This window comes from Hippoglossus hippoglossus, chromosome 14 (genome assembly GCF_009819705.1).
Source record: "Hippoglossus hippoglossus isolate fHipHip1 chromosome 14, fHipHip1.pri, whole genome shotgun sequence".
NCBI lineage: Eukaryota > Metazoa > Chordata > Actinopteri > Pleuronectiformes > Pleuronectidae > Hippoglossus > Hippoglossus hippoglossus.
In genome coordinates this window covers 16,825,967-16,970,145 of record NC_047164.1, presented here as the reverse complement: position 1 = coordinate 16,970,145, position 144,179 = coordinate 16,825,967, and the positions used below count along the sequence as shown (strand labels likewise).

At 41.7% G+C, this 144,179-nt stretch overlaps 1 protein-coding gene across 3 annotated transcripts; it reads left to right on the top strand.

The window, feature by feature from the left end:
* Window positions 1–52,301: 52,301 nt before the first annotated feature.
* Window positions 52,302–143,964, top strand: LOC117774477 (roundabout homolog 2-like). 3 transcript variants are annotated; one of them, XM_034606942.1, is made up of 28 exons: window positions 52,302–52,906; window positions 57,312–57,638; window positions 102,445–102,602; window positions 103,310–103,430; window positions 103,540–103,678; window positions 105,998–106,134; window positions 107,794–107,805; window positions 108,318–108,442; window positions 110,069–110,240; window positions 114,660–114,865; window positions 116,675–116,756; window positions 116,862–117,027; window positions 117,337–117,503; window positions 117,600–117,721; window positions 120,343–120,574; window positions 127,188–127,312; window positions 127,409–127,580; window positions 129,020–129,196; window positions 130,428–130,454; window positions 130,616–130,655; window positions 133,106–133,233; window positions 133,891–134,163; window positions 135,001–135,163; window positions 135,905–136,162; window positions 137,760–137,971; window positions 140,609–140,770; window positions 140,894–141,148; window positions 142,517–143,964. In XM_034606942.1, coding segments are annotated over exons 1-28 (4,215 nt in total). In that variant the 5' UTR covers window positions 52,302–52,851; the 3' UTR covers window positions 142,519–143,964. The 3 variants fall into 3 exon arrangements, with proteins under 3 accessions (XP_034462833.1, XP_034462832.1, XP_034462831.1); XM_034606941.1 differs by having other exon boundaries at window positions 140,891–141,148; XM_034606940.1 differs by lacking the exons at window positions 107,794–107,805; window positions 142,517–143,964 and having other exon boundaries at window positions 140,894–141,168.
* Window positions 143,965–144,179: the final 215 nt, after the last annotated feature.

Below are 144,179 nucleotides of genomic sequence, written 5' to 3'. Positions count from 1 at the left end.
CGCTTGTAGAAGGGAGACATTTCTTTCAGGCGTGAATATTGCGGCGGGAGGTTAAAAGAACAAGCTCTTGCTAAGAAATGGTGCCTTTCAGCTGTGGCAGATCTGGTCAGGAGAAATATACTCGATGGAGGATTCTGGTCGTCGTGGGCACATGATGTCCTGTAAAATTTGTGGTTGTTAAAACACAATAGATAATTGTTTTCTGTTTTTACCTCCGTATCAATAATATAATATGTAATATTAACCCAAACTGATGTCTGGATCATAGATGATATAAATGATGGATCAAACCTATAGACTGTACTTAAAGACGCATCTTCATTTCCTCCCACTACCCTGAAATGAAGCCAAAATATCCTGAACGCGAACGCCGCCATCTTGCGCAATTGGTGCCAGAATCTGCGCAGTAGCAATCAGGGGATGGAGCCGCAGTAGTGAGGTCTGATCGTGGATTTTTTCAGCCGATCATATAAAGGACAAGCTCAGAGATCGTGCCTTTCAGATGTGGCAGATCTGGTCAGGAGGCTGAGTGAGGAGTGACTTCAACTCTGTCATCCACCGCAGCTGAAATGCCCCCGGACCGGGGCATCGACACGAGACGACGGAGGAGCCCCTGTGGAAGATCTGCCCCCAGGCCAACGAAACGAGAGGGTTGTAGCGTTTGCACTCAGTAGCTTCATGCTGTGAGTGTGGCCACACGTCGACTAGAACTCCACCCCCCCGCAGCCATTACTGTAAATAGCTGCACATGCCTTGTTAAATAAGTGAAATTAATTCCGTTGTATTGAAAACCTCCTCTGCCCTGACATTAGAATCGGAATAGTCCAATTGTATTTTTAAGGTGAATGCCTCTCTCCACTCCGGGCAGTGTATGGTTCTGTGTATGTGCAGCACGAGCACATCTTTAGTCAGCAGTCTTGTAAATTTGGTATAATAGTGTGTCGCCATCCCAACATCTTGTGCTCAGCAGGAAGTAACTCGGCTCCCTGGTGCTGGCCTTGTTTAGTCTCTGTGTTGGTGTGCGGTGTAATGAATGATATGCTTGTAGCTTTTCCTTACAAGCCAGTGTAAATGGCGAGCATGTGTTCTGTGCAGGGGAAATACTTCTGCAGAAGACAGTGTGGGAGGAAGCAACACAGAGCCAGAGGAAGGGGAGAAGGGGGTAATTGTTTGAGAGCTTGTTATATCATCACTGAGTAATAATTGCTGTAATTAGCGAGAATGTACATCCATCTCCTTCAGATCGGCTCACGGAAAAAAAAGGGGATAAATTTGACAATAGGGCAAACAGATTGTTTTGTTGCAAAGCTTACTTAGAGTTTAAAATCATATCAGATGTGGGGCAAACCTCCTCTGTATTCAAGCAGTCGGCGATAAGAGTCTCTGGCGATCCATAATGTTTGTCTGCAGTAATTAACTGGAGGTGAAGATTATGGGAGATTTCTCCTCCAGTGTGTACACATCATGCAGAATTCATATTCTGACCTAAGCCCAAAACAATGAGCCCCATTTATAGCTTCTGCTCCAGCTGATGAAGAGCGGCTTTGACAGCAATCAAAACCGCACAGTAATCTACCCAGCTGGCATTTGTCATTGATATGTATTTATGGCAACCACACCATGCATTTTAATGCATGGTTGCATTATGTGCAAGAGAACAAAAGGAGACGTTTGCCATGGTTCTGGAGAAAAACAGGTTGATGGAGGACGTTCATAATATTGACTGGCTCTATTCAGGAAATCGTTCGATGTCATGTTGTCGTGGCTTTTCGTTTCAACCTGAAATGTCTTTGTCTTTTTTCTGGTGACTGTGCGTATATAGAAACGCAAGAGTATAGGTGAAAAACAAACCCATTTGCACGCACTAGTGTGGTGGCCTGTTAAGAATGGTCTGTTTGTTTGGCCTGTGGTGATGCTGATTGCAGCTTTCTTTATGAAACTGTGACCTGCAGTAATTGAGCCGCTGCAAATTAAGACCTGCTGAGAAGAGCTGTTCACCTGTTTATTCAAAGCTTGGTGAAGCTGAACTGGAGAATCAGTTGCTGCGGTTGTACTGAACGTGCTGTTGTCTCGATTGACAACGTCACATAAGTTGATGAGTCCCAGCCGCCGCCGCTGCTACAGGATGCTGGTCGCCTGTACATTTTTTAAGTTTATTAATATTGATAATATGTATCATGTGTCCAAATTGCACCAAGTTCGACACTGCACTTCCTTGGGCCCTAAACAATATGCATGACAACTGATATGAGGAGACGGTTCTCAAGATGTGCCAGCAACAGACAGAAAGAGATTTTTTTGACATTGGTAGATGGATGGATGGTATATAGTAAATAGTAGTATAGTATAAAGTATCACTGTAACATGTGGGGTTGACTCAAGCTGAACTTTGGAACATTCCAATGTTCTTGTGTGTTTATTGTTGCTAAATTGAAATAAAGAGTTATTGTCTGCACTGGTTTTATAGAGCTGCGTATATGGATGGGGGGGTGGGGGCTGCTTTGGGCTGGATGGGTAACTGTGGGTGAAGCATCCCATAAATTCTGCACTATACAACTTCTGATGTTATTGGTAGCAGGACGTGAGACAAGCACTCACAGTGCAGGGATGCCTATAGTGCTGCTGGCCTTGCCTGAGCAGCACTTGGATTTAAATATGAAAAGCCAAGACCCTTTTATGATTACACATTAGCAGCTTCAAGAACAATTGTAAACGGAATGTGCCACTTTCCAGTTAATCCATTAAACATCCATCACCCATCTCACAGAAGCCACCTCTTGTGCTCTCCGAGCACGGCCCGAGCCACGGAGAGGGTTTGACTGTAGAAGCTCTCGCTATTAACAGAATTAACTCCAGCCAGGAGCACTGCTCAGGGAGAACACACCAATTCCATTATCTCAGCTGGACGGAAGCCATTCTCCCTCCGTCGCTCTGCAGCCAAAGTGTTCCGAGCGTGGAGCCCACCAACCCTCATTGTACAGAGTCACAACATGCACCAACTCTCAAATGCACTCTATCAAAGCCTTTCTGCTTGAAATATTCATCTAGCTGGAAAATCACATTTAAATCTTTTTCGAAAAAAAAAAAAAAAAAAGGTACAAATATTTAATTTGGTTTTTCCTTTTAGTTTGAGTTAAGTGAACTGCAGTGAACTAAGAAATATTTGGTACATTTCGGGTTTGCATAAATATCATCTCCCATGACATTCTAAACACATTTTCTACCTTTGAATAAATATGAGGGGCAGCACAGACAGACAGGAGAAAAATAGTATGAGTATAAAATACGAACTACACTTCCAAATATTTTAAAGCATTTTGCATGACTTGGTTATCATGCAATGGTGGGGTTTTAATGACAATAATAGCAATTATAACAATATCGAAAGTGGATAGAGTAACAGTTGGTTAAAATAGAGTAATGAAGTAATGATATTGTCACATGCAGGGGGTTAATAGTGTAAAATAAATACAATCTAGAGACATTGAACAGAAAGTTAAAGAAACATATAATAAAATATGTATACTTATAACATACTCTTTAACTGTATACATAGAAAGTTCCAAAATCTGTTGAGTTTTTGAGTTAAATTGAGTTTTGTTATCCAAAGAAAAACAGAACAGAGCGGCTTGACCTTCCCTTCATGTCAGAAGGGCGCGGGATTTGTTTGTGCTTCACGGCCAATTTGACACGAACAACGTCATACCACAGGGGGAAGACAAGAGACACAGCAAAGTGTAATTATTTAGACAAATTGTGCACTCTGTGGCATAAGGTTATTTATAATAAAGATGTTATAATTGACTGTGCTTCATCTTGCCGCCCTCCAGGTAGGATTCAAACTGTCTTCACGCGTTTTAATTCACAGGAAAGAGAAGCTGAAATCTCCAAAAATGTCATTTCTTTCTGACAGGAGTGAAAAGAAAAAAAGCTGCGAAGCTGCAGCTGCCAGCACATCCATTCTGGTGGAAGAGTGAAAGAATGTGAGATTGCTGTTTATGAAGGCAGTGGAAAGTGGTTTCTTTGATTAAACAAACAATACAAAAAAAACACATTGCACTGTGTTTAAAGGGCCGTGACACTCACACAAAAAAAAATACAACTGTGAAAGGGAATAAAATGGAGCATATGGTACAAGAACAGCATTACCATTCACAGTAGAATGAGTGAACACAACCTTGGTTCATCTATTCAATATTTATTCTCAGGACACAAAGAACCAAATAGCAAAAATGTCTTTGCTGTAACTATGAAGTACTAATATAGAAACTAAGACATATATATATATATATATATATATATATATATATATATATATATATGTCTATATTAGATATTAGTACTAGTATATTATATAATAACAGGAGCAAGGGGTACGAGGGTTCAAACAGGATATTCTGTTCATATTTTCTTAGACATTATATGGCTTATAGTTTGATGCAAGTGCACACTCTAAGACAAGAACAGTTTAACAGGAAAGTGCATTATGACAATTTTTATTCACAATTCATCATGATTCCCTGAACACTGTACACACACCTTTGTCATCTGACCATAAAGCATTCATGTTGACAGGAAACTATCTGTTGTCTTTGGCTACATTTTAGGAGTAGGGGGTTTATTCATGAACTTCCTCATCATCATTTAAGATGTCACACTTCAAGGTAAAGTAGACTCATTATGTTTAGAGCACATAATAAAACATGTTATGGACTTGCACCCATGTAATTTAATGTTTGATTTCAAACAGATAAAGGCTTTCTTTTGTATTCATTTCAGGATCAGATAGAGTTGGAAAGAAGGATGGATCCTGCAGGGAAGGAAAGGAGAACAGAGAGAAGACCAGGTGATGATTAATTTGGGTTATAATAATACAAAATAAAAAAAGTTATCACACAGAGTATGTTATTAGTGTCTGACAACTGTTGTACACAAATTCACCCTCTGGCAGTAGAAGCTTCGCAAATCCTGTTTTTTGTGGTTGTCTCCTCCAACGTGGCCTCAAAAAAAAAAACTCACAGTACATTGGTAAAGCTGGAGAAGCATCGCCCCGATGTTCCTGTTGTACAGCGACTTGTTTACAATATGCAGATGTGTTACCGTTTGTTTGACATGCGGCAACTGTTGTTCCTTCTAACATAGAGGGGGAAATAAGCATTCCGTGAAAAAGAAATAAATAAAAGTCATTCTTTCTAAGCGAAAAAACAGAACAGATTTATGCCTTCGTGTTTTTTCAGTGCAGGCATCAAAGGCAGGAACAGACAACGAGAGCCAAGCAACACGAGGGAAGAACAGCCAAGACCGTACGCTGTGAACCGCATTGTTATTTCATACAGCACACTCCTGTGACATTTTTTCCTCCTTTGCAACATACATGGGTAATTCATAGCAAGTGCGAGGATCGAAAACAATAAAATAAATTGTCGGAGAATCATATCGAGGTTGTCAATACGGGTTGGGAGGGGGGGAATTCCCGGGGGGGGGGAGGCAAGGGGAAGATCTGAGGAGAGGAAAGAAGTAGAGCGCTACAGAGGAAGTAAGTGACCAGGTAGCTCGTGTTATCAAATAGAGCATGTCATCGGTGTTTACACATTATTTTCTGCAAATTTTCCCTCCCCCAGGAAATCCACGGTGAGTGACAGAGAGCCTTGTTAGTGATGCACACTGAAGACAAAATGTACCACCTGCGAAATAACTCTCGTTCGGGAGCAGATGTGCGAGCGCACAGCAGATTCAAAAGCATCGGATTTGTATCCCGTGTTTTGCTCAAAGTTGAATCTAAAAGTACATTTAATGAGGCAAAGCCGGCAGTGATCCTCCGACAGCGTGTGCGCATTGTGATTCTCTCTTAAACGTTCCCGAAAATCAATACAATTGGTTGGTGGACTCTGACACTTTGGTTATAATGGAAACGTGCAGCTGTAAGACCGGTTACTGCTGAAAACCCGCCTGTAACATGTAGAGCACAATACAACGGATTTAAGTGAAATACACAGATTTACAGCAAACACTCATGTCTTACTGGAATAGCTGCGGAACTGAGGTGTTCAGTTTACCTTCTATTCAATTTTACAATAGACGTCTGACGAAATCGCGATGACTGCACCCTTTTTGACTTTGCGTATTGATCGATGATGATGGTGATGAAAGCTTCGTCTTCCTTTGAAACTCCAGTAAGTGGGAGAAGAGTGGAAAGATGATTCTTTTAATTCTTGCAAGCTGTTCAACTGCAGTGAATACACTCAGGACTGGTTCATTTGATTCATGATTAAATCCTGCGCATGTGGCTGATCAACCATATTTTTTTTTTCTTCTATTTTTTTGTTGGCGAGCAGCCAGCCAGAAGTGAAGTTATTCCCAAAGGTAGGAAGAAAATAATTGTGTTTGTCCTGAACACTCGTTTTGTGTTAGCAAACGCTTAGATCTGTAGAGACTGGGCTACAGTAGAATCACTGGACATTGATCTATTTGCAGTTTAAACTCAGTTGAGCTGAGCCATCCATTTTAATATATTATTCAGTGGTTCAGTGATATTACTGCAGAGAGTCGCAGTAAAAAGTCATAAGTGCCAGAGTTACCCTGTGCTGTTATTAAAGCAATCGGGCGGAATACGGCCTGGGAGACAACGTGAGGCAATTTGGAAAAACAATTATCAAAATGTTTGAAAATAAAGTGCATATAAATGTATAAAAGATGAAGTCGAAGTAAAACAGTGTATTGTTAAAAAATCTTTAAAAAAAAAAATAACCATGGGCTACATTTGTTCAAAAATGAATCACTGACTCCACCGCTGTGATTTTGATTAAAGGAGACAAGATGAAGATTTTCAGCACTGTGTCTACCTTCACCTCAAGAGCCTCACGGGGACAAAATATTACAAGGTCAAAGTTTCAAACTTTACAAGAAACATCACAAAAACTCCACTGTTTAGATTCAGATGAAACCAAGTAGCTCCTGTAAGTACTTGTACTGAGTATGTGCCTGGTTGAGTGTGATTATTGCTTGTTTTATAATGCCTGTCCTCATGTTGTTGCTTGTTTATTGGTGAGCTGGAGACAATTTTTCAACTTAGGTGGTCAAAAGAGTTATATTCTATTCTACATCTCTTCTGTTCTATTCAGTTCTATTGTATTCAGGTCTATTCGGTTCTATTCTAGTCTGTTCAATTCCTTTCTGTCCTGTTCTGATCTATTCTGTCATGCTTGTACTGTATACTCCCTTGTATACTCTGTTAATCAAATTACATATTGTTTGAATGTAAATTTCACTTAAAGCAGTATGTTGTATCGCAGTATGCAACTCTGCCCTGCTCTGATTCTGAGGACTCCTCTGAATTTTCCATTGGTCATTATTACATTTCATTTAGCCGACGCTTTTATCCAAAGCGTCTTACAATGAGTCATGAAGGACACATTTCAGACTGTACTCCGTCTTTATCGTTGATTAGGTTTTCATTTGTCACTAAAGCCCAGACCCTTTAGTTTAGAGGAACAATGCATAACATAGTTCAATATTGATTATACTTTTTTCATCAGCACTTTGCTAAAAGGTTTTGCATCTTTGTTGTCACTCTGACAAAAATCAGAACGTCTTAAAACTTGCATCATAAGACAGGAAAAGATACAAAAAAACAAATGAAAAGCCTTTGATGCACAACCAAAATCAGGCATTAATTATTAATGCTGCTTATTTAATTGTATATATTTCAGCATGAGAGCTTCAGGCTTCAAATGTGACAAAGACTGAAGAATAATGAAGGCAGACACATTCACGGGAATCAACAGGAAAGAAAAATCCACATCTATGAAGTCTCAGTTAAAATGGCCCTTTTCCAACAGTGCTGCAGCAGTTGGCCACAGTATAATAACAGTATAATATACTATCTACAAAATGACTCACTTATGCCACAGCTTACATTTTCAATAAAGTAGCTCAGCCATAATAGCTACAATTTCCACCCTCTTCTTAGGACATTAACTGCTAGGAGCCTTCACATGTTATTACGTCTCCCTATTTGCTCGCCATTCAGGGTTTGAATGAGTCTAAAAATCACTCCTTGAGTTCAAAAATTTGATCTGGGGCATCCCGGTGGAAGAGTGGCTGGGGCACATATCCTGTGGCAGCAGCGTCTCCAGTCGTCTATACCCACATTTTCTTGCCAGCCGCGACACTGTTAAATTGTCCAATAAACACAGACAGCAAGCCTGACTACGCCAGGATATAGTGTAGAATAAATGTTAAGGATAACTGCAGCCTTTATATATCACTGTGCATATTATTACATATATTTTCTATATAGTGCTAAAGACGTGAGACATTCAAAATGCTGCATCAAGGTTGATGTGTTCTCTGCTCATCTGCTGCACATGGAGCCACATTCAAACCCAGTAATTAAATGTGTCTCGTATGCCATCCAAGCAAGTCATATGTGGTGGATCACAATACACTCCAGCAAGTGCAGGTTTAAATGATTCAAATAAGTGTTCGCCTGATTTCCATATTTTTTTAAACACTACACTATCAAGGAGGATTGCTCTTCCATTGTGTTTAGCATTTAAGTGTAACTCCCTCTCCGAGGACACGTATAGGTGTGTTCCCGCTCTCCTGATCTCAGCCTCAAACTGGAAGCTGCCGTGCACCGTTTTTTTTAGGGTGTATCTTCAGTGTATACAAGCTTTATAAATGAGCCCTCAGAGATCCATGGCTATGATCTGTGATGTCACACTGATGTACAGCCTGGAGCTGTTCTTCTACTTCAACGGATGGGAAACTGACTGGGTTGGATTTTGTAACCATTATTTATCCAGTGAAACCCTGGAATAAGCACACGTGCCACTGCTCGCAGTAGCTGTGCTTGATTCCCACAAGCTATCTAGTAAACACATGCACGATACGAGTTTTGAGATGGCAACCTCTGAACTGAACCACTCCAGTGTTTTGAAGAAACAATTTGCTGTTTATATGTTAGCAAAAAGGATCGATCCCCAAATGTCAGTCCCAGAGCCTGAGACTGACTTTTTTGTGTAATTGATACACAAAAAAACACTTTTATTGATTGTATTGATTCTTTTATTGATTTTACTGTCACTTCATGTGTGATTATTGTGAAGGGAAGCAGGCCAAAGGGACCTAGGGGGTCCAACACACAATAACAGTTTCAGTGGAAGAACATAACCAGCCGTTCGCGGGGGTTGTATCTCAGCCCAGGCATAGGCAGCATTGCCTGCAACACCCCTGATTGTTGTAATGTGTGTGCATTTGTATGGGTATATTGTCATTGTTTTTTATCTGGGCTCTATTGCAAGCTTAGGTTTCCCTAGTGGGACAATAAAGAACTAGACTGCACTGAACTGAATTGACCTGCCGTCAGACTGACTGACAGGTCTTTCAAACCCTATGCTGGAAAACAAACTAAGCCCTTAGTGTCTGGTGAGAGTATTAAAGGGTTGTTTGCATCTATGATATTGGAAACACTGCAGGAAAGTGTCTGAGTATAAGTGAATCAGTATTTGAAAATAGCACTAAAATAGAATGGCTAGAATCTCAGTAGAGCACATAACTCAGTGAAGGCCCGACAGTTCTCTTAAATTAAATCAAGGTGCACCAAATTTCATAAAACATCCAAAAGAAGTGCAGAGTCTTTGTGCTCATCCTGTCAGAGCATTTAAGTGTTGTTCACTTCGATTCTTGTATTTCACACACTGATCGATATCAGTTCCCTTACAACGTATTTACTTTAACCATTACTGTTAGGAAATAATGAAAATGGGAGAAGAATCATCAGGTCACATGATTAAAAAACTGTTGACGACTTCTCGCGTTCATCACGTCTCCTGATTGGCTCTTTTCGCCACTTATCGATTTTTTTCCATGAAGATCAATAAATTATTCCCCAGGGAAAACACGAAATGTTAAAGAAAATCTAAAAGAATCCCAGGATCCACCCTCTGATCCGGATCCACACCAAAATTGAATGGGTTTTTCCCTGACTCATACCACATCCTTCTACCAAGTTAAGTGAAAATCCATCCAGTTGTTTTTGTGTAATGTTGTTCACAAGCAAACACGTATACACGAAAGGACAGGGGTGAAAACATAACCTCCTAGGTGGCAGTAATTATGCGGTCCAAAATAACTAATTGGGTCTTTTCTGTGTCTCGTTATATTGTCTTGTAAGTTCTGTCCCGATCCGCCAAGTGCCATCGATGAAGGCAATATAACTGGGATAAAAATCATCCAATTCTTCTAACATTTTCAGCTACTTTTTGGATCCAAACGAACAACTGTACAGTCACTTGTTCACTTTTTCAGCTGCGGCCCATTAGGGCACAATTTTTAAAGTATACTTGCTTCTTTTCAGTATCATTTGAAGGATCTGTTCAAATAGTGAACCTGCCCTTAAAACATCAAACACTGTTCTGGTTCTGTCAGTTTCCTTTTCTGTCCTTTTTCCAAATCAGTTATGCTTCAGTTTGCTATCTTAGATTCAGGATTAAAACAAACTCCCTTTTTTTAATATATTCCTTGGCTCCAGAGAGGAGACAGTTTTGTGAGTCTTCACTAATGCTGAGCAAACTGTCCAAGGGCAAAGGGACTGCATCTCAGAAATTCACAGGTGTTCCCCTGGAATAGCCAAATGTATTCAAATCCACTGGCATGGAGCTGGACTGAGGATGTTTAATAAGGCGCTGGAATCCAATAAGGCTCTGCTGAATCACCTATAAAAACTGAAAAATTATCTTTCCGCAAAGAAAAAAGGGGAATATGCAAGTTAAATGTCACAGAACGATTTCTGCTCTTATGTGGACCAAAAGGTTAAAGGCTTTTCATCCATGAGGAAAAATGCTTTCCCCATGCATTTATTTATACTCGGGCTGTTATGGCTTTTTCAAGTGTCCCTACAGGGCTGTCTGCACTTCCAGCACCTCTCCACTCTGACGCACTTCCCCATGGTGGGGCCCGACTGCACTGGTGAGCATGTAAACGTCGTCTCAGAGCACTCTTCCCTCTGCCTGGGGAACGACACCCCCATAAAACACCTACATGAAAATGCAATTAAAAGCTTCTTTCTGTGAATAGTACAGCCTGTTTTAGAGGACAGTGGCAGGAAATGTAGTGTGCCGAGCGACGCGGCGCGGGGTGGACAGAGGATAAGGGACCGAGGTGGGGAGGAGTGCGCCATCTGCATTCTCCATCTAAGCCACTCGTCTTACATCCATCATTCCGGCACTCACTCTTAATTTAACAGTTTTTATCTGATGACACACACAGACACACTTTGCCTATTTATAGCAGGTCTCCACACAGTCGATACTTTTTTGATTACGAGGTGCTGAAAACATTTCTAGCCGAAGGTTGACCAGCCCATTGGGGGCTTAACAAAAATCTTTTCTAAGATATTTTACAACTTATAGTTCGTAATCCTCAGACATAAATCGGCATTGGGAGTTATCTAAAAAAGGCGTATTATTTTTCATGACTAAGTCCTACCTTTGAGAACCTGCAGTGAGCGAGGAGTGGCAGGGGACATGCAGAGTGTGTGAGCCAAATATTTAATTGCACAAATGTTTCTGTCAAGGATTAGTCCATCTCTCAAGAATTCAGCGTTTCAACCCATTCCGTAGCCATGGATTTCCAGCGCTGGCTAACATTTCCCCATGAGCTCTCCTGGATATAATATAGCATAAAAGCACAGTGCATCATCATTAAATTTGATAAACCTGGCCGACCAAAAGACCTCACAGCTCCATCACCTCGTAGCCTCTTTAATCGTTATTACGTCTACTTGAGATTGGATGAGGTTGTTGAGACCCCTACAAGAGGAGCGTAATGTTGCTTAATTCAGTCACCAAGTCACCAAGCAGTACATTCTTGACCTCGCTAGTATGTGTCCTTGTGTGGAGATGTGCAGTACCTGGTATATGGAACACCCACAGATAGCGCGTGGTAGCAAAACGCTTCAGGTGGAGTCGTCTCTTCAGGAGCCTCCTGAATGGATCGGGTCCTTTATGCAGCCGATCCAGGAGGAATTCTTTAATTGCCGTATAATAGGGCACATAAATACAGCACACCCTCCCCAGCACAGGTGTCTCTGGGCATGTGATTCCTCAGATATATAGATCAGAGTTAATGTCCTATATTCTCTGTGTGCGCAGCAGATGTTGGACAAAGAATGAAACGTCTTTCTCTCCGTCCCTCAATGGATTGATTTAAACACAGCGTTATAGCGGTGGAATTTGCAGGCATGACTTTAGGCTCAGGACTGCACCTAAGGTGCTGTAGCAGCATTTTAACGAGGGTCCTGGAGCTGGTTAACAAAACACAGTGTTGTTGTAGTAACTGCCGAGTCATTTATCAAGCGTTATCTGCTCGGCGAATAGGGAAGAGCTGTGATTCACATGTACCTATCTGTGTTTGCGGAAATCTGTGTTTCTGTCATGTTTTGGCTTGTTGTTTTATGGACCACTTGTGCATGGCTGGAAGGCTATCAAAAAAGTAATTATGTTGAAGCGACATGAAATGTAGTTGTTTCTTTAGAATGCAGTGCGTGTGTGTGTGTGGGAACCATGAAGAAAAATATATTGATCTAGAGATTATCATGACTGAGATCTATCCCTCTCATGGATGTATAGTGTTTCTATGAAAACACCATAAGTTGTGAGGGTGCTTGATAAATCTCCCATCACACACATGCATACTTGCATCTACCAATCGCTGTACAATGCAAACATTCATTGCAGATATGAGTAACTAAAATATACAAGTAAATATGTCCTCTTTGTTTTCCCTTCAATGCATTTCAAACGTGGCTGCTGAAACTTCCAGCATTATTCCACAAAGAATACCTTTACATTTATACATAACCTTCACATATGAACAGCAAAAGAGCAAATACATTATATGAAAAACAGGGACGATAAAATCTTCATTGCAGATAAACCAGGTAGGATGAACACAACGTTTTCTAACTTCACTCTGCACCATTGATTGTTTATAAAAAGCTCTGCACACAACGTCCAGCACACAAACAACGAAAAGTGACAGTAAATTATCAAACTGTTTGAGGAGGACTCACTAATGATAAGAAACTCTTCTGTAGTAGTGTTAACATAGACCCAGAGAACAGGCAGGTTCAGAACAGGTGAAATGGAGCGACACCTGCAACTTTGCTCAGTTGGTCATCTCCAGCTGCACCACCATGCACATGTCTGACTCAGTCATATGGTCACCTTAATATCCCTGTAAGCGGCATAACTTCCCCCATCTCTCCATCAATGCCACCGCTGCCCTGCATCATCTCTGCCTGTTCTCTCAGCCCCATGCACCAGCATATTTGCTTATCACCCCCTATTATCCACAAGTCAGCAGGGGGTGATGAAATCAGAACCTAAAGGCCAAAATGTTCTGCGGCTGTAAAAAGCATTTCCAGTGGGTCTTCACTGACTGAAATGTGAAGCATTATTAGCGTCTGAGGGTTGCAGTGAAATGTGTAAGAGGGGGGTTGGCTCTGAGGCTTTTTGTTTTATCTTTTCGGGTGCATGATTTTAAGAGGACATTATATGAAGCATTCATTATTCAGTGTAGTCCTATTTGCAGGGTGTGATGTGAGTGAAGTGTAGTTTCCACCTGACTGTGCTTGTAAAATAATGCCAAAGGAGATGGCAAAGTGTTATCACACTCGGAAATAAAAATCAAGATAGTGGATACAGGGCTTCTGTTTCATCCCTGGGTTAATTGCGGAATCATATTTGGATTGAAGAGGAAACACAGGGTGCAGGATTATAAAGTACTTTTTTATTCTTATTATTATTTTGCATTGGTCCTCCTCCTCAGCACAAAGGAATTTGCTTTGTTTTCGGTTGCATGTTTGTTTTCCCTTGACAAGCCTTCCACGGCGCAGCATGCTTTAACCCGAGGTTCAAACAGCCTGGGCTGAAAATGACCACAGGCTCCTTCTCTTCTCTAATTGCTTTAGATGCTAATTGGACTGTGGAAATGTCCTCCCGCGTTTCATTGGGGATTTCCACAATCTGAAATTCAAAAACAAGAAGCAAAAAGGTTTTCCAATTGCCACAAGACATCTGGATGGCCTTGCCCTGAAAGCATATTCATAATTAATACAGAAAGTCTGGCGGAAGGTGGCTTTTATATTTTTTTCATTGATTGAAAGGTCTCTCTGCATTACCCAGCTAAATATATATAAAAAAAAGACTTGGCATGCAAGAATATGACATCTGAATTAAACACGCAGCTCTCATTAAATTTAGATTATAGAGGCCAAATGTAATTTCTCTGTATGTAAAGGACAGAAAGCCCTTCACATTATCATAAAACCTCATTACCAACATCGGGTTTTCTTAGTCTCACGCATCTGCGACCATGCATCTCACACCACAAATCACTCTCAACCTAAACGCCACATAACTGCTTGTGTAAAAACGTTAAAATCTTTTCTAACACCTCAATATTAACAGCACTGGATTAAGAAAATGCTCTTAATTCCCCGGGTTCATAAACAAATCAATACAAAGCACTTATTCTTCCATTCTGAAGTCACTGTCCTTGAAACCGTAAAAGGCTGCGGAAGGAGCGGAGCGGATGTGAAACGTCGCATTTTGTATTGTGGCGAGTTGTGTATCGCTTCAGAAGTAAAGGTCACGTGGCGTTGTGCTGCCATTGTGTTGCGTTGTGAAAAAAATGCGGCGGTTGGAAAGCGGTGGGTGCCTTGAATGACTGTGTTACAGAATAGGCAGGGTAGCTAATGGAGACAAGCTCTTTCCATTACGACACCATCTGTTCCACTGAACAGTACTGCTGGCAGCTGCACACATGTTGGAGCAGGACCTAGCAACCAGACAGAGAGGACCAGCTTTGCCTCGTGCTCTGTGAAGACCTGACAGAGCTGCTTATTTCGAGACAAATATCTAATTAGGTGAACAGATCAATGAGAGTCGTTTGTATCCTCTGCTTGATATGTATTTAGATCCTCTAATATAACAATGAATCGACTGTGGTTAAGGTATCAATGACAACAGACAATGTACAAAGGAGGGTTCACATTTGTTCTAACACAAGGGTGTGATGAACAAAACACACATTTCTTTATTTATTTACATATACTAGTTCAGTGCCCATTCTAAACCTGCCTGTTTGGAATGGGCCTTTCGCTTGTCCTGTTTTAATTATCCCAGGCTACTTCTGAATTATTCATCGTCCATAGTGAGTCCTGCTCAAACAGATACAATATCCTGTCACTTTTTCTTGTTTGTGTGCTGGACGTTGTGTGCAGAACATTTTATAAACAGTCTACGGTGCAGAGTGAAGATAGAACACTTTGTGTTCATCCTACCTGGTTTATCTGCAGTGAAGATTTTATAGTTTATTTTTATCATTAAATTAAACTGACTTTGCTTTATTACTGTTCGTTTGTGGTTTTTACATAAGTTTGAATGATTTGCTTAACCTGTGTAATTGTTTCATACATTGCATGTCATTTATTTCAGAGATCCATTTAGCAATCAATCAATCTTTAGACCTGAGTTCAACCTTTCAAAATAAAAGCTCTGTAATTGAGTTTGATACAAAGCATTACAGCAACAAGTAAATGGTATGCTTTTAGTTTGAAGACAACTTGCCAGAGGAAGTGATTCTATGAATGTTGCTGGGAAGATCGCCACCTGGGGCACCCCGTGAATGTCTGCGTAAGTCTGATACATTGAAAAAAAAAAAAATCGGATTATCGGAATTATCTGGAAGCGATTTTAAACTACGGTTTGACCCAGTTTTTGAGTCGTCCACTCGAGGACGTAGAAGAAGACATGTTCAATTCGGTCCACAGACTGCAGGCACACTGCCTATGCTGCTACAGGGCATTGGTTTTCTGTTCATGCAATTTTTATTAACATTGAACATAATGTGTTTCTAAATAGCACCAGATTTACACTGCACCTCGCTGGGCCCTGAGCACACGCAAAGTGTGAAGCCAATAAAATGAACAGTTAGCGAGATACGCATTCCACCTACAGACAGACAGACAGTTGTTTTGCGTGCACGGGTGCGTCACATGTATGTTGCCGTCGCTGCCGTGCTATAAAATGAATGAAAGCAATAAAATGTGGCCGTTGATTTGGTCAGAGGGATTCACCGTCAAGGCATCCTTCTGCATAAAACATTTATTTCTCCTAATTCTCCTTGCAGAACCTTTGAGTGGTAATAACATGTTTCTTTCCGCTTGGCCGTGCCAGACGGGAGACAGAAAGACTGTAGGCCATAATTATCCTGTTTGTTCAGAGGCCCAGTGCTTTTTATTATTTAAATCTCCTAGGGCTGTGAAAGTGCTGAGAGGCAATTCTTTCTCCCATTTTTCGCCCCGCTGTGTTAGTCAGTGTTAATGCCGCTCTGTAATTTTTTGATGTTCTGTTTGCTCAGTGTTCATCAAGAATTTGAAAGATGCCTCGACCAAGAGGAGGAAGTGGCATGACAGTGTAAACAAACAACTTGAACAAATTGCCTTATTCGGACGTAAGTACTGATGATATGAAAAAAGAAAAAACATCAAATACTGGTGGTGTTATGAGGAATCAAGTGCTGCACTGGATACACAATAAATTGATTCCTTTCACAAAAGCCCAAAGCCTCACAAAGAGGGCAGTACTCTTTCACTGTGACATTTTAAGCATTAAGCCAGACCACAGTCTTTCCCTGCTACCAAGTGCTGTGAGAGGCTAAACATTAAAAGTTAAACATCACAGTAGTCACAAGGCGGCTGTGGCTCAGGAGATAGAGCGGGTTGTCCACTAACCAGAGTGTCGGCTGTCTAATCCCAGTCACCCCCATCTGGGGCAAGACACGGAAAAGTCACATTTTCTATGTGACATGTTACTCACATTCAGCAGCCACGCATATCAATATTATCCGTCCATCTGTTATCTATATCGCCTTTGCTTTTGAGCTGGGGCCAATCCCAGCTGACATTGGGCTGGAGGCGGGGTACAACCCGGACAGGGCACCAGCATACAAATACAAACACCCATTCACCCTTATGGTCAGTGTCCCATTAACCTAATGTCTGTTTTGCATGTGTTTGGACTGGGGGAGGAAGGCGGGGTTACCTGAAGAAAACACACACAGAGACGGGTAGAACACGCTGAATGAATGTTGTGAATGTGTCTTCACAAAATTTCATGTGCTGGCAAAAACTCATATGATAAATATCCAATGTTGTATTATTATCAAATTATATACATTTTTGAAGTTATATTAACCATCATGAATGACTTTATTTCACTGTGTATGATGGTGAAGCTGTCATTCGTTTGTTTGTCACATTGTCAACACACTTGGATCCATTTGCACTTGTTTCAAAAAGAGATCTAACAGATGTAGCGTGTCACTATATTGAAAATCAGATTCTCTTCAACAGTTTTCCCTTTTTTTTTTAAATTTTGTCGACTTCAAGACATGTCTTTCTCCAACCGACTGCAGCGATAACAAGTATCTACTGGCTCGAAATGAATGGCCCAACAACTCCTCCAAATTGAATAACACAATACATTTGTCTCTGCCCTCTAGAATGACACCACCATCGACATCGGCTGTCGATAGCCCAGCGCTATTTCAAAACCGTTATAAATCACAGCTGAAAACGTATATTGATTTTCTGATGTCGCAATGTTATGGTGGAGGTTTGGTTGAAGGTTTGTGTTTAGGGAAGAACGTGGCCAACATCCTACATATGTAGACTTTGTTGTTCTGTAAGGGCATCATTTGACTGAACCATATATATATATATATATATATATATATATATTCAAATACTGTACTAGCTATTAATAGTTATTAAGATTAAAACATGTATTAATACATTTATACATAACGTGCTTGTAAAATATCATTGATGGTTACAGATCAAAGTAGGAGTGGCATGCCCTCCTTATTGAAATAAGGATACATAAGATACATTTACTCTTGTTTCTGTAAAAAAGTAATTTTTGTGTGTATAAGGCTGAGTTTTTAAAAGTGAGTGCTTTCCCTGTCAGTCTATTTAACTATATTTTGCTTTGCTTCATTTGAAGTGGTTACAGATGAAATAATTATTTAGACAAATAGTCAATAAGCAACAGCAGCATCAGCAGGTGATAGGAAGCTGCAGGATGCATCACCAACAGGTGCATGCTGGGTCTGGCTAAATGCTCTATATGCTAAGGCGCTGATGGTGGATCCTGCAGCAGGGGCCTGCGCACCACCTCTCTGCTGCCTCTGATGATGACGGAGCAGAGGAGTTGGATGTGGAGCAGGCCGACTGTGGAGGAGATGATGTGCAGCTGCCTCGCACAGTGACTGTCAGACAGGTGTGATACATTTTGTGGTAGCGTGGCGTTTCGTCTGTGGCGCTTTTTTCTCTGTTGTTGCTTGAATCTGATGCTAATTCTCTAAGCAGTGGTTATCAGCTGTGTGCACAGGCTGCAAAATGCCTGACTGGAATTTATTGCCTGCCTTTGGTGCAGCTCTCACCTGTGCACAGTGCATGTGTGTGCATTGAAATACCAATGCATCTACGTCTGGAAGCCTAGACACAGTATGTTTTGTCATTCAACAGATTCATTATTGTCAGAATATAGCATTTTATCACCCCTCTGCTTTCCCCTTTTAAAATGCAGAGCAGTGATGTTTACTCAGTGAATGTATCTACATAAATGTATACAAGTGATTTGACTTGTACTTTAGTAGTATTTATTTTATTAAAAAAAAGTATATTTGCTTGTACAATATGACTTCCAGCCCAGATGATTAGCGGTTCCTCATAAAAGTCCCTTTTAATCTTTTCAGAATTATAATACTTTTAAATAATAATAACACATTTTAATGTCTAGCCTTTGCTATCCTTCTTGTACGACAGAGTATTAGAGCCATTTAATAAAGAACATCATATCTGTGACTAATAATGTCATTATATTATGAGAATAAAGTTGTAATATTACAACAATCTAGTTGTAATTTAACAAGAAGATAGTCATAACATTATGAGACAAAGTTGAAATTAATGAGAAACAATACATTATTAGAATATTATTAAAATATATATTTTTTAAAGCTTCACCATTCCATTCTCTCAGTATCCTGTGACCCATTTACATTGTTTTGGTACTTTTATCTTAGGGCTTGGCAATAAATCAACGTTAATAATTATCATTATCATTTCTGTAGCAATAGTAATAAAACAAAAGTCTTACATATATTGTTATATTTTGTATGCATCGTGCAAACACAATGAGGAGATAAAATATATCTACCTTTGTAACATATTACCTGTTTATACATGTGTGTTTGTCATTCTTTGCTCATAAAGAATGGTTTAAAACCACAACCTTCACTCAGGAAAAAACATCAGTATTTAAACTTAAAACAAATAATAAAGTGACATATTGTGTAAAAGATCCATGTACTTCCATCAGTTACACCACTGTTTTACTGCATCTCTCGAAAAATACAATCCTGCACTCACATTTGGTGGGAAATCACGTGTTTAATTTTTAGATTTATCCACCCTCTGTGTCCATAATCACCTACTGTTATGACACTGCTGAAAAACAGTGATTCATTTTATCTTTTCTTGTTCAAATTCCCCATCATTTTATGACAATGTGTTCTATGCATCATTAAAATAGTTCCGTTCTAAGGGTCAGACCCCCTGCAGGCTTTATATGAAAATTAATTTAGAGCTGATAGTGAGCAGTGTGGTTCTCAGCGCACGACAACTGTAACACAAGACAATCAGAGAAGGAAGCTGGAGCCTGGGAGCCTTCCTCTGTGTGGCTTATGCTGCGTGCAATGAGACCCCAGCAGGGCAGTATTGTATCCTCTGTTAACTCAACTGTGTACCAGTTAGGGAGTAGGCTGTAAAAAGGTGCACCGGTTAAACACCCCCTGTCATTCGTAGTCATGTGTGTCGTCCTATCACTCCCCGTGCAGTTTTAGTCGTCTCCAGGCGGCGCTTTGCTTAAGTTTTTAACAAACCGATTCCAGCGCTTGTTTGACCGTGAAAGGAATTCATGCTTGGTTGCCTCTCATTAAAGGCTACTCTACTTCTGCCGCCACTGTACGTTGATATCAGGGTCTGACCAGTGCTGCGCTTTTATTAGACATCAGTTAGTTAGTGTTGTTTCTTCAGGCAAAAACGCCAACAAAGCTCTGATTAAATTGTCGTTTTTCAAATGAAAGAGTCCCTAATTACATCGTCTCTTTGTACCGTGAAGCTGGTGAAAGGAGTTTTGGGGGGAAAAAAGTGTTTTTCTACAGCGAATGTGGAAACAGCTGGTTGTAATTTGGGATTTTGGGACACCTTTAGCAAGCAAACATTTTTTGATTTTGTATTTTGTTTTGGCTTTTTGTAGTTATTTTATTTAAATATATACTTTTAGTTTTAGATTGGTTTCAATTTAGGGAAACTACTAATTTGAATGCAGAAGCCCCTGCTTGTACTGCCCTCTCATGGTCGCACAATAACACAGTGGGTGTGGTAACATAGTGGTGGGGTTGGGTGTGGTATCTGCCTATTTGTCTTCGGAATGATTAAATATTAATATGTGTATGTCGAGGCTTTAAAGCAGAAAACACGGGCATGCTAGAGCAAACTGACGCCAAGAACACGTGTGTTCATTTGGAAACTCTCTTCTGAACAAAGCCCACCTTTCGTCCTGACCCTTTTCCTAACCCGCTCTGTGACACCGTCTCCAAAATGATACCAGCCTGATATTTACAACCGCTAAAAGCCATCTGACAGCCCCGCCGTAAATTAATGAGACATGTTTATCAGCGGCACCAGAGCACGGCAGGCATCTTAAAGAAACAATCTTTAATAGATACAGTAATCTCCCTTGTGCTAACATATCAGAGACCGCGCTGTGGGTATTATCATCTTGTAATTCAGGTTTTTAAACTGGACGTTGACAATGAGAATAACCTTATATGCATGATTATCTATGTAAATGTAATGAAATGCAATCCAGAAATTTGTTAAATCCTAGAATTCCAACGCTATCCCGACACACAAGAAGACAAAGGCTCAGTTCTTCTTCAACGGGAGGATTCCTCTGTATTCCTCAGACACTAACTTACAGTATGACATTAAAGTATAAGACCTGAGGGTAGCACTGTCCTTTGGTAAATGCTGAGAAGGCACAATAGCATCTCTTCCCCTCCGATGCCGGTTGTTTACAGTAGGCTGAGTAACAGAGTTTGGGATTTATAGGCAGTTGTGATATGAGCGAGCGCAGAGACATAAAAATGTCACAGTTTGTCAAATGGCTTGTGACCTGGAAAAAACAGAGCACTGTTAGAAAGCAGTGTGAGCCAGTGCAGTGTACAGTCTAACATGCATGACCACGACTAATGATCCCTGCTGTATTTGAATGTGCCTAAACACAATATCTTGAAGTCAGTACTGGTCTGTCTCGTCCATATTGCTTATATCTTTTTGAAGTTTTTCTTTACAACCTCGATAAATGTGTATATATTGCAAGAAATATAATTCAGCAGGAAAGGAGAAATCCCATAGATTTAATTACATATATATATACAGGCAGACACATGTACCACTTCACTTGTAAACCATTTCCTATATTGATTGAGTGTGTGAATATGGTTGAAATCCTACCGTCCATTTTACGGTTTATAGTATCGACATTAAAAATAAAAAATTGTATTTAAAGAAAAAGTAAAACAAAATATTCAATAGCTTTTTGAGTATGGTTATAGGTTTATTTTTACCATGTCTTCTTTGGACAAAGATGTCATAGACTGCATTCAAAGATGGACGACATGACTGCTCCCCAGGAGTGAAGCCAAAGTGTCTTGATCGCCACCTGGTGGCTGGCTGCAGTGTGGGTCATGAATCCTACTTCCTCCAGGTTGGTGAATGAGAAATGCACAAACATTAAAGTCAAAATACACGTCAAAGAAGTTTTCTCAAAGATGGTTTCTTTAATTGTAGGTAGTTATTATAACAGTGATGAATGTTCAAGTGCTCATTTTCCCTTTAAGTGTGGCTGTAATTTAGTTATTCGACGTTATAAAAATGTCATGACTGCCAGCTGAGACTAACTCATCATTGATTAAGCATGTGTATTGTTTTTTATGGGTATTTTTGTGTATTGCTGCACAGACTCCGACTCCAAATGTGCAAGATGGGAGCGTTTGTAATAGGGATATTTTTTTTATCTCTGGATAGTGGGAGGAAGAGGAGACACGATGTCAATTCTTTAAAAAAAATGTATACGAAGATATATCCTAACAGATTGAATAGCAGGGGAGGTAAAGGATTTACTGAATGTTAAAGGGCATTGTCTACGGCTTCCTGTGCGTTTTGATGTGGTTTGGAACAGATAGTTGTACCTTCCTTAAAGGAGGGCTGTGAACTTATCCAACCTACCCAGCACAAACACCATGCACAGAGCTTTAAAAGTACATGTAGTCAATACATGTACTTTTAAAAGCTCTATTTTTACTGCACCTTGACAAAGACCTTGTGCTTTACTTTGACCAGTCTCTTTTTTTTATCAATATGTTGGATAGGTGCAGCTTTGTGTCCCCAACACTTCACATAGACAGACATAAATAACAACGTAATAGCACATTGAATGCTATTCACTGGCACGGACCTCAAGCAATACGTTTCAACCTCAAACACCGCTTGTGCTGTATGTACATGCAGAGGTGCATTTGAAAAGTTATTAAGAAGCTGAATTCAGCGTTTTGTGAGACTGTTCTTGAAGCAGAAGGTTTTTGCTGCACAGGAACATCAGCAGTAATGTCTGCTTTAGAATTCAGAGGCTGTGACCCATCAGGAGAGAATATAACAACAATAATGAATCGTGGTCATTAACTATTTTAATTTCAACACAAAATGTTGTGAGGAACCATTGTCCCGGAAACTTCCATTCGGCTGATAGGCTGACATCGGTGTCATCAATGCTCCGGCACATTCCTTAATTTGCTGCTTGTGATTTAATATGGTTAATGAATCTGTGGGACTCAATGGGAGTCAGCTGTGCGAAATCTCCATGTTTTAATAGCGGATTGTTCAGATGATGCTTTGCTTACTTTGAAGAATGCCATTATCGTGATCTTTCCGTGGTGTAAATATTCAATTTAACAATTTCTTTAATTGATCTCAATTGAATTAAAAAATAATTAGGATGAATAAGTGTTTTCGTGTTAGATCCTGGAATGCGATACAGGGTTTGGGCATCATGAGAACACCTCAAGGACAAAGACTTCAGTGGTAAAATAACAATCACTAAACACTGCAGCAAAGGAAGCTCTTCTTAGGTTGAATGCCTAATAAAATCCAATATTTGTCAACTATAAAACATGAGTGCCAAAGCAACACGAGCCAACAAACAGAGCTCCAAAAAGTAATAAATAATCTGTGACATGCTGTAGGACTGATGGTACTTGCAGTGCTTTCATGCAGCATTTACTTTATTTTGCCGAACTCTATGTATGATTCATTTTAACATTTTTAACAAGGCAAAGTTTTTGGTTTTCAGTTGCAATTCATGTCTCCCCCCCATTCCCTCTCATATCCTTACATCCAAACGAATTATCTTCTGTGTCCCACATGAGTTTAAAGGCGATTAAATGCCAAGCAAGTACAAAACAAACAATAACAATAATAATAATATCTTTATATCTTAATATTACTAACAGTTACAGAATGCGGAACATGACAGAAACACAAATATACTGCAATGAGAGAATAAAATTACTAAACTAACCACATTAAAAATTTAAAATGGCAAAACCCATAAGCAGAATAAGGAAAGGAGTATGATGAAATTAGAAATGCAATACAAGAATGTTTTAGACTTAAGAGAAGCCACAAAATTAGGATACCATGTTTCCCTGTGCAGGGAGTTCCAGAGCCTCGGGGCTGTTGTGTCTATAGCTTTGTCACCTGATAGAATGGAACAGACATGAGGCCCCTGGTTGTGGTTATAATAGAATGAGCAGGGTCACACGTGATAAAAGGTCTGACATATAGGCTCGTAAGCAGTCCCACCATGAAATGCCTGTTGGTTTAATGACCCTGAAATCAATGTTAAATGTACTGGGAACAAATGTAAATGTGCGAAACCTGGGTGATGTGTTCAAACCTCATTACTTTGGTTAAAAGCCTGGTTCTCTTCCATGTGTGTGACAGTCTACAGTTCGACTGCGTAAAAAAAAGCTGTTAAAATAATGTAGGCTTGAGGAGATAAATCATGTAAAATAGTTTCTGTAGCTTTAGAGATTTCTTTTAATAACATCATGTTTGGAAAAACAACAAACATGTTTTGTCACTTGCGTCAAACAAGACACCAATAATGCTTCTGTTGCTAGAGCCAATAACCAGAATTTCTGTTTTGGTTGAGTTCAGTTGCAGGGCATTGGACCTAACAACTGTGTGTCGTCAGCATAACAGTGAAAGGAAAATACCATATCTATGAATAATATTACCTAATGTGAGCATGTAATAAGACAATCCCAATATTGATCCCTGAGGGACTCCATACTTGATTGTAACACATTTTTAATTATATAATTTAAAACAACTTGGAGGTGTACCAGATGTGCCCACTCGTTTCTTCAGTTTGTCTAAATAAAATGCCATCATCGATCGCATCAGTAGCAGCGCTCAAGTCAATCAGCACACGGATAGAACACGTACCAGCATCATAGGTCACTAAAAGATCATTTGTTACTTTAAGAAGGGCAGTTTCTGTGCTGTGATGCTGGCGATAACCAGAGTGGAGGGTTTTCTAAAATGCCGTTCTCTTCCATTGCAGCAAATTGCTCAGCCACATTTTTTCTTCTCAAAGGTAACTTTGAAATAAGTTAATATTTTTTTCAAGAACCCTATTGCCACCTATTCAGAGTTAGTCTCAGATGCAGCCCAGGGCTTAGGAACTGGGAAAAAATGTACATCAACCACGGCCAATTGTCTCAGTTACATCAGATATAAAAATGTTGCTGACATTATAACCAAAAGAAAAAAGGGACACCTCCATTGGGGATACTATATTAAACATTTGGTTAGAGAAACCAGAATGAAGTCAGCCGTTCAGGATGTTTAATTCTGGGGAATCAAGATCAATTAAAGTTGTTCGACCCTGATAGATTCCGCTTTCTGTCTAAAGTAAGTCCAACATTTTTCACAGTAACAATCACATACAGCAGAAACATTTGCAAGGCTCAGGATTTACAATCAACCTCCTACAATGGACATGAACACTGACCTTAAATAAACTCCCACTGCATTTTCTCCTCTGTTTGTGAACAGCCTTCACCACACAAGTCTGTTACAGAAAAAAACTCAACACAAACACAATATAAAAAAAATAAACTAGAAGGTAATGGACACGGCTGTATGACTAAGTCTAATGTGAATACAAATATTATGCTGTTTAAACACAAAATTTGAATGAAACATATAATTTATTATTTATCGTTATTTCGGGCTTGAGGTAACATATATAATGTAATGTCTTGATATTTATCTGCAGTGTTTAGTGTTACATTTCTGCTCAAGACAACCAGTTATATGTATATATATATATATACTGTACATGTTTCCATGTATTCCATACCTTCCCTATGTGATAACTGTACATAGTCACATATATCCTTGTGCCAACTTTGCCATGTCAAACGCAGTCAAATAAATTGTATAGAATCTGTTCTGCTTGCTTACAGTTATGATTTCATAGCCTCGCTGTGGTTTTCATACAGCAACACTTGTGTTTGGAAAGTGAGAAGAATGACAGAATAAAGGTCACTAACACTGCACATCTGCTCGCTATGGGAAAGGCTGCTCTGCTGTGCTGTCTCTCTCTCCGTATACATATGTGTATGTTATGCACACAAATGATACAATATGTGTCAATAAATGTATCAAAACATAGGAACAAATGTATATCACACATTTCAAGCTCTCAATATAGTGAAACGTGGCTGTGATGCATCCTTTTCCTCTCTCTACGAGCACTCTGCAGCTCTGTGCTCTGGAAAATCAGATGTTCTCCTCTTGTTTGTCTTTTTGATCGAATGCAATTTCACTGGACAGTTTGCAAGGTCAGTCACAAGAGTTAAACTTCAAATGGTTTCACTTCTGCAAGGTTTGCTCTCGCGTCTCGTTTCAAAATTAAACAATGGCTCAAGCTGCTTTGCAGCAATTCTGCCACTGATCCTGTGTGCCTTAGAGCCTTATTGTGGCCCTGGAAATATTAAACTTTAAGCCGTGGTGTGGTTCCTGGTGAGGATGAGATGAGAAAAGCTTACACTGGATTTGGATACTAAGTAACCTTTATCTCACTGGAACCCTACAAATTAAGTCGGACACTAACTGGTGTTTCTATAGTTGCTCACTGAAGTCACTCAAGCATAGGACCAAGGTCTTAATTAAAGGTGACATGGAGAAAAAAATCATGAATTAATTATAATATATGACTATTGATCTGGGTGTTATTTATTTATTTGTTTTTCAGAAACAGAAAGAGTGGTAAAAAATATGGCAAGTATGACGTTAATACTGCAATGACTCTTTAGTACCAGGAGATGGAAGCAAAACTCAGTTTCGGTGACAAGGATTTTAACCCCACTCTCTGACTGGTGTGGCGGCAGATTGGTTGTTCCCATTGTTTATCCACTGTTTATCCTTTCGTTTTTATTCAATGACTCTGAGTTGGAGATCATACACACAACATGTTGGGTTGAGACCGTCTTCTTATTGACACAGAACATTCTACTCATTCTATTAATCGGGATGCATCAGCTTTAACTCCTTAAAATGTCCCACTTATCCTCCTAAACTGTATTTCAGTTTATCTCAGCTCCTTCAGAAATGACCTGTTTCTACCACGCACACCATGTGGTTATCAAAAACATGTCACAACACATTGTGTGCGCTGGTGGAATATTTCTCTATTTTTTCCCAAAACCTTCCAAGCAAGTTGAACTTAAGACCTGAATCTTTTCTGTCAGCTGCTTCTACTGGAAAAATACCAATCTGGGAGAAACAAGACATGTATTGATTCGAGACTGAAAGAACAATGGTTTTGTCATGAGGACTGATGCTCATCAATAACACCGGATTTCTGTTGTTGGCCACTTGATGGCAGTGTAACTGTAGACATCTGTATTTGTCTAAATGATAAAAGCAAACTGACTCTGCTGTGAAAAATGACCCATTGGCCATTTTATATCAAGTCAATCCGTGAAAGGTATTTTATTTGAAAGATAAATGAGGAGGAACACATTTACAGCATATACAGCAGAGTGTATATGAGATAATGCCACAAACATTCCCTAAAATACATGGGTGTTGTGACACAAATGATATTTGTCCAAGAGCACAGAATGAATCTGTATCTGGTTTTCACTGAATCAAACACAAAGAATTGTGGGTGGGGGGGGGGGGGATAGAAATTCAGCGAGACTGCTTCACCACACAATCCATCCTTTAAATGCAGAATAAAAAATCTGTATCTGTACGCCTGCCGCTGTGTCTCTGCCCGTGTATTTCCGAGCAGTCGTGGCTTATTTCACGGGGAATAAAAGTGTCAAACGGAAAACGAATTGCTTTAAAAATGTCAAGAGTGCTAAAAGATGTAGATTTTTCTATTTCTGAGTACCCGGTGCACTTCAGTGTGTCTGCAGTGTGGATGTCTTTCTCATCCAGTGGAGCACGAAGAAGTCCTGCAGACAGCCCTGTTTGAAATGGTAAACAGCGTGTTGAGAAACAGTCGCCATCAGTGTTGTGAAGACTAGAGGCAGCCCGCTGGCCGACTTTTTTTTAATGTTAAACAGAGCGCTGTGTACTGTGCTAAGATGAATATTTCATTGTGAATGTCGTGGCATGCAGCGAGATGACCCTGGCGCTGTATAAAATGACCAGCATCCCACTGCTCCCCGCGCAGTGCTTTGGCAGCGATAATTAGATGAATCTTTGCCCTGAAGATGTCAGGCTGCTCTCGGGTCAAATGGGCGTCCAGTGTGGTGCAACATGAGGGTAATATAATGTAATAATGTACCAAGTGGACTTCTCTGTGAGTGTTTGTAGCTTTTGACATCTCTAACTGGAAGATCCGTAGGCATTTTGAAGGCCACTTTTGTTTCTTGCTTGTTTTGCTGAGCCATGATCTCATGTTGTATTTTAGAAGCACCAGCGCGGTGCTTGTTGTAAACATGCCTGTCTGTGGCGCCTCCTCTGCTGCTGCTAACAGGTGAGGCCACAGATTGCATGGTACAAAGACAGCCTCACCTTTGATTGTTACTCTGCCATCTACTCAGATGTTCGCAGATGCTCCGGTGTCGTGATTGTTCCACTGCAGGACGGCTTTGCCTGCTAGCATAACTGAAAGGTCAAGCCGAGAGTGAGCACCCTCTTCTGGATCAGGAGACAAACTACTCCAGATGGTCCGATGCGCTTCGACTGAATTTGAACAGGTCATTACAGGTGGAATACGAAACTTTACATCCAGAAATGTTTCAATAAAAAGTAACAGCCCCACCGTAGAGTCACACAATGATCAACAACCTTACTTATGTTGATGAGTCCCTGCTACAGAGCCCTGGTCGCCTGCCTATTCAAAGTTAATTGATTGATTGATTGAAAAGATTAACACCAGGCTTCCTTGGGCCCTTAACAATAGAAATAGTGAGTGTGAAACCGATAAGATGAGATACGTGTTCCGAAGATGGACAGATGGATGGACCAGCAGACAGATTTGATGTTATTCACAGTCATTTTTTGCTCCATCATTAAGCTTTAGTTGAAAAAAAAAAGGTAATAAAAGTTAAGCATTGCAAGCGATATTTAAGTTAGAACGTGTCGGGATTCGTACTCCGCTGATTCTCCAACATCTCCGATTTGAGCGCTGTCAAAAAATTATCTGCAAATGAACTTTTTCTCGAAGCGCTCCGTGTCGGCTTAGGTTAGGCTCGGCGGCTGTCATTCAGCGGGAGGGAAACGTGGCGAAGTCGAACAAGGTGTGTCAGCGAGATACAGCGGAGTCAAAAGCCCGGGGCACAGTGTGTATTAAGGTTAATTTGAACTGATTAGATTAAGCAGTGGGGCTGTTGCTGTGGGGAGACGGAGCGTTGCGCCGTGTCCTGCCATGAAGGGTGTGTTGAGTGCTTTATCTCGGGGTCCTAAGTGAGCCTGGGAGGGTGCGACTTCATGCTTAGGCATAGCAGGGTCGCACGGGCTCGGCTCTTTGATAGCATGTCTCCAGCAGCTTGTCACGCTTGATGGATGAGTCAAATTGGCAGTGTCTGGTACAAGGGAAACACTGTGGGAGGTTTGTAAATGCTGTTATTTTTATTAATACTGCAATCCTTCTTAGTATTTTCTTCCCTCTAAAGTGCTCGGTGTTTTTTTTGACTTGTGCTTATTTTTCTCTACGTAGAGGTCCGACTTAGGTGAGCTCAAGCAATTCCGCCGGTTATTCTTTTCCTATTTCCCAGTCCCTGTACCCCAGCCTGTGTTAAACCCTTTGCCCACATCTGCATGTACTGTACATCACTGAAAACGCCTTTCTTGTCTTTTCCTCTGTGTGATTCCTTCTCATCTGAAGCTTCACAAAAAATTCTTTATCTTTCAAGCAAGGTCCTCTCAGTGTTCTTTGTCCCTGGGCTTTTTGGAAGCCCCTTGTTCGCGCTGCACAGTATTTCCACTGTTAAAAAGAACACAGTGTGCTCAAAACCCCAAAAATCAAAGGTTTGAAAGATGCTGTTGACCTCAACACATCACAAAGGGGACAACAAAGGTCTTGATGCTTCTGAGACACGATTGTGGCTCGAGGATGTCCAAAGTAAAATGTGTCCCTGGAGTCTGTGAGACTTTGTTAGGGCTCAGCAGAACTTTGAGCTAATACAATATGGCAACATTAATGTGTTAATAAATACATGTACCATTTACCATCTTCGTGTGTTAGCATGTTAACATTTGCTGCTGAACAAAAATAAAGCTTGAGTATGTTCATATATATATATGAGCGTGTGTGGCGCCCCATGCTATACAAATGTCTTTTTTTTTTTATTGGATAAGGGCCGATGATATAATGTACTTTATATGTACTGTGTGTTAATAGTTTTATTTTGAAAATTTGAAGCATTCACCCATTTAACTCGCACACCCAGTAACATGCTACCTATTAGCCAATATGACTTATTATCACGATACATGTAACAGTATCATTTCGTAGGTTCAAAGACAGATTTTGGCTCCTGAATTTGTTCTTGATAAATAGTGGAACATTTTACATCTGAGGTAGATCAATTATTTGTTATGCCTTCTCACTGCGCTTAGGCATTGCATAAGCATTACACTGTTATGTATTGTAACGTTTGTTGTATTGTTATTGATGAAATGTATATTGCAATAAATATTTATATTGTTTTATCGCCCAACCCTTAATATATACACATATTGCATTCACATGCATGACGTGGTTAAAAATACAAAAAACATCTCGACCAAATGAGAATGATAATCATGGCAATTTGTCTAATAGCTGCCAAGATATTTCACTGTGTGGTGTGTGGACCGAAGGAGTGGACCAAGTGACCGACTGACTGTGGCGTCCCCGGAGCAATGCAAGTAGAGCAAAACACCTTCTACCTGCACCTCCCCAGACAGCTTCCAACTGACAAAGAACACATTTTTCATATTCCATCCCCGACCCAGTGACCTGGCAAGTTTTGCATCCAGAGTATTACCCTGAAACTGTTTATTTTCATGCTGGCAAGAAGTAATGAAGCAATATGTCATGATTGCTCTTCATAAAAGCACGCATGGCTATGTGACTAGACTTATTACCAGATAAAAACTGGATTCTTTGTGTGTCTTTTGTAACAATATCCACAAGGACAACTGTAATCACGATAAAATAAATGCAAAGAAGTGGCGAATATATGAAAAATCGGTGCTGTGAAATGTGTCGGGAATGAAAACGCTGATGCGACTGTGTGGGAGCAGCGCAGAGGAAAATAGAGGGGGAAGGAGAGAGGTGGAATAATCTACCTGGTTTAGTTGGACGCTCTTGGAGAAAATGACAAGCAGCTCGGTTAAGCTGACAGGTTGGAATCTGCCTCTGCTGTTGTTTAGATATGCAGATTCACTGGTGATGAGGACGTGACAAAACGCTGCAAACTCTGCTGATTAGAAGGACGTTAACAGCTGGTTTTGGATAAAGAAGGGACAAATAAGACACGTCCATATGTCTGAATTTGGGCCCAGTGAATTTGAATAACACAACCACACAGACTACAACTTCTTTTTGCTCAGGTTTGGGGTGAAAAGATTAAGAAACTGTTTTTTTCTGCTGTAAAACAATTTATTTCAATGCATTAATCCCATTAACAAGTTCAGTTAAATGTGTAACAGCCACTTTTAATGTAACAGAGCATGCTATTAATTATTGATTGATTCACATTTGTAAAGATAAAGAGCCCAAAAAACAACACATCAGAAAGTTAGGTGAGGTTTCTTCACATCCTTGGGCACTGATATATTCACCCAGAGCGTCAATCTTGTTGGACTCTGTAGGAGAATAGTTAATCAGTTATTGACAATCAGAAGTTCATAAAATACTAATATTCAAATATTAATGTGAAAAATGTACTTTAATTAATATTTAGGTCACCTCGGGGCACCACCCTTCAAAGGAAGGGAACAGATTAATTTATTCAGCCTCATAAAAAGGATTAATTATGAATTGGAACTCTGATTAGTAGTAAGTTGATTACTTTAAACAAAATCATTATATCAGTAATAAGCAAAGTAGAGGTAGAGGTTGGCATTTCACTCTTGTACAACATTAAACACACGCTCAGACTTCTTTAAATAAATGTCTCCATAGATACAGGCTGGTCTATTTAATGTGATAATAATGAGTGAGAATATTAACATTTTACTAATTTCTAAATGTTGATAACTGACTAAATGTTACCTACTAGGCTCAACACCTCCTTTCCACTACGATGAGATGCTGCTGCTCATCTGCGTGACTTCAGCGCCAACTTTAATCTGAATTCAAACATATATCACCGGGAGAAAATTAAATCTGACGGAGACACGGCTGGATGTGGATGGTTCACCTGCATTAATGTTAACATTGTGTAAAATTTCATCAGCCGGCAATGGAAGTGTCGACATCTCCTTTCCAATTAAGCTCCCTTTACTACATATTAAGTGCTCAACCTAAGCTGCAGGCGCGCGGAGGATGCATTTCAACCGAGCTGGATTTCCTTTCATTCTGTCTGGGGTACAGTATATGTGAAGAAATGGCTAAGCCTCACAAGATTTTAGGGGGGGGGGGGGGGTTTGGGTGGGGGGGGGGGTAAGAAATACTGCAGCCAAATTGAGCCTCTCCATCTGTAAGCTGCTTTAAGCCTCACTAAAGGCTTAGCTACTCCTTATTAGTAGTGGCTGCATGTGTAGATTCAGCAGACAACCCCCTTTCCCTGGCTTTGCCACCCAACTATTTACCTTTTCATGCAACCGCACTGATCTCTTCCTGCAGACCCCTTCAAGATCCCCACCCCCCATCACTGAGTTGAGCATTCAGACCAGGGCACGGTGGAAATATGCAAGGAAATGGTATTGTTTGTCCAGCGTGTGTGTTCCGTAAACACAGCTTTCAAAACCTGCCTGTCAGTGGACGGATGTGTGGACTGACTGTGTTTTTATTTAAATATCAAGCTCATGAAAAACTGCAGATTCTTTCCTATAGAATAATTCACCACCGGAGGTGAGCTTACAGCGGGGGAGTATTTCCCGTTGCCGCAGATAACACCATATTTTATGTATGTGAAGAGCACATCTTCTTCTGAATGATCTGAGAAGAGGCATATTTTCCGCCTTGATGTACAGTGAAGATCACCTCTCTGGGGGATGAATGCAGATGTGTAGGATATATTCCTTTGCATCTTTGCAGGCTTGAGAGTGCCATCTATTGTGCACTGTGTCGGCTCTTCTCCTGTCTGTTTGACACGCGAAACAACAGCACTGAGTGAACAAGTGTTCAGACGCTGCTGGAGACACTGACAGCTTCCGTCTTTTTTAGTTTTTTTACTTTCGTGCATTGTTTGGAGTAGAATAGATGATTTCTACTAAAATGGGAAGATGTCTTGAATATTTAAACATGGCAAACTAAGTCTTCAAAGTATTTAGTACAACTTGCACTCACTGTAAATCATTTATAAAGGTTTAGTCACTCAAAAACTAATTATTGTCAACAAAATTCCTTGATTATAATGAGTTTTTTGTGCTAACTTACAAGTGATTAAAGATCAACAAATGATATGCTGATCATTTACTAATGATTTGTACATGATCATGTGATTAGTTCATCATTAACTAAAGGCTTCTAAATGACTTATGATTGAACATTATTATAAATTGTTAACAAATTTGGTAATTTACAGGTTCATATTTTTAAATTTGGCAGTTCAATAGAATAAATGTAAAAGCTCTAATGTTCAAAATACATATTATTTCTCTCTTCGCACGTTCTGTCTGAAATGCTCCATTTTGGCTCTTGTCCCGCCTCCCTAAAATCACTCTGATTAGTCCGCTCGCCGGTTGTTTTGTGATTGGTCAACTGCTTAGTCAAGTGTAGGGGATAATCTATGTTACTTAATTAGTTTGTGATTAATTGAGCAGGTGTTCTTGCAGATGTACGAACACAATCGACGTGTTCTCTCCTCTTGCAGCCACTTTGCTTCCCGTTTCTCACTTTTAAGTGAAGGTCCTGGCCATCTCCATGACGATGCCCTGAGTACAGTTATCCTAACCCTGATTGATCAGTGTGACAGGAGGGAATCAGTTCAAATGATATAGTTTCATTTCACTCAACTGTCAGAATTCAACGATAGTCAATAATTTCTCATTTTACTAATATCGTTGTCTGTAGAGCGCAAGAGGAACTCAGCAATTGGATATGAATGGACGAATGGCAAATCCATAGTGGTAGTTATACTCCAAATGTAGATTAATATGTTTCCATGTTCTCCTACCGCGAGTATTAGTTGAACGGTTGATGGAAAGAAACAGCTGGTGAAGCTAATTTAAACAATTAAACTACTGCAGAAGACACAACATTACCAGGTCATTAAAACAGCTCCATACAGAGCTCAATAAAGCAAAGGAAACCATGACGGAAATGTCTCAGTTCTATTTCCTGTTTCTATTTCATATTTTCATATGAGGCAATGTCTCGTCATTGCCTCGCTGGAAGTGGTTACTGATGTTAAAGTCACATAATTCATGTATGTCAGCATTTATTCACTGAAACTGTTTAACGTTTGTTTTAAACAACACTCTTACTTGTCCGCCTCATGTAACACCGAAATTAAAAAAAATTCAAACAATAATTTGTTTATTTCCTGTTTCCACTCAAATCCAAAGGTGCAAGTTGATAATGCGTATGATAAAGGGTAAATGGAAACACGCTCACTGTATATACAGATCTGTATTCCAAACAAAGGCCATTCCTCAGACAAGCATCCAAATGTTTGTGCTGAGATTTTCTTCTCTCTGCAATCTGCCCACAACAGCTCTGTGTACACAGCAAAGAGTTTGAGTTTGAATATTGAAACTGTAGATGAGCATTGAAGAACTCTAACTGTTGCTGACGAGTGAAATCTTGGACGGATGAGTGCAAACCACTTAACCAATGGATAATAAATGATGCACGGCTTATTGGTGGAACTTTCTCGAACGGTTTAACTTCAAGCTTGAACAGCTGTTCAACTCTGAATCACAATCCTTTGTTTTAGTTACTTTTCATTTCATTAATAAACACAATGTTTGTGGAGTATTTATTAATTTTGAGTCCAATTTCAATAAAAAAAATAGAACTGGACTGGTACTCAGTAGAGTGCATAAACCTCTGACAAGGCCCAACAGACCCCTTATGAAACCACATGTAAATCTGCTAAATCAAGATTTTATTTGGATCTGCATCAAATTACACGCACTTGACACATAAATATCCTTGAATTATTCCCTGGGAAATCATAAGACAGTGATAAAATAAATCCCTGCATCAGCCTCTTTCTCTGGATCCATGCTAAAACTCATCACGTTCTTTCTTGACTCATGTCCCTTCTCTCCACCAGGTTTTGTGGGAATCCATTCAGTAGTTTTTTGCTGACAAACAAACAAACCAAAGTGAAAACATGACCTCCTTGTTGAAAGGAATAAGGAAACTGGTTCTATCTGGGTTTTTTTAGACCAAATTAAAGTTAAAAAAAACTAAAAACTCAATTTAAATACACAGAGAAGAGTAGTCCTACCACACCACACCATGAAGACTGAGACAAAATTTGGAGAAATAACTTTGAATACATAATTCAATTGAAAAAAAATAATCTAAATGAGCTGACAACTGTGTTGAGTTGCTTTACTGCCTTGAATATTCCTCATGCATGTGACAGTGGATGGTTAAAATATTTGATATTATAACTGGCGTTATTCTCGCTTCTTCTTACTGTCAACAAACTCCACAAAGACTAAACCAACAATGTGTTCATCTGTCTCTCAATACTCCAAGATTCTCCATCTGTGGCGCTCAGCTCTGAGCCCATTTGCTCTTTATTCTGACAAGAGAAAAACTAAGTACATGCACACAACTGAGAACCAAAATTTAATGAGAAGACGAGCAGATGCTCATTTGAAAATGTTCACTAATTCACCAATTGAACTATGGTAAATACATTTTGTCCAAGCATAAATATCAGATTAATTAACTATTTAGTGTTAATTTAACATTAATGTTTGAGCTGCTGATTCTTGCATCATCTCTCTCTCTCTGAATCAGGAGCTTTCTTTTAAAAAATAAATAAATACAAGAACCAGTAATGTGTAAAAGATTGTGTCCTCTCATGTAACATTAAGCAGGGATCAGAATTAGAATTCATTTAATTGAATTAATTCCATCTATGTAGGCAACGGGGATGCACACGCACAAAGGTCACTCTCATGTGCCACAGATTCCAGTGACAGGCACACAGCCTCAAGAGTGAAACAGACGTTCATGCATGAGAGAGAGAACTGCAGGTAAAACCCCGAGGTCTGTAAAAAATATGGACAATGAGCACGTGGTGGAGGGACAGCATGAGCAAGCATTCTGCAAATAGGGCTTCACACATCACATTAGAGATCTGTACAAACAAATTCTTGGTTCATCATGAAAGCGTGGCGGGACAAATTAGGAAGTGGCGAGCCGCCACAGTCTGGATAATTAATGGGAAACACTGCTGTGTGTTCATCGTTGTGAGTACGACCAATAAGAGCAGCCATTTTCATCACATAACTGATTACTTTCACATTAGCAGTTGTTGATGGTGGGAAAAGGATATTTCTACATTTATTGTACATTCCCTGAAATGAGATTTATTGTAAATTTATAGTAACTCAGGGTCCCACTCCTCACTGCCAACAATATCATCAGGGAGTCTGTGCCTTGGTGTAAGCAGTGCTGCAAAATTCTAGCTATTAATAAATCTATAATTTTTTTTCAGCTGAATCACTGAGTAATTAATAACAATAATAAAAAATGCAATGATTCATCACTTTCTTTGTCTACCTCAAAAATGCCAGATCCATGAAAAAGTACAAGTAAGCTCGCGTCATCTCGACCGTGCACTGAGTTTTCTTTATTTCAGGTTATGTGTGAGTTGACTTTAACACAGCAATACAACATTAGTCCTAATGACAACAACAGGGATGATCCATCTGCCTGCTCATATTATCATCACCTCTCGCAAACATCCCCTCCATCACTCATCATACAAATCAACAGTCTTATGTAAAGAAAAAAAAAAATGCTCTCACTTATTACAAGAGTTCACTCAGCCAGTATTTAATCAGTATTAGGGATGGCATGTAACATTAATGATATTTGACAGTGTTCTCTATCACCGAGGCCACCCCATAGAAGCTGCCTCTGCCATCCACCGCTGAGGCATCACTGTACATGCAGCTACGTCTACTATTATAGTTGACAAATGAAGTTATAACATTAACTGAGTTAGGAGCACGGATTTCTGTCGTAGATTCAGTTTCCCATACCAACAGAGGCAGCCGAGCCTCTCATGGCCTGATAACTGTCTCGTGTTCACGTGTATGTTTTTCAGCCCGACAGCCTCACAAGTGCCCTTTTCCCCCCCCCTAAACGAAATCACTCATCAATCTAAGTTTATTACCTGAGTTAGCTTCAAATAATGAGTTTCTCCTCGGACATTGATCTATTTAATGAAGATCTACCAAGACCTGTCTATTCCCCGCTGACTGTCCACCAGCCCCGAGCTGTATCACAGTCCTCCTGATTGAGTTCTGCTCCACATTTTCTCACGCAGGAATTAATCCTCGGCAGCTATAGTGAAGGAGACAATGTCTTATTAGAAAAGTGTTATTGTGAAGTACAGTCAGATTGTTAAAGATGCACTTTAAAGTTTAGAACCACTGCCCTGCGGTTGTATGCCTTCAGCCAACCACTGAAGTTTCAGTCGACATACATTTCTTTTCCAGACTCATGCAAGGTCATCGTGACATTTGACTGTTGATATCTAATCCATTCATCTTTGAGTCCTTGTGACAACTGGACCAAAATTTGAGGAAATTCCCAAAAACCAGACTTGAGATATCATGTTCAAGAGGGACACCATGATCTTGACCTTTGACCACGTCCAACGGGACGGACGGACATATATGTACAAACGTAGAGACAACCTGAAAACATAACGCCTCCGACCACTGGTGGAGCTGGTGTAGAGGCCGAAAAACAGGCTAAACTGGCCAAAATGTAGACGGATATAAACCATTCATTCAATGGTCATCAATAGTCAAATATCTGCAGTTTATTTCCCAACTACTGTCACATTGTTTCATGAACATCTTGCCTGGCACAAAGAAACAATAATTCACCGATTGTAAATTATAATCGATGTTTGCATGGTCTTGATAATATGTGCATCAGTGTCGGCATTCTTTTATCCACAAATCAATGGGGATAAATGAGTCGGATGTTGAAACTGACTGAGAAACACGAGAAGATAACAGGAAGTATAAATAAATGAGTGTTTCAAGCTTTTCTTTATCGTTTTATATTTTATGCAATGTGGTGGTTTGTCAAGGTCTGGTTTGACGAGTACACTTACACTGCTGTAAAAGTTAATACTTCATATTTGAGAGCTTTGTGACTGTATCATTATTTAAAGCAATAGTAATTAAATTCACATTCAGCTTTATGCATGTTTTGAATTTCAATAAAAATGTAAAATGATCAGAGATTCCATTTAAACTAGAGAGCAAATCCGACAATCCATTCTAAAAGCATTGTTGAATTTGCTGTTCATCCCCTTTAAAACAGCCCATTAGCAATAAAAAAAACCACCTTATGTAATATAAAGAGCAACTACAGCTTGTGCGATGGTGCTCAAGGTTACATGAGAAATTGAAAGCTTTACAGAATTTATGTGAAGGTGACATCCTCCTCCCTGTCATATGCACTTATTCTTACTTTATCCTCTTCTTTCAACCTTGCACATTTAAGATCAGTGTCACGGCTTGAACTGTGTAGGCTAAGTAACGCAGTAAAGTGCGCTCGCAGTGAACACTTCAGGTTTCAATACTCTCCACATCGCACGCAAGCACATTAACAGAAAACATGAAGCCACGCAAAAGCCGCACAACGGAAACACAACTGCAACGAAAGTGAGCAACGAATGATGTTGACAATGAAAGGAGCAGAGTTACGTACCTTGGACTTCTGTGAAAACCTTTTGCTGCTGTGTTGTGGCTTTTGCAGTTGTGTTCTTGTGAGATGTCTCGGTCACTGTACCTACGGGCTTCTACAACCAATACAAAATTTGATAATCAGCAGCAGATTTTGCATTGATCGGCCTATAAATGGGATACATAAAACGATATATGAAACTTTAGCACAGGTATGTTATCATAATATGTCATTGAACTTCTTCAGTCCTGCTTTTGTGTAGGCATCCATTTGTGTCACGGGAAACAATGCTGTACAAGCCACATGTTTTTAGCTGTCTAGTTCACTTTATTTCCACCAAGGTTTAGAGCCTGGAGTATTGAATTTTTCAAACCGAGTGTGTTTGTGTGTGTGTGTGTGTGTGTGTGTGTGTGTGTGTGTGTCACCTGCAAGCTAAGCTCCATCTCATCCCTGTGTTCCTGTCCTCACTAGGGACACAATAGACTATAATATAATGCTTCAACTACAGTATTGTCAGGGCTTATTGCAGCTGAAAGATTCTATCTTAAAAAAACACTAGTATGAAGTCAAGATCGTGTAAAACAAAACATATGATATGTCAGAGCTGAAGAGACCAAAGCCATCGTCCGCATTTAATGTAAACCATAAACCATTGTCATGTGTGGGTGTGATAAAAGAAACTTCCTTTAGCAGGTGTCCTCATTTTGATACTGTTGTGTAAATCAGGTGGCCCAGGTTTGGTTCGACCCTCCACTTGCCCATGGGCATTGTTTAAATGACAAAGCCTATAGTTAATCAGCAGTCAAATGTCCACTGCTCCCTACCAATAGTTTCTTGCCCAATTACATTAAACTAGCACCCAAACAAACTTTGATTATTGAACTCTAAGGATGAAATTCAGCGTCATTAAAGCTGAAATTCCAACAAACGTTTTAATAGTGTCAGAATTATAAAGTGTTTCCAGTCTAATGTTCCTGCACCTGGCCGAGATATAGTTGAGCACATAACCCAGTGGGTCAAAGTATCAGATTTCAAAGATATTGTTCTCTGAATGTTGCAGAGTAACATAATAGTGAACAGAAAAAAACGCAAAATCAATCTAATGCTTTTACAGTTAGATTTGACTTTATCTCAGTGTAACTTGTAACATCACTCAGCGAAATGGGATGAAGCAGCTTTGTAACGTCTTACTCGTTATTCCTTTAAACTGGTGTGTGACTTACATTATGCCTGATCTGAACTATGTTTCACAGATGGTTGACCGGAGAGTTCCGAAGGCCCCAGCAGAAAGGCTTTAGATGCATTATGTTCTGCGTTAGGAGTTGCCGTCCGGTCTCTGGTGTTGTGATAAGGCGAACCTCGGGTGATTGTATCTCATGAGGATAATGGACGTACTGTCAGACATGCGCTGATGTCGACTGCTATCTGCTCCCTCCCATTTGGTATAATATTGAACTGCCTCTTTCACCTCAAGCTTTTTGGTTTGTCTGTCAGCAAGTGCGTCAGACCAAGAAGTGCCGCTGTATAAACTCAAATATTCAGGTAAGGACGACTGAGGCTCATTGAGTTCATTCTTTTATTGGCCACTGTGAACAACAAATAGAAATTCAGCCATCTTCATAAGACATCTGTGCAAAAGATTATATTTAAACAGTAACACATTTCAAGAGTAGAACTCAATAAAAACAAACAAAGCATTAAAGATCTGAAGTGGCCTGAGGCTGCAGATGAATTGAAATGCGAGTGCTGCTGCCTTCGTGTGGCTGCAGAGATTAAATGACCTGAAGGAGAAGCTCGTCATACAGTAGAAACCAGATGTGGACAACAGACATTGTCAGAATCAATCATATTAGCCTACTTGAAAAATAAATGCATACTGATATAAACGTTTACCCACAATAAACTTTGATGATTTAAAGACACTGGGAGAGGTTGATTAAATATACGTATCTATATATTCAAGCATCATTCTGTCGGGGCATTTGCAGAAAGGTTTGAGTTTGCTCTTGTTAATAAAATCAGTGAGAGGGACATTGCTTCAGAAACAGACGTGGTCCTGTAGCCATTTACAGAATTTATTGTTAAAGTTCATTGTCAAGTTATAAATAACTGACAGAAATACTGTGCAAAAGGCTGTGATTACCGTCTCTCTCTCTCTCTCTCTCTCTCTCTCTCGGGTCTTATTATGTCCCTGTTGTCAATAATCTCTCTACCAAACTATGAAGTAATCGACATCTATCACACATCTATCACCGCTGCACCCAGACTATAGTTTATGGTGCATTAGGGCAGATTAAGTGAGAGAGTGTATCCTACACATGAAGGAATCATTGGAGTCATTTGTTTTTGCGTGTGTGTGTGTGAGAGAGAGAGAGAGAGAGAGGTTGACACAGTTTGCGAGTCGGGCAGTGCGCATAGACAATGGGTTAGGTGTGTGTATGAGATATATTATCCCCATATTAAGATTCATACATTTTGATTCAGGGTTTTGTCGGAAAATGTTTTCATGTGCTAATGTTCAGGTTTTAGCTCCAATCTCTTTCGGGCCCTCCTCCCGATAACACCCAATCTGCTCTGATTGGCTGGCCTACTTTTAACACATAACGGAAATGTCCGCCTGTGCTTTTGCTTTGTTTGCCTTTGAGTTGGGCGTGCCAGACTAGCTACTGGGTATACATTATGCAAATGTCGGGAGGGTGATTTCACATGACATCACAATTCCCCAGAAGTATCAGCTGGACTACTGACAAGGTAGAGGAGCAGAGGAGCTGCCTTTATAACACTTTGCAGATATTTTAAATCCTCAAAAAACAAGAAGAAAATAATTATAACACACTACAGGAAAGAACCAGTGAAAAGGTATAATTTGTCTGACCCATTACCACAGCCAATTTCCTATAATAAGCAAGTCAGCAAGCCAGAAAGTGTCAGCATTTAATATTTCCATGATCATTTTAGGGGAAGAGTATCCTCTCTCAATTTCCATTAGAGAGCTAATTGTTTTTATGCTCATTTTGGATCGAGGGGTGGGGCCATGGGGATTCTGGCCCCTGATGATATCTTGTTTTCCCCTGAAGTGCCCTGTCCTGTCAGTTTTATTTAAAAAAGAAAGTCAAACAATTATAATGACAATTCAATAAAAATGCGTAATTTTTTTGATAAAGGACAATTATCAAATATATTCAACTATGTGTGGCTTTGCTAACAGAAAACAGGGAATGACTTAAATGTGCACCTTAGTGATTCAGAAATAGTGCATGGATGTTGGATGTATGTATATAGTGTGCTGCCTGATTTAGAAAAATCCTAGGTCTGCCACTGTTTGCATTTCCGTTCCCAAATGGATTCGGTGAAGCCCCTGGGGAGGCAACCTGAACTGCCATCGCCTTTTTCTGCCAAAGTGAAGGAGCAGCACTGATACTAAGGTCCTTGTGGATCACTAAACTCCTCACACTGTCACACACGCACAGGCCAGAAACCCTCTGTCACTTGTATCTGCAATCTCATTCTTTCGGTCACTAACCCAGAAATCCTTGGGACCATATAGGTCAGAGCCGGACGGGAGACTGACCGGAAACGCAAGAGCTTCAACTGATGCACGAAATCTGCGGTCAAGTTCACTGTCCCTCTTATTCCCACTTCCTGACACACCTGAACTCTCCTGCTCGGATCGTATGACCTCATTAATGGAGCAGCCTGCACATTCATCCACGAGAGACTGCCGACTCCGAAATGGAAGTGCCTCCTGCGACTGACAGTCATGTAGAATGTATGTATTTTCATCACATCAAATGGAAAACGTATGCGACAAAGAGCCCTCCTCCAAAATCCAATCAGTCCATCTACTGTAGAGGACTGTTCAACATGTTTCTACGGGGGAACCAGAGGGTGTTCGGTTTCTGGCATGTATTGTTCTTGAGTAATTGTGTGCTCAAAACTGTGCCCACACAGACAGATGCCACAGTGATGAATCAAGTCCCTCACCTATTGCAGGGGAATGAGAAACAATGTGTAGCAGCCATTTCTTACCTTATTACTACACAGCGGTGGCGTGCAGCGACTTTTACAGATAGTCAAGCGGAACCAAACAACCCCCCCCCCCCTACCCCACCACCAGCTGTTTACTACACCAGCAAGACAAATATGAACCAGGCTAGAACTCACCCTTTTATGACAGTATTGCAGCAGTAGTATAAATCTCTCTTGAATCCGTGGCCTATCGTGTCTCATGGTAATGTGCTGCCTGTCTTTCCTTAGCTGAAAATCTCTCTCCCCCTGCAGTGAGAGGGGTTTAGTGATCCACCGCAATCTCGGTGCACTCTGCCTTGACATCTTCACCCGTGAGCTCCTACGTGACAGGAGCATTTCAAGAGAATTAGGAGGGGGGGGTGCAGGCAAAAGGGACCTGGTGGGGCCCCATATCAAACCAGGAGTGAACCCCATGTGCTGGTGACAATCTGTTCAGTTTGGCCAAAGGATGAACTGATTCGGTTTTATTAGTCATAGGTCAAGGTTGCTGTGACCTCACAAAACACTTTATTTGCCTCATGAACGTGTTTTGTTACGAATGTATTGATGATTGAGTTCTTTCAACATTGGCAGAAATTTCCACTTAAACTCATTGATGAACTGATTAGTTTTGGGTGATCAAGTGTCAAGGCTACGGCGACAACACATGCTTTTGCTCATCCTTTTCTTCAAATGTTGACCATTTGTCACTTGGACTCAAAGATGAATTGATTGGATTCCAGTGGTCAAAGGTCACGATGACCTCATTTGAGTCTGAAAAAAAGAGAAATAATTCAATATAATTTCTGTGTCAATCTACTCAACATTTGCCATTAACTGGCAATGACACAAGCCAGTGATGATGCAGGATCCTGTATTTGTCTGCCTCAGTATTATTTACCTTCCCTGGCTTATTGCCCGGACCAGTCGCACGAGGAAGAATGTGTCTTCTCCTACAAGGCCAAAGTTGTCCGAATGCAGGTACTTAGCACAGGTCTTGAGGAATTGGGTGCATTGATATATTTAATGAAAAAGCCCAAACTGTCAAACCTTGCTGTGTGAAATTATGTTGCTATACAACTAAACTGCTTAACAAAATATTTTTTACAGGAAATGTAATTGCCAACTAGATTACGGTCAGAGGCTACATTTATGAATGGCAGAAGAGTAACCAGCAGGAGGTTGGGGTGGGTAGCAGGTGCACAGTGCACGACTGTCACACCAGAGACCAGGGTTCATTCCCCAGTCCTGCCTGGGGTTAGATTTAGGCAACTATAGCACTTTGGTTAAGGGAAGATTGTGGTTTTCGTCAAGTTGAAATAAACATAATTTCTCTTTATTAAACCAGACCGCAAAATTCCCAAAAAACAAAATGCTCAAACACTGCCTATGTGCCCAGGGGTCTGCAATCTCTGGGTTATTATCCCTCCTGAGCTAATTAAACTAGCCTAGTTTAATTAGGCGTGATCGCTTCCTCATAATTGGAGCACAGTAGTCATGTGACACATGCAGATGGAAGACAATAAAATAGATGTATTGTCTATTATTACATCTATTAAAAATAATGTAAATGATAATTGTGGAGTTTGCTTTTAATTTATAAATATCTATTCATTTAATATCAAACTTATTGTTTCATCCAATTCCTTAAATGGAACAATAGTAAATATTCTAAAACAGAAGGAAATAACATGGCATCAGAGCTGCAGACTGTCATTGCATCTATCAGTAGAACAATCATAATCAAATAAACCACATCTGATTGATAAGAATAACCATAAGTATTAAAACTGAACTTTAATTGCCATTACAGATTAATGCTCTCTTTGAGGTTATTCCACCTTTTTTTGTATGTCCCTCTTAAACCAGAGGGCCACCACCGTTTTAGAAACATCTAACAAGATTAAGAGGTGAGTGCCACATGACTCTCTCACCCATGACTACCGCTCTGAGACCCAGAAAGAGGCCATTTCTATGGAAATGCAATGTTTACACGCATGGGGGGAAGTCTATTATCTGCCATTTTGAAAATGTTAAGAGCACAGTTCTTCCTGGGGTTTCTCCCTCGCATTGCTCACAGCATTTTCATCCTTGTTTTCTTTTTCTATTTTCCCCCCCTCTGCTCTTCCAGAAGAAAAACAAATGGTGTAAATGTCCTTGCGCCTGATTAAGCACAAACCCTTTTCTTTCCCCTCCACGTCTATATCACTAGAGCAATATCTCATAACCTCTCCCCCCCCCACAAAGTACCTCTTCCAGAAGCTGAATGGAGCCTTCACCTTGAAAGCCTTCAAATGGAGTTGGTGGGATTGGGCCCTTCTCCCTCCACTCTGGCAAGGTGTGTCAGGAGTTCAACAGTGTTTTGTGGAGCGTGAAGGTACACAGAAGAAGCACTGTGTTCTCCGTGAGAGTGATAGTAATGCATTGGCAGCACCACTCATCTCCAGGAGAGAGAACTCCATCTCTTGAGAAGACACATCTTGTGATGTGATTTTAAGAGTGCTTTGAACGTTACTTCAAAAGTGTCTCAAGAGGTATGGAACAGTTTGAGGTTTGAAGAACCGTTTTGAAAACAACGGTAGCACAAGAGCTCAAAATAACCCCCGTGGTAGAGACAATTGTTAACATTTTTTTTTTCCAAATGATCTGTCTTTGCAGTGGAAGAATTTCTATCATGGTTGTTGTTTTGAAGTGTGCAGGCATTAGGGCAGTGTCCACCTCCTGTAGGGTTCAGAGGTCACTTCCTGCCTTCACAAACTCAAAGAGACAAGGGGCAACTTTCCAGGTCAATGAGCGATGCCCTCTGTCCCTAAACAGGTGGTGTGTCACACAGAAAGCTCTCTACACGTGTGGTAGTAGACATAGCCCATTTTAAACTGTTGGTACTTGTAAACAAATAACACAGCCTACTATGTGCACTGTGGTGAAAACTCACGTTTGCAACTGTCATCTGCAGCAGCAACCAAAAACAACTAACTAGGCTCAACAAGACATTTCTTTAGGTTTGTGTTTTCAAAAAGTATTGTGAGACTGTGTAGAGTTCAATCAGTTTGAGATTTTTTTCCAAATCAAGCGAATCGGATTCAAGTTTCAAAGGAGAATGTTTATTCTTTTTCAGTTTTCCCCTTTTCTCTTGTGTTTTATAGTTGTTATTGTGTTCTGCAAAGTTAAAAATCCAAAGGTCTGCTACAAAGGAAGCTCCAATTCCCGAGAGATAACGCTGCTATGAAGCTCCTGAAACGTCTCGCCAGTCGTTTCGGACGCCATTGTGATTTCCTGTGACATCACAGTGACCTACATTTGCATAATCCACGCCCAGCTGCTAGTCTGGCGCGCCCCCTAGTAAAGCCAGGTTAAGTGAGAGTGGAGGCTTACGCTTCCTAAAGGCACTTGTAGCAGTTCACCAATCACGACAGAGTGGGTCAGCTGGGCCAATCAGAGCAGACACAGCGTTATCGGGGGGGGGTGGCACAAAGAGATAGGAGCTGAAAACAAACGTTTCAGACAAAAGAAATATGAATAATTTATATGCCCATGAACCAGGTCATCGGTGTGCGATGGTTAACGCTATTCGGTTAAGAATATCTTCAAAACCAGAGGACCTTCAACTGGAATACGGACAACTAGCATAACTATTAGACTTAAAAGGATCTAAGTGATACAGCTCTTGTGCAATAGTTTACCTTTTGACCATCAATTTTCATGAATTGGTGCAAAGGTCTACTCAAGGGTGTTGTGTTTGCACTGTTCCAGAGAGGACCAATATTCACAGCCATCTTGCAGCTACTGACTACCTCATGCTTTATTCGTAAAGAAGCACAGATCACATTTCCCTTCCAGCAATCGAGCCACACCCACACATCATCCTAATTTCTTGTGGAGCTCAGCCAATGTGAACAAAAGGGAAGATGAGCGAGGCAGAAACTAACCACAGCTCCCCGCAGCCGATAAGTCATAAAAGGCAATATCACATGAAATTATAACGGATGTTCATTTACAGCTCGCTACCATTCAATTTTATGTGTCATCTGGAGCAATTTGAGAGCCAGAATGACTCAGGCAAAATGATGAGCTGAAACCAGCAGCATAAGGTGTTGGATCCATGACCGGTAACACTCTCAATCCCCCACTAACTGGTTTTAATGTTGATAATGTTGATGCAAAGTGGAGCTTTAGCCCATAATAGAATAAGATATAGATAGTTTTCCATTTCCTGTAATTTGTGGCTTTCTTTGTTCGGACAAGATATTGGAGTACAGTAAAGGAGTGCTGTCAAAAATATACAGTTCATTATTTGAATGTGTTATATGTTATAACATGCATAGATAACTATCAAGGTAAAAGGGGACCCTCTACTTGTCTGTTCCCTAAAACAATATCGAAGGTTAACAAAGCTCAGTGCTATCATTGACCTCCAGACAAGATTGAACATCTCTCAGTAGAGCTCATACCTAAACTCACTAGATGTGTTTTTTTTTTTATTTGGATCTGCAGCAAATTGCACACACTTATAAATATCAGTCCATCAAGAAATGTTTTCGGGCAAATCAGTGAAAATGTTGAAAAACGACCTTTCTTGCGATGTCGAAGAAAGTGAATAAAACTCCAGGATCAGACTCCTGGATCTGCAACTTGATGGTTCTTTCCTGACCTTTACCACATCTTCCCACCATGTGTTTTGTGGTAATGCTGCTAAAACCACAAACAAATGCAAAATAAAACACAACATTATGGCTGTTTTGCATAAAGGGGGTGGAGCCGGTCGCCAAGTAACTAGAAAGTCGTTGGTTTGATCCCCGGGTTCCTCCAGTCCACGTCCTCCAGACATGCTGAAGTGTCCTCGGGTAAGAGACTGTGCACCACACCATTCACACAACGGGAATGAATGGTGTGTGACAGAAAAAGCTCAGTATATGGAAGTGCTGTACGAATGTGGTCGATAAGATTAGGAAAACACTTTGTAAATACAGCCAATTTACCCTTTACATCATTAGCTCTGGAAATTAAGTGTCCGAATAAAACAACAATATGGTTGTTATAGTTAAAATGCCGTCTGACACTGGCATTACTGCGTCTTGTGTGTATACTTTGAAGATACTCAGATCACTGGTCTGAGTTCCAAGGCCGTGTTTCAGTGGACTGAGCACCCTAAGCTGTTGGACCGAGGTTTGTCACTTGTGTGCAGGGCTGGGCTTCGTCGTCCGGACACATGTCTACTCCATCTACTCTCACTGAGGCTGAGCGGGCCCGGTGGTGAACACACTGTCACACGCACCATCTGTTACCTCCAACACTCCTGGCTTGGACAAACACGGTTATGAGTAGGTAATGGTGCGGACGAAACTTGTGACCTTGACACTGTCTCCTATGTGTGATCAACAGAGAGAGAGGGAGAGAGGGAGAGAGAGAGAGAGAGAGAGAGAGAGAGAGAGGTAGATTGATGAGAGGCAGTAGCCCTTTTGATTTTGTTTTGTGTGAGAAAGGCTGCAGAATCCCACGTTGCCTGGAAACATGTCCATCTCTCTCTCTGTGTGTGTGTGTGTGATGAGAGATGGAGTCTTTCACTGCCTCTCTTATCTTATTCAGCATCAAAGATTAACATCAAACCACCTCACTCAATGAATGCACGTTCTTTTTTCTTGACCTTATGCTATAGACATCAAATGCCGTTATGCAATCGCTTATCCTACATGCCATTTCCTCCTGTCTCTTTATTTTTATGACATTTTTCATCTCACCGCCTTGAAGCACTCTTCCTATTTTTATTATCGCTATATTCAGAGGGTGTGTATTAATTTGTGTCTCGTCTAACAGTGAGACACTAACGAACACAGTCATTTTTGTGACTAATTTCTGTATGTTATTTATTAAGAGTATTGTAATTTGGAAAAAAACATATTAACCATTTTGATTCGGTACTTCGCAGTGTTGTCTGATTTTATACTATTTTTAATGCAGCAAAGAGCATCTTATATGTTTTATTCATTTCCAACATTTTACTTATTAAATACTATTTTGAATGTTAACCAGGCTGCATGTATGTAGCACTTTATTTCATTTTATCGACCACTCAGAGCTCTTTAGACTACAGGTCACACATCTTCATACAGCGCTTCCACACGCATTTGTCTGCCAGTCATTATTTGTCAGGAGCAATTAGTGGGTTCCGCGTCTTGCCCAAGGACACTTTTGCATGTGGACTGTGGAGCCAGGGATTGAACTGCTGACCTAATGGTTAGCGGACGCCCCGCTCTACCTCCTGAGCCGCAGCTGCCCAATGAGTGAGCCATTAACTGGGTTTTCTCTGATAACACCTAACATAGAAAGCAAGATGTAATATAACACGGTGGCACAGAAAGAGATATTTATAAATTATACGTAATATGGTGAGAAAAACAGGAAGCATCATCTCAGCGCCACAGCATCATGGTACTGGGCCGATTGTAAACTGGATACTGACTTGTAAACATTAAACAATGAGACACAATATCTTTGTAACATATGATCAGGTTTTAATTGTGTGCAATAAATGCACTGGCATAACTGGATCTCATGAGATCAGTCCTTCATTCCAAAACCCCACAGCTGTGTTATCTAAGTTAAGGGGTTATTATTATTTTACTTTTGTGTCGTGACGTTTGTTTGTCTGTTAGTTAGTTAGCAGGATTACACAAAAAACTACTAGTAAAAAAACAATAAAATTGTGTAGCAGATCTGGATCATGGGTCGGATCCAGGAATTTCTTTCTCCATAACGTTGCAAGAAAGCGCATTTTTCAATATTTCTCAGATAATATTTCATAAATATTGATGAAGAAAATCGGGCATATTTTGATATTTATGAATGTGTGCAATTGGTGCAGATCTAAATAAATATCTGGTTCTGGTGAATTTAAATGTGGTTTCGTAAGGGGACTGTTGGGTCTTGACGGAGGTCCGCGCTCCACTGAGTGCCCTTCTAGTTGAATATGTACAATAAATCCCAACATCTGCAACATTTCAATGGTTTCAGTATAGCATGTGTTTTATTACACACATTATACATAAAGAGTAATGCTCATATACTGTGTTAGCCTCCATGACTATATATGATTCTTAATTGACACATGTGTCACTTGATGATGCTCAGTTCACTAATCCTTGGTTACACAGTATTGGCATTATTATTTACATCACTTCCTACTGCTCCAGGTTCTCTGTGGGAATACACGTGAGACCAAAATAACACCAACACGTCGTTTTACTCTCAGTTCTAATGAGGAACAGCAGTCGAGTCATTTGCTACAATTAGCTGCAACCGCGTTCTTGAAGTTTCCTTCTCACATCATTAAGTTCACCTTGATAGATTTTGAAAGGTTATTAATTTCTTGAAAAGCCAATTCATCATCTCCTCCTTTGAAAAAAAAAAAAGGGAAGTGTTATGGGTTACGGTCACATCAGCAGAAAATCTGAGAAACAGTCACTGGTGACGCGTTGTTTGAATGCGTCACTGCTTTGTGTGGTCCCCGGAATGGAAATGAAGTGGTATTTTTTTTTAACACCCGAAATGCCACTTGACTATCCCCGCTCTTCAGTTCTGTTAAAAGCGTGTACTATTGAGGCGTCACCAAAAAAGTTATTCAGAGGAAAGTGGCCCCTGAGTCACCACAAACCGAGCCGCTGCCGTAAGAACAACGTGACAGGAAAATTCCACTGAAAACAACATCCCCTGATGGATGAGCTCTATTCAATCCAAATGATTGCGCTCACTTTACACCCTCTTCATATGGACTGGATTTAACCATCGCCCACAATTATTATTCGATCCGCTGCTTTGAACACAGAGTCAAAAATGGTTTAATTTGCCCCTCTCTGGATCAATAGCACCTGATGCAGCCCGTCTCCTTCTAATCTCACTGCGAGGCACCGCATTTATAATGCTATTGACAATATTTAGCAGTATTGACGAAAAGGTGGGAAAAGCACCTCGGGCGGTGGGCGGGAGCAAAGTGCCATTTCTTGTCTGTGCACCTTTGTGATAGCTTTTTCAACCATGAATGGAAAATGAAAATGCAAGTCGACAAAACTGGGCAGCTTTGTTTAAATGGTTTTACTCAACCCCCCCCCCCCCCCCCCGTTGTGGTTTTTGGCAGAATGGTTTATCTTTAGAACATTAAGGGTTAAAGGTTAAAAAAATAACAAAGAAATACTAACACAGATAGGATCCATCAACTCTTTGAGAGCAGACGTGCAAGACAGACCCGGAGGGATGTTTGATTGTTGGACAAACAAAATGGCTCCAGTGTTGGAGCTGCAGCATCAGCTTCTGAAGACTTGGGTGGCTGTGGCACACCAGAGCAGGCTGTCCGCTAGCCAGCAGGTTGGCGGCTCGATTCGGAGTCTCCCCAATAAAGCTACATCTAGGTAGCTAAGGCTGTATGACTACGGCCACATCCACATTGCTATGTTTTCTCATCCTATAGGTGCCTTATGACTGCACACTATGTTGTACTGTGTACTAGGTTCTGAGTGCTTAACATGCTGCGTACTTATATGCTCTGTTTTTGCATACTTATATGTTTTGTCTACTTATATGTTTACAGCAGGGACCATAGAGAAAAGGCATTTTAATCCCATCTATGTCCTATATGGCAGAATTGACAATAAAATTGACGTTGACTTTTCATGCGTGGTGTCCACACTAGAGCCACTAAAAAATAGAGAAGTTTGATGATGCTGCTCCTGTTTTAGGTTGAAAACTCGGGGGCAGAGTTTGAGTCTGGATGGAAAGAAACAGAGATGTTGAGGAAACAATGAAAATCAACACTCACAACCGCTTGCTGATTGGGTCTTTTATGTCCCACTGTATTCTTCCCTAATTCGACAGGCTCCTATCACATGTCCCCTCCAATTTCAAACTAACACCTGGATGTTAGTGTCTTTGGACAAGATGCTGAACCCCAAATTGTCTTTGATGGCTGTGCCATCAGTCATGCTGAAAATGCTGCACACACATCCACTGTGTGGGGGATTGACAAAACTGTACTGTAAAGCTCTTTGAGTGGTCGTCAAGGCAAGGGAAGTGCTATATGAACACAGACCATATATATACAGACCATTTATATAAATACAGACCATACATTTTATATCTCAAAAGAAAAACTGATAGAATAATGTACAGTGTCCTGATGCTGCGTGTCCAGAACATTAGAAGAAACAAAAGACAGACACACTTCAGGACAAGAAGAGTTTATTTTTTGTTTAGCTATTTGCTATTCATTTGAATACAATTGCTCATCAAAATAAGCCCACACCAAATGCAATGTTAAACATCTAATATGTCCTCTTAAGATATAAAAAGTCAAAGAAATCAAGAAAAACGTGAACAACACAACGGCAAAACAACATCCAGTGATCCTGCTGCAAGGACTGTGTCTACACGGAGCATCAGCTTCACCGTCCAGTCCCCAGGAAAGTAGATTAAAGTAAAAGCCTCTTCGTATCTATTGTGTGCGTTAAATTCGCTGCTTAGTTTCTCCCAGGGCAGCGGAGGAGAGGAGAGGAGGGGCCGGGCTGCTGCGCCGCACCGTGCAGTCACTCTCACCTCTGACTGACTCAGTCCCGTCCATCCCCGCGTCTTCTCATCCAACCCCACACTCTGTCCCGCGTCAGGATGGATGCGTTCCCCATGCGGTCGGAGCCGGTGAAAAAGTGCGCGGAGAATGCGGCGGTCAGACGCGGGGACCGCAGCCAGTAACCGGGGTGTCTCTGGGCGTCGGTGATGTTTGTGACTGCAGGAATTTTTTTTTTTTTCCCCCCCCAACGTGTCCGCGAAACCGACCGCTGCTTATTACTGGTGCGCTCTTGGAGAGAGAGGGAGAGAGAGGGAGCAGGGACGGACATGTGGATGAGGATGGTTTCTTCCTTCAGCGGCTGATTTCGCTTCTTTTTACTTCACTGACCTGACTCGTCCAACCATCGCAAAGTGAAAACTGATTCATAGATCGTTTATTTGTGATTTTTTTTTTGGCGCTTGAGGAGGGATTTCATGCGTCGATAGCTCACGGGGCCAATATGCCAGAATGGGTCCTCTACAGTATTTATTTCTCTGTGGACTTCTGTACGCCCAAACCCACGGTAAGTTCACCACTGCACCGATAACTACACGTTGTGACTGAAAGTGTTTCTGGTCTCACGTTACGCATGAGAAAAGCTTGACTGGGCTGTGACCTGGAGCGCGTTGGACCCACGGCTGAAGCGCATCCAGACGCCCAAGTGTGGCATCTCACACGATTTACTGTGAATTTGCTTTTCCTCTTGAGCGTAAAAAAAAGCCAAACGCGCCGCATGCACCACAGTTGGTTAATTTAGTCTCGATTCAAGACAGCGTGCCAGGCCAGATATTTGATGGCATTTAGGTTGTTCTTTTATTCATAAGGGCTGCTCTAATTGAGCACATTTGTTACGTGAGTAAAATCTTTGACAGCTTTTTAAATTGGCTGTATTTCCAAGGGTGCCTTTTTTTTTTTTTTTTACATGTGAGTTTGGAAATTGAGTCCAGGTTTACTTTTCTCAGTGTTTTCAAAAGAAATAGGGTCTTTAATGACTATTCTTCATCAGTTGGACTCTTCAATCTTGTATAGTCCATCGAGTGTTATAAAATCTACGTTTTTGTTATGTGATGTTCTTTATTTCCATCTTGGGTCACATTCTGTGTAGCCAATAATGCTCTGATTGCTTATATGAGGGGGGGGGGGGGGGTCCCACAGCTGAAATATGTCTAATGTGCCATACAGAATATGCTTACTCATAAAGTCTGGAAATCTATCCTTGACTGCTTGTGTCTAGAGGTTGCTCGTACAATCCAATGACCTACTGTACATATGCACACACATAGATCTGCACCCAAGAGGAAACGTATCTAAGTTTCCTGACAGGAAGTGCCGTCCTCATCATGAAGACGTCCGTGCTGCTTTGTCCCCCTGAAGCCCATAAGGACATAAATCTGTGTCAGTGGGGTAAATGCAGTGCAGGTGTGACCGGCTCACAAAGTGGGTGTGGACATGGGTGGTTTCAGGACACTAGAATTACTTTGTGCAGCCAGTTTATTCGGTGGTGCACATCCGCGCTGTCTACCAAGGGGGGCCGTGCAAAGGTTTTGTTGACTTCGGGTCAGCGAGGTTGTTGATCGAACTCTAAGGTCATTTCTGAGGCAGTGCATTGTGTTGGACTGCTTCTGGTAGGCTTTTCTAATGAGTTGACCTCCTATTGTTTTCTTGCATTTGGGCTGAATTTATTGCAAAACTGTTGCATTGGTTTTGTGTTCGATTCTGCAGATACTGTAACACATTATTAATTCATAATACAGTGAAATAATACAATCAAACTTCTTTGAGAAGGACATACAGGTTCTGCCTGTCGATGTTTTTTTTGACTATGTCTCTGCAATGTAGGCAAATGTTGATGATGGTATTGTAAAGGCTATGTACAATACCATTAATGAGGCACTGACCATTGTAAGCTGCTTTCAGGCATCCACTGAACTTCATATATTCCCTGTGAATTCCCAGAGCTGCTATATGTAAGGAGGCACATGTCCGAGTCAGTTGCTGTGGACATTGCCTGGGGTTTATCCTGTGAGCCCCCTGGTAAAAACTCTGGGTAATTTTCGAACGGGCCCATGTGAGAATACAACAGGATATTATCCTGAGGATTCACCCCCAGCAAGTGGGCGTGTTAATGTTGTTACTAACACGCAACAGACCCAAAACAATAAAACCCCCAAAAAGAATACAAATATCTCAGGATGAAAAAGAGGAGCAATACACATAGAAGACGTCAACTTGGACCAACATGTACTGCAATTAAAAACACATGATCTCCGTCACAGACTGAGTACGTTATGTCTGGCCTCCTGCGCCACCCTTCACCTGAAAGCTGCAGAGATTCCTGTGTTGTTGTGAAGGCGTCTGACCAGAGAATCTCCTGCGGCGTTCTGTGAAAGGCAGACTCCTGAGAAAGTCCGGACCTAATTGTTTGGACATTATCTGGAGTTCCCATCTGACGACGCCTTCACTGATTTGAAGTTGCAGGGTCCCGACTTGGCATCGCAAACTTTACTTTTAAATTACACAAGGAACCTGAAACACTCGTGCCCTTTATTTGACAATCAAAGAAACATTTGGTTATAAGCACAAACTTAGTTAACTTCGGCTGCAATGTTAGAAAGTGACTTTTTTTTTTTGTTTATCCTGCTTTGAAGTCCTAACAAGTTCCTGACCTTGAGTTTCAGCTTCAGCACCACGGACAGTTCCCCTTTAACGAAACGGGTTTGGTGCTTGACAGCCTGAAGTAAACAAAGACAAACACGTCAGTCACGTTTTGGCCAACAAGTATGCAAATGTGCCAAGAATCTTCATTTTAAAGCCCCAACCAAATTTCTAACCTGAACACTTCAAATCAGTTCTGTTCAGCTGGTAAAATGTCAACATTTAGACCTTCAAATTATTCTTTTTTCTATCTGACTTATTGGTATTCAGGGTCACAGGGCGCTGGAGCAAACCCCCTGGATGGGTTTTTTCTGCTTCCTGCTAAAAGGGCTAAGAGACTGACAGGACCCTGCAGGACCCTCTGACTGTGAGATGACAGACACTGATCCAACGTGCCACCCAACACTTTAAATCATCTCATTTAAATTCTGTTGTTTGACAGCATGGAACTCTACATTAGCACAGTGGGGACTGGGTAATGGGACAAACAATTATAGGAAGTCAGTATTTATGGAAACTCTCTCATTGTGTGTGTTATCGTGGATGCACACAAATGTTAATCACAGACATATGTGTATGGTTTTAAAAGCGTGTTAAAAACGTAATGTATCACCATGGTTTGGTCTGTCGGCGCCGCCTAATGGAGTTCTTTTGTCAACAAACCTCTTAACATTATGGACTGTCACATCAATTCTACTCACATTTGCAGCTTTAATCCGGTTCGCGATTTGTCACCATGAGTGGCGAAAATACGAGAGACCATCACTTTTTATGTTTATATCGTATTTATTTCTTCGTCGCATGACAGTCCAAACAAAAAAGAAAAAAAGAAATCAGTTTCGGTGACTCAAACATCACACTCTGCGGTTGTTTGCACGCGCGCACAACAGAGAAAAGGGAAGACCTTTTAACACAGATATTATAATGTGTTCATACACCATGAAACAGATGAGAGTCGTGATGCTGTCAGGTCTGTAAACAAACTGTGCGACACTACATTGGGGTCAGTCCTCTGTGACATTTAGAAGTGGGATTTATGCAGCGGCGGGGCTGGATTGAGCTAAGGTGTTCACGTGGCCAAATGAATGGAGAGAGCGAGCAGAGCGGCGGCTGTTAACTGGGCTGCGGTAACACAGATTATGACATTATTCCCATCAGGATAGGCAGGATTAGACGCCGTCATGACATTTGCTGAGGACTGACTATCAAATCTGAATCTAAATAGGATTCATGTTAATGCGATGTAGCCTTTAAAGAGGAAAGGGAAGTTCGGCAGTTGCTGTTACACACCCCCCCAGTGAAACAACATGTTTGATGATGTCAGTGTTTGATGAAAGGTGTTAATGAAAAAGCTAATGAGATGTAATGACTTCTCAGCTCCTGTCTGTGAAAGTAAATATAGGAGCTTTTGTGTGATATCATTTCTGTCAGGAAGAAGCTGAGACTAATCAGGGACTGTGATTGAATTTAGACTAATTTCATACATTTTATTCCACCAGTCACTTTCACAAATCTGTGCCTTTTTGTTTGAAAAGTCGTGGGGGATATAATATTAGTGTTTCTTATTTTCAGGGATATGGCAATGTTTTATTCTGTCATCTTATTTGTGTCAACAGTGGAATGAAAATAAACACGAAGAATTCCGTTCTTTTATTCTTTTATGAATCTTTGTCTGGCTCCCACACCTTGAGAACCCCTCATCTAATCCGCTTCACACTTGTCATGTTTATTTTGAAGGGAAAGAGCAGTGTTGAATTTGGTGTGATTTGGACACGTGATACTGTCAATATTAATAAACTTTGAATAAATAGGCGACCATGGCTCTGTAGCAGCTGCGGCTGGGACTCGTCAGCATAAGTGACGTTGTTGATCATGACAACAACTTGTTCACAACGATCTACTTTTTAGTTTGCGGTTCTGTGAACTGATTCGATCTTCACTTAACTTTGAATAAACAGGCGAACGGCTCTTTGTGCAGCAGCGGTGGTGCAGCTTCAGGGTTCTGTTTACTTGCCACGGCTCCATTACTGCAGGTCACTCTAACAGTTTCAGAAAGAAAACTGCAACCAGCATCACCACAGGCCAAACAGGCCGGTTTGGAACAAGCGCTATAGTTTTGGTTATACTAACACTGCTTTGCTGTTGCTTCACTGAGCCTCCATCGATGTGTTGCTGCTCATGCTAACTAAACGGTAAAATGAGTTCATCCCAAACCTCCTAAAAACTATGACCACCACTAACATTAGTTTTCACTCTCTTGTTCCTCCCCGTAGGTTCTCGACTTCGCCAGGAAGACTTCCCTCCTCGCATCGTGGAGCACCCTTCTGACCTTATTGTGTCCAAAGGGGAACCAGCCACTCTCAACTGCAAGGCTGAAGGCCGTCCAACCCCCACGGTCGAATGGCACAAAGATGGGGAGCGGGTCGAGACAGACCGCGACAACCCCCGATCGCACCGCATGCTGCTGCCCAGCGGGTCGCTCTTCTTCTTGCGCATCGTCCACGGACGGCGGAGCAAGCCCGATGACGGCAGCTACGTGTGCGTGGCCCGAAACTATCTGGGCGAGGCCGTAAGCCGCAACGCGTCATTGGAAGTAGCACGTAAGTCAGACTTTTCATTAATCATGTTCCTCCAGGTCACTCCAGTGAAATTAATCTCACTTTTGCATGACAGCAGAATGGGACAATTGCTGTGCAGAACGTATCGAGGTTGTTAACCTTTAGTTGGGTAGATGTGAAATTGTGTTAATGTCGCATTTGAAAAGGTAGAGCTTATGTTTAGTCATAACATTTGGGGTTGTTGTGCCAAGGGATCCATACATAAGATGTCATCTGTTATAATACAAGCAGCATCACCCATCCACTGAACCTACAAGTGTTTGTATGTGTCAGTGCTTAGCCGTGTGCATGGCATATGTGTGCGAATATGTTTTCCGACTGCTAGTGAGACCTGTTTGGATGACCTGTTTGAGTAATGTATGGGCAGAGCTGTGAACTGCTCCAGGGAGGGAGAGAGAGAGGGAAAAAAAAGAGGGGCATGATTTTAACCCAGCAGACTCCCTCTCACTGTTTGGATTTGGAAGGATGCAGCCGAGTCCCAGCCAGTTCTCTCCCTGTGTGGGAGAGAGGCGCTCTGGGCTATTCACATTTCCATTATGTGCTAAACTGAGCTGATTTCTTGCCATGAACAAGATGCACACACGCTCGGACGCACACGCAGATATACATGCATGCACACACAAACACCCACACTGTCTCCCCTGCGCACTGGCTCTCGCTCTCGCACAGATGTGAAACACAAACAGGGAAGGAGGGAACTCCAGGCCAAGAGTTTATTATAATGTGATTTTAGATTTGCAAAATATTTACCTAAAACTAAGCGTGCTCTGGAAACATTGCACCTAATATCTCGACTCCGATGTACTCTAAGCTGCAGTTTGTTTTTACAGGAACTGGAAGAGACTCCTCCGATATAATTATGTTTTTTAATGGTGCTCTCTTGTAACGTATGCTGCTTTACTTTTGGACATAATGGAACAGAAAGTGGGGGGGGGGGAAAGCTGAGATAAGAGCCTTGAACCTAATGGTGACTCAGTCGAGACATTATCTGAGATCTTTGTCGTTTTGTGCACCACATCCTGTCTTTGTCTTATTGCCTTTTCCACATTAGACACTTGTATTTCTCAAATCAATAGTGGGTGAATTGTCCTGGAAATACTAATGCCTAAGAAGAGGCTGGGTACATCAGAGGACATACAAACCTGCCTCATAAAAGAAGTGTGTGTTTGTGTGTGCGGTGTGACAGCATACAACGCTGCTTTTAAAACGAGACACAGTGGTGCTTGATATTCAGTTGATTATTATCTGGTGCTACAGCCACTCTCACAGTATTCCTCTAATCCCTCTAATCAGAATTTACTGTGCGCCATACATGACATTTACATCGCGCATCTTGAGCCGCACAGACGCGTTTGAAGACGGAGAATAGCTCTCTCTCTCTCTCTCTCTCGTAAGGAAAACAGAGACCCCAAACTGTCGGGGTGGCTTCAAGAGACGAATGTTATAGCTGCTCGGCTGATTCCATTGAGTGAATAGAGGCCGAGTTTTTACGAACACAATGACGGCGTCAGAGTGATTTTTGTGGGGATTTTTGTGCTTCTCCTTAAAATACAATAAAGCTCATTTGTATTTCGCAGCTCTAGCCGCCGTTCTGAATTCATTTTCGGAGTTAATTGTCGCACTCATTGTCAGCGTAGGAGCTGCAATTACTGCAAGGAAATTTTTTTCTTCTTCTCTATTGTTGGGAGGGATGTAAGGCTACTTACGTATCAGGAAAATAAACAGCACCATATATTGCTGCCTTGAGGAACCTGTGTTTGCACAACGGGGAGCACCTCCTACTTCAATATGTCTTTGTATTTCCTTTGCTGCTATGACCAATGCAGACTAACCACAGGACCCAAGTTTCCCTATTTTCAGTGGATTTTGAATTTAAAGTAGCTGTAAACTTTGCAAATAATGACTGTGTAGGCGTTGCAGTTTTGTTTCATAAAATTCACATCCCCTTTTTCTAACCCCCTTGTATTGATGAATCAATGCTGACTAGCTATGAGGCTATTTCCCTATTTATCATCTCTGCGAGTTCAAATGGCAATAACCTATTTTGTTCCATGTTTCCCCCTCTTACAGTGTCAATAGGTTGTTTTCTTTCCTGACTGTATGACCAAGGCAGCCTCTGTAATTCAGAATATTACGGCTACAGGGATGCATAATCGCATGACTCCTTCGGGGGGGGGGGGGGGGGGGCTGCAGGATCCTGCCAGTACATGCTGCAGCCAAAGTTGTCATGCAATGCTGCGGGTGGGAGCGAGCGGGTAGATGAGAGTGCTGTGGGGAGGCTCTGACAGCGAGCCTCGCTCAAAACGGTTTGTTTCCTTAGGAGTCCGCACACATCCTCAAATTTTCTAATGGGCTGTAGCATTGTGTCGCAGCCACTGGTTCAGAAAATATAGCTAACTCGAGGGGCGCTGCTCCCCCGGGAACGTTTGTGCTGTACAAGCTCAATTTTGGTGGTCCGTCGTGCATTTTATGAGCTGCAGTCTGACGGAAATTTGAAGGGGCATTATTCATTCCATGTGATGCAAAAACACTTCAGCCGTTTCAGATGGCAGCGGAGCCTAAAATATGTAAATTATGCAGATATGCCAGACAAATCTACAGCTGACAGCCCGGCAAAAAATAAGTGATATGCCTCATAACACTTGTTTGTCTTATAAATTAACCAGTCCCTCAAAAAAAGAACCCCACACTTATCCAACACAGCTGTTTCTTTACACAGGCTGTATATTAAAGCTCATGACGAAAAAATCAATCGAGAGTAACCTTGCAGAATCATATTGTATGTCTTGTGTTGGTATTGGTCTTCTCATCTCACAGAGGGTATCAGGCAGGAAAGAAGCAAACATAACTGAAATACACCCAGTGTCAGTTTTTCTTAAATCTGAAGTAAATTATTGAGTTTACCTCTCCAAGTATTGAATTCCACACTTGATTTTGTGTCTAAAACCACACTTTGTTTTGAACGTCTTCCTTACTGGTTGTTTCTTCTTGTGCCGCATCATTTCAGACGCATTAAGAAAGCCATTAACACATTTTTGGCCGTTTCATCTTTCTAAATCATGTTTCCTGTGGACAATGGGTTCACAGAAGAACACATATTGTAAGAAAGCTTGCTTTACTTTGCTTAAAAGACTGGAAAAAAGCAATATATATTCTTAACCATGTATTTTCTGTTACTTTAAATAAGAAAGACAAAATGAAGAGAAAGGAAAGAAGAAAATTTGATCCAAGCCTCGTCGGCTATTTGCACCCTTGTTGAATTTATATTTCCTGAACAGTCTTGTTGGCTGCATATTTGACACAAGCGATAACATCTGCCATTTTACCGAGAAACGAGGCCACGTCTGTTTATTATTAGGAGGTTGTTGTATTTTCGCTTGATAAACAAGACTCGTCGCGTTTCTGGTTCTGTCGGCAGCGTGTGACTTCTTTCTCACTTCCAATGTGTATGCAATTTTAATAATCAAGAATCTCCCCGCTGTCAGTGTGTACAATCATAGTCTGCCAGCTCCTAAAGCCAGCTTTTCACATCTTCAGTCTGCTCCGTCAGATGCTGCAGCGGAGGCGCGACTTCGACAAACAACTGTGCGACCTCCAGGCCACCAGTGGACTGGCACTAATCATCAGAGTGAGTGGCTGTTGATGGAATTAGAACAGCTCCCTCAAACTATTAAGAGGGGACAGAAAGACGTAAACAGCGATGTGCTGAAGGCGGGTGTGGGTGGATGCAAAGGTTCATTAGTAGAAAAACTCCAGAGCACGAGGAGTCCCCCTCTGTCGGACTGTGCTAAGTGAATTAGAAGTATAGTCTCTCAGCCAGGCAATCATCAATTAAATCCTCCAAGTTCCCGGATGCCAAAGAACACGAAGCAGCCACAATGCAAAAATAAATCTAGTGTCTGGATTGTGTTAGTGTTCGTGCACTGTCATAATTATTTTGATGAGGGATCAGACACACGAGACATTTATTGGAAGTTTTAGTAGAATGAATAGAAGGGTTAGGGTTACTTCAAGGATAATGGATTTGGAGAACTATAAACAGTAGCCTGTAAATAACAAATAAATCAAATTATTGTTAAAAAATCTTACAGACATATTTTATGTCGTGGTAGAAAAACTTCAGTCACCTAAAACTAGTCCAAATAAACTAAGCATGACTAAGGCCCAATCCCATTTCACCCCTTGGCCCTACCCCTTGTTTTCGAGAGAGTTATCTTGCCCCTTCAAACGGAGTCACAAGGGTTGGTGGTTGAAATCTTCCCCTACGAATTGGGACAGCAGTTCAAGAAGCCGCTACGTCATCAGTAGTCGTTGTGGGAACCTGACATGTCATCAGTAGTCGTCGATGTAAACAGACGCAACTAAAAGTTTTGTCGGAAATATGTCATTGTAATCTTAAATAAACCAATGCTTGAAGTTACTAAAGTGACAAACCTATAATATCCAAATAACATCTATGCTAATGCGGGTTAATCAATGACATTTGCCGATCATCCCATGGAAATTAAAAAGCTTGGATGCTCGGCATTATTTCACGTATAAATCAAAAGCACGCAGCTTCAGGCTACTAGCAGTGGTCTCTAGGCAACCCTGCCAGGATGCTTTGTTATTAAAGGAGCAGTTAAGTTCAGTAACCTCGCTGCTATACGCTGGTTAAATCAAGTGCATCGTGTATATATATTCAAAGAGGGGGTATACGACAGGAAATTATGTCAAAATACGGGATTACCGTGGCACTTTTTGTTGGTGACCACGTTTTGGCTCATCTCTATGAACAGCTGTCTGCATATGAATATAGATAAATTGATAAGTTGGTATCTGATTTCAGTCAATGTGTTCAACCTCTTTTGCTCTGCACACGGACTGTTTACCTGCTGGCAACCAAAGCCTGTGATTGGTCAAACTAGAAACGGAAACCAGAAGACTTACAACCCACAAATCTTGTCCATCGCCTACAGATTCTGCAGAATTAAAATGCAGAAACTCTGTAGAGGTTAGCTTTGAGCTAAATGCTAACATGTTCTCATAGACAATGCCGTCATCATGATGTTTAAAGGTGTAATTTTACCATCTTTAGCTTATTAGCATGCTAACATTCACTTTTTAGCACTAAAACACAAAATACAGCTTCAGTACAATTTTGCAGGTATAAGGTCCACAAACCAAAGAACTGGACAAAAAAACATTTTAATTTGATGGTGCCACGAGTTATGCACATTTTCATTTTGACTTTAAGCGAATTACTAACAAAAAAATGCTTTTCAGCTAAAAACGAATTCTAGTACCAGCAAATTAGTCACTGTAGATTAGTCAGCTCCAGCTGAAAATGAAAGTCTGCTACTTGAATATTTTGTGCATTACCGTATGATAATCAAAAAGAAAAAGGACTGAATTTTTGGAAAATGGAAAACGGAAAACTTATTTTGAGAGAAGAAACAAATTAAATATTTCCCCCCTTTGACCAGGCATCTGCTTTCTCTGTATTTCCTCTTGCTCATTTTCAGATGCCTCACATATAAAAACAAATAACATAATTATTACCAGTGTGTAAGCATGACTGTAATGCTGACAAATTGATCTGTAATTTGCAAACAAGCTTTTGCACTCCAACCCTTAGCACATATTAGCATCTCAGAGTCACCGATTCATGTCTTTGGAAATGTTTGTTTTGAGCAATGACTGCACCTCAAAAGGAACGTGAATATGGTTATTTCTTCCAACCCATGCTTCTCGTCCCAAATGAACAACAGCTGAGATGGTTGTACTTTATGTAATAAAAACTGGTCATCACCTGCTCATCACCTTGCGCAAATTAAAGTGATTAAGGAAGCAAGACATTAATTTAGTGTTTTATTACCTCCAGGATTCATTTTTAGGATTTAAAGGTTGTCAAATAATTCTCTCAATTTGACCTCTCCTTGTGTTGTGTCCCCTTCCTGTCCCTCGTCTCTCTGCTTCCTCGTGTTGTCTTCACTGATGGGAATTTTCTCTGAACCATTCAGCACTCCCCAGTCAACAATATTGGCCTAATTGGCATAATTTGAGAGCCAAAGGCATTCTTTCTCCAGGCATGAAATACTGTTCTCTTGCAAAGTGAATCGCATGGAAGCAATCATTTATCCCCACTTTCATATTTGTGCTTTACAGCTGAAATGCAGCACATGGGCAGTGGATTAGAAAGTACTTGTGTTTGGTGATGCATCCAATATATTCTTGGCGTGGGATCTAGGGGGGGGATTCTAGAAATACGATTGTGGTCATCTGTTAATAGTATTTAGGACCTAGTTAGGACTGGTAGTGGGATTCTCTAAATGTACTACACAACTCAATGGACAGTGGGGGTTTCTCAGGGGGGGTGCTTTGGAAAGTGGCAAGTTGCCATTATTCATCTCAAGCTCTCAAGTTAGTGTGTGTTCCCAGGCACATAGTCAATAAGAGTAGATAGGTGGGCCAGCACCAACCTGTGCCAGTCCAACAGACAGCATGTGTACTTATCCCGTTTGCCTTCCTCTGCCTTGCTCGTTCAAGCTGGTAACTGGGTATCGAGTTTCGAGAAGCCGTTTCATCAAGATGGGTCTTTCTCAGCTGTTGAGGTGTCAAAAATAGGGTTGGGTACCAAAATTGTCCAAGGTCGGTACCTTCTGGGACAAATCACAACGCAGATGTCAGTGTTTCAGTTCAGTTTCTGAGCTATGTACAAAAACATAAATGCATGTTCCTAGCATTTACCTCTGGTGGCACCATGCTCTCTACATGGCTCTGGTACCACATAACGTTAGCCTACAGCTAGCTAGTAGCTACCTCAAGCTCGAGTCAATCTGACAACAAAGTGCCTGAAGCTAAAGATGGAGATGTAAACTGTTGACTGTTCAAATCCATCAAATTTCTTCAGATTTTCCTGAGCAATAAAAAAAGTCGTATCCCTTATCATCATTCAACAGTTTGTGCTATTCACATTTTAAAAAGTATCACTTCTGGCAACATTCAGGCACGATACCATTTTAAACATCAATTTTGCATCGCTATGAGAAAAAAAAGAAACATTACCAAACCCTAGTCAAAAATAAGCTTGTCATGTCATCATTACCATGTGCCTCCACCATTAACTGTTCTAGTCATATCGTCTCATTCTGATTGGATTAAGTTTAATTAATTAGTTCATAATTAAACCATTATGATGCAACAGGACTACAACATGTCCTATGTGGTGGTCTGCTCTGGTCAGTTTATGCAGAGATGCAATTAATTATTCTGGTGTTAAACCAGCAGTCCACATGTGCATGTCCCATAAAAGCAAACACTGTAAACTCAATTTCAGATGTTTTACATTAGAAATACTGTGATTTATCCATCTTACAATAATCAACAGTTTCTGACACAGTGTACAAAGGAACACATTTCACAGTTGAAGCATACATGTATATAGGGATAGAAAAGTCTATTAAGATGATAATAATAATAATTTCCAATATGTATTGAATGACGGGTATGCAGTTTGATTTGTGGTATAAGAGCTGCCCTTCAAGCACAGATACAACTAAGATGTGTAAATCTGTCAATATGCCAGTGCTGCAGGACCATAATTCTTTAAAAGCCTTAGGCGGTGATTACACTTGAAAAACAGCTATGCGCCCACATTCATATCTTTTATCCCAATCACACTGAGGCACTTTTTGGTGGTGGGGGCTTCTTGCTGTTGCTAGGCAGCATGTAATCAGCTATCAATGCCTTGTTTGTGAGAGAGCTACATATAACTATTTACAGCAGCCATGTTGAGGAAATCCAAACAGAATTCTAACTTCTTCCTCTAAGCTTGATATTTATGATGTTGTGGCAATTTTGGGGCTTTTTAAATCAGAGAGTGTTGCGGCAGGTGGTACATCCAGGCTCTCCATTTTGTTTTTGACAATGCATTTGGGAAACGCCTGAGAAGCCCCTGAGCTATTAGTGCAGACTCCCAGAACAATTAGAGCGCTCATTAAGAGTGACACAAAACACATAAATGCTCAAAATGCTATAATACGACATAATGCAAGATTCACTCTTGGCTCTGCTCCAGCTCCACCCACAGGCAAAATTCACCTACATAAATACAAGTTCCAATCTGAGCCTCCCCGTGCACACAGTTGTCCACGCGGGCATTTGTTGATAAGCTGACGAGACAAAACCCAATGAACCATACCTGGCTTCTGATGCTAAACTGGCAACAACTTCATCTACACAGCCCAATGTTAAGTAATCAGACTACACAAGCCGTAGCAAAGGTATGATTTACTTGTGGTATAACAACAATGCCAGGTCGGCATCTGTCCTGCATCCTTTGGCCTCTTTTAGCTCTTGCCAACACGTGACATATACTCCGATATTCACTCCTGTTCGATATCCTACATGGTCATGTTTTGTTTCCCCTAACAATGCCGTCTTTGGTTTCTCTGGTGCCTCTGCCATAACGTACACTGAGAATGACAAGCTTGTTGTTTGTTATAGCCGAAGTGTCCTTGTGCAAGATACTGAACACCAACATGTTCCTTGTCGTAGAGAAAGTGCTGCACATAGATGCACTGAATGAATGTGAGAATGGCAAAACAAATTTACTGTGAAGCCCTTTGAGTGGTCATCAAGACCAGAAAAGCACTTTATAAATACAGAGCATCTTATAACGAGTTGCTAGCTCCTGCTCTGGTTGCTGGCGTGGGACATATGCCGAAAAGCAGGTTGTAATGTCCCAGCGCGTTACACCACAGTAATATAGTGCAGTACCAGTTCACTATTATAAGGTTGTGGACCATTCAAATTATTTTTGAAGCTGTTATTTTAAAAAGGTACTAAAACTATCTATTGTTTCCTTCTAAATCAATAAGAGAAACATACTGCCGAGTTTTTATCCAATGCAACTGCAGGGGTCAATTGAGACAAATCTCTTGAAAGGCCTGCGGTGTTCATTTGTTACAGTTTAGGATGTTATATCCACAATACCTTGGTTACCATCCGTGTTCTGACATATAGGTCTACAATTGCTATCCAGCGCAGTAGTTGATTATGATGGCATATCGGTCTGTAATACGGCTGATGAAATACCCGCACAACCTGACAAACATTTGTTATCTGGCCGTTGCGTCAGCCTTTTATCAGTTTCACACCAAGAAGGGACAGAGGAGGTTTCACTATGTTTGAGGCTGTCTCGTGCTTATAACAGTGCAGATGCAGAGGTGGCCAGGGCAAGCAAGTAGAACTAATTCATGCATATTTTTTTGGCTGAAGACGGTGAGATAAGGGGCTAGCATCTGGTGCTAACTGGACCATGCTCACTCCTCGGAGGGTCTGTGCATTACGAGGTTCGGTAAGTTAGCTAAAGGCTAGCATCTGTTGTTAATTGGACCATGCAAACACCTTTAAGAGCTCTGGTGCACTTTCTTACAGTTGGTTGGAGGAAACATATGCCTGTTGTGAAGAGGCATGCTGAATTGATTCACTGGGTTGAAGTTTCTTGTATGTGTCTAATTCTTTTCAAGAAGCAGCTGAATGTGACGTGTAAATTCATTATACAGTTCAACATGTTACATTTTAGAGTCAATTAGGACATTTTCAAATAATTTACTGCAAGATATATCAGCATTTTCCACACTGGCTTTAAACTCTTTTTCAAATGAAAGACTGTTATATGAATTAATGCTCTGAACTGGTCGTGGCATTCTCCCAATCCCTTCTCTGAAATCATTTAAACGGAGTTGGCAACCTGACTTTAATGTGGAATCTTCCTTTACTTCAAATCATCCATTTGGCATCTCTATGTCTCAATAATATTTCCAATAAGCTCACATCTGCCCATTAGGTAATGTGCACATTGGATTTTATCAATAATGCCAGCATATCATTAAAGTGCATCTCTTTTCCCATCAGGAGGCAATGTCAGCGTTTTATATCTATATTATATTATTGAATAAATTATATATAGTTTCCAAACCAAAAATGAACTTATGAGAAAACAGTCCATTACAGCAAATACTGCATTATGATTAATAATTTATTAATTCAGTCATTTGGATGTTTTTATTATTCTTTTTCTTTCATTTATCACAATATAAATAATTTAACAATCCTGGATATTGTTGTTTTATGGAATACATCATTAAGTTCAATAATATTGTTCAAATACTTTCACAAAATTCCACTATTTTGAAAAAACATTCAAAAATGACAATTAAACACAAAGAACAAGTTACTACAGGCATATATATGTTGTTACCTCGCCCATTTACAACTCTCGACTCAATTCTCCCTCAAGTGGATCCATTGCTAATGCCGACGTGAAAGATGCATAGACGTATGTGGGCAGGGACGGGAACATTGTTTGAAACGGACGTATCTCTTGTCATTCGTAAAAGACGCATACATGAGCTTTTAAATGTATGAAATTAACATGTATGAAGGGATTAATACAGTAAATGTGATTTATGGGTTGCATTCAGAGCCATCTATCACTATAACAGCGGATGAGTTCAGGAAGCTGTTGGCAAAACTCTGGTAAAAGGTCAGACTGGGTCAAGATGCTCCCATGCACCTGTCACAGCCTTTGACTGAGGATCCCTGCTATGAATAAACCAAATATTCCGGTCCACCTGAGGTTTTCTCCCTGCAGATTGAAAACCAGCATGGATGTGTGCAGCTCCCCAGCTCCTCTGCCTCTATCTGACAGACGTTACTCCTCACACACAGGGAGAAAAAACACTTTCAAAATCTGTCACAGTGGCTGTGAGTTTTAATGCTTTGGCTGCAGAACACTGTTGTGAATCCAGATAGTTTTCTAACAACAGCAAATTAAATAATGTATCCTCTTAGACAGGAGCACGGGTGAAAGATTAACATTCACCACCGCTCTGGTATACAGTCCAAACATTTGATGATTTCATTTTGCATTTTTTTTATATTTTGGCCGGGGTTTGGCAAACACCACACCACGCAATCTATTTTCAGTATGACGGACCGCAAAATGATTCATTGCATGCCACCGTCTACCTTTCAAAGGGAGTATATTGCGATGCCATATGCAGTAAATTATTGGCTTTAATTTAATGCAGTCGTGTTTCTACATTTGAATTTGAAATATGGCCATACATCTCCTTTTAGATGAGCTGACGCCAGCTTAAGCTGCTGCATTAGCAGACCTTGAATGAGGCCTTCACACTATTACTGATACAGCTGTAACTTATGGCCGCCGTCATGTGCTGAAGCTGCAGCTCGGTGTAACCTTGTGTTTTTTTCCGAACGCCACCATGTTTAATAAGCGTGATACAAAGCCAGGTGTCAACATTAGGATGTACAGAAGGGATTAGGATTCGAACTATGCAATATTGAAACTGGCTATACTAGCGTTCCCATGTGCTCATACTGCAGGCGTGTATATCTGCATGTGGGCGTAAGTCGCTTTACTCGTGTGTGTGTGAGTGTGTGTGACCGAGTGTGCATTTGAGTGTGACAAAAGTCTTGTGTCTCTCAGCGAAATGCTTCATAATTGTAGCTGTGTGCAGTGATTGATGTGTCAGTGTTGGTAGGAGGGTGAGAGGGCATCTTCAGGCAGATTTGTTACTAATGGAGAAAAAGAAAAACACTGAAGCACAAGCGCTATCCTCGTTCTTTTCTGGTATATTAAGCAGGACATGGAAGCCAGTCGCTCTGTTAGAATATCTGCCTTTTCATGGTGTAACACCACTCATTTGAGTAGGCTTAACCACTCCCTTCAGTGGTCTCCAGTCTGGCTGGGGTGATGAGAGTGGAGAACATCAGCAGCCAGCCAGAGGGGCTCTGTAGTCGCTTTATTATTCATGTGGCCTACCCAACATCCCACTCAATCTAGGCCAAAAGCACTGTTATAGCTGATAAATGTTACATCCTGGACTTCTGTTCACCCATTCATCCCACCTCCATCACATCGCTTTGGCCGGGGAATCATCAACAACTCCATCCGCCGTACCTTCCGATTCACAAGAAGTGGAGAGAGTGCCAGGGCCGGGGCGGCGATGTAAAGTGACATCAGACTTCCCCCAGAAGACACCTCAGCGAGTAGAGAGGGAAGGGAATATCCGGAAAGCTTGATTAATTCATGAAATCCACTGAATGTAGTATCTTTCCTTTTATCCAAGCCTCAACGCCCAACACACTCAAGCACCCCCTTTCCTCCTTTTTGTACCTGGGTCAGGTTATTTCATAAATAAAAGGCTCCATACTAGAGCAGAGTGAGTGGTCGCTGCCCTGCATGCCTGCACCCCGTGTGTGTCAATACATTCTCCACAGTTGTTCAGAGTGTAATTGCAACAAGGCAGCAAATAAGATCCCGTCCCCGTTGGTGTCTGTTGGTGTAAAGCGAGCAGCGGCTACTGTTGGCGTTATCAGAGCAGGAGGGTGTGGACTGAATGGCAGAGTCAGAGTCAATGCACCAGAGAGATATCGGAGAATCCGACAGCAGCTAACCATCCAGCAACACATGCCTTAAGGCTGCTGCACACTGGAGGATAATCGGGCCGATTTTAGACCCGATTTACCCCTTCCGACAATCCCGAGGGCGTTTCGAACAGGAGGTCACTCGGTGCCGACTATCTGCCCAAATAATCCTGAAGTGTGGTTTACAAAATAATCTTAATGCAACCCATTGAGTCGGAGCCTCCAAGATCTAACCCAAAACCAACATGTTTGATATTTATGATAATAAGCCCCGACAGAATCCCGCAATAGTGCGAGAGAGAGAGAGCAAGCTGACTGGGAAGCGTCACCGACCAGATGTTGCGAACTTGCTGCGACTAAAATGAGTTTGTGTTCTTATTGTTGTGTGTTAGTCCGTTTCCAGGATTCTGCAAAACTGCTGAACCGATTTTTGAAAAACTTTGTGCAAGGGTCAATGAAGAATCCATTAACTCTTGGAGCCATTTCAAGAACTAATGCAGATATCCTGATTAAAAAAAAATCATATTTAGTGTGTGCAACTGTTGGGCTTTGATAGACGTTTGCACTCTATTGAGTGCCATCTTCTTCAGTGTCTTTTGTACTCTCCACTTCCTCAACCCACCAAACTGATCTGTGGTTATGGCTTATTCATATTTTGCAGAATTCACAAACCCATTTTCTAGCTTGTCATTATGGATCCGGCGCCTATGGATGTACACCGCTACCATGATCAATCTACTGTACAGGGTGAGGACTACAAAGTCTTGCTGTAAGAATGCACTGTATCTGAATTAGAAGTGATTGGAAACACATGTAAACCACAGGGTCAGTGACTGCTGAGCTTAAAGTTCACAATGAAGGATGGAATGCTTCAGTGTAATTTCATTTGTTGGAAGAGATGATTTTTTTTCAGCAGAGGAAAAGCTGCTTCAGTGTTTTTTCTGTCTAACCAGACACTGGCCTGGCTGCTGTACATGGTTATTGTTGGAAGAATTGAGTGGGATGGATCAGACACAACAAGTAAATGTTGCACAATAACAGGTTTTTTTGTCGGATCAAAAGAGCCACAACACTTTGTTATTTCAACCCGTTATACCCCAGACTCAGCAGGGAGGGGAAGGTGGCTCATGACAATACTGAGGCTACAGCCACACCACTACGTTTGAATGTGAAAAGGCATCAACCTTACTACAGAAATGCCTGGTGTCCAAAGTTACAGAGCAGCTAAAACAGAAAAGTTGGAAATGCTACTGGCCTCATTTTAGTATGGAAAGTCTGGGACTGTGGTTAAGTCTGGACGGGCAAAGACGGAGAGCGAAGATGATGATGTAGACGCTCACAACCGGTTGCTGATTGGGTCTTTTCGGTCGAGACGTAGCCTTTGCTGGTTGCCAGGCTCCTATCACATGCATCAGCAAAACAAGTGGCATCAGCCTTCGATTACAAGCGTTTGTGACCCTTGCGACAAACCTGTTTTGATGCTTAGGAGTGGCCTAGCCTAACTTGTTCTACAACTACCAAACTAATGCCTAATGTGGCACACACGTACCCAGAGAACGTGTCATGTGATATGCCTTTTGTAGGCGTGCTACGGGGGTTGAAATGCTTGTGTGAACAGAGATAGTTTAAGTTTGAAATTGCGTTTTAAAAGAAAACCAGCGAGTGGCTGATGTCGCCCCAAACAGGCTATCATGAAAATTTAACTGCACTTAAATGTTTATCACTGTACTTTTTTTTAGAAACACAAAAAAACAGGCATTTTGGTTTCGAGAAAACCAGAAAAACGTTTATTTGATGATAAACAAGGCAACTCTGAAAGCGTTAATGTTCCTGTGTGAAGGGAGGAAGCTCTCATGGTCAGTGGGTTAGCTCGTTCTCATGCTCCAGCGGTTAATGTGCACTAGTCCATCGCTGCAGATGTTGTCCGCGTGGGGACTTGGAACCGAGGAGTGACCAACAAAGCTGAGCATGATGAGGGGAGGGATGGACAGCGTGTTCCAGAACAGATGTTTCCAGCCCTTTGTGCGTTCGTCATTTGGGCTTTAATCTGGTCAGTGAAGGGCATTAGAGTATACACAGGGCGAAAAGGGGAGAGATGCCGTCCGCGCTGGGTCCCCAGCTGTCACCTCAGAGGACACCCACCCCCGAATCCTAAACCCGCTCCCACATTCCTCCCAGTCACATCCATACCCCAAGTATACCCATGCAAACCATTCAAACAGTGCACCCGATGTAATTGGCTCAGAAATAGGCCACATGGTGTATTGTTGAACCTGTGGAGATTATGCATAATGCTCGAATCTGTGGAGATTATGCAGCGCCGGGGATATTATGCCTCCATTTTCTCTGATTGCCTCTCGGTTTTATTTCCCCTGCCTGTGCTGTAGTGAATATCCCACTCATTTGATCTTTGTCTTCCTCTTTACTTTCCTCTCAGTTTGCCTCCCTCTCTCTCTCTCTCTCCCCTCTACTCTTCTCTTTCATTCTCTCCTCTTCACTCCAGCCTCCCCTCCCTCCTCCCTCTCCGCATCTCCTCCTCAGGGCCTCTGGCTGTCTCCCCACAAGTGATGTTCTCCTGGCCAGATGATGCATGCATATCTCTTGTGTCTTCTTGACGCTAACTCGCGTCGACGTCTGCACGGCATTGTGGGGATTCTGCTCACGGTCATATTTCATGTAATGATGAAAATGATGATGGTGATGAGGATTCAGGGAGGGAGAGGAATGAGGAGGAGGAGGAGGGGGTGTCTACTTTATGTCCTTGTCTTTTCTTCAATATCAATCAGTGCGGCGGGATAAAGTAAAAGACACAAAAAAATAAAACGAAGCACGGATGACGAGTTTTAACAAGTTTTCACTTTTGCTTCAGTTTGTTTTCACTTTCCGTTACTCGGGAGCGGTACTCAGGCTACGGCACTAAGAGCCAACTCCCGTCATTACTGGTGTTGTTTTCAATCGGTTTTGAATTTTCAACCACACCACTTTTCACAGCTGCTAATCCCTAATTTGTTTGTTCCCCTATCTGTTGTTGTGCTTCATTCCTGTGTGTGTGTGCCTGTGTGTGTGTGCTTCTTCTAGGCAACGTTGTTTACACGAACGCCATGTTCGGTTGAAGAGACAGGAAGCGAAAATCATCCCTAATAGCGCAGCGCTTTTTCTTGCAAGTACGCTAACAAGGGGAAATGTGTTTCTAAGCAAAAAAACGGGAGTGAGAGGGAGGCAGGAAGAGGATAAACACATTCAGGGGAAAAGAGGAGGGAGGGGGTATGATTATTAGACGAACCCTGGAGAGGAAGGAGCGAGGGCCATCGCAGACTTTTGGCCCTCCAGCAGCGCCTTCCCCTGTGTGTGTGTGCATGCCCATGAGAGTTAAAGCGAGATGCCGGGTGGTGGTGGTGTGCACATTTCAGGGACTCGCTGGTATGCAAAGCTGTGTCAGTGGATAGAGCATCTTTGGGAAAAGAGATTTCTTCGCAGTCTTTGCTACACCCTAATTAATCTGCTTAAACCTGCTAGGCCCGTCTCCAGCGCTCTTACACATCAGAAAAAGCCAGGCGGCTCCGAATCCAACCAGGATTTTCTCCATGGATGCCAGTGGAAAATCCGTCCAGCCCCGCAGCTGACAGCTTTCTGTCAGAGTGTGCACACAAAAAAAAGAAGAAATCCATATAGAGTAGAGGCAAGCGTACACATCATCATTTCCCATGATGGATGTTGGGCGGGGAGGCGGCTGTCACGGGGGGTCATAAAAAGCCCCCCAAAACAATCAGGTTGTTGGTTTATACCACAGCCCGGCATCTGCTTCCGATTGGATAACAGACACTCAGATGGCCAACAGATGAAGCAGTTTATGGTCAACGGTGTTCTTTTAGCCTTGCCCCAGGATATGGCTGTGATCTGGATCTGGATACACAAATACCAATGACAAAAGGTGACAGTCTTTCACTCACTGTTCCTGCCAGAGCCGCTGTTGATCATTTTCTATCTCATGGAGTAAATTCAACTGATCACGGTCACATTGTATCTTCCTCGCTCAGCTTTTCAACTGATTTGAATGTGCAATAATCATGTTCTATTCATGCAATTGCATTATCAGATATGTGCAATACTGTTGTACTGTTTATATTTTGATAACATTGTGCATTTATACTTCCTTGTGTTTATATCATATTTTATACTTACTCTATTACAGTTATTGAGTATTTCCCAATAGTGGGACTAAACTAAATCTTATCGTATCCTATCTTATCTTGTGAAAACCGTTCTTAACAAATGTCAAAATGTAAATCCAGTGTACTCAACTCACTTAATTGAAGTGTATTATAGCATAACACCACTGCTACGATGGACTGCACATTACCACGCCAAGTATCGAAATCAGAGCCTGAGATAAGGTTTCAGGGGTTTGGTTGCACTTAAGCACATTCCAGCGTAACAATTGATAAATAAAGGACTCATCACTGAAGCAAATATTAAATGTCCAACAGCAGCTTGGCAGCTTGGCAGCTACAATATCTACAGGACACCAACCAATAGAGTGGAGTGCATGTGCTGCTGGGATTTAGCAAATTAAATTAAATTGTAATTTTACACAGCGTAAGCAAAAAATAATCATTCATAATCATTTCCACACATGATTATTAAAGAATGACTTTTTTGTGTATGACAAATGGTCATCCAGTCTATTGGGATAAGGGCTGCACTGTTTTGTATCTGCAAAAGATACTCTTTGTGCTCAACCCTGCCTCTGCCAAATTAGGTTTGTAAACAGCGAATTTGCAACACCTTATGTTTCTTATGAACATGATGTAGATGTGTTGTTACTTTATGTATTTGGCAAATTGCAAATATGATGATGCTGTATTCAAATGCTCACAGATGTTGGTTGTGTTAGGTTTTCGGATCTTCCAGTGCAATATCTTGTTAGGATGATATCATTGTTAAACTTTTCTAACGGTTATGTTTCGGCTCTCATAGAGTTTGGCAAAGGTTTGGGAAAGATTGTTGTCTGGTTTAATACAGCATAAGTTCACATCGACTTCAGACACATGTTTATTTACATTTAACCAATACATTTTGTGCTTTTATTACTTAAACCTATATGCACACTCAAGACTGAGCATGTGACCCCTGTTGACTGTTGTGTTGTCACCACAACGTAATTGAGAGACTGGTTTAGTTGCATTTTTCTCGGCAACAGGGTTTTGCAGTAACAGTTCATGATGCATTTTACCTTACACCTCAAGATAATGGACCTGGTATTGTCATAATTATTTAAATATGTTTGGATCTGTTGGGCTACTTCTTGGTTCTGTGTTATTGATATGAATGTTATTAACTCCATCCTCTACCTGAGTTTGATTGTTTGAATTTCTGGAATCAGGATTTGATCGCTTAAGATTACGTAGGGAAGAATGAAAATGTGAAATATATCAGTGACTCTGACTTCAGCCTACCTCCTCGTGGGTAAGGGTTTGCTCAATGATAATGAAATAGGAATAAATATGGATTGGATTTCAAACCTGTTCCCATTCAACTGCAAGACTATAACGATATCAACGCTTGACCTGCCTGTTGATTTGGAATTAGCAATTTCTTTTGACGATTCATAGAAGTATCATAATAACAATCATACTTATTAGACTTTGAGACAGTCCGCTCCAACTTGATTAACTGACATCAGAGTCACTTCATCTTTTTAAATGAAGAATTTGTTGCCGTCCACGTGTGAATGCAATTGTTGCATGACTGATACATGGAGGGCTCAGTGATAGTCCTTTTTGGGGCTTTTAACATAATTGATTTGTATTTTGAGATGTGCCACTTGTTGAGTGGAGAAAAAAAACGGATGAGAAGATTAACAGACTGACTCCATTCCTGTAATTTGCTGAGCCAAAAAGCACCACTAAGAGTGATGCCCATAGCAACCTGTCAATATAACAATAGCTAAAGAGGTGGAAGAAGAATAGAAATGATGACGATGTCTTTGCTTTGAATTTGTGATATCGGACTTGACAAGTGAAGCTAAATTATAGGGTCTGTTTGCCTGGAGAAGAATCGGAGGCAGATCTCCATTTCCATATAAAGTGTTCAGAGTATATTTATGTGTAGAAGATGATGACACACAGATCCACATTTTCTAAGAAATATGATAATTTAGTTGACAGAGGAATTGACACAACTCCTATAAAGACTTGACGAAATCCTGTCTTACAGAAAGCACTAGTGTCCAAGAATTTACAATTCAGGGTAGAAGTTTATGTGAGTGCACGGATAGAAAGACTATTTCTGCAAAGCAGTGGCCTCGGATAACTGCCTCCCTGTCACCACTTGGTCTATCCCTGCGCACTCACCCACACAGAATGTTTTTCAGCATCAAATATGAAAATTTTTCTTGTATGTGTTTTGCATATTTTATTGAATTAATTCATGTTTTCATTTAATATTAAATATATTAGATGTTTTTTTTCTCATGACAAGATTGTACTTGAGTGCCCCGTGCCACACTGTTGCCGAAAAGAGAAAAGTTTTAGAAAATATTCTAAATATTTATTTCTATTGTTAAAATTCATTAATTCATAATTTTGCTCAGGCTCAATAGTACAAGAGGCTTCTAAATAACCAAAATAAGTCTTTTCACTCTACAAATTGAATCCCTTGCAGAAGAGTGGGCCACATTGTTGTCAGTTGGTGTGACCTGATTTGACTAATGATTTTCAAGGCTTGGCTATTGTCAGTGTAGTAGCTGTATTTTTCAGGTAATCAAAGCAGACTCTAGAATCTAATTTCAACCCTTTAAACTCTGCAGTAGAAATTGTCTTCAAGTGCTTACCTTGGTATTTTCAACTACTCCGATAGCATTTCTCTAAGTATCATCAGATGCGTCATATCTCTAAAGTCTGTACACCCTAAACTAGAAGGATATGTAAGTCAATAAACTATAATAAATGTCATAAATTTACAAAAATACGAAAATCTGGCGTTTTCTTTATCAAACAAATACAACATATTGTTCCAATCAATTTCAAAATGTAAAAACGAGTACAAGATATTTATTTACACAGTTGAACTATGTACATGTTTGTTGTTTTTGAGATATATCCGATTTTCTCTGCTCCTCTCCTGCCAGTCTACAAGACAACCACGTTATCAACATGTTTAGCACCCCATGTAATAAAACATGATGACATCATAACGAGCGTGGAGCATGATAAGGCTGCTGCCAAAAGAATGAATGGTTGAACTAGTTTCTTTGTTTTCCAGCGATTTGAACAGAATCATGCTAACAACAATCTCTCGTGGCCACTAGGGGGCGCCCACAGGAGGTCCGTTTTCAGAAGGTTGAAGAGCAGAAGTGTTCCGTTTTTTTTGCCAACAATAACCTACACAGGAATGCCTCATCTGAACACAGTGTCTTTGTGTGTCAGTGAAAATATGACACGATGTACTTCTAACAAACGACCTTGTTAAAATTCCAGACCTTGGAAACAGCAGCCGACAGAACAATCTCACGCTCCACCTATTCACTTGTTCTAAAGCTATCTGCGATATGACACAGTGCTGATCAGCAGATTGAATTTTTGTCCAATTGATTGTTTGCATGATGGAAATGGAGACTGGCTGTGGTGCAGCCACACATGCAGACATACTGTACGTGTTACGGTCTCATACATGACAAATGCAAAAACGGTGAACAGACAGGCAATCAAATCAATGATGTTTTAATTGGTGTTAGGACGAATGCTGAAGGAGAACAATTGCAAAAACATCCTTCTCCTTGTGCGTTGGCTCAATTAATCCCTGATTGTGGCTAATTGCTTGTGCAAAGTCTATGTGCAACAGCAGTGGGTATGAAGGAGGCTGAGTGTCCTTGTCTGTGTCTCCTTCCCTTTCTGGTAAAGCCTTCCTGCCTTACAAACGGGACATTTGATGAGAGTGTCTAATTGCCTCCTTTTCTGTCTCTTACTCTCCCTGCCTTTGACGAACAAGCATGGACAGGTGCATACTAAGCTGATGTATGTGGGGTTTAGATTTACATTCACACGCCGCGGGTTTATACGTCAACGCCGCAGTAGACGTCCTCAATCACTAATTCACCATCCGCCGGCCCGGCAGTCATACTCGCTGTTCTCCAGCCATTAGAACACTCTGGTCTGGCTTCGCTCAGACTATTAGCAGCCGTTAAGCAGGCTGAAAAAAAAGGAAAAAGAAACTGTGCTAATGATTAGAATGCATCTGCGAAGTCTGAACTCTATAGCACCACATTTAGCAACACTTAATTAATCTTAATGGATTCTGAAATAAGCCAGCCAAACAAATATCTTAGCCATAAATTACTTTTCTCTGTTCCGTACCACGCGTTGCCACAAAGCACTCCCCAAGGACGCTTTAACTCTCGCACATTAATGTATATGAGTGTGGTATAGTGTATTTGTGCAAGCATAAACACTTACAGTGAACACATCCTCTCCACCCAGGGGGAGAAACATATTCAACACAATATTAGCTCCGTAAATCAACCTCTATCTATCTTTTTTCCCCCCTTTTTTCTCATCATCTTCTTAATTTTTTTTTCTTTTCGTACACCACAATTCTCTGTCTGTCCTCTTATGATGCAAGAGGAAACAGGAAGAGTTAGGCCAGTGCAAGCTCAGTTATTTGAATGGATGCCATTTAAATTTCACGTCGAAGTGGAATGAGCCGTTTCAGTTTTTGCTGGAGAACATGTTTATTTGTTTGCACATATGTGTGTGTGTGTGTGTGTGCGTGTGCGTGTGCGTGTGTGGAGCGCCCGCCACAGCGTTCTTATCACCTCCTCACACACCTGCTTCCCTCGAAGGCTGAGCCTCCCCTCTTCTCATGCCTCCTCATCAAAGCCAGATTCAGCCACAGTTGTCGTTTCCCTCCCCCCCCCCCCCTCCATCTAGCTGCTCTGGCTCTCGTTCTGCAGCCGCCACCACTCCCCATGAACTCTATCCGTAGCACTGTGTGTTTGTCCAGGCAGTCGGACCTCGCCGGTGTCATTCCGTCCCTGGAAGGAGAATTCATGCGGTTTGGCCGATATAAAAGCAGGTGCTGGAACTTTTTGGAAGGACTATTAAGGATTAGAAGGGATGACAAACTGCTAAAAGCTTGGAAGCTTGCTGGCAGTGGAAGGAAGCACGTTTTACTGCAAACCGTGCAAGTCAGATGTTTTAGCCATAACAAAGTCATATAATGTGTTAACCACCAAAAAAACAAGCGTTTGTGTAAATCAGAGGAAACTATAAGCTGCGACGGACATCATTTTAGGGTTTAGTCTTATACATACCCTGTCATTGTATGGTTGTGAAAACAATAGAGCGTAACAGTGGTGGCCTTCTTTTAGAACGTCTCTGGTTCCCGAAAGTGTATTTCCCATTTATTCTCTGTATTGACTTTTCAGAAAAACCAGGCTGACCAGCTACAAAATGAATCGTTAGCATAAAACATTTGATTTGGAGAAAAAAACATTGACAAACATACAAAAAGGCAAAGGTACAACACTGTGTACATAGTTTTTTTTGTAAGAGTGAAGGAGCTACGTATCCGATGAACCATTGGGAATAATCCCTTTCCACTTCCAGCACACTTCTCCTTGGATTTAAACTTGTTATAGTGATTTTCACACCGTTTGACTCTTTTCCTCGTGTCTGAGAAACCGCAGAATGTTAGAAAAGAAAACTGTAGTTTCTCTGTGGTAAATAGAATGTAACACTGAACAATCTGATTGAACCCGACACGATTTTCACAGTTGTGATAAACATTGCCATGGTAAAAGCAAGCCCCACCAATCAGAGACGTTGCGATAACACCTGAGGATTATTGGTAGTGTGGTGATTCCCCTTTTACTTAAACACGTGTCCTCTACAGGATCATATAATCTACATATAATCTATAAAATACAATCTCGTAGCTTGTGGTAGGTCTACCTTGGATGGTTAAAACATTACGGCTGATTAACAAAATCTCTATTTAGAAAATGAATGGGATTTTTACCTCCGGAACCTTACCGTTGAGCTCTATGCTGACATTTTTGATTTATATTTCCCCAACATACAACAGAAAACTCCTACATGCTTTACTCCTGTCCTCTTGAAAGTCATCTGTGTAGGTGGCAACGATCGGATGTGGTTTCCAGTCATTTGTCGTTTTCCCCTGTTGTAAGCAAAAAGCCCCTCACAAACAGAAGCACAAGTTAGAGGCACTGAATTGCTTAACTGACGCCACATATCTTAAGTTAAATGACAGAGAAAATCAAATCATCTGGGCCTGGAAATGCCAAACAGTCACTGACAGTAAGGTTAACTATAGTAATGACTGTAATTAAGTATGTGCATGTGCCTTTAAATCTCCTCTAATAGCCTGTGTGAATTTAATGTACAAGGTGACTTTGCTATTCGCAGTAGTCTCAAATAGGGGGGCAATTAATGGATATTTTTGATCGATTAATCTTTTAATTAATTTTAGTTAATTGATTAATTGTTTGATGAAGACATTGTCTAGAAAAATAATTAAAATGTCCATTACTATTTTCAAAAGCCTGAGTTATGACCAGCACCTTATAGCTAATGAGAATAATTATTTTGTTATGATAGAAGATGAATGACACAAGCAAATAGTCACATTGTGCAGGTAAAACCAGAACATATTTTTACTTGCTGGAAATTAACCATTCAAATTGTTGCAGAATAAAGTTTAATTAAAATTGACTGCTTTCAGACACTGAACTCCGGATATTCTCGACCGTAAACAAAAACTCTGCAGCAGATTTTATTTGTTGTGTGCGGACATTTTCTGGAGTTAATTTGTGACAATGGCTTAATTGTTACTGCTCTAATGTCAAACCAATTGAAGAGGGATAACAGTTGAAGGCTAGGCGGAGAATAATCACCAAGTTAATAAAAATACAAATATATTTTTGCTGTGTTTCGTGGCCGCAGCTCTTCCCACACGCCTGGAAGCCAAAAAACCCTTCTCTCTTCTGTAACATGGCACAATAGAGCCCTCAACGTCGAAAAATAATGTAATTTTTTAAACTTCTCCTCCCTCTCTCACTGAACTCACAGACCTTCAATCAGCCAGCCACTTAACTCCCTCTAATTGCCTTTCCGTCTGCCATTAACGCACATGCAACACAAACTCTCCATTCATTTCTGTTCCTTTTTCCTTCCTGCTCTGTCTTTTTCTGACTCTTAAGTTTCCTTCTGCATTCCTCTTCATACTTGCAGTTAAGGGTGCACATTTTAATTAACTTTGCCAAAAAACGGGGGAATGTCTTTGGATTTCTAATTAACAGACGCTGAGGTTTATTGCAAAAGTAAAATGAGAATCTCCATTTCTTTTGTCTCCCCGGAGGCTGGGATTTTAGGGAGCAATTTTGTTATGTCTCATCAAGCATCTAGTGCGGGGGTTATCGTATCTGGGTACTCACCACTTTCCTGATTGCTTTGATAATAACATGTCTGTTAAAGGATTATATTTTGTGCACAGCATATTTGTCCAATTCCTCACCTAACAGGAGCAGCAATTCCTCTCGTCATTGATCAACCATGCATATAATGTAAACAGTCCTCCCTGCAGTCATCGAGTTTTTATGCCGGCATCCATATGTGTGGTATGTATCCCTCCCTCGCTGCCTGCATTGTCCTCCCTGGAGAGCTGCAGCATTAATAACTGTAAGTGGATAATGCCTTAGCTCGAATTCCGATCAAGGTTTAATAAAAGCATGATTCAGTCAGCCATTGGCGGCAGGAGGCACTTTGTGTGTCTGTGTGTGTGTATGTGTGTGTGTGTGTGTGTGTGTTTGCAACGTATAGTATGACTGCATTACTGCCGCCATCCCCAGTGCTTTCTGTCGTCAGACTTTTTCCCTCATATAGAATGTAACAGCCACAGCCCACACATAAAACTGGTTCCGGAAGTAAATTTCACATTCCATTTCTCCACTGACGTTTCAGAAAATCCTTCCTTAAAAGAGTTTCACGCTACACTCGAAAGAATGGGAAATTCTGCTGAATGAGTAAAGGCAATATATATCCAATAAACCAACATTTATAACCTTCAACCAACCAAATGTGCTCTGCTTAATACTTTCCCCAATGTGTGCATTCATGTACTGTGTATGTACAGTGTCTGCTATCTTCCGTGCACACACACACACAGGAGGAATGTGTCCCACGTACTCTTGCAGACAGCAGAGGTTCTTCCCTCAGATTATGACGCAACCCATTGCTTTTAACTTCATTGTTGCAGAAGAAGCGACGCCCCGTTTATCCAGGAACATAATTATGAATTCAGCAGGTTTTTATAAAGATCAGTTCTACGTGTGAATGATTAGAAAAGAGCTGATGGAATGTAACTCTGAACGAATTGATCATAGCCAACATGATCTTCGCGGTTATGGTATACATTATCAGAAACATCGCTACCACACCTGAGGATTGTGGGTAGTGTAGAACTTCTCTTTGACATCACGAATAAAACGTGTTTTCTCTTAAAACGCAGTTGATATCATACGGACTTGAAGCTTCTACACGAGCATATAACAATCTCTGAGCTCGTGTTTCGTCTACCTCGGATGGTTAAAATATACTGACCATGCTGTTGAGCTCTGTTGACACAAATATGGAACCTAAATATGTGTTATTGTTGGTGTAGGGGTCAGTCCAAGGTCAGCACATGATAACAACAGCATGGAGGTAGTATTCTGTTTATGCACCTGTCTTCTCTCCAGTTACAAATGACTGCAGGACCTTATTTTGGACATGCACCATTACATCAAGGTGATTTTTAATGGCTTTTTCTTGCATCTGCAACACCATGTTTGCAGCTTTAGATTGGAGTATATCTGCATGACCATGTACACTCAACCACTGTGCAGCTCTGCATATATTGCTTCCAGTGGAGTATAAATGCAGCTCAACAGAGTTAATTGGAGCGTTGCATGGATTCTATACGGGCATGTCTTCAGCAGCCAGTGTCCTAATACAAACAGACTGGTAGGCACTGACATACTGACGAACATAAAACACTACAGGAAGAACAGGGAAGTTTAAATGTAGCACAATGTCACATGGAAACACTTTAGCATTATTAATGCGTTCTCTGTGTATTATGTAATATTAAGTTCCCAGGGGAAGTCAAAGGACAATGCACAGGGAGCATTATTCATGTCGAGAAGACGCGTGTTTTGCTGAGAGTTGGGGCCATTAAACATGCTATCTGCTCATTGCCATTAGCAGCAAATGCTCAGAGAGCAAACCTGACTTTGACATCTAATCCTCTTACTCAGGAGAGGACTAATGCAGGCAGGGCACGCAGCACATCCGACAAACAACATTCTTTTTTCATGTGCATGCGCTGAGCGGTACAGTATCGATGAGATATTTTTTTTTACCGCCGTCTCCCCAACCTCTCTTGACTCTCTGTCTCTGTTCCTGTCGTCCCCCCCCCCCCTTCCCTCCCATCCCCTCCCTCTATCCAACCAGATGGCCTCCTTCTAACAGAGCATTGACACCAGATGTGCAGTTCCAGTGTCGACTCAGAGACCAGCTGGGCTGAGTGTGCCAGTGGTTCTGTTAATGAAAATGGCTTGTGTGTGTGTGTGTGTGTGTGTGCGTGTGTACATGTGTGTCTGCGATGTTTACCGTGGTTCAGTGGCATGTGACAGTTGGGGGACTCTCGGTGGGTGAGGGCTTGCGAGAGTGAGCCGCGGCAAGTTGCACCGCAGCTCAACTCAGCCATGCGGCGCTCGACAGCACACCCACCGAGGTTGGAACTATACAGCTACCCATCCAGAATAAACACTCCTCTTCTCTACATCGTATCCCCCCTCAGCATCTTGCTATCTGGCATTGTTTTTCTTTCTTTTTTTTTATTCTGCAGAGCTGTCTCTCACAACCCCCCATCTTCCCTCATACATAATTATATATTCTCTCCTCTAACCTATTTAGCAGCAAGGGGATCACTGGGCTTATTACTAATTCATACATACTCCTCAAACAAAGAGGTAAAGGTACACACTGTCTAGGGAAGTATATATATATATATATATATAGCCGTCTGATTGCTTACAATGGAATATGCAAATTTTTATGAAATATTGCTCTCATTTCGATTGGTTACAGATAGAAATGTGAACGCAAGGTAGCACCATAATGAGTGCTGCGTTCTGATAAAACCTCAAGCTCCGCAGCTAATGAAGTTGTTACTACATGCCGCGCTCTGTAATTTATGAATTTGCTCGGAAACAATTCATTATTACAGATTGTTCCGCTGATCAATTAAATGATAAGGAAACAAAGAAAATCCGCTTTGCTCGGCAATAATTGTGACAGCCTCCATAGGCTGAGGACAAATGAGCTAAGTGAAAATTTTCCAGTGGAAAATGTAACTCAGAAATGATACAGCACATATAGAAAACCTGCACCCCTGGTGACAGCGTAGTAATCTGAGCTGATTATGTTTTGCCCCTATCTCCCATGCACAGAGATCATGAGGGGTGGGTGGTTTTAATACCGACACCAAATGACTGTCGAGCTGGATGAGATTCCTCGAGCTCTTAAGCATGCTCGGAAATAAGATTCCTGCACTTACGGGATAAATCATAGCCTTTTGAAATTTTCTGAAGTCCACTCACCTTTCGACTGTAATATTTGTAACATTTGTTGTGCCAGAAGTGGTGCTGCGGAGTGACACGGCAGTGACGGCTCCCACAGGATTCAGTCCATTAAGCCAGTGGGGGCAGAGATGTGATTTCCAGATATTGGAGAATTTTAAGCTCCGCAGTAATCTATCTGGCTACACCACAGCATATAACCACAGATAGTTCTCACCTGACTTATACTGATAGCATTTCCTCATTTCCCTGTTCTTTTTAAAAGGACTACCACTTACCATTTCAAGCAGTGCATGATGTGGATGTGTCACTAGCTGAAATGATGATCCATTATGAGTTACACACTGAAGAGTAACTGTGATGATAGATTGGCACGTTGTAGAGCATGTACCTCCACCAAGGATGAACCATCCCATTAGATGATTCCCTCCATCAAGGAGGTTATGTTTTTGTCTGAGTTCATTTCTTTGTTATTAGCGGGATTACTAAATAATACTACTTGGTGAAAGGATGCAGTATTGGTCAGGAAAAAACCCAATTAATATTGGTTCAGATCTGGATCAAGGGGCAGATTCAAGTTTTGTAACATTTTCCTTCATTTCACAGGGAATAATTCATGGATCTTGATGAATGAAATCAGGCATGTTTAGGGGGCTGATATGTATAAATTGTTATTTGGTCCAGACCCAATTAAAAGACCTGATATAGTGTACTTATATGTAGCTTTACAAGGGGACTGTGAGGGCCATTTCTTGTTATAGTAGAAATATAAATGAAAAAGAAAAAATCATTGATCCGCCCCTTAATCCATACAGAATGTACTGGGTTCTTCTCAGGCCTTTCCATCAAGTTTGGAGAAAATCGGTTCAGTTTGTGTGTGTGTGTGGATTTGTGCTTACAAATAAACCAACAAACAGACAAACAAAGACATGGGTGAAAACCAAACATTTCAATACACATCAATCAATACACATGCATCATGTGTATTGATCCCTGACATTCCTATTCCCTTTCAGACAATCTGACTAAACTTGTTCCTGCAGATCACATCGGTATCCATTCAAATAAAGTGCATGACTAACTATCCCAATTAAACCAACCATTTACCTGTGGCAAAAGACTAATTAAAAGGGACTAACCTGGATGTTTAACTGTCAGGTTTACATCGATATAAATAACATCTTTAACAGGTTCGACAGCATGCTAACAGCCCTGTGAAGCTGTTGCTGGGAGAAAGGGGGCTTTTAAGCTAAATGCTAATGTCCCCATGCTACACTAGCGATGATGATAATGACATCTTGATGTTTAGCACGTGTTTGCTGTATAAACCATCTTCATTTAGCATGAATTGCATGTTAACATTGTATAATCTGCACTAAACAAACAGTTCCAACCACATTCTGTAGGTTGCCTTTGGTATAATCCACAAGAACATGTGTTTTGTAATGGTCACTGATTGGTTATGCTTGGGCGTGGTTCATCCTAAAGGGGACATGACTTTGCATGACAGTCAATAGACATTTCAATAATAAATGAAAAATGTATCACTAGATATAAAGTGAAATAAAATAAAGAATCAGTGGGTGTCATAGTTAGGGGACCATGAATGCCTGTACCAAATTCCTAGCTAATCCCTCAAACATGTGTTGATACATTTCCACCAGGACCAAAGTGCTAAAGATAAATGTGTTGTCCAATAATTAGTGCAATTAGTGATACTAAAAGATGTAACAGACAAATGACTTCTCTGGTTTGGTGCCCTACTTTTGTTCGTCGGTCTGCGTTTTATTTGCCAAAATATCTCTAAATTGCTCCCTTCTGCCCAGAGTAAGAGGGAATCTTTCCCAGCAGACGCTGGCTGAGAGGCAGGGTTCACTCTGAGAAGGTTGCACGTCTTTCACTGGGATAACGCGCATATGGACGGAGAAACACATTCACACCTAACGGCAACCCATAGGAGACCCTCACGCAGATACAGCGAGAACATGCAAACTCAATTTGAGCCCATGACTTTCTTGCTGTTGTATACCACTTAGTGTTTTCCTGTTTTTTCATTAGGCGAAGTGCACTTTTCTCACATCACTCGCTCTATGGATTTGATCCTGACAAACTACGATATACATAGATATTTTAACAAAATTTTTTTATTTCGTGTCGCCTTTGATTAGAATGAATTTGGAAGGACAGCATTTGAGACTCAGTGTCAGGGATGATTCCTCTGCTGTTATGTGGATTAGCTCATCTAATGAACATGTTTTGAATGCAGCTGTGTTTATTTAAATCACCGCCAACTAGAAAAAAACATATCTGTGGTGCACATACACCTACACATATACATCCTCAATCCCAAAATGATCATTATTACCATCCAATTTGACAATTCAGGAAAAAAAGAGTCTTAAATTGATTGTCTCTCTGACTCGCCATGTCAGTTGTGCTACATTCAGGAACCAAAATATAATGAAAACAACATCCAGGTAGACTCCACACACACTGTAAGCCAAGTAATAATTTGCCGTGGGACTGGATGCTCCAGTGGGTGTGTTGTTCCACGGTGTCTCATCAATTACATTCCCAGAGAGAAAACACCCGGCTGTTTTTCGGTTTCTTCCGCTGCCGGAGTTAATGGTGCTTTTCTCAAATGCCTTTGCCAGCCAGTAATTGGAGCAACTTAACAATCTTAAGTACAGTGTCTGGGAGCAGCAGCTTACTACAGCTTTAGTGACTGTAAAAAGGCAGCTTTTAATCAGTGACCCCCCCCCTGCTGCATTTGCCTCTGTTCACAACTTTCGGCCTCTCAGTTTTCGTACTTCACATTAGGAAACACCACTAATCAAGTTACAAGGACATTTTAATGGGGAAAAAAACAACAATGTAATCCCATTCTTGTCAATGTCAGTATGTTTTCCTAAGCAAGGATGTTTAATTTGGAGATTGGAACATTTCATATAAAGGACGAAAAAAGGAAACCTGTTTGTTTGTTTATGCTTTTGAGAATTTAATGGAATAAATCGTCTAAATCATTTAACCATCATTTAACCATTTGGGCTTTTTGTACATACCCAGTAAGATTCTGAGCTCAGCTTTGATTTATCTAACGTCACCCTTTTACATTAAAATTTCCCATAAACCTCTTATATTTGAATGGCTCGATTTGTATGTTTCTTTGAGCATAATGAATGCTTTTTGATGATGATGACTTGAAGGAAGACAGGCTGTGGAAGCCAAATGGGTATATTTTGTTTGCGCTGTCTGTTTGCATGCTGTGGGGGGGGGGTGTTGGTTTATTTTCCTCATCCAGAAGATTAAGACAGGATTGTCAGTTTCCTTACGCCTCGTACCTCGGAGAATATGGGTTGGCATCCATGCCCAGGCCGGCATCTGTCAGTCAATCACTGCATGTCTTACACTCCTGACCTTTCTCCTTACTGATACGTGACACAGATGTTTGACTCGCCGCTTTTTCCTCTCCCTCCTGTTCATCTGACAACATACAATTGGGTTTGACACATGGGCGTTGTTATGCAGATCAGACGGTAGAGGTGGAGCAGACTGCAGCTCCAGTCGGCCAGGGACAGAAGACGTGCAGCACTTCACACTGCAGCGTCAGCCTCCCACAGCACTCGTTTTTTACCAAGACTTAAAAGGGTTATTACGCGGCCTGCAGGGAAAACAACAGTCCCTGTGCCGTGTGCCATATTTCATCAGGGGAGGAAGCTCCCTGTGAAAGCTGTGATTGACAGGTTACTAAAGCATCAACAAATGAAATTTGATTTTGACAGAATCAGATAAAAGACGGGTCTAACATCTGCCCTGGTACATGTTATACCCAGCTGTTTTATTATCTGAATTACAAAGAGAGAGTACCTGATAAATCTTAACAACAGTTTTCTCATAAAGCGGTAACAGCTCAGGCTATAGCCACACTACTATGTTATAGTTTTTAAATCAATCACTGCTGCTATGTTTACGTCTACTGTCAAAACTACTCCGGAGTTCTGAGCATCTGAAGCAAAGATGTTTGGAAACGCTGTTGGGCCCGTTTTATTCTGAAAGCTCTGGACGAGACATTTAGAAACTATGATTGGTTGATTCCTGATTGGTTCTTATCTGTCAAAACTCGACTACAAGCGGTGAAGGCAAACAAAATGTTAACACTTTCTGTGCTACCTTACTATTGGTCCAAGAAAATGAATGCCACTTTTCACCATTGTTGTTGCTGATTTGTATTATTTACTGTAACTAAGCAACCAACTGCAGAGTAGACAATCTACTTCCCTTGTACAACAATACGCCCACGCCCAGTGTACGTGGTTTGCATTTTCGGATGTGTTAGTATGGACAGGAATCATTACTGTTGCTGAGCTAAAGCATTTGTGTGGAGATTGTTTTTGTTGAACTAAAATTACTCAATAACCCAATTAGTTTCATCCAAAATTTCCTTATGCAGCTTTTAGAAAATTCTGCATGAGAACAGCAGTGTGTTTTTCCATTAACTATTATTACAGAAGTGATTTCATAGTAATGTTTGAAGAACAATACTGGCATCTATCCCGTTCGAGGCTGCAGGGCATGTTTCTCAGCCACCCCTATTTTTCCCTGTATTCCCAGGCGTCCTGTCAGGGCAGAAGTATATACAAAATGTGATAAAATAAAAATAAAAACAAATTTCAGAGCGTTAGTGTGCTCTGATATTGCAGCAGGGTCAGCCGTATTCAGTCACAAGGCTGTAGGAGGCAGCACAAAGGCTGCGGCGTTCGGGGGGCTGCTCTCCAGGACCCACAGATTCACAGCTTATCGTGTGTGAAAAGCAGCGTCGGGCCAGTCTGCTGCGTGTCGCCCACTTGGCAGCCTGGTGGCGGTTGCTCATCTGTCCCCAAGCCAGTGTGAGCACATCACCGATCTGGACCAGGATTAAAGGACCTAATACTAACAGCTGTGCCGAGATTAGCCATGTCAGTATTTACAGTTATTTTGTCGACCAGCGCACCACACACACACACAATTTAAATAATAAACTGCAATATTTGAATTCCTCGTCCTTTCTTAGTGGACCTTGGATTTCAAATGACTGCAAAATGCATTGCTTGTATTTCTTCCTTTAAAGATAGTGTTGGTGTGTTGGAGATAGATTGTTGATAATTGGGACAGATACTAAGATTTGTGGATAAACAGAACTGTGTGAAGATCTGGATGGAGCCAACTCCTTTGTTCAGAAAATGCACCATAAATGTGAGGTATGGATAAAGAAAAATAGAGAGGAAGACTGAGAGAAGATGAAGAGGGGCGATTAACTTGAAACATGCGTGACTGCAGCATAAACACGTTGATCGATTGAGCAGTTTTATCTTATCTAAGAGGATGTGTGCGAGGGAAAGACAGAGATGTTATGTGCGATTGTGTTTACACACGTACCTCGCTATGTGTGTCGGTGTGTACTTTCCCCGGCAAGTGCATGAATATGCATGTGTGTGCTCGCACGGGGGGAGACTACGTGCTCTCTCAGTGGAGGCTGATCATCTTATGATGGGCGATCATTGGAAGATCGGACTGTTCTATTATTTTTTTTCCTCCATACCCTTCTGTGTATGGAAATGTCATCTGTACTGTATAAACAATGCGGGCCATTTTCAGAAGTGGCACTGCAGCCCTTTGTTTTGATGGATTTGATAGTGCATTTTAATATGCTTAGACACTTTATGTGATTAAAAGAGGAAGAAAGAGACCCTGGGAAGGTGTTAAGAGAGCAGCGGGTCAGCGACAGCCGCCGACAGCTGCTCCCTTCCAGTCCGCACGTGCGTACAGGATCTGTGCTGGGTGGCCATGGGCTCACCGGGGGTTGTGCATGGATGTGATTAACACAGATTTGGGGTGAATAATCTTCTTATAGCGGCTCGGTGGAGCAGTAGTGTTGGGGGCTGGGGGCTGGAGATGGGAGGAGCTGAGGGTTAATGAGAGATACCTGCACCCCCCCCCACGCCATCATCGTGGAAGTTGATTTAATAGATTTCAAATGTGTGATTATGACATCAGCATTGTGTTTATCTAATTTTCTCTTGTTTATTTTTGAATCAGTGTATATGTTGACCAATAAATAGCTACAAGTCACTTCTACTGGTATTACATTGTATGTCCACCAGAGAGGACTCACACGTCCATTTTTCAACAATGAAATATCCGTCTCATCACGTTTCTTGGCAGCTACAAACAAGTTTGCGTGAGGGAACATGGTTTCAGTCGGGGGTTGACCTGGATACGTGCATGCTGGTTTATATAATTTTTTGGGGATAAACGAGTGACAGATGTAATAAACTGAGATCTGAAATGTGTGGAAATAACATTACAGCAAGACAAACAGTACGATACACATGATCCAGGTTATTACGCAGTGCAACAAACTCAGCTGCTGCAAAACTGAAAAGAAGAAAACAAATGTAAATCTTAAACATACAGGCTTAACAAGTATGGACTGATTACCTTGTGGGGGTTTATTCAAATGATGCGTCTTCTTCAGTCCTCAAAATCGGCAGCTGTCTCTAAGGGCCAATTGTCGATGGGCTGTAAACAAAAACAGGTGATCTCTGTCGAGGAATCTATATTTTATGTCCTGCCTCCTGCATCCTCTACCCAGATGTCCCCCCTCACCTAAACTCTCAGGAGACATTTCTGGCATTGTGAACTTGTCTGACCCAGAGAATCTCCTGCTGCCCTCTTCAGTGAAAGACCAAGTCTGGAAAACGTCTGAGCCCAATGGTCTGAACATTTTCTGGATTTCATATCTGAAAATGGCTGCTGTAATTTTGTACATATAACAGAGTTTATAGCTGGGGGACAGGCAGGGCACTGTGTGTCTGTGGTTACATGTAGCACCACCAGCAGGTCACGTGAACCTTTTGTACAACACTCATATTTGATAATTTCAGTTCATTTGCTCATTTAGAGATCAAAGGTCAAATCAGTGTAATCAAAGCAACAATGCGTGCCTTATATTATCAGTTAATGTGATAGCATGACATTACCATATTAATTAGTTTTCCTTTGTGCCGAAAGCCAGGGGTAGTGGGGAGCAGTGCTCCGCCTCGCAGCTCCAAGCGTTTATTCAAATGCGCTCATACATATCTATATACTATCCAAACATGCCCATATTGTGGCCCATCTGTATGTACCCATGAAAAGAAGGCTATAACCAGGATGCTGGGGTAAACACAGCTCAGCACCACCATCTCTGGTGGCCATCGTGCGATGTGTTTGATCCTGCTGGATGGAGCAGATGCTCAGACTCCTGCACGCCTTCTCTGAACATCACATTCTTCTATTAGATTCCCAGAGAATCAGGGTGATGGTGAAATATGATATCGCCTGCAGAGCCAAGATTCCCATACATCACCCCTGAAGCAAAAGTGGTTGATGGAATAAACAGAAAAAAGAAATAGTGTGAGTTTATCCAGTTCAGTCTTGCGGCGATGACGACAATGATGTCTAATTTCAGCGAAGGATGACGAGTGCATGTTCGAAAGCTCGCTCTCTCCCTGGGTGACCACCGCTTTAGTGAAACAAGGCGGATAAAAGGCTAGATTCTGATCCCTGACTCATTTTCCAGCTCATGTTTCATATCTCCACAATATTGCTGTAAGGGTCCATGATATCCATGGTCTTGGAGAAAAAAATGGTTTGTTGCTATATTTTACTTTCATCCATTTTTCCTACATTTCCCTCCACTAGGAGCCAGGGTAACATCATGAAGTTAGGTCATGCACGCATGTTCGTGTAATGCCGTGCACAAATTTGTATCTGGATTTACAGGTGTAAGTAGATGAGATAGACTGGGGGGAGTTGGCAGAGTTAGATTCACGTAGGGTAGTCTGGAGACATAGAGGAATGTGTTCTCGTGAAGAAATGCGTGGCGACAGGAGTAATTAATTATAGATGTGGAAATGTGGTCCGAGGGAACGCTGTTACAGTAACTAGAGGCATGGCAAGTGCGAGATGAGGGAATGTAGACGGGGGGGGGGGGGGGGGAGGGGAGAGAAAGCCTCCTCTCAACAACTTCAATTTACATTACATGACAAGAGAATGGAGGTTAATTAAACATGACAATGTTTGGGGGGGCGTTTTTACTGTTAACCCTTCACGGTGGTTGACTGTCTCCTAAGTCAAAGGCCAAAGAATGCATAACAAATATGCATTCTACCCCAAAGTGTAAATTAACATTGTGGAAAGAGAGGTTATGTGTAAAAAATATGGGCAAAATGGGCCTTAGGGTTCTGCATGGTACAAATTAGCAGAAAAGAAAAAAAGCAGCACCCATATTCATGTTCAAGTCCAGGAGGATAATTCTTCAAGAAACAGCAGGAAAAACTTTATTCATCATTAAATTCTGCCTCTGTTGCCGTAGCTACACTCGCCTCTTAGTTTACACAAACTAAATTGCATCTAAAGCTCAGCTGAAATTTTTGTGTTGCCACAGGCGTGCTCACATTTCACCGCACGTCTATTTCCAACCTTCATATTGACACTAATTGGACCCGACGCTAATGATGCCAAAAAAGCAAAGCGAAGCGGCGCTAGGTTTTTTCGAGCCGCCTGCTTACAAATTCGGAGACTGCTGACTTGGGTTACGACGGACCTCCTGATCTCACGCTGCCTCTGAGATAAGATTTCGTGTCGGGTTTCGAAAATGGAAATGAGCTTGCTGATTTGATAAAAAAAACACCTCCACGCTCAAGCAGTGGTCAGTAACATATAACCAATGAGTTATAATTGGACTCAGACTGTGAGGATTCAGGTTATCCCTCATTCCAAACAATGCAGGTTTCAGGTGTATTTTCTCCATATTGTCTGGGGATCGTGCCCTAAATGAACTCCAACCACTGAATTATTTCCTGTGAACCATATTCCTTATTTGAAAGTGGGCTTATATTATGTGCTGCTGCTGGGAAGGCATATTTATAATAGGTAATGTACCACTCTGCTGTGCTCGTGGCCTCAGGGGACATTGTGTAAACGCAGCTCATCTCCCCGCTGATCGTAGTCCTGACTGATTGCTGATGACTTTTTTAGGGCAGAGACATGTTAAGTTGTTTATTTATTCAAAAATAAAGTCCCCAATGCAAATAGCCCTCTCCACTCTAGATCTCTCCACCTCCCCCCCGATTGTGTGTCGGCAAATAAATCTGTCTTGGTTTCTGTTTCTGTGTCTCGGACGGGGATGATATGTTGTGGTCATCAGCAAAGTTTGTGATATAAGAACAGGACAGCTGTTTTTTGTGTGTGTGTGTGTATGCGTTTTATGCATGTGACAGATATGGGACATCCCTGACTGCCGTGGAGAAAGTGACACACTGCTGCAGGCTAGCGTGTTCAAGAAGGAGCCTCAGCAAACTCCGAAACCACAGTTTAGCAGACCACTGCCATAAGAAATCACATACAGAAGCTGTTTTGGGGCAGTTTTTGACACAGCAGCGCTAACTGTGTGTTGTTATGGTTGTCGTAGCATCACAATTTCTGACAATAGCCTCCACACAATGTAGAAAAAGAGTCTAACGGCGTCTATGAAAGAAGACCACCTGATTGCTGTTTTAAAACCTGCTGTTTGGCAAGCGTCGTGGTCTTTGCGCGGCACATCACTTCTCCGCCGCATCTGTGATTCCCGAATGGAAATACAGCCATCTGTTACATACAACAACTGGCAAGGCGTTAGTGTCTTCCTGTTTCCTCTCCACTCATATTCTATTCTGTTTCTTTTTTGCTTCTGCGCGGTTGCCGCACACAACATATTGCAACAGTTTTTTGTGGGGTGGGTTGCAGGGTGGGAGGTAATATATTCCCTTGTTGGACAACTAACCAGCTTGCACAGGCATACAGGCAACAAGCATGCACAAGCAAACAAGCAGATCCCTACAAAATAAACAAACTACTGTGCATGAGTTAATTGGGTTAGAATTTTGTCACCCATCACCATCTGTCTGTCACACCTTGTGTATTTACCATTTTTTATTATGTAGTGAAGGAATGTCTCCTTCAATTAATTAATGCCCTTAGCTGACTCAATCGGTGCTAAATTAATAGGTCAAAAGTAATTAGAGAATGCATCTCCTTATTTGCATCCGATGTAAGCATCTCACAGACTCTCCGGGTTCTTCCACTTGCCTAACTTTGCATTTTGATAACATTACACATGTAATCCTCGTGATGGCGCCCAGGCCATTACCAGAGGGGACCATGAATCTCTGTGCCATAATTTGTGCCAATTTATCTTGGCGATGTTGAGAATAAGTGAAGATGTCACTGGTAGCACTTAAAGCACCAGTCAGGAGATCACCAATGTCCTTAGGGTTCATCCTCTGGGCATCATGTGGATATTAATAACAGTCTATCCGATAGCTGTCAACACATGTTAAATTACATAAAATCTATTTAGGAATCCCCCTTCAGGAATTATTCATCAATGTCCACTTAAACTCTTATCTCAGTCAATCCATTTGTCGTGTCAATTTTTAGTCTGGACAAAAGTGGTAGACTCTTGGTGGGATGCAATCATTCACCATACAAATACAACCTATCTTTTGTTTCAACTCACCTTGACGTCAGCCATTGGTTTGTCAACAGTTGTGGCCATTTTGGCCAGCGCACCATCTTATTTTTCTTGTAACCAGAAGTAACCCTATTTGGAGATGCAGGGTTGGAGGGGGTGTGGGCCTGAAAGATATGTTGAGGACACCGCAGACCTACTGCAACAGTGCTTCATCGTATATTTTAATCTAAATGGGACCTTAATAACAAATGTGGGGAGCATGAAAGAAGTGCACACCAGGCCGCCCTTACCATAGGAAAACAATGGTTTTGCTGGCGAGGGGATTTTAGCAATGTGTTTCTGTGTGATAGGGAAATGTTTGGCAACTGATGTTACGATCTTTGCATTCAGCTGTTACATTAAGCATGTCAGAATACTGCTAGACCATTAGCATATGCTATGTTATCTCAAAGTGCAGTCAGTAGTTGTATGGGTGGAGGTCCAACACTGTCTGCACCAAATTTGAAGGCAAACGGTGGAACCACAGGACAGCTGACAAATATGAGTCAGCCTAGTCATAAAACACAAACTTTAGACTAAAACATTGTTACTCTGCTTTGACACTCAGCAGCAATGACTTGCATGCTTGGAGACAGACAGTGCAGTAAATGGATGCAAGCTTAATGGATACACAAGACATTAACTGCACCGGAGAAGATAATAAATGCTCTGCCTGATAAATGATTTTTCCAGTGTTCTGAAACATCACCTGCTGCATCGACATAAACAAGCTGCTCTGAAGCCAAATGGAGTTGATATTCTGCTTGTGAGCTGAGCAACGTGCATCAAGCGCTCAAGTGGGATCTTCAAGGATTTGACATTGTGGGGAAATTGTGAAATGAAATTCAGTGATACGCTCTGGCTGAGGAGGGTCTCGAGAAACCAGGATGCTGGAATATATAAAACATTTACAACAACCCCCCCGCCCTCCTCCTCCTGTTCATCCCCGTATAGCTATTTGTATTCAGATACTTCCACCTTGTCACATATTTTTACCACCCATTGTGCCATTAAAACTAAGCCCGTTTACAAATCATTCTCCCTCCGAGTTGATAAATTAAACTGATGTGAACGAGTGGAGTCCTCGGAATGGCTTGTTTGAATAATTGAGCAGCTCTCAATCAGACAACGTTAGGCGGAGGTGGCAGCGCCGCCGACTGAAATAATTACCACATGACAACAGACTACACACGGGTCCTGCCTCCACATTTGAGGCCAGTAGATTAGAACAACAGCACCCCCCACCCCTTGACTCGCGCTACCCCCTCAAGGACACCACCTAAAGGAACCTGCATAGGTCTCATAATGAGAACAGGGGGGGAAAGGGGACACCGCGGCAGTATTGGGGGTGGAAAAGCTGTCACTGTAGGGGGAAGGTAATGTATACTGTCACGCCTGAATAAATCCCAGCCACATATTTGGATAAGAGACCCCATCCCTTTAGCCTTTTAAATTTGAGGTGGTCTATTACCAAGACATTATATGTAGAAGGGCACTCAGTAGAATAGATGCCTCTCCCAAGGCCCAACAGTGCCCTTATGAAAGCACATTTAAATTCACTAGATCCAGATTTGTAGTTGGATCTGCACCAAATTGCACACACTCGTAAATATCATTCCTTCATGTTTCATGGTAATCCATCCTGTTGTTTTTGCAAAACCCTAAAAAAAAAATACACAGATGAAAACATTACCTCTTTGGCAGAATCTTTTTTATTGATTTAACCAATGTGTTTTGTTGATTGTTTTCCCTTTTAACACAAACTATAGAATGTATGTTGGCCTATGTAAAAAATAATAGTGGTGACCAATGGTGGTGGTTATGACAATAGTATAACCACTTAATAAATCTATAGATAACTAAATGAATAGACACGATCACAAAAAACAGGAAAAGGTAGTCAAGTATTTTTACGTAATCCTGCTACTCAACAGACAAACATGTGCAGACAAAAACATACCCTCCTTCACTTCCCATTTAATAAGACACAATTTATTATCTATGCAATCAATCATAAAAATAAAATCCTTCAACGTTTTTTGGGGGGGTCTGATGAGCAAATTGGAAATATCCCACAAATGGAAATTGAAAGTGAGTAAGACAAAAAGGCAATAAAGATTTATTTAGGCTTTTAAATGATGTAGATAAAGCAAATGGTTGAGTTTGTAATTAGTACCTGTAGCAGATCACATTTATCTGTCGTGTTGGCATAATGTTTTTACATTAGTGCTACAGTTACATGAACCACTGTTCAGTTGAAGTACTATCACCACAAAATAAGACATTTCTTCCGCTTGTCTTTCTATAATTGGGTTTTAACGTCATGTCTTGAATTATCCAGCAGTCCTGAGTTCCCTGCGTCTACCTGGGTTTCACATGTCTCCTGAGACGAGCTTTGTTGTGATAGAAGCATCTTTAATGTGACAACGCAGGAACAGGAAGGTAGTTGAGTGTGACTGGATGAGTGGAGCGCTGCCTTCGTCGGGATGGGTCACTAAGTGTATAGTACCATGTGACAGCCAGCCAGGAGTGTGTCTGTGCCAGAGTAGTCGTCGCAACGGAGACTCATTTGCTCCGGCACAGCCTGGATGTGATTGACAGCTGGGCCAAAGGGCCTTTGGCTCCTTCCTGATTTTCGTTTTCACTAGAGGTGTCCTCTGGGACCTGGAATTCATGCTCGAGTATATCAGCAGAACAGCTTATGGCAGTAATGAGGATGAAAAGCAAACTGAACACTGAGTCTTCTTTTTTTTTAGCTGCCTTGAGTTTTAAGAACCATCATTTAGTCTCAGTAATGCACCATGTTTTTTTTTTTTCATTTCTTGGAAAGTTAATTATTATCCGGTAAACCTAAATGAGATGAAAAGAAGCACCAACATATTAAGTTAAAGAAATACTGCACTTAAATGTGTTTCTGAGTTGTAATCTAAATTATCTGATGTGCGTTCATGAAACACATTAATTCACATTGGTTTAAAAATCACATTTGTTACCAAATGTATAAAAAAAACCTCTGCATTTATTGGTTGACCCATAACACCTCCTAGTGTTTAAACCATCTTAAACCTTGCAAGGTCAATGCTACTGCAGAGTCAACTGTTTGGGACGTCTCTTCGTCGTGACATTTATATATCTTTGAAAGGTTAACACCCTCTAATCAAAGGTGGTCGGATCACCGTTTGTGAGTGGGACTCTAGAAAGCTGCGTGCAATTTCAAATATTTGCTGAAACTAAACCATCACATAGTCTACCAATCAGAGGAGTCGGGACAACCATGGTCTCGGCCATCAGGAAACCCTGGAGGCGAAAAGCCCTCTACTCAATACGCCATTTGTGTTGAAGAGTGTGCGTGCTGCTACTGGAGTCTTAGCTCATAGCTAGAAAAACGTAGCTAACTTTGCATTGGCAAGCTAATTGGCATGTAGTGTGTGTGTTTGTGTGCATTATCATTTTTTGAATTTCCATGGAGAGAAAACTGGTGCTGAATTTACACTTTAACTATTGTCATCAACAGCTAGAGTGAATTAGCTCACTGGCTTTTCACTAATTAGTCATTTATAGTGTAGAATAGATCGATCAGAAATGGCACTAGACAGCCGATTTTTATTCACAAGTACAAAAAAGGAAAAACAAGTCTCACTTTTAATCCTTTGCTGCTTTTGTCTTTCATTTCCACAGTCATGATGTCTGTCACAAAGTACGCTTTATTATTTAAACCTGCCCTACAGTGAGGCTCTTCACAAAAACAACATGTCACAAGCTATTAATGCAAAGCAGCCACAACTCATCGCAGGATCCAAATCTTGATCTCTTTGTCTTCAACCATAATTCCAGTGATGGCTTACAGCACAGTCGTTCCTGTAGCTGCACAAAGCACCCGCCTTTGAGTTGATATTTGGAATAACAGTTACGACAGGAGTGGGAAGTCTTGAAGAAGAACCCTTTTGTGTTCAAAAAGTCTGGCTTTCATATGCGGCACTTGATGTTCCCGTTCGTTTGAAAGCACAAAATCAAGCACAGACACCCCTGCCATGGATGAATTGAAATGTTTGTCCACCGCTGGAAGAATACAGAAATAGTCCCCTAGAGTAAATGGACTGTATTTATGTAGCGCTTTTTCTTGTCCTATTGACCACTCAAAGCGCTTCACAGTACAAGTCATTCACCCATTCAAACACATATATATATATATATACACCGCACTTCCACTGAGCGTTTTATATCAGTCAAACACTGCCGGCACAGTCATCAGGGGCATTTTAAGGTTCAGAGTCTTGTCCACATTTTGCCCACGGGGACATTTTGGCATGCAAACCAGGAGCCAGGGATCAAACCACTGACTTCCTAATTAGTGGACGACCCGCTCACCCTCCTGAGCCACAGTCTGCCCACCAGTGAGCTGGCCATTTTGTAGTGCTGTCCGCATGTTCAGTGAAAATGTCCACACGCCATATAGTGGACTAATGAATTCCACAGTACATGATAATAAGTAGTGTACAACCAGTGGTCGCTAACAGAGCAATACGCTCATGCAAAGGTGGCTGAGAGATGAGAGTATGTTCCCCTGTTACACCCGTCGCCTAGCAACAAAGCTACATAGGAAAATGTTCTTTAGTTGATTAAAAATGTCGCAATCATTACTTTTTTTTAGCCATGTACCGTTAGCTGTTCGGTTGAGTACTTGCATTTAAAAATAAATTCTCCTGCCGTTTTCGCGGCGCTTCTTGCCGCCATTACCTCTTTGAAAAAAACACTGAAGCGCAATGAATCCTGGGATATGTCGGACCGGGAAGGATCCACCCGATGGAAGGACACATTTGTTGCTTGCATTTTTCGGAGCCTTCAAATTGGGACAGTCTAGTCGCTGCTGTGACGCCATCGCTCTTCAATTGCAGCCGACAGAAGGACGCGGCCCCTGAATGGAGACGCAGCAGCTACCGTGATTTTCACGGCCGACATTTTGAGACGTCACACAGAAAAGCACAGGTGTTAGTGCTAACTTTAACGAGGCCTCTGTTCACTTCAGGCCCCCACTAATTAAGGTCATTATTAACACCTGTGCTTCTCCCACTGCGCCGTTTCAAAAATGTCCGACAGGAAAAAGACCTAAACGCTAATAAATGCGTTCATTACATTTTTATCTGCATTCTGTCCAGTGTCAATAATTCTGCCTGTTTTTTTTTAAATATTATATTGTGTAGTTGTTAAAGATTCATGTCAGGAAAAGTATGGAGGATTTTAGCTTTATATTTGTCCCCATAGTGACACAATTGTCTTCTTAAAAGGAGCCTCTCAGTGAGATGTGCTGCTGAAACTGTTCTACCCTTGGTACTGAATGAGACCTTGCACCTGTTCCCCCGTCATTTCATAAAGTTTCATAAAGCCGAGTTTGATTCATTCACTCTCCCTGGTCACTGATGCATCCTCCATCTGTTTTTTTTTATCTTTACTCGCAGTGGTGCCATCTCTTTTCAACGGACCAAGGTCTAACCCTGTATCTGCTATAAAGTACAGGCCTGTCAACAAACTGCAGCTTTTATTTGGTCTCAAATAGTCTTTCAGCCAAACTGCGATACTTTTATAATTCAAAATAAAAGTGATTTTATTGAACTTCACAACACATTGGTGAGAATCAGCCTTGTACTCACAGAGGGAACGGTGCAGCCTTCGACACGATGAAGTCGACCTCAGCATATTATGCGTTTAGAAGAAAATACAATGATGAATTAGTCTGGTTCAGTTCTGACCTTTACTAATAAAATGTTACAGTATTCACTGTAGCAGGGATTACATGTAAAACTCTTCACATACATAGTTAACACTCATATATTGTATTTTGTTTATAATATTATTTTTAATGATTTTGATGCATTTTAAATACCCCTGTAGCACAATCATATCTGATATCTGTATGCTTGGCTTCTAATCAGGGTTTCAGTGTCTTCAGAAGTCTAAATTGAATAGGACTAAAATTCAATAATCTGAGTTTTAGTCCTTTTGAAAGTCTTGAACATATTTAAATATTACATACTGGGGCTTAAAAACATTTAGGCAGGTCATACTTATGCCGATGTTTTCTCTTTACACTTTTGTAAAGAGAAAATACAACCATCAACAACAATGTGGAACTGATATTCGAGCCTTTTGTATTTGTTTGTTTTGTTTCCTCTCTTTATATTTTTTCTATGTTTTATGTGTCTTTTATGTTCATGTAAAGCACTTTGAATTGCCGTTGTGTCCGTAATGTGCTATATAAATAAACTTGCCTTGCCACAAAATACTGTGCTCAGAATCTATAGCAGTGCACTTGGCATTGGTCATTTGGGAATCTGATTCCTTCATATGTCATAGGTTTTAATTTTTAACTTAAACTACTGACCAATACTTATTTCCTAATACTTCAGAAACCTTATTGCATTTGCTGGATCATATTCCCCAGAGGATGATCCTGTCCCATCTTGGACTAGTTTTCTTTAGCAGGTTCCTCAGGTCCATTGGTCCACTTGGCCCATCATGTGCTTTGCTGTCACCCGTGTGAGGTTTTATACGAGAATCCCTGGTGTTGTAATGTGTGTTTTGGAGGTATGTGCAGTGTCAGTAGGTTATTTGTTCAGTTCAACACCCTCACATTGCGGGTTGTAGCCTGAAAGAAGCCACTGGAGGGGCTTTACAAATTTAGTGCTGTTTTAATGTTTAATGCTGGATCGTTCACTTTTGCTTCTTGACCTCTTTATTTCTGTTGCCTCTATAGTTTTGACATTCTTCTGCGTCTCGCTCCTCTTTCGAGACGTCTCTCACAGTGTACCTTGTTCTGTTAATCGCACCTGGCCTTACACACTCTCACATTTATCTGCTGAGATGAAAGCAGAAGCCTGCACCTATAGCCTCAGGTAGAAAACTGTATTATTAAAGACGGACAGACAGAGAGCTGAGGGTCCTGTCTGCTTCAAGAGTTATCTTTTACACTCCTACATTAGAAGAAGGTGGCAGATGTCAGGCGGACCATGACAGCTCAGTCATGAAGCAGCTCTCTGGTTCAAATAATGGAACATCTGAACCTAGAAGACAATTCAAACTCATTAAGTGAATGAAGTATTGTAACAGTCAGTGTTTTTTTTCTTTTTCTTTTTGTCTCTTAGTGTTACGCGATGACTTCAGACAGAACCCGCAGGACGCCGTGGTGGCGGCCGGGGAGACCGCCAGCCTCGAGTGTCAGTCCCCGCGCGGGCACCCTGAGCCCAACACCTTCTGGAGGAAAGATAAGGCTCGTCTCGACCTCAAGGACGACAGGATCACGGTGGGTCACTCTCCAGGGGTCCCCCTTCTGCCTTTTACACATAATCATTGATTCACTTTTACAGTGTAAAATACTTAATATTGAATGAGACCTGCACAGGTTTATAATTGCAAGCCTGTACCCGCAAAGCTCCGCACCAGACCTGACCCATTACCCGCAATTATCTCCAAGTAAATACGGACCCGCCCAGACCTGTTAACAAATGTCCTGTGACTGGACCCTTAACCAGTGATAAAACACACATGCTACATACACAGTCACACATCAAATGCTCTCCTTGCCCTGTTTTGGTGGTTGAGTTGTGTGTTAGCAAGTTTTACAAGCAGCAAAGCCACTGAGAATGAGAATGTGATCCATTTTGATGGACTAGCTTGTTCTCTGTTGGTAGTGACAGTTATTTGAGTGGGAGTGAAGTGGTGTTGAAGTTCTTTCACAGTAAAATAAATCCTGCGGCTGACGTAGGCTTTATGTAAGTTCACTTTTACCCATGCATGTAGCGAAATCTTATATAAATATATTATTTTTCTGGTAACACAACTACCAGCGGTTACCAGGTGCAGGACTCTGTATTGAACTGGTTGAATCTGACTTCACAAATTTCTATTTTTATTGATGCTACATTTTCCTCTTGCACTGCTGCTTCCTTGTGAATTTCCTCTACGGAGGATTAATGCATGTTATCTCATCTTATCTAATGTTTTCATCAGGTACGTGGAGGCAAGCTGACCATCTCCAACACCAAGAAGAGCGATGCAGGCATTTACGTGTGTGTGGCGGCCAACATGGTCGGAGAGAGAGAGAGTGAAAAAGCTCAGCTCTCAGTGTTTGGTAAGACGAAGTCAAAAAGCAACAGAAAATGACCAGTTTATTTGGTACCTACGAGCGCATACAGTATTTACCACTTTGTCAAACGTATATGTCTCCTCCCCACATCCAGAAAGACCCGTGTTTGTGCAACGACCTGTGAACCAGGTGGTCTTGGTAGATGAGAGCGTGGAGTTCAGGTGTCAGGTCCACGCTGACCCTCCGCCTACGCTGCGCTGGAAAAAGGAGGATGCGGATATTCCCCGTGGCAGGTGAGGGACGTTTGTGAATGTGTGTGTAGCGCCCTGTGTCTGTGTATGCTTCTGTGTGCATCATGAAGCAGTGAATGTGATAAATGACAAATGTTGAAGGAGAGCTCTGAGGCACTGAAAGATCCAAGGATGGACACGGAGCAGAAGCGTTTGATATATAATACTATAACAGACCTACAAGGATTAGTGGCATATAGAGAGTTCTACTATTTGATGTATTAAATCTAAAACTCATATAAATGCATTCAACTCATAATGTCAAATACAAACTGCTTTAACAACTATATTGAGTGATTTTTTTACATTAATTTAATGATAAAACTTTGAAAATTTAATCACACACAAAAATGTATTATGCTAATGAACGTATGCATGCACTAGGTGTTTAATATCTGATTTGGGGAAATCTGATTAAGAGGTATAACTTGATTTAATTTTTAACTAGAATGTTACTCAGTTGAGCTTGTACCTCCGCCGGGGCCCAACAGTCCCCTAATGAAACCACATTTAAATTCACTAGATCCAGATTTTTCCTCATCAAGATCCATGAATTATTACCTGAGAAGTCAACGGAAATGTTGAAAAGAAAGAACAATGTTAAAGAAAGTGAAAAAACATTCCTGGATCCATACCAAAGTTTAATGGATTCTTTCCTGTCACATAACGCTTCTGTCCACCATGTTTGATGGTAGTCTGTCCAGTACTTTTTGGGTTATCCTGCTACACAACAGACAAACAAACAATCAAACTGAGAGCACGTACCTCCTCCTAGGCTAAAGCCCTATCTCACCATGTTACAGCAGTGTTTCTCATAAATGACCTAGTCTGTGGTGGCCCGCCTTATTGTTATTTGTCGTGCCACAATTTTATAATGAACCAACAATCTTTTGATCTCATGTTAACGTAAGATATCTAACTTGGTGTTTAGCTCCTTCGCGGCATTGTATAGCTGTTTGAAGCACTTTTTGCAGTTGTGCACGTACCCGCAAGTTGTCCCTCTCATGTGAGAACTTGCATCACTCTGGACTGGGTTTGGTTGATGGACACTTGAACTGTAAATTGGAAATATTTCAATTTCTATTCAAATTGCTGTCAAATAGACGACATACCTAAAGTGTGTCAATGTAACAGATAAAGTACCTGTGATGCTCAGAACTTGATGAGTCATCAGAGAGAGACGACACACGTTTAACTCACACCTGTTACAAGCCATGACTGCTGACAACAGCCTGTCTGTCTGTCCACCGGTCTGTCTGCCTCTACCTGCGTTGTGCCCTCTACCTCAGTGCCCCTTGACTCCAGACACATGTCCTACTTTCAGACCTGCCTCGCCTCACTTCCCTCCTTCCACTCCTTTCATTCTTCTCCTAAACCCGTGGGCCTCCTGGGGAAGTCTGTATCTGGGTCAGGGATGTGCCGTGAATGGAGTCCTCGCCAGACTCTGGACGGACCTCGCAGCCCCCATCGATATTCTGCCCACACCCCTTGGAACATCTATTTCAGATGTGACTTTTTCTCACCCCTTGTGCCATTTCTCTGCCTGACTTCTCCCCCATCTCTGCATCAGTATGGCTGGCTAGACAATTTCACAGGATCTCTCACACTCAAAAGGGACCCCAGAGAGGGAGAGCCCGACTCCTCGCTCCCGTGCTCGTTCCCTCCGCAGCCCCTCGGAGGCGCTTATCTAAACTCTGGAAGCTGAGATGTTTCTGCCCGCTCTTAACTGTGCCGCCGCTGCACTACAGCGTGCTGCGCTGGTGGACGCACACCGATGCATGGAGCATCTCTATGAATAAGTCATATCTTGCTGCTCGGCTCATTCATCAAATTCAGTTTGTCAGACTGTGCCACACCCTTACTCTCAGACTGTTTGTCTATCTCTCCCTCTCCCTCTCCCTCTGTCTCCCTCTCTCCTCGGCTCGCTCTCTCCCACGCACACACACACACACACACATATAGGATAGCACAGCCCACACCACAGTCGGTGGCGCATCTTTATAAATATTGAAATAGTGGAACAGTCAGGGTTCCAGCTGAAAGCACCTTTCATTTTGCTTTGCCTTCATCTTGGAATAATTGCTCCCCCTTTCTTCTGCCTCTGTAGCCAAGTGTGTGCAGCAGAGAGTCTTAATTGTCTTAGAAAGTCTGCCTTTATTATATCAAAAATGACACAACAAACACTACACAAGTTGTCACAGCCTTGATTTAATTTCAGTGGTTATTGACTTATTTACTGTATTAAAAATATGAATATCTTAAAAAGAATGTGCAACCAACCTGTGGTGTCGCTTGACACGATGCCGCTCTCTCCGTCATCAGGTATGACATCAGATACGAAAAAGAGGACTTCCTGCTGCGGATCAAAAAGGCGTCAGTCAGCGATCAGGGCACCTTCACCTGTCTTGCGGAGAACCGCGTGGGTAAAGTGGAGGCCTCTGCCTACCTGACCATCAGAGGTGGGTAACCCGCTTGTGGACTAAAGCTCATAACCCAACCTTGATATATTTTGTATCTCCCAAAGCAGGCCGCAGGACAATCAGCCCTTTATTGCCCACTTTACGAGCGTTATTGCCCCCCTGCTGAAAGGCTGGGCCCGGCCACGGCTTCTCTTTTCATATAACTGGAGCTGATGTAGTTGATTGCTCCAGGTCTCCAGCCAGGCTCCAGATATGAACAATCCAACCTGTTTTAAGTGAACTGTTATGACCTCTCCTGGGGGTCTTATTCTCCATCCAGCCCACTCGCTCCATATTTACACTGTATCAATGGGAGGAAGCTATTTCATATTTGATTTTGTGGAAAATATAAAAATTGCTCCCCTTCTGCTTCCTGCTCTTTATGTCGTCGTTATAACCGACGAGTGTGAAAACTTGAGTAACAATCAAAATTGGAACCAATTGTGAACCCCTTGAGTAGGTCCATCATACATCATCATACATACTGAACATTATAGATCTCATGACATTAACTGTTCATTCCGTCGTTATCATAATAAGAGTTTTATTCTTCTTGCTTTCATTCTTGCATGAACAGTCGTACACCTTGAAAAGCTCCATGGTAATGTTTAAGATTTGTGATACATAGATATTTTTGAGTGAAAACCATTAGATAAAGCCAGTTGTGCTTATAATTAGGTAACGTATTATAATAAATGTTCAGTATGAGTCAGTAAACACTGATCACTGATACAAAACAAGCTCCTGTAAGGACAATATTTCAGAAAAATCTGATTTTTTTTCCCCCAATAAATGATCAATGATAGAAGAAAAAAAATAGACTTTTATTTATGCATCTCATTAGGTGATAGTGCTGTGATGGTTGCAGAGTTTGCAACATGGTGTCAGGTATTTAATTGGATATATTGAGCTGATGTTGAGAGATGCTAGACAGTCAGATGATAGTGATGAGAATTTTGAAATAAATAAATCTTTAATCCATCACTGGGCTGCACTGGATGCATGTTATAAGGCTAGAGCTGCCAAACAGGCCACGTGAGCCAGACGCCAGCTCTTCTAAAGAGTTGGGGTTTCCTCTTTATTTCACCAAGTTTGCCGCTAAATAGACATGGAAAATGTATCTTTACCTCATTTTTGAATGTTTAGTGGCATCACTCCCTTGTTTCAAAGTAAAAGCTACTTTTATTTGAGGGAATACCGTAGTCGTATTAGAAACCTCACGTAGCAGCTCCGCAGCAGGCAGGCATCAGATGAGCGGCGCAGCTGCCACAAGGTCCACACGCACCAGGCACAGCCCACACGAAAAGTCAGGGACCCCATAAAGAAATCAGTTTACTTTGTGAATGTGTTGTTATCATGACATAAGTTAAGTGTTGCTGATAAATCTGTTCAGTGGTTTTCGGCATCAGTTTCCCTCCCACCCCCCCTGACTGTTGCCAAGGTGCCATTTCCTTCAGGCCCATGCCATCACCTCTCTTCGGTGACTGAGCTTTACCCTTCTCCTCTTCCTCTAACTTCATGGATGAAAACCCAACTCCCACCTCATCCATTTCTGATTTTCATTCGTTTTTTTTTCTTCTGTCCCTCTATTCTACTCCTCTGCTGTCCTTCTCTCTGTGTCGTGTGTTTATCTCACCCACACCATTGTTGTGTCACCAGCTCGCCCCGTCGGTAAGTAAGAGCTGATGCCATTGTATGCATGCGTTGCTTTCAGTTTTTGGTCACAAACACACTTGCAGTATGCATGCACTGTTGTGGCATTCCACAAACACATTCATCGGACTAATATTGGACATGCATATCTACGAAGTTACTCTTAAACCCCTGAATTCCCCCCGGCAGTCGTCTCTAGAAGCAGTGGATTGACCACCTCACTTTTTCTTTTCCCAAATGGGCGTCCAGATATGGATGATGCACCTCAGTGGACAAATTTGAATTCAGAAGGACATCAAGTCGCCCTGCTAATCAGCCGGTATCATTCAATCTGATGTTCTGGCAGCTGGATGAATGGCTTGTGAGATTGGCATAATTAGGAAATAGCTTTTAAAGCAATAAGAAAGTCCTAATGCATGAACCTTTTAGCCTGCAGCTAGACCTTCAGTCCAAACTGTCTTCATGTATGCAGACATCTCTGTGCAAATATGCTGCTATTGTGTTGTTGTCTGTTTTACCTTTAACCTCAGAGGCGCCCCAGTTTGTGGTGCGACCCCGGGACCAGATCGTGGCTCAAGGACGCACAGCTACCTTTCCCTGCGAGACCAGGGGCAAACCTCAGCCCACTGTCTTCTGGCAGCGAGAGGGCAGCCAGGTGAGGATACTGATTCAAGCTGCTTTCAGACATGCACTGAACTCCGGGGAATCTCCGGAGGGGCTGTATGCGAGAACGCAAATGTCAGCGTGAGAGGCTCCAGCATTCCCCTGCCAGCCCTCTAGTAAAAACCCTGGATAATAGGGTTAGACATGAGAACACAGTAAGATCGTCCACAATTATCCATGAGTGAGTGGGCATGTTGATGACATTTCTAACACGTGACAGATGCAAAAATGAAAGAGGAAAAACAAATATGCTAATTTCTCAGGATAAAAGAGCAGTGCCACACTTAAAGAGGACATTGATGAAGACGTCAAGAGAGCTTTTGGTGATAAGGCGTAGCCAATGTGATCTCCGTGGCAGATTTTAAACATTAAGTCCTATCTCCTGCGTGCTGCGCCACCCCTCAGCAGAATGCTCCGGAGATATCTGTGCTGTTGAGAATGTGTCTGACCTCCGTAGAAAGTCTGGACCCTACTGTGCAGACATTTCCTGCAGTTTGTGTTTGAAAACAGCTTTTAAAAGATTTACTTGTTTGCGTGTCTGTAAGGATGTGTGCATGCTGGGGAATGAATTATTCCTCTCCGTACAGCCACAAATTCTGCAACCGCATCAAAAATAAAATATGTAAAAAATGTCCAATCATCGGACTTAAAGTATCAAACCCCCGGGGACAGCAGAGTACGATTCTGCTCCACGTACAGATGAGGTGGTCATTTACTATCAATCTGCACCAGTCTGACCAGCCAAATCACTTAGCATGCAACAATGTCATGTGCTGCATTAGAGTCATTAGACATAATGAAAGCAGGCTAATGTCCTTTGCTGCCCATCAGTTTGTGTGCTCGAGGTGCAGAGAGATGATGCCTCTATTTCATGACCATGACTGCGGGTTATCGCGGCAGGATCGTCACTCGGGGGGTAAACTGCCATTCAGGCCTAGTGGGAAAGAGATGCTGACCCACTTGTCTAACTGAATTGTACATAATTGTGAGAACATGGAAGTTAATCAGTCATGTTGTAAAGTTAAAATTCAATCAGCGCAGTCGTTCCCCTTTGCGACAATTTTCATGACGATTAAATCTTTTTTCACTAAGATAATCATGAACAATAGAAAAAAAGTGCGGCCATTCATTTCTCACATTCAAATAGAAAAAGTTCATAAAAAGTACAACTTTCTAACGAACATAGGAAGGGTTGGTTACTGAAAACCGGTGGGGAGACAATTGATGACTGTTATTTCATTTTTTATTATTCTACTTGGATAAGGCTTTATTTATTTTATATTTTCATTTTTATATTAGTTTCAATATAATAATTAAAATGATAAGGAAAAAAAAATGTTCAGTGTATATTATATTATTATATTTGTTATGTAATTGTGTAACAAGTTTTGCAATTATTTATAATGGTATATTTAAGTTGATATGTTAAATATCAATTCTCCTTTGCAATTAAAAAACCTGTTCTTATCGTTGATCAGTTCTGGCACCGTTTAGGCACCGGAATTGTTTAGCAAAAACCCCAAACACTACCCAACCCTAACTATAAGAGAGGTTCTTCAATTCTTCTCAAATGAATCCCATAATACTCAAGTTACTTTCCCACTTCCACTCCCTGCAGGACCTTCTGTTTCCCAACCAGCCGACACAGGGAGACAGCCGAGTTTCTGTGTCTGTGAGCGGCGAGCTGACCATTTCATCTGTGCAACGGTCTGATGCCGGGTACTATATCTGCCAGGCCCTCACTGTGGCAGGCAGCATCATGGCCAAGGCTCAGCTTGAGGTAGCAGACGGTAAGACTGGCCAAACACACACACACAAATATACACACACACACAAAAAACTAACATTTGCTAATAAAAATTACTTTTAAACATTTTCTACTCTAGGCAAAGCACATGCACAGTATTGGTGAACGCTCAAAACACTTTTGCATGATTGCATGGCTCAATAAACAGGTCATTTCACCGGAATGGAGCCGTTATCTTTCCCCCAACGATATCATCCAGAGGGATTTCCAATAGCTAAATAAGTAGATGACAGAGACACCACTGCTTCTCTGATATAAAGTATAAACTCAGCCTTTTCAAACTAATTTGATTTATAGAGGAGATGGAACTGAAAGCCCCTTAAAAGTGCCAACCACCCAACATTCAGCTTTAAGGCAGTACTAACTGGGTCAGCCATAACAAGATGCATTATAATTTAAAAAACCTTGTCAATGTTATTCTGTATTGGATGCCTTTTTATTGTGGTGCATACTGGGCTTTAGAATGAGATGAAACTTACCCACACAGGCTTTCAGCATCAACCAGACCTAATAAAACATTGAATTCCAGTATATCACCGGCTGTTTGTCTGCCCACACACATAAAGGTGAAGATGCATCTGTACGTTCTAAAAGCCAGTCACCCACAGTCCTCCTTTTCATCATCACCTCGCTGTGGTAAATGTGAGCGGCTCGACTAAAAGACTGAAACTGTGTGAAATAAAACTGTCTCCTTGATGGAGAGACGCTTTTGTGCTTTTTTCCTTTTTTTTTGACAAAGCTTTAACGTCGGCATTAAGTGCTGAGCCGCTGCCAGCTGGGAGCTGTTTATGCCCTTCTCTCCATTTGTTTCTTGGCGTGTCCTTCCACACATTATTAAATTAACATCTGTTGAAGTGTTTTTTGGAGAGGAAATCGCTCCTGTTCTGTCGCTCAGAAGAGATGGATCAATATCCAAATGTTTGCTGCAGAGCACAATGGATGGGACGCATACCTTTTGATTCATGGCTGAACAAAGATGGACGGAGTTTTTCGAAGCTCCGACAGTTTGGTGTTACTGAAGAGTGGAAGATCATCACTTTCCATCTGGTTGTCCAAGAGGCTTCTCCACTGATGGTTTCGATTTGGATTAGTGCTTCACGCTGGCGTGTGACAGACAGGTTTATAAATAATCCAGTTAGAGGTGAAATAAAGGGGCTTGCTGCATTTTCTATAGTTGTCTTTGTGCAGAAGCCAGCCAAACTTTCACTGTGCGATTCAAGCCTGCTATTAAGCTGATTTCAGAGTTGGACTGGGGGGGGGGGGGGGGTGCGGGGAGCGATCAGATGCACCCGATCGCCAGTCGGACAATCAGGTGACTTTGTGGCATTTCAGAAATTTTGGTCGTCTTCAGTACTCCATTCGATTCCTCAAACTCCTCACCTTTTTTTTTTATCTCACAGCATCTGTGCAAAAAGGCAAAACACAATCGAAAGAAGTTTATGGTTCGAAGCAATTGGACAGCAAGTAAGAAAAAGAAAGATATATAAGGGTTCTTACAGTACAGTAGCTAGTGAATATACAACAAAGTATCAAATGTAGTTTGCCTTCTCTTTTTAGGATGTTTCAAAACAGAGAATGACGCATATGATCGAGGCAACGTTTTCCTCACGTAGTTGGCAGCGTTAGCAAGCAAACTTCGACTTCTTCTTCTTCGACAAAGACACGAGTCCTGAGCTGTTCCGGAGGAGCTGGTGCAGAGTACAACGTGAGCAGCCAGGTCGTGTCCAGTGTCAGCACATAAATCCTGAGCTCGGGCTTCACATCTCAGGCGATTTACTCGTAGAGTGTGAGCTGGAATTTAACAACATTTCTAACGTCGCACAGTGTGTGCCCGACTTCAGTGAGTTCAGTTCTTCCAGCCAGTGTAAGAACTGCCATACACCCTCGTGGTTACATTTACTCCAGTTGGCAAGCAGAGGGAGGTTGTGTGTGAGGACAGAAACAAAGGCGCCGTATTCAGCCATTATTTTTTTCACTGAAAGTTGTTTGCAGCCTGCTGAGCATACAGACACAGACAGTTGAGATGCCACAGAAGTGGTCTGACAATTTTCTGTGGATGCGAAACTGGGTCATTGTTCCACTCCATTGTAACCGCAGTGAATGCAAGATTACCCACAGCCACCGCTCTCCAAGCAGGGGCAAGCTACACATTTTTCTGAGGCCATATTTCAAGCCTTACATAGGGGGTGAGTATTTGACACGAGCTCGACTCTGGGTGAACTTGAACCTGTCTGACAGATTCCTACAGACACTGAGGATGCCCGGAGGCTAATAGTGGCCGCTGCTGTGGTGCTCGATCAAAGAGCACGAGCCTGAACCCTGAGAGTTACCTTTCAACTCCAGCTTTGTGCAGTATTGTTATGGGATTTATAGAAATTTATGCTCTGATTATGTTAAATTACCTATTACATGTTTTAACAATAAAACATGAACAGCGAGTAAGCATTCTGCCTGAAAGTGGTGAACACCATTTTTTTTTTATTACCTTGCCACTAAAGGAATGAGTTTATGATTATCTTTTTATTGGACTACGGCTAAATCAGGAACAGCAATATAATGCTGCTGTGGGCTCCGGGATCACTTGGGATACGGGTAGCTTGCTGTACAGTAGATGTAATGATTTTCGGAAAATGCTCTGCTACACAGTATATCAGTCAGTATAGAGGCTAATATAAAAAAAAATATTTTTATATCGCCGCCAAGGTGGTTATTTTTTCATAAGCATTTTTTTGTGTGTTCGTCAGCAGGTTTACGCAAAAACTACAGAACCGAATTGCATTCAATTTTGTGAAAGGGTGGGACTATAGAAGAAACTATTCATTGAGGGGGCTACAATGGTGGGCCGTGCTGCTAACAAGCACCACTGGGACCGGGGGAAACATTTCCTGCTTAGACAATGCTTTTATTTCTCCAAAACATTTTTCACTCTAATTACGAGTAGAAGCGTAAAAGACAACCCATCCCGATGTTTTTTAATATTGAAACGGTCCTGGCTGAATTGAATGCCCACAGAAACCCCCACATATGTTACTGCCATGAGAGTTCGAGGTCACTGAACGTAGCCCGAGGACATAGGTCACAGACGTACCCATAGGCCAGGAAAGAATCCATACAATTTTAGAGTGAATCTGAATAACATTGCGAGATAGGGCATCGGCTTTGGCAGAGGTATGCGCTCTCAGAGTGCCCTTCTAGTTTGTTAGCAAAATGATGCAAAAACTACTGGATGAACTAACGCAAGCCTTGGTGGAAGGGTGCGGTATGAGTCAGGGAAGAGCCCATTCAATTTTGGTGTGGACAGGATTTTCTTTTTATATATATACATTTTCTTTAACATAATGAGATGAAGTTTTTCAACATTGTTGTTCATTTCTCATGGATGTTTGTGAACAAAAACCAGGCATGTTTAAGGGACTAACATTTATGAGTAATGTCTAATATGGTGCAGATCCCCAAAAACTCAGATCTAGTTAATTCACTGTGGTCTCATTAGGGGACTGTCGGCCCTTGGTGGAGGTATGTATTCTACTGAGTGCCGAAGTCCATGTTTTCAACGCCTCATGAATGCAAACAATTCAGCCTCTATAAAAATGGCACATGACACTCGGTTCCTCTTACTGTACTCTGCGCTGCACCTTGTTGTACCTGATTTGTCTCCTATTGTCCAGGACTTGTTGTGTTACTCGTTGTGATGAAAGATAAGACGGGGGGGGGGGGGGGGGGGGACCAGCTCTAAACACTTGCGTGAAAGGAGCCCGAACTGATAAAGCTGGAGAGCAGCAGTGAGGAAATTAAAAGCGTGGGGGTGGGGGGTGGGGGGTTAGTTACAAGGCCTAGAGAGATTCAACAGTGGAGAAATTACTGTTCCAGAGAGCATAGGCTGTTTTCTGGATGATATAACATGCTTTTAAAAGCTTTAAAGGAGGTGTATTGTTGCTGTGCTTGGCATGTTAATTCCGAGTTTAGTTCTGTGTATCGGTTGGGGGCGATGCCAAGAAGGAGGTGGTGAAGCCATGAGTCAGAGCAGAAAGAGCGAGGACGGGCATGGATGTGTTGAGAGGTGTTAGGAGGATGGTACGGTAATTAGCACTATGGGTGAAGCGTCGTTAATCCTCACCTAGTAATTAAAGCTCAAAGGTGTGATGCGGTGCCACGAGCGCACTGTCCTACTGTGGGAAAGGCTCACAAAACACTTCCTCTCACAACACATCCGTCAGATTGAGCCGTAACATACTGGGCCTGCAATCACTAATGCAACGAGCGAAATCACAAATTAACACCTTGCGTTAAGGTCACGTTCGTTTCCCTTCCTCGCTTTTTTTTTAGTGCCAACACAATGACATCGAAATTACCCTGCGAGTGGAATTCATTCAGACACCCGTTCCTTGATTATTATCCTTAGCCCTGAAGGACCGCCCACCACCCATCATCCGGCAGGGCCCGTCCAACCAAACGCAGGCGCTGGGAGGCGTGACCCTGCTCAGGTGTCAGGCGTCCGGGGAGCCCGAGCCCACGGTGTCCTGGCGGAAGAACGGGGCCAGCCTGCTGGGAAAGGACCCGCGGTTCTCACTGCTCGACCATGGAAGCCTCCAGATCCAGAGCACCAGGGTGAGTTACAGTGGATGCAGAGAGTTGAGCTTGAGAGGAGTCAGCATGCAGCTTTGTAATGGCCAACCATTAAAGGATAATTCCAGCTCTTACTTTCCCGAGCTTGCATTTTAACTGCTGAGGTCCGGGAACATGGTACCATTGCAGTTAATGAACATCCAGGTTGCACACAAACCCGATGACTTTAAAATGTATGATTATCTGACTCTAACAAGCAGCTGTGTTCTCAGATCTCAGCAATTAACTGGAGTGGCGGTTGGCGAGAACACTCTCATTATTAACAATCGCAAATTGTAGCCGAAAGCCCCAGAATAAGACCAACCAACACTGAAATGTTTTTGGTTGCTATCTGATTTAACTGTACGATAACAAGCATCCCACTGATGAACATAATATTTGACCAAGATTCCCTTCCTCTTTCCTACGCCACCACTTGATGGTGATTTTTATCAGGACCCGGGGATTAATTAATAAGAACAAAGAATTGTTAATTAGTCTCAGAGAGAATTCTTTAATCCAAATGCTTTGCACCATCTCAATTGAAAATCATGAAAATATATGTCTGCAAATAATCATACTGTGCACACAATTCACTTTCTACTAACCTACAACTCATACATGTGCACAGTGCCATGTAACAGGGGTGGATCCAAGGGCATCGGCCGGGGGGGGGCAATGGCCCCAGTTCAAATCTATGGTGCCCCTTACTGAATCAGGATTTGTGCACTGAGGTTAGACACAGAATTGGCCCCTAATTTAGAAAAAATCCTAAATTCACCACTAAGCGGGAAGGACTCCTAATTCTTTAACTGTGTTGCATTACTTTGATTACCCAGCTTTCATTGCACTGTCAATAAAAACAGCCATAAAAGATGATTCACATTTATTGTCCACACATGGATACAAACACAGACACACAAGTCTATTGTTTTCTACTGGAGGAAATATTCAATCTCTTGTCATCTGCCGGCTGCTATCAGTCGTATGAAATTCAAATGGACAAGAGCAGTCAGGTAGCTTTTAAAAGATGAATAGTGTGTATTGATTTTTGTAAGTCGTTAAAGTGTGCTATTTAGTCTGGACTCAAGGACGGGGAGCAGTGAGCGCAGTCTACAGGGGGTAATATAATGGAGGAAGTGCAATATATAGTGTCCTCTCACAGTGTCAGAGTGCTCTCTCGATGTCACTCTCTCTCTCCGGAGAGATGGCGTAGTTGTCAGGGACTCCCGAGGCTTCTGCCAATGTGAAATAGAAGAGTCATCTCTCTTCTTTCCTGTGTCAGCACTGATGATGATAATGTTGATGGCTCTGGGAAAGGAGGACGACTATTATTGGAGGAAATCAATTAAGAAAATTAATGTAAGCTCTTACCGTAGCTCTGCTTTTTCTTTTTTTTCTTTTTTCATTGGCTGGTGTTAAAATTTCCTCTCCATCCACTCTCGGGTGTTTCTCGATCCAAATGCAGGCCAGTGGAAGGTTAATGCTTTTTTACTGTACTACGAGCTGTGAAGCACCTTCAGGAGCCCAGACTGACGTAAGAGCTTGTAGGAACCGCCTGGGAGTTTTAAAGGGTTATTGGATTTAGCGGAACACGGCAACGCAGCACAGCCTGAACGCCGGCCTAAGTTATTTGTATTATTTAAATGAGCAGAGAAACTCTTTAGGGGCCAGTTTCACAGAAAAGGGTCTCACCTCTTTGATTTAACTGTCTTCCAGTCAGCTCTATTTCCTTTATTAAAGTTGGAAGCTGCAAACTATTGTAAGTGTTTGTTAATTATTAAAAATAATGTTGTAATCTGTGTTCCGTAGCTGGCTGACTCCGGGTTGTACACCTGTGTTGCCACCAGCTCCAGTGGAGAAACATCGTGGAGCGCCTTCTTGGATGTCAGAGGTCTGCTTCAATATAAAAACCCATATGAATAATTATCACTGTTTTGTATATCCCAGTATCCTTTGCTTTTCGCAGGTATTCATTTTGTCTCTCTTCCTTTGTCAGACTCCACCGACCTCCTAGACTTCATGTCTCACAATGCAACGGCCCTCCCAGGGCCGCCCTCCAAGCCAGAGGTCACCGATGTTACCAAGAGCAGTATCTCGTTGTCATGGGAACCGGGGCCAGAGTCGGGATCCCCGGTGTCCTCCTATGTCATTGAGGCCTTTGGGTAAGTCTGTGACCTATGGCCTCGGGCTACGTTCAGTGACCCCGAACTCTCATGGCAGTAACATATGTGGGGGTTTCTGTGGGCACACAACGAAGCCAGGACAGTTTCAAGAAAAAAAAGTCCTGATGGGTTGTCTTTTACACATCTACTGTTATTTGAGTGAAACATGTTTTTAGGAAATAAAAGCGTAGTCTAAGCAGGAAATGTTTCTCCCGGTCCCAGTCGTGCATTGTTGCCCCATCAATGAATAGTTTCTTCTATAGTAATAAAAAGATTCTCCTCAACTGATTTGATTGGTTCTCTCTGCAGTCAGTCAGTGAGTAACAGCTGGCAGACAGTGGCCGACCATGTGAAGACCACTGAGTACACAGTTAAGGACCTGAGACCCAACACCGTCTACCTGTTCATCATCAGGGCAGTCAATGCTCAAGGGCTCGGAGACCCCAGCCCCATGTCTGAACCTGTCCGAACACAAGGTAGAGATATAAGTGGCCTATGTATTGTAATGGATTCTAAGTGGCGAGTATCACTGTTCCACTCTAAGTGCTCTTCCTCTTCTTCCTCTCTCCCAGACATTAGTCCTACAGCACAGGGAGTGGACCACCGCCGCGTGCAGAAGGAGTTGGGGGACGTGCTGGTCAGCATGCATAACCCTGTGGTCCTCAGCTCCACGTCAGTGCAGGTCACATGGACGGTGAGTATTCATAACATTTAAGAAAAGAAAAGATAAATATAGAAAATTAAACTAAAAATGCTGAGACAATGAACATAATATACACCTTTTACTACAGATTGAAATATTTGGAAATAAATATTTGGTAAAGTGCAGTGGCACAGGATGATGCACGAAGATGTATACTGTAGTTGTGAATCATGTTGAAATAGATGTAAAAATGCATATATAGGCCGTTAGTATATAGGCAGGATGGTTATACGATATGAATATGACTAAAAATAGTGTGTGCTATATATATATATATATATGAGTCATACATATAGAATAGTATAATACTAATTGTATGTCCAAGTGCTAAAAACAGGTCAACTGGACTTGGTTGAGTTTCTTGTTGCGTACTCATTGTCTGCTTTGAAAAAAAAAGTATTGTGCATAGGACTTTAAGGTGTAAAAAGTCATTTTTATTAAAGATAATGGTGAGTGTCTGTGAGATGAGAAATTACAGCAACATTTATCAAACATGACGCCAAAGAAATAAAATATAAAGTTATGCTAATACTATTACTTTCAAAGCAGCAAAGCTATTTTTTTTCTAATCCTGTTTGAGAAGTATATACTTGGCATGCCACTGTGTTTTTGATTAGCTGGCGCACACATGCACACACACACACACACACACACACACGGAGTAAACATTATGGGGGCAGCTACACAGTCATAGACAGAACAGCTGGTGCTCCATCAATTTAGAATAGTTTGAGATGATGCAGGAATCAAGACTAATGTTTCCATTCAGGACAAATACATCACCATTAGGTGCTACATGTGTCACAAGTTTGCAGTCAGTGAATGTTATTTCTGTCTGTTGGCAAGGTGGCTCTGCTGCCTGCTGCTGTAGGTTAATGACACACCGACGACGGGTTTACACTAGTCTGCTATTTCATGCTTGTCAGGATGACAGCCGTGGTCTGTAATGCTGCTGTTAGACAGACACAGTGAGAGGATAAACCTGCATTTTGTGATCGATCTGAAGGGGACCAGAGATTGTAGGGGATTGTATGTGGCTTTTTGTTTCAGTAAAATGAAACTCTGATGACAAGTCGAGAGGAAAATAGAACAACAGAATATGCCTCCCACAGTGTCTATTTAATAACCATTATGTGCATTGTGTATATCTTCATAAAGCTCAGTGCTTTAGTTTTTCATATCCACCCTACAAAAGTCTGGGATTGATCAAGATTTCCAGTAATGACTGAGACCAAGACAGGTTGAAGTAAGCTCAACACCTTGTCGGTGTTTTTTAACAGAATGTTTTTTTTATTTTGTTTAAGTGTCAAAAAACATTATTTATTCTCAAGAAATTACTTAGTCTCATATACATATGTTAAAAGTCAGCAAACTGTCAAAAATGATATATTTATATACTGTATATATATAATATATAGAACTGTGGAATGGCAGTCGGAGAGCACCATGGCCCAACAGAAACCACATTTAAATTTACTCGATTTTTATTTGAATCGGCACCAACTTAAATACACAATTATTTTCTGAGAAATCATCACAAATGTTTAAAACTCTCAAAATCACACAAAAGATAATAAAAGAAAAAAATCCTGGTTACACCCCCTGATCAAGGAGGTATCGTGCCCTATATCACAGAAATAAGTTTGTGTTGTTTTTTTGCATAACCCTGCTATCTAACAAACAAACACTCCTTGGCCAAGGTTGTCAAAAAGGTGTTAACCATTATCTTCATTAAATGCATGGTGCCAAACTCGAGCCTGATTCTATCTCAGTGTCTACAGGCTATTCCTCCTGTTAATGGTTTTTTAAACAAATTGATAATAATTAAGACTGGTGTGATTTAGAAGAGTGGAACATCACTGCAAGGTTTTGCTACATGGAATTGGGAGGGGCCGCAGAGGCAACATAAACTGTGGTAGTTGATTTACTGCGCAGCCGTCCTCTAAGACAATGGGAAAGTGAAATGAGCGCTGGTGGAGGGTAATTCATTTTGATTCATGGTCTCGACCATAAATTTTATTTCAAGTGTCACTGGGGATCAAAAATGTGGGTGGAGCTGCTTCCTGTGTTTATAAGTCATTTAGATGCCCAAATCATTTAGTTAATGACATGCAGACAACAGATAGAGAGAGGGAGGGAGAAAGGGGCATGCAGAGAGGATGGAGAAAAGATATAATATATTTTGACTGCTCCGATGATAAACAGCTGCTTTATATCACTTGTAAAAGCTTTTTCTTGCTTCTGTCCCTGTTAACAAGCCATTACTATGAGTTGTGTCTGTTACACATTTTACTCGTCCCTTCAAATGGACAGGCAAAAATGAAAAAATAAAATTCAGACTATTTTGACTGAGGGTCTGTGGCTCGGGAGACACTGCTCAGCTGTGGCGAACACCCTGCTACCGTCGTCTTATGGTTTCCTGCTTCTCGGCTGCTAATTGCAACGCGTAATTAACCGAGCGTGCATTGTCGCTGACAGAGGGCACAAACTGAATGTTGATCCACGGCTCCACAGCAGTTTCCTCACAGATGTATGACACCTCCCACATCGTTACCGCACACAATGTCTTCATCCCCCCCCTCTCTCTTCCCTTCTCCTCTTCTCCTCTCAAGGTGGAGAATCCATCCCAGTTTATCCAAGGCTACCGGGTTCTTTACCGGCAAACGTCAGGGCTGCCCTCCCCAGGGCCGTGGCAGATACAGGACCTGAAGGTTGCCTCGGAGAGAGACATAACTCTCCCCGGCCTGAAGAAGGGCATCGTCTATGAGATTAAAGTGCGGCCGTACTTCAACGAGTTCCAGGGTGCAGACAGTGAATCCATGACAGCGCGCACCATGGAGGAAGGTAAGCGGACAGATTCGCAGACAAAATCAATTTGTCTGCCGACTTCCGTGTTGCGAGAAATGTAAGGTTTAGTCACTAATGCGTGAGCGGAAGCTCTGGTGTAAATGATCGTGCCTCCTTTTTTTTTTTTATTTAGCTGCTGTTGGTAATGGCTTCACTGCAAGAAATTAATGGATAATGGCATTTCAAGTACACCCACCCACGCACGCTGCTGCAGTGCCATGTCCCCTGTGTGTGAAAACAGGTCTCCCAGACAGCGCAGTGGGGGTTCGTGACAAGCCCAGGCCTCGGAGGGGTTGGTGGGCAGCCGAGGTGGGGGTGGGGGAGTAGAAACAGATCAACTCTCTCTCGCTCCGCTCCTCGGTGGACCCCTGCTGCCACGACTCAGTGTCACACCAACCAGACCTCTGTGATACGACCCCTCATCCTCACTAACGCACACACAATCTCATCACCAATAAACTCTGTTGGTGTTAACACCTCTTGAGATATTTCTTAGGTTAACCGTTTAATTAATGTAATGTACCATGTGCAGTATAATTTGATTAACTATTAGAGTGAATAACTCCCCCAAGGCGCAACAGTTCCCTTATGAAACCACATTTATCAATACCCTAGATTTTTATTTGGATTTGCACCAAACACATGCATCAATATCATATCAATATGTATTTTAATCAAGATCCATGAAATATGCCTTTGGAAATCTGTGAACATTTCAAAGAATGCCCTATTTTGTAATGTTAATCAAAGCAATGTACAAATGCACCGACTTCACCCACAAATTGGGTGAATTGGTTCATTCTTGGCCCCTGTCCCAGGTTTAGTCATTATCTGTTCAGTGGTTTTTTTCACGTCATCCTGCTGACAAACGAAAAAACAACCAATAAACAAACAAACAACAGTAAGGGGTGAAAATATAAGCTCCTTGGCAAATGCAGTTAACTTAGGCTTTGATCCATTATCATTTGTGTCAACACATCGAACTCCCAGCCAACTCCAAACTCAGTCAACATCAATCCCTTTTATGGCATAATCTTGACAATAACTAAACAAATAGTCAATGAACAATGTGGCTAATATTTATGAAACACCTTAAAATAGAAATGAGCTAAAGAAAATCAGCTATCACCAAAAACACAATCCCAAACCAAGTCCCATTCAGTGGCTTTTTCTGGAGCTTTCAAGTACATGGTCTTTATCAACAGTTACATTTTGCTTATCACCATCACTGGCGTGCATTTGTTGACTTACCAGCTATAGGTTGCTGTTATAATTTCACCTGCAGAATTCGTACACATTATCCATTGATTGATTGTTATAATGTGATCTTGAACTTTGAAATAGTCGTTATGCAATCCCAACTGAAGGTCCATTTACTACCTTTTTGTGGAAGTACCACCTCCTTACCCAGAAGTCCTCAGAGTGCTATTGATTGTCATCCAGCTAAACAGCTATTGAGCTCTCATGGCAACGGATCCTGCATCAGCTCCATCCACTTCTGTGGGTAAGAGTGAAGGAGTGGCCCTTGGGATGGGATTGTCTCGTCAAACTTCAATCCCCCCGAGGTCAAAATGAACTTTTATGCTCAATTTTACAAAAGTTGTGTTGTGCCTGCTGGATGGTCAGAGGGGGGGGGCCTCTTCATGGAAGTGCGCCATTAGTTTGACTGTGTGGAATATGGCTTGTACTCCGAGTTAGTCCTGAGGAGAGACTGAGTGTAAAAGAAAACTACCCACAGCATTTAAGTCTGATGATGAGGGGATCACAGTGGAAGAGGTTTTGATCAGGGGATGCAGTTGGTGAAGAAAGAGCAACTCACCACACTGGAGTCCAATTAAAATGCCACTGGAGGTTTTTTGCCGACGCTGTGTCTACTTGTGCTTCTGGAAACGAGGCATCGCGGGACACGAAAAATTTAAGGCTGGAAATGTGCAGCTCTGCAGAATCATGAGGAAAAACAGTTGCTATCCATCAAAGGTAGATTGGGAATGTGCCATTGCCTTTGTGAAACCCTTGCAGGGGGCATCTGGGGGGTCTCAGAGGTCAGAACAGCTGATGTTTCTCACTGCATACAGGGGGGGAAATGTGTATCAAGATTAATGATCCTTGAAACCCTTCGATGAGTTTTGTGTTGTGAGCAATGTGGCCGGAGGCAGTTGGCGCCATGACGTCAGCGTCATCACAGTCGGCAATAGGATGCTCAGGCTTTCCATCCTGCACTGCTGCTGCAAAAAGAAGTTAACGTGTTTAGTGCTGAAGTCGCAGGTAGAGATGAAACTCTCCAGTCTCCTCTGGGCTCTGGGTAATAACCAAACTACCACTTCACTTTAAAACTTCTTATTTAATAAACATCAACTCGACACAGGAGTTCATAAACATCTGGATTCACAACAGGCCTCCCACGTTTCTCCACTCCACCCTGTTACACTCATCCTATGTAAAACAGGTAGGAACCAATTAACTCCTTGGCAAGGGGACATGCAGCAGCAACTTAAAAGTTACACGTGAAAATACATAAAGTAAATACTGATTAAAGTTATATGAATGAAACTGAACCAATGACCTGTACAAATGAAGAGTAAACTTAATTATGCAGGTGCAACAATAATGCTGTGTAATTATTCCTACTTAAATATATAATTAACAATGTGTAAACTGCACAGCTCAATAGGAAACATAACAATTTGCATTAGAATTAGTGTTGCTGTGTTGATATGCAGAAAATGGTCAAAGGTACTGAAACACAAACTAAAGTTTTATGTTTAAATTATATATTTACTATCAATGAAAAAACATACCCTAGCACCATATACCTCCGTATCAAATCTGCAACATTTACAAACAATGAGGAGGGAGGGATTTTGCTTGCTAAAGAATAAAAATTATAATATTGCACCATAATGCACCATCTTTAAGTGTCAAAGTAGGAAAGAAGCTAAGAAAAATGACCGTAATGCAGGTTTAAATGAGCATAACCTTAAATAAGCAAATCAAATGCACTTACTAGATTTGCTAGCTGTAGCCAGGGCACTTGCTGCTCTCATGCTGTTACAGTATCAACCAAATCACCAAGGTAATTAGAATAATTAACAAATAAATCGGTAGAACGAACCGTCTGGTAAACTGGTAACCGTTTCACATAGTCTCAGGCAGGTTTAGCTGTGAGGATGACAATGGACTGATATTATGAGACGAAGGCTTTAATAACAAGACGAGGCCTTCCAGTGCGGAACAGAGCTCCCTGATCCTCCCAGATTAACCTGTGCTATATGGGGACAGGTATGTTGACATAGAAATGTTTGCTAATTCCTGAATTAATTAGCTTAATTGTTCCAGCCATTTGCATAACAGGTTGTGTTTATCACTTTATATCCTCTATATCAGGACATTAGGCAGCTTAAGTGCCTTTTGTTTAATTGCACCATAGCTGTGAGTAAAAACCCAAACGTTCCCTCCGCCATCGGGGGCATTAATTACTTTAAATTGCTCTCTATCTACTGCGTTCATCAGCCTTACTATCAGTATTAGTCACGTTATGACCTCTTTGACCTTTTTCTCCGCCGCTGTGACCGTTTGTTGTTTATGCAGTCCTGAGTCATTACTGGTGCTGCAGCCATTATTCATCCGAGGGGATTGTTCTTCATACATATACGGAAATTACAGAGCTGCACTTTGTGCTCTCTGACTTCTCCTGATGTATACGTTTGACTGTAAGCTCCATCACTTTGCTGCATGGGAGCAGCAGCACGGACGTGACGGTTTGAAAGCTGGGGCTTAGTGGCTTGATGGTGCACGAACATCAGCTAAACAAACATGCATACAACATGTAGTTATAAATTAAACATCCTCTTTGTTGTTTACATCAAAACTATGTGAAACTAAAAGTATATTTTAGCTGCTACTGTGCAGACGTTCTGCAACTCTCCCAATTTCCCTCATTTTATTATTATTCCTTCTATTCATTTACACCCACACTGTGCAGCAGCTGCTACTATTCTATGCTCACTGCTGGCACCCTGGAATTATATGAAGCAGAAAGCATAGGAGGATCTAATTGTAATGCAACACTCTTGCCCTTTAACATTTTTTTTGCTGAACTGCAGCAATGAGCATTATTCAGAACGATGGAGCATTTGAACATTTGAGAAGATCACGGAATAGAGTATTACTGCCTAGCAATAGAAGAGAAAAAAACTCCCACTAGTGTAGTGATGCTGTGTTCTCACTGTATTTTGTAAATATGCTTTTATATAAAAACAAAAACCTTCTCGATTGAGAGCTTTTGGCCAAAACCCAGGGACTTTGGTGACTGTCCAGATGTGTAGTGTGTACTACTCAACATTTTTTTTAATTTCCAGCTATTAATCTGCATCCATGTGCCAGTGCAAAAGTCCAACATCTGGATTTAGCAGCTGACAAATGATAAGTTTTGCTGGATCAGATTGGTTTTCTCCTTCAGTTGATTTAATTAATGATGAACTGCAGACAAAACATTGCTTTTTTGAGGCTACAGCAATACTACAATGTTTTCTTTGAAACTTGAACAATCTCTGTCCACATGAACGTTGTGGGCTGGAGTAAACAAGACCGTTGCAGACTGCTCGAACAATAGGTTGTCTCCTATGTAAGGAGGTGTATAAAAGTAAAATACAGAATAACTGCACAACAGCTGTTAGGGTTAGCAACACTTGTATTTTATTGCCTTCTACACTGGCAGTCGAGGCCATTGCCAGCTGTTTTATTCAGGTTGGGGGTCATGTGATAGGAGCCTGACAAATCGGTGAAGGCTCCAATCAGCAAGCGGCTGCGAGGGTCTAAGTCATCATTTCCAAACCTCATTTTGAAACTTCTCTGTTTTAAGGGCTCCAAAATCCTTGAGTTATGTGGACGCCAGGCAGACTTGATGCGTTTTCAAACAAAAAGTAATGTGGATGCAGCCCGAGGCTCTCAAAATAACTCATAAAAGTTGGCTTCCTTCTAATACAGCACCACCTGCATGTTTCAACTAAGCTTCATTTGTGTCTGTGATATATCCATGATCTATGGTTGAATTCAATATGAATATATCCTACGTATCCGAAGTTTTCTTTAGTTTTAAATTGGGCCGGCCTGTCATTATATTACCGATTTAGCTTTTGGAGCTTGAGAATCCTCACTGTATTGAGACAGTAGATCTGTGACACTCGGTTTAACAGTAATTGCTTCAGAAAGTCGATACAGTCTAAGTAGCTGAATATAGCCACCCTCAAACTAGGTTGAGTCAATTTGTTAAATGTAATAAAAATAAACTGCATCTCACGCGGCTGAATAAATTCCTTTGTATTTCAAGGCTGTCAGATATTTTGCTGACATGCAGCGTCTGCATAGAGCCTCTCTTTGAAGTGAAATCATTTTCGGGGGGGGGGGGGGGGGGGGGGCTTGTCTCATCTTTCCAACTCCAAAAAAAATCTATAACTTTACAAGTTAACTGAGCCAGATGTTGGAAGCTATCCAGATGTCAGTCTCAGGACGGGCACAGACTCTCGTTATTACACTCCTGGCTTTATTAGATCATATCCCCCTATACGTGCACCGTGCACATTGCCTGTGTGAGGCACTGTGCACATGTTTATTGCATTTCTCACCAGCCATTTTCACAGCACCAGGTCCATCTGGAGAATTTAAGTCCTGCTATCCATGTTCCTCTCTGGCCAGGTGGCAAACACGACAACCGCCCCGACCCACCTGCTCTGGCTTTTCTGCATTCTGCTGCTGTTGATCTCACTGCTGACACGGATCCGCCGCAGATAGCATTATTATTTTTTTACTTAACTGGATTCCGAGTACTTATTGCATTCACTCAGTCTGAGCATAATGATAGTTTTTAATGGGAATCATGAGGTACTCTGTGCCCAGAGCGGTTTCGCAGTCCTCCCGGTCTGCGAGAGGATGATTTGCTCAGTTGCACAGACATGGCGTCCGCCTCCTGTTGCCCGCAGTCGCTTTAAATCTCTGTCCACGCAGGTTATCGGGCCCGTTTTTTAAAAATGACCCATTAGAGAAGGGTTTCGATTTGGCACCGTGAGGCACAGCTCCGCGTTTCTGTCGACAAACCATGTCAAAACCCTCATTATGGGACATGGAGATTTTCACATCATCAAGATATGCAAAATTGAATAACGCTACTTTGGAGGCATGTGCTTGTAATGGTGGTAATCCATTATGGAAGTGATGTTAGATACTGGGCCCGGCAGAGGCAATTCCACTCATATCTAAACTTCCTGCTCTGCTTGGAACGGTTATCATTTAAACAATTAGTAAAGCTCTATTTGGACCTGAATGCTTGATGTGTATAATCCAGGAATGTCAGTAATATAAAGCTATTTTAAATTCAGTATCATGATGGTGCCAGTGCATTGCAGTTATGCAGCAAAAAAAAAAAAACATCTTACCATTAAGATATGAAATTGAGAGTGCTCTGCCAGCCATCTGTCACACTGGCTTAGAAAGCACCTTTTTGTATGTGTGGCTCACTGTATGAATATGAATTGAAGTAGTGGGTGAGACGGATTCCACTTAATATTGGGGTGAGACAAATTCTTTAATATTTTTCACCACTTTCACCCATCAGCACCCAGCGCGCCTCCGCAGCAAGTGACAGTGCTGACAGTAGGAAGCCATAACAGCACGTCCATCAGCGTGTCGTGGGACCCTCCGCCCTCCGACGAGCAGAACGGCATCATCCAGGAGTACAAGGTAGATTCAAACTCATGCACTCGCACCAAACTGTTATTAATGCACTGTATATTCCACCTTACAATGTATTCCATCTGGCGTGTTTGTCTCTGTCAGATCTGGTGTTTGGCCAACGAAACGCGATTCCATGTCAATAAGTCTGTGGACGCGACCATCCGTTCAGTGGTTGTCGGGGGTCTGCAGACCGGTGTGCAGTACCGCGTGGAGATGGCTGCAGGCACCAGCGCTGGGGTGGGGGTCAAGAGCAAACCGCAGCTCATCATCTTGGGTAATCCACACACACACACACACACACACACACACACACACACACACATAATGCCGGGACCTGGGTCTCCATCACTGGGGGTCTGGAAAACTGATTTATCAATTTATCGCACTTGAAGAAAGAAGATTGCGCTTTACAACGCCGACGTCTGCCGAGAAATCAATAGCAGTTCATTAAGTGTAGCAGTCTGGTAACACAGTGCCAAGTACTGTTAGCCATATCAATAATCCTGTTCAATATGTGGGCAGCTGGTGCTAACAAAGTATACAGTGTTTTCGTAGGGAGCTTATCAGCCTATCACATCTTATCAAACAGCTAAAGGATGCGCGGAGTGTATAAGCTCACTGAATCAATATGGGAGCCCAGGCCAGATGCTCTTCATCGGTGACTTTTGACTGATATATAATAACACCCTTAACGCGCACAGAAAGGGAAACACAGACATGTGGACTGAGGCTTAATGATGGGGGGGGGGGGTTCCTGCTGGAGACTGTGAATCTAATTTCACAGCACAGTAGCCGCAACAGAAAATCAAACTCTGTCAGAGCTGCTCTGTCAATCTCGTGTCTTGCAGCTCAAGTTGATAAGTGCACCGCTGAATTGATTAACTCTGCCGACATATTGGATGCACTGATGCAGCTTTTCTTCTATGTATGTGTGCGTGTGTGTTTTTCCATTTATTCATGGTCTCATCTTTTGCCTGTTACTGTGGTCCATGTGGGTTGATATACAGTATTGATTTTCTTTTATTGTTTGTATATTTTGAAAATTGATCATTTGCTCATATGATAAAAAAAAACAATCAATATCAATATATACAGCTAGACAAATATTATGTATGGTGTCTCTTTTGTTTGTTTGTTTTCATTGTCCTCCTTCCAATTTTTTTATTTTATTTTCCATCCATTTGAGTGAGGATGGGGGAGCTGGAGCCACTCCCAGACGACATTGGCAGGAGAGGCAGGACATGCTAGCATATCGCAGGGCCAGCACCAATTTTATTTTATTTTATCTTCCATTATCTGTACCACTTATCCATTGAATGTTGCTGGAGGGGGGGGGCTGGAGCCGGTCCCAGGTGACACTGGGTGAGGGGCCATGTGCAGCCTGGACAGTGTATCACAGCGCCAACACCAATTGATTTTAGTTTCATTTATTTCATATTTTTTTCAGGATATGAGAAATGCCTTGTAGGAAAAGCGGGCTCTCTGTGTTTTTCTTTTCTCTTTTTTTTTTTTATCCCAATTGATTTTCATGCACAGCAATGACCAAAATACAATCATGTGTTCATTGAAGTGCAGTAAAAGCAACATTTAACTGTTTGTTTGTTTCTTTCCTGTGTGTGTGTGTGTGTGTGTGTGTGTGTGTGTGTGTGTGTGTGTGTGTGTGTGTGTGTGTGTGTGTGTGTGTGTGTGTGTGTGTGTGTGTGGTGCCCCCAGGTGCAGAGCTGAGGGACGTGATGACAGGATCTGAGGGCAACAATAGCATCTCGGACGTCGTGAAGCAACCGGCCTTCATCGCCGGTTTGGGAGGCGCCTGCTGGATTGTCCTCATGGGCTTCAGTGCCTGGCTGTACTGGAGGAGAAAAAAGAGGAAGGGACTCAGCAACTATGCAGGTAAAAAGACAAAAAAAAATCAATTTACATGGTTCTGCATCAACACAGGCTCTCAAAGGACAGTCGGACTCTCGCTCTCAGCTTCTCCAGTGGAAGCTGATGTCGTCGCACGTGCGACTCCATCTGAGCTAAAATGCAGAACAAAGGAAGGATATTCAGCCCAGATGGAAATAGGCCCTATTTATTTTAATTCACTGTGCACTGATGTGCATCAGTCGTGCTGGGTTCCATCAGCACCGCACCTCAACACTCTAATATGTTCACGCCAGATAAGTAATTTAACATCCCCTCCTATTATCAGACCATGGCTGGTGATGTTTGCACATTCACATGAGGTGTGTCCAGGTTTCAGGTATGAAATACTCCTTCATCCCGCCACGAGTCAAGCATATAGCTGTGTGCCATTATCCTAATGTGTGTTGGAGCTTTTCATTGTTGTGACTTGGGGAGCGGGAGCTGTGATTTCCTAATTCAATGGGGATTTACACGACTGCTTCTCTGATCCCCTCTCTCAAAACAAACTGAGGAGTTTAATTCCAAAACATTCCATTTCCATTTGAGATTTTTTTTTTATATCTCATATCCTCTCTCTCTCTTTTTTTTTATTTCCAAGGAAGTTAATATAGAAATGATGATGATGAAGATGCCCCATAGCAAATAGGGGTCAAAGGTGTCACCTTCATTTGAACTTTAACCCCTCAGGGCGATCAATGTAATTCAGAAAAATGCTCAAATCACTGGTTTGATGCATTTCCACCCATTTCATCAAAAGCTGACCAGTGCTGACATCAAGAGATATATATATATATGAACAAACAAGCAAAAATAAAAGGACATGCAAGGATTTCCACACCTTATTACATTCAGTTTTATTATTCACCTTCTTTTCTTTTATACGAGCAATATAAATCGGCAGATATGGCTATGGTTATGTGTCATATATATGCACCAATATAAAAAAGTCCATTTTACTGAATAAACAATTCTGAAAAAAAATATTTTTCTTACGTTTTTTTGCTTGAAATATAAAATATCAAGACTCAATTACATTTCTTTGTCTTAATGGTTTGATAACGACATCGAAGGAAGCATTTTTTCAAATGTACATATCGGCACATATATTGGACATTTTTTGTTTAGAACATTTTTTACCCCTCAATATCACCATCGGCTGAAAATCCATATAGTTTGGGCTCTAATGAAAACGTTCTCCTGTCTTTTGTATTTGCAGTTCAGTCCTTCACCTTCACCCGTGCAGGTACGTCTCTACATTGTGCATTATATAGTAAAACACCACGGTAACTACACTAGCTGCCCACATTCTGACAACAGTAATGTATCATTCATTCAAGTAGATGTTGGTTTTGTAGATTTTTATGATTGAAACTCTTTTTTTGTCCTCCCTCTTCTCTCTACAAGTTACTTTCCAAAGAGACAGAGGCCTGATCAGAAACGGAAGGTGAGATTTTAATTTCACTGATAAAATCTAAGAGACGCTACAGCTGGTAGCAAGTTCCCCACTGACATGTTATTGCCACAGTGCAGAGCTCACAGTCTCTGTAGGAGCTGAGATGAAGACTTCTTTACCTGATCATTTGGCTTTGACTCGATGTTCCAGTAAACCCCCCTCCGGCTTCCTCATATCGGTGTGTGATATGCACTTGATGAAATCATTAATCACTCCTTTTGACGTGAGTGCTACCAAATTAACGCAGGTGGCTGCTGTTTTATTCACGGGCTCCGACTCGGTTTATTCGAGGTGGCTGGCAGAGTGAGAGGTCGTGGGAGGGGGAGGGGAGAGGTGATGAATGTGCTGTTTAAAAAGCTCGGCATACAGAGCGCTGGTTGTTGGACCTTGAGGCTCAGCTCGGAGCCTTCAAGAATCCACATTTAAATGCCCACAGTGAAGCGGACTGTACTTTTGTGTTCACTGAACATCAAGCTGCGGTGGGCGATATGGCCTGGAATTAATATCACGGTATTTTTCACTCTCCCGGTGTTCAGAGGAGAACCCAGTCCTGTCTCCTAGTATCTCCCATCTCCCACTAGTGTTGTCGTATATGGCATGGCAGCGGTAAACAATGCCCCGGAATGAATTTGGTGTTTTTTTGGGGGGAGTGCTCCACTGGCACTGGTTGACCCGCAGCCAGGCTCAAACCAGCATGTGGGTTGCCACCTCATTTTCACAGACATGATGTTTTTTAAATGTTAGAACAGTTTTTCTTTTGTTTCCATGACACCTCGACAAAGCTTGCTGAGTAGAGTGTGGATACCCGAACCGAGCACATCAGGACCCAGCCAGAATTTGGACCAAAATGATACAATGATATTTGTGTTCGGGTCGGGTTCTGTCACGTTGCCTGCACAAACGACTTGATTTATTATTTCTTTTTTTGGGTGGTAACGAGTGTTTCTTCTCCCGTGGCTGCCTCTGTGTCCCCGTCTGGTTCCCACACTCCCCTCATCTCTTAAAGCTTAAGGGGCTATTGACGCGTCCTCAACACGCTTTAATTGATCTGTTTGGCTGCTCCCTTTTTTACCACGGCCCCTCGCATGAAGATAGGCTGATAAAAATAATCAGTATTTATATTGTGCTTCACAATATAGTTTTGCCATTCACCCATTCCCACCCATTCATAATGGAATGGGGAAGACGGGGATCGAACCGCCGACCCTCTGGTTAGGGGACGACTTGCTCCACCTTGCTACAAGTCATACTGTAGCCCAAACTGAGCATTTAAATAAAATAAAATGCTTTATTTTTATAGTGAGGCTGTTGATTTATCACAGCGATGACAGTACTGCACAATCTGTATCGTGGTGCACTGTGACACCCCTGTACCCACCCACAATATCAACATGTAGCGAAACACCAAAGTAGGAAAAGATGAACTTGCCTTGCAGAAAGTGAAAGAATTAAGGTCCTCTTCCCCCCCCCCCCCATTCCCTCCTTCCTGTTTGGCACACCTAAACAAACAGATAAGCCCGGAGACAGAGCAAATGTTGCAAATGATGGCACTAAAAATAAACACTTTCTTGCCTCTTTTTTTATGCGCACTGAATATGCACATGTGTGTTATTGCTCTCAGCATGTGCTCCTGAGTAAACGTATGCAAATGTATGTATATGCGTGTGTGTTTTAAAGGGGGAAATTATTGACATAATTGTTTGAACACCTTTGAGCCATCACCAAGTCAGCTGTGAACAATTCCCCTGGCACTTGGCAAATCAGGCTCTGTGGAAAACGCACTGTGTAGCTGCACATTAAGCAAACATATGCAAACCGGATGCATGAAGCATGTGAGGGGTTTTAGCCATTTTATTATAGCAGCTGATACAATGTTAGTTGTAAATTGTCGTCTGTTTCTCCCTGAATGGCTGCCCGCAACTTCCCTACCTTGGAGTCAAAGCCTGTTTTCATGACTGCTGTATTTCACTAAGACAAAATGACACGGTAGCTTTCCCAAACCAGCTAATGGGCTTTTGCTGTCTCTGTTGCCATGGCGACGGGGCGCCAGTGTAGCCGATCTGCCAGAGGCTGTCCATGATTCTCAATTTAAAATGTAAATTTCTGTTGTGCTAAGGCTCTAAAGTGGATTTAGTGTGTATTTAGGCCTGCCTGGTTTCTCCGGGGAGAGTTAAGGGGTGCTGGAGTCGAGGGCGGGCAGAAGTCTGATTTATAGACTTGCCATTTTATGTCTGTGTGTTGTTTATTGTTGCCCGTGCGCGCCGGGCTGCTCCACAGGCGAGAATATGCTGAATGAGTTTTCGCATCAATTTGTTGTTGATGCAGCAGGAAGAAAATGAGCAATGCAGTCACGGTGCAGACAGGATATTTAACAATGTCTCTCTCTATCTCTCTCTCTCTCTCCTCCGCCGTCTCGTGTCTTTGCAAACATCCTCTCTCAGCCGTCCGGGGCTGCTGAAAGCGGGTGACCAAGGCCTCCCCTGGTTGGCCGACTCCTGGCCCTCCACGAGCCTCCCGGCCAACCGCGGCTTACGAAGTCCGAAGGGCGGCAACAACTTTGGCAGAGGAGGTAAGACGCCATAAACAGACACGGGAGGACGCAGCTTTAGCAATGCCTGGTCGGACAGTTTTGACATTCAGCCTTCGGGAAGAGCAGTGACAGGACGTCACACATAAGCAAGCATGCACACAAACAAACACACGCACCCAAATTAAAAGAGCCTTTGAGGGCCACGCTTTACTAATTTGATCTGACAAGGATGATCTTTGGCTTAAATTTGTGGTGTTTGCATATATTTCTTGCCTGTCGTTCTTTCTCATGCCCTGCCGTTCTGCATTTTTTTTAAAGTAGCATGAGGTTGATGGTTCAGGTGTATGTTTTCGTTTTATTTATTCATAGATTTGTATTCTCTCTAAGCACATTGGAATCCCGGTGAGCTGCAGGCTCCATGTGCGCAGGCTAGTAGAGCTGAAGGTTAGCGCTGTTTGAGTGTCCCTCTCGCGAGCACTCCGCTGGGCTCCAACAGCGTGTTGCATGCTAATTATGGCGGTAGATAATCACTTTCATTTATATCAAGTCCATTTGAGACCTGTATCTAACTAATACGGAGTGCCACGGCAGCGGGGAGCGTTAATGACCTTAAAGATCGTTAACTTCAAATCAACGCGTCTCTCCATGATCCCTTTTTCCCCTCTCTCTCTCTCGCTCTCCGCCTTTTTGTCTCAGATGTGTTACCGTCCGCAGCGGTGGAGAAGACCGGCACCATGCTGTCTGATGGTGCCATCTACAGCAGCATTGACTTCATGGGGAAGGGCGGCTACAGCAGCCCAGCACGAGGCACGCAGCCCACCCCCTATGCCACTACTCAGATACTGCAGTCCAACAGCTTCCACGAGCTGGCGGTGGACAGGCCAGATCCCCGCTGGAAGGCTTCTCTCCAGGCCCACCAGGAGATGGCAAACCTGGGCTACTCGCTGACCGACCGACACCCTGGCAGCGGTACGAATAATGAGAAATGTGCACAACAGAGACTTTTGTTTCTGTGTTTTTGCTTTTTATGCGTCTTCAATCTCAGAGGACTGCAGCCTTGCTTGAACGCACAGCAAAAGCAACATTTCTGTTCCGAAACAACCTTTATTAAATTTTTTTCCACTGAAATTACTACAAGGCAGCTGGCAAAGTATACCAGAGAAAGAGCAGAATGCAAAGGATTTTATTTACATATTATATTTACATATTTGCTGTTAACGGACCCTTAGGATAATGCTCTTAATTACTCTTCTGTCTTCATCACAATTCCACCCTGGGAGCGTATCTAGCCCAGAAATGTCACACAATCATGACGCATTTCTTTGGGTTAACTTGATTAGTGGTGGCGGAAAAAAAAAAAAAATCCCTCAGTGTTCTGAGTTGTTTGTGCAACGTGTCGACACTTAGCGAGGCCAAGAGGGGATTTTAGTTTTTTGTCTGTTTGTCTTTTTGTAGTTTTGCACAATACGCTGCGTGCTCAGCTAAATGTCAGGCTTTCCAGAGATGAAGTGGAGCAAGTGGTGAGGCTGCATAGACACAAGTTAACGTGGTAGATTTAGAAAAAGTCCTAATGTGCTGTCAGCGAAGGAAAAAAATAACGAACGTTGGGCAGGAGACAGGTTTGAAAAAGTTAGGATAGCAGAAGAAGATAGAGGATAGCTTTTTAAGTCAGTCAGCAGGGGTTTGTGTGTGTGTGTTTGTGTGCATGAAGTCAGTGTGGAATAGTATCTGTGGGTAGAGTGTAGAGGGATTTCTCAGTGTTGTGCGGAGACAGCTAACCCTCCTTCCCTCTCTACCCACCCTCAGGTGCAAAGGGTGGGAAGAAAAAGAAGGTGAAGGGTGGAACAAAGACCGCTAAATCAAATGGGACATGTTGGGCTAACATGCCCCTGCCTCAACCACCCATGCACCCGCTTCCTGGTACCGAGGTCGACCTTGACCGCTACCCCGAGGAAAACCACGGAGGAGGGTAAGATACTCTCATATCTCATCAATCTCTGAACGCAAGAAAAAATAAATAAATAAATAAAAAAATATACAATTGGACAGAAGAAACACATACAAACACAGAGGTCACAATATCCTGCACCTGTGGCCAGAGTGTGTGTTGGTTTCATGAGAGAGCTTCACACCATTCACACAGTGTTTGAATAAACCTCGAGCTGTGTGTTGTCCCTAATAATATAGGTTTGTGTTCAGCTGGTGTAAAGATTTAACTTGCAAATTGAGGGCAAAAATAAACATTTCATTAACATTTTGATCAACTAGTGCAGTGCCTGTTCTAAGGGTCCCCTTAACCGACACAAACTAGACCACAGACCCCCATTTGACAAGAGGTCTGGTTTCAGGAAGTGTGTGAAATGCAGGATCAAAATAGTCTTACATTAAGTCAGTATGTTACTTATGGATGAAACTATCGTGGAAATAATTGACCGGGATCCCCTGGAACCCCTCAAGGATCAAGAACCAATTCCACAACTTTTCAAAATAAAAGCTCTGTAATTGTGCTATTACTTTGAAGACAAATAGCTTAAGAGGAATTCGACACAAGTGCCAAGTGTGAAGCCACTAAGATAAACTGTTCTCGAGATATGTGAGCCACAAACAGACAGACAGAGATTTCTGGAATTAGTAGATGAGAATGGGATTTTTTTTTCTGGAATAAAATCCTTACATATTTCCTGTTCCTGTCTTTTTGTCCACATCCCAGATATGACAGCAACAGCTGGGCCCCACCCATGTCGGTCCAGACCTACCACCACCAGAGTCTGGACAACGAGGTAGAGGAGGAGAGAGGTCCCACTCCTCCGCTGAGAGGACGATCTTCATCTCCAGCTGCATCTTCCTTCAGCCAGCCCTCGTCCTCCTCTCTCAGCTCTGCCCACCACGACGAGATGCAATCCATCCTACAGGCCCACCTGGACGAGCTGACCAGAGCTTACCAGTACGAGGTGGCCAAGCAGGCGTGGTGAGGATGTGGTGAAGCTATTGAGACTGTCTTCATTCATTTGTGTGTTTGTGTTTTTTTTTGTTTGTATTTATCATTCTGTGCACATGTTTGTTTTTCAAATATGTCTGCTTTCCACAGAAGAAAACATACCTGTGATTTGGTTAATTACCCAATTACATGATTAACTTTTAGGGCTGATCAGTCAAAGGTCAACTTACAAAAAACATGGACAGAAAATCAAATTTTTCACGATAATTTGCCAATAAAAGACGATGTAAACTTCTATTGATCAGCAAATGATTCCCCATCATATGATGTTATATGATAATGACATCATGAAGAAGTCACAAAATGCGTACAATCAAACATGTATCTCTGCATCCTTTAAGAATATAGACACAACCTAATGCTCATATACATATACTGTAGATTGAAAAATGTATTTAGATAAATAATATATCAATATTGTACAATGATCTACATCTTTTTTAGATGAACCAATCATTTGCCATCATACAGTATAGAAGGTGATGATGTCATTTACTCCGCCAAGAGGATATGTTTTCATCAGCTTTTGTTTGTTTGTTAGTTAGTAGGATTACTCAAAAACTCATTAGAATGAACAGATTAGAATGAAACTTGGTGGAGGAATGCAGGAAACACCCAATGCAATTTTGGTGCAGCTCAGAATCAGGGGACGGATCCAAGATTTATTTTTTCTCTTTCTTTAACATTGTGAAATAGGGCGCTTTAAACATTTTCCTTGAAGGATCTTGATCACATATATTTAGGGAACTGATATTTATGAGTGTGTGCAATGCAGTTCAGATCCAAATGAAAATCTGGATCGAGTAAATCTAAATGTGTTTTCATAAGGGGCCTGTTGGGCCTTAGCGGAGGTATGGGCTCTGCCATGCTAGATTTCAAATTGCATTATTATAATGAAAAAAAGTTAGCATTGCCTGATTATTAGCTGCGCTTGTGCAGGGTGTGCATCGCTCCTCAGATTAATTTTATTCTGTCAATAGTTTGGGTTTTGCATATCCATCTCCAGTGTGTGAACGTGTGTGAACGTGTTTTAACGCTGGTATTTACACGTGTCAGCTGGAACCCGCGGCGCATGTTTCCTGCGGCCGATAAAAACAGCCCCTCCATTGATTATACCTGTGATGGAGCATGGGGGAATCTTGACAAGTCGGCGGCGACATGTGTTGGAGGGTAATGACTGGGTTTAGTCTAACATGCTGTTCTGACATCAGTAAATAGAGCCGGTAATTATGCATGCATGCTCCTCTATGGCGGGATGTGAGCCATCATGGAGGACAGCTGTGGAGGAGATAACAGGCATGTTGGTGACAGCCCTGCCCATCCAGATATCCTTTATCCAGTCCAATTACAACTCCATTGTGCTCGCACATCACACACCAGTGCTGAGAAAGTAATCAGTGAAACCACATCAGGCGTTTACCGTATCGGCACGTCGCATCTCTGCCTTTCTCACTACGCAGCCATTAAGCTTCCATGTTTTTTTTTTCAGTATTTTCAGTCATTATCATCCCTCCGTCCAACATTTATTTTGGTCATTAATACACAGTGTTTCCCGACAATTAATTAGGCACATGAAGAGCACTCCAAACGTGTCCAAGACCCCCATCCCTCCGATCGACTTCATGTCCAGCACCCTGGGCTCCGATTTGGGAGCCACGCTCCTCTCCGAGGAAGACGAGGACGAGGAGGATGACGAGAGATACGCCGTGGTGTCGAAGAATCTGTGTGGCGGCTTTGAATACATTCCCGGTCACAGCGTGGAAAACCTTGAGGGCTCAGGTACGTTTGACACACGGTGAAACTCATTTCACTGAAGCCGTCGCTGTTGAATAAGTAGAGCAGCAGGTCAGCGACGGTAAGACGTCAGGCGCCACAACTAACGGAACTCATCATCTCATGGTTTCCACTGCGGTAAATCTGAGGAAATGTTTTCCAGTGCAGCTGCAGACGGATGAATAATAATGTCAACCACACATGGGCATCTTTAAACACATCAGAAATATATGCCAACAAAACTATTTCAGTAATAGAGCACATTTATTAAGAATCGATGTTCAATGTTGTTTTACTATGAAGGGAACTGTGTGTATTTCTGTCTGAATACTATTTTCTCATTTCCTGATTTTGTATCTTGTTTGTTTACTTGTTGCTATGAGTAACTGATGGTTGTATGCGGTCTATGTAAAACCTGAATACATCCTCGCTCTCTAACTAGATGTGATTCTCTTTTGAATTATAATTCTACTGCATAGAGTTTTTTAACGGAACTTATCTTCCACGTGTTAGGAAGAAAATTGGATTAAAAATAGGAAAAACGCCCAGTGGAGGTGCAGTCGGATTTTGTTGGCACAGCGGTTGTCCTTTCCTTTTGATGTTTTCCATCTAGGTCAAGGAAAAGTGGTTGGGTTTGGGTGATTTTTTATTTTTTCGACCGCAGTCCTGGTCTCCGTCTCTCGGGTCGAAGCTCAAGCTGTTCCACTTAGCGCTCCCCCCAGAGGCCGGCAGAACTTCTGTTTTCTTGACTGAATTTGCAGCTTTTTTTTTTTTCTCTCTGTTGCATGCATTTGTGGTTTTGAATTGATTTTTCTATTTGAAGCGAGTTTGCCATTAATGTATTTGTTTTGGCTCCCTGCAGCAGGTTTGCTCTTTTGTATTTGCAGCACATTTTCCATTGTTGTATTAGTCTTTGTATTGTTTCTTTGTGTGCTTTGAATTTGGCATCGCTTCTGACTTTGCAGTAGGGCTCTCCTAATGGACATGTCTTGGGCCTGAGCAACATTTTACTCTTGTCCATCCCCATCCCATTTTCAAAACACTGGCACTGAGTATACAAAATTACATATTTTAACATAATCCAGGTCTTTGCAGTTTTGTCCAATATAAATGTTTGGTCTGCCAATAGGGTTTGGGCCACTGAGGCAGAAATCACTGTGCAGTCTGTTGCTTGGCTGAACTATCACCTATGGGCACTCTGCATTATCAAAAAGACCAAGGCAGACAACAGCCAATTTACACACATGCATGCACACACACACACTAGTGGTTGTACTTTTGGTTATTAGCCTACATAGAAGCTCTGCCAGCAGGGACGGTGATTGGCAATCAAAGCTGCCGTCAAGTAAAAGAGTTTTTTATCATCTCACAAATTCAAATTATTCAGATATCCTAATGTAAATCATGGTCGTCACCCTTTTCCCTCTCCTTCAGTCTGTTCAAAGTTACTTCAAGCCATTCTTACACAAACACCGAAAACCATAACGTATAATCTTTCGACAACTGTACTTAAAAGTCACATGTCTAACGTTTAAGATTTGATGCATTTATAAATAGGGCCCTGTCAAACTTCAAAGCTCCTCCCACAGGGACGCAGCTGCACCATTTTTAGACTCCACTGTTTGACAGGTTAAGGGATTGACTTATGCGTTGAGAATATGTGTGTTTTCTACACTTTGAATAACCCGCTGCAGGGAGAAAAACAGGTCAGCGTGACTAAATATATTTACAAACATTAGCAATGCAAACATTTTTTTTCAGCTCATATTTAGCTGTCACTTTTCGTAAGTCGTCGTATCAGTGAATCACAACGTGAACAAAGCCAACGTGCTGGCAGTATTTCCACAGGGGGTGCCATATTGTAGCTGTGGCTTATTGCTTTAAATGGCATGTTTGTTCATGCATCTTTCAGTGATGTCTGGTGTCTGGTTTTAATAAGCACTAGTGCAGTGTCTGTTGTAAACCTGCCTGTTTGGAATTGGGCTGTTTGCTTGGTCCGTGGTGATGCTGGTTGCAGCTTTTCTTTCTGAATCTGTTAAAGTGACCGGCAGCAACTAAAGACCTGCAGCAGAACGTTGATCCGCTGATCGACACCAAAGCTTCTTGTGACCCAGCCGCTGCCGCTACAGAGCGCTGGTCTCATGTTCATTCGAAGTTTATTAATATTGAACTGCACTTCCTTGGGCCCTCAACAATACAGCTGATAAGATGAATGGTTCTCAAGATAGATAGATAGATAGATAGATAGATAGATCTTTATCGCTCTAGTTGCTTACATTGCTGCATCAAATTAAAATGGTTAATAAAGCCTTCCAGTATTTACTAACCATGTAGCTTATAGAGAAGTTGTAGTTGTTCCTTTTCACAGGAAACTGTGTGAATAGTTTTTACATAATTTTTCAAGCATTCACATTTCGATTTAATTATTAATTTGGTTTGTTGTGTTTTATTGTCATTTTCTGCATCTGACACATCTGTCTGACATGCAGCTCTGAAATTCCACTTCTCACTTCAGTTCCTGGCTCCATCCCACGTGTTTGTGTGTGTGTGTGTTAGAGCCAAATACTTACCCAGGTCGATGCTTAGCCAAATCTTTATTTATCTTTATTCACTAACTCTCCCTCTCGCTCCTACTCATCGTAGGTAAACCCCCCCAGCTGTGTCGCTCAGACGGCTCTGGCACAGCCGACCACGGCGCACAGGGCACGCATAGCCTTGGCCACAAGAGGGCACCGCTGACTGGCCTCAAACCCCAGACAGACAAGGTCGGGACTCTGTCCAGAAGAAGAGACGCCAACGCGGACGGTGAGTTGAGTCTTTCACACTTTCAGCCACAATTTGTCAGAGAATCCAACAAGGAGGAGAGGTATCGTGATGCCTCATTTACATCCTCTGCCAAATGCGCTTGTCTACCATCCACTCCAGCAGCCCACACACCGGCCATCAAGTCCCTGCACAGCGTGGGCTCCCGCATGCACAGCTCGTGGGCAGCTGCAGGCTCAGACCCCTCTGAGGAGTGCATGGTGACCGTGTCGACGCTGGAGCGGCAGCATATGGCTTCCTGGAGCGGCACGACAACATCCAACAGGGCCACCCTGAGTAGGGGTTCCCACAAGAGACCTGGCACAGATCCCTCCCACAACGGGCATCCTCCCACAAACAGCACAGAGAGGAGGGAACACTGTGAGTATCTATCCTCATGAGGACGTATCTGTGTGCACAAAATGGATAGAGCCCCATGCAAATAACCTGCAGATTTAGTTACCCTTTATTTACAATTTTACTTTTCCATTCTCCAATCGTTTGATTTTAACACTTTTAACCTCTAACTGAGAAAACATAACACAGAAGCCGTGTTGTTAAAATTATACACCAGATAATAAAACTCAATAAAGCTGTCAGTTTTTTCTGCTTCAAAAACATAATTCAGAGTGAAACTTCACTTGTCTGTAATTTGGGGCTGTCACTTCTTTTTTGAAGAATGATTAGACAAATCAAATTTGTCTCCTCTAGTCATTTGCGAGAACGCCCATAGCACGGAGACTTTTCTGTGTAGAGATAAAAACAATGTGATGACAGGACGTGAAGATGAAAAGATGATCAAAATGATAGATTTTGGATGCTGCTGTGTCAAATTGATTTTTTCTCATGGAAACCTGTGTGAACGCTTCACAAGCCTTTCACAACTTCCAACATGAACATGGTTTTTATAAACACCTTCACCTAGAGCAGCCATTGTGGATATCTGCACGGGGTCACCTGACTACCCTGTGATTGCACAAGGACCATCACAATCAGAAACAACCACCAGCTGCAGCGTATGTTACTACAACACTGTTTATAAAGATGGATGATATAATAGCTCCCCCCGAAAGTGAAGCCAAATCATTTGCATGGCCCCCTGGTGGCTGGCTGCGGTATATAGAGGATAAACACTGCCTCCTCTTCATCAGTGGATGGGACATGGACCAAAGTACTAGAAAGTACACATTTCATAAATGTTTCCCAAATGTTTAGGTTGTTCTTATTACACTTATATGTTAAAGTGCTAATTTTCCCGGTAAGGTAGGAGGGAGAAGTCATGATTGACAGCTGGGACTGACTCGTGATTGGCTGAGCGCATGTATCTGCGGGACCTTGAGGGCACAGTCACACATACACAATTTTAGCAGTGGCAAATGACACAATCGCTTCCTGTTGCAAAGCAAATCCACAGAGCAACTTCAAATGTGACACACGACATTCGCCTGCATTCCTGTATGTGGGACCGTGGTCTTATACTGTTTCAAATCTTATCAAAAAAGCAAGATGGCAGCACCCATATCTGGGATATTTTTGTCTTGGGGTTAGGGTTAGAATGGGAGGAAATGGAGACATCAGTATTGGTACAAGGATTAAATGAAGTCCTGTGTCCCAACTATTTCTGGCTTGAATTAATGCTAAGACACAGCACGTCCTGGTAGGGGAAAATGAAGATGCAGACAGTCAGAAATGAAGACGCAGACGTGCAGAAGTATTCACTGATGTTGTGTCGGCCTGTGTCTCTTTCAGAGTCTTTGTGAAGCCTCGCTCCCTGCAGTGGCTGCCTGCCGTCCCAGGACACCTTGTTTATAAGCGCTATGAAATTCTCTTTCTCTCTGCGAGCGACACGGAATGATGTTGGGAAGAAGGAGAGGAGGCAGACTTGAAGAAGGAGGAAACGAGTGAGAGAAAGAATGCAGAGCTGTAAATGTCATGTACAGACACAGACACCAGTCTCACAGTGTTATTTTCATCCCCCCCTCTCCAAAAGAGTGAACAGTATGTTAAATGTCCGCTTCTATTTTCTGTCACATGGTGTACAACAGTTCACACGGTGGAGATGAAGAAGAAAACTCACACGGAAATGACTAATTGAAACAAGAAGGGACTTGCATAATTTGTAAATATATTTTTTAATGTTTTCTCTCTTTCTTTTGCTTTGCTATGCAAGCCGAACCTAATGTTGTCTCTTTTGTGTTTTATTACTGTGAAACTTTCTTTTTTTCATTAATGCTCAAAATGTTAGCTGATTTCAATGAAGCTACTGTATTGTTGTACTTTGCACAGAGCGTTTTTGGTGAAAATAAGCACAAACCCATTGTCAGCTGAGCTGAGGAGGAGAATCATAATGGCAAAGAGGGATGTCTATGTTAAACAGAACCTAAACAGAGGATATATACTTGGCTGTGCTGTAAAAATACCCATATATTGAGAGTTACAAGGAAAAACCACAGGAAATAATATGCCAAAATAACTAACTGTGTTTCATACTGGGATTATGACTTATACTAACATTGATCTAGCAAAGGATTACCAGAACATTTTTTATGGTGACAAAGCAACACATCAGTTGTGATATCCAAAGCAAAAACCTGAAAAAAAATAAGTATCTCTGCCATTCCCAGGAAGAGTATGCTAATAATATATATATTTATTTGTTTCTTTTCCAATTACACACAGTGGCGTGGCGATAGTGCAATATTCAAAGGACGACGTGACAGTAAAGGGAAACAGGAAGATGAAAGTGAGTCTTTGAAAGCCACAGGCCATGTGTTACCTTGGTGGAGCAGATAAAGATGCATTAAAATGTCCCAATGTCACCTGAAGGTGGATAAGCTGCAACATTAAATGACGACTGTATGTGATGTTAAACATCAAAGGAATTATAATAGATTTGTTGTTATGCACTACACTGGATTTACACTATCAACCTAGGATCTATAAACTTGAAAGACTGCCAATAGTAGGAAAGTTTTTAAATTATAGCCAATTAGTATTTTCTGCCAATGAGATTCACGATGCAATTTAACACTTGTGTGGATGGTTTTGTTGGGATCATTGTTCTGGGAATGGCTCTCGATCCCCTTGAAGAATCGTTACCTGCCAGATTGGTTTGCCCTCAGGAATACACAGCCACATACAGTAGGGCCGTTTTTTCAATACCTTGATGCAAAATAAAATGTGTATGTGAAAACCAAGCCCGTCGCCTGTGAGTCTGACACACTGTTTGCATGTGTGGAATTTGTATTTAAAGGTTTTAAAGGGACTACATGTTAGTTTTTGCTAATGCTACATCGCCTATAGCGATGAATGCTGCAGGTTCAACATCTAACTTCATTCCTTTATTTGCCAAGAGCCAGTGATGACTAATTTTGCCTCAATTTCAATCATATCTTTGATTTAACTGAGGTTA

Excerpts from the sequence above, each read along its gene's own strand:
- LOC117774477 (XM_034606940.1), top strand. The coding sequence starts at position 52,852 with ATGGGTCCTCTACAGTATTTATTTCTCTGTGGACTTCTGTACGCCCAA. Across the intron at positions 116,757-116,861 it reads CGCCTTCTTGGATGTCAGAG|ACTCCACCGACCTCCTAGAC; the intron begins GTCTGCTTCAAT and ends TTCCTTTGTCAG. Across the intron at positions 134,164-135,000 it reads CGACCGACACCCTGGCAGCG|GTGCAAAGGGTGGGAAGAAA; the intron begins GTACGAATAATG and ends ACCCACCCTCAG.